Source organism: Hemiscyllium ocellatum, chromosome 32 (genome assembly GCF_020745735.1).
Source record: "Hemiscyllium ocellatum isolate sHemOce1 chromosome 32, sHemOce1.pat.X.cur, whole genome shotgun sequence".
Lineage (NCBI taxonomy): Eukaryota > Metazoa > Chordata > Chondrichthyes > Orectolobiformes > Hemiscylliidae > Hemiscyllium > Hemiscyllium ocellatum.
Genome location: NC_083432.1, coordinates 10,328,934 through 10,473,112, shown reverse-complemented (window position 1 = coordinate 10,473,112; position 144,179 = coordinate 10,328,934). Strand labels below are relative to the sequence as shown.

At 42.6% G+C, this 144,179-nt stretch overlaps 1 protein-coding gene across 1 annotated transcript; it reads right to left on the bottom strand.

The window, feature by feature from the left end:
* Positions 1-42,332: 42,332 nt before the first annotated feature.
* LOC132830745 (vasoactive intestinal polypeptide receptor-like) lies at positions 42,333-99,278 on the bottom strand. The gene is made up of 10 exons (XM_060848581.1): positions 99,216-99,278; positions 94,090-94,187; positions 73,664-73,793; positions 70,014-70,164; positions 67,605-67,665; positions 65,716-65,782; positions 60,767-60,858; positions 47,636-47,765; positions 45,207-45,248; positions 42,333-42,524 (listed from the first exon to the last, which is right to left on the bottom strand). Exons 1-10 carry the CDS (start codon positions 99,276-99,278, stop codon positions 42,333-42,335), a joined length of 1,026 nt encoding a protein of 341 aa, XP_060704564.1.
* Between the last annotated feature and the right edge of the window lie 44,901 nt (positions 99,279-144,179).

Sequence of the window (144,179 nt, the reverse complement as noted above, 5' to 3'; positions counted from 1 at the left end):
ATTAGAGACATTAGGGACATTTAAGTGACTGCTGGACAAGCACATGGATGATAGTAAACTGAGGAGTGTGCAGGTTAGGTTGATTTTGGATTAAGATAAATGCTTGACACAACATCATGGCCTCGGGCCTGTTATTATGCTGTCCTGTTCAATGTTCTATGTTTTATGCTGAATGTTCAATGTTTCCTTCCAATTTTGTACTCTCGTTGACATCTCTTACGTTACCATTGTCTTTTTCCCAAATGATACCAACAGCAATGACTTTTAAATCCAGTGCTCCCACTGGGGAACCATGTTTAGTGAATTGGGGAATGGAGGTTGTCCTATTTGAATCTATTCCATAGTGTCTGTGAAATTTTGGCCAATGCACATGTGCACTCTCACCACTTACCAATTCTGAGAAGAAGGTTTACTTCTGAAATGCAGTTCTTTTCACTGTTGCTACTTTCAGAAATATGTCTGACTCTGTGCAGTAATGTCATTAAAGTTGTAATCTCTTCAGAAACTATTTTCTTCCATGTCGAGTGGACTCACCCACCATTGGTACATAATGTATATCAGCCTCAGTGTCCAATGGCTATCATTAAATCTTATTTGCATTTGGATACTAACCAAATTGCTATTTGGTCACTTTACTGCCACCAAGCCTCCTTTGTAGTTATTTCATCAAACTGTTCAGACACATTGTGACACTCATCTGAGTTACTTACGACCTGAACCCAGACCTCCTGGCTCAGTGGTAGGGACACTATCACTGTGCCATTAGACCATCTAAATCTCTGTTTTATACCGAATTGAAGGGTATGACTAATCTTCAGTAGTAGAGGATAAACCACAAAGGAACAAAATTAACAGAATTAGGCATTTGACTTTAAGATGTATTTTATTGCAATGATAGAAATAGGTGCAATTAACCTTATTAAACTAGAAAGACTGCAGAAGAAATTTACGAGTATGTTTCCAGGACTCAAGGGCCTGAGTTATAGGGAGAGGTTAGACAGGCTGGGACTTTTTTCTTCAGAGCATAGGAGACTGAGGGGGGATCTTATAGAAGTGTATAAGATCATGAGAGGCATGGGTTGGGCGAATACACTCAGTCTTTTTCCCAGACTTGGGGAAACAAGGATGAGAGGGCATCAGTTTAAGGTTAAAGGGGAAAGAATAAAAGCAAACCTGACAGGCCCTTTTTTTACACAGAGGGTGATACAATTATGGAATGAAATGGCAGCGGAAGTGGTTGAGGCGGGTACATTGGCAACATTTAAATGGCATTGGGACAAATATGTGGATAGAAAAGGTTTAGAAGGATATGGGCCCCCAAGTGCAGGGAAATGGGGTGAGCATGGATGGACATTTTTGTCAGTTTGGGCCAAAGAGTCTGTCTCTGTGCTGTAAGTGTCTAAGACTCTTTGAATCTGCAAGAGGAAAATTTTCAGGATGCCATCCTGATGGTGTGCCAGAGGGATCAGTGCTGGGGACACAATTATTTGCAATACATATTAATGACTTGGTTTAGGAATATACTCGTATTATCACCATTTGTGAATGATTCAAAAATAGGTGAGAAGGCAAGTGATAAGGATGAAGAGGATGTTTTTCTTATTCACCTGGGGGACGTGAGCTGGCTGGCCACATTTTATTGCCCATCCCTAATTGCCCAGATGGCAGCTTAATAATCAACCACATTACTGTGGGTCTGGAGTCACATGTAGTTCAAACCAGGTAAGGTTTGCAGTTTCCTTCCTTAAAGGACATTAGTGAACTGGATGGGTTTTTCCAAGAATTGACAATGGATTCATAATTATCGTTAGACTCTGAATTTCAGAACTTGTTTTCCCACTGAATTCAAATTTCACCATCTGCCATGGTGGGATTCAAACAGATTTCCAGAATATTACTTGAGTCTCTAGATTAATAATTTAGCAATAATACCACTAGAACATTGCCTCCCTTGTAGAAATAAAGTGAAGAGTCTGTGTACAGATATTGACTGGTTAAGCAAGTGGGTAAAAGGTTGGCAGATGGAATACAATGGGGGAAACAATGAGATTATGCACTTTGGCAGGAAGAATAGGGGAGATGGACCTTGTAGTATACAAAATCCCATGCAAGGACTGCACAAAACACTACATAGGACAAGCTAACGATCCGTATCCAATGAACACCAACTAGCCACGAAAAGATACAACCAGCTATCCTTAGTAGCTACATACGCGGATGACAAGCAACATGAGTTCGACTGGAACAACACTACTATTATAGGACAAGCAAAACAGAGAACAGCCAGGGAATTCTTAGAGGCATAGCACTCATCCACAGATTCTATCAATAAACACATCAACCTGGACCCAATATACCGGCCACTGCAGCGGACAGCTGGAACTGACAACCAGAAGCGGCAGAGACAAACCACTATAAATGCCAGAGGAAACATCACAGAAGCGCTTCACAGGAGGCTCCCAAGCACTGAGGATGTCACCTAGACAGGGGACCAAACGCCTGCAACACAAATTCCCAGCTCAGTGAACAGAACCACAACAACGAGCACCTGAGCTGCAAATCTTCTCACAAACTTAGAGGAGATGGATATTATTTAAATGGAGAAAGTCTGCAGAAAGTTGTCACACAGAGACAACTGGGAGTCCTTGTGCATGAATCACAAAAAGCTAGCATCCAAATTCAGCAGTTAATATAGAAGGCAAATGGAATGTTGGTTTTTATTTCAAAGGGAATGAAATGGTAGGTCTTGTTAAAACTACCCAAGGTAGTAGTCAAAACCTAGATGGAAAGCTATGAATATTTTTTTTTGGAAATTAAGGGTTATAGGGAAAAGGCAGGAAAAGGATCTGAGAATTATCAGACCAACCATAATCTCATTGATTGGCAAGGCAGGCTTGATGGGCTAATGACTTTTGAATTGTCTTGAGAGGTTGGGGAAAATGACGATGAAAAGCATGTGGAGTTTTGATCTAAGTTGCCTGCAATGGCACCATCTGTGCCACATCTTATATGATCCCAAAGTTGAACATGAATCAGTTGAGGTCTTTTCAACAATCTTGTGAACAGATTGAAGGAAATAAGAATTCCAGGACATCTTTAATGACAAATCAAATCTCAGAATTGGCAAAGTCATGGTGGAACTGGGCATATATAAGTGAGTTAATGTCGGGAATTAAATTACATAAGGAGAGGAGAGATAGGAAATGTAAGAAGTGGAGAGAGGTATGGGATGCAAGAGGAGCACAACTGAAAGGAACAACTAAATTGCAGATGAAACATCATTCAGAAGTAAATGGAACAGGGGGAAACAGACTTTAATTTGAAATTGTCCCGGACATTTAGGAAATGGATTCGAAAGGAGACAGGAAATGGATATCAGATAGTCAGATTACTGAAAGAGAAAATGTCTGCGGCAGAGTAGTGATAGCTGTAGAATCACCATGATAGTTTGGAGTGAATAAATTGTGTGTATATGTATGTGTGCCTATATGCATGTGTTGGAGAGAGTGTGTTTGTGTGGGTGAGAGTATGTGTGTGTGAGCATACGTGGGAAGATGTGTGAGAGTGTCTATGTGTGGGAAAGAGTGTATGCATGGAGGGGGGTTGGAAAGATGTTAGAATGTGTGAGTGCCTGTGCGTTTGTGGGATGGAGTATATACTGATTGCGTTGGAGGGGAATGTGTAGGAGAGTGTGTGTGTAGGTGAGACAGTGTGGGTGTCTATATGTATGTGTACTTTCAGTAGGGGTGCTGTCTTCCCCTATCAGCCATGTTTTGGTTCAGTCTCAGATCCTCCTGACTGGTTGATCAAGAATGATGCTTGAAGGCAGGAAGAGAAGGGATAGGAAGTGACTGTTAAACAGGAAAATAGATGATGAGGGTAAATGGAAAAGAGCTGAAAATGTGTTGCTGGTTAAAGCACAGCAGGTCAGGCAGCATCCAAGGAACAGGAAATTCAACGTTTCGGGCCAGAGCCCTTCATCAGGAATGAGGAGAGGGTGCCAGGCAGGCTAAGATAAAAGGTAGAGAGGAGGGACTTGGGGTAGGGGCGATGGAGATGTGATAGGTGGAAGGAGGTCAAGGTGAGGGTGATAGGCCGGAGTGGGGTGGGTGCAGAGAGGTCAGGAAGAGGATTGCAGGTTAAGAGGGTGGTGCTGAGTTCAAGGGAATCGACTGAGACAAGGTGGGGGGAGGGGAAACGTGGAAACTGGAGAAATCTGAGTTCATCCCTTGTGGTTGGAGGGTTCCCAGGCGGAAGGTGAGGCGCTCTTCCTCCAACCGTCGTGTTGTTATGTTCTGGCGATGGAGGAGAAAAAAGGACCTGCATGTCTTCGGTGGAGTGGGAGGGAGAGTTAATGTGTTGAGCCACGGGGTGGTTGGGTTGGTTGGTCCGGGCATCCCAGAGGTGTTCCCTGAAGCGTTCTGCAAGTAGGCGGCCCGCCTCCCCAATATAGAGGAGGCCACATCGGGTGCAGCGGATGCAATAGATGATGTGTGTGGAGGTGCAGGTGAATTTGTGGCGGATATGGAAGGATCCCTTGGGGCCTTGGAGAGAAGGGAGGAGGTGTGGGCGCAAGTTTTGCACTTCCTGCGGTTGCAGGGGAAGGTGCCGGGAGTGGAAGTTGGGTTGGTGGGGGGTGTGGACCTGACGAGGGAGTCACGAAGGGTGTGGTCCTTGCGGAACGCTGATAGGGGAGGGGAGGGAAATATATCCCTGGTGGTGGGGTCCGTCTGGAGTTGGCGGAAATGATGGCGGATGATATGCTGTATACGGAGGTTGGAGGGGTGGTAGGTGAGAACCAGTGGGGTTCCGTCTTGGTGGCGGTTGAAGGGGCGGGGCTCAAGGGTGGAGGAGCGGGAAGTGGAGGAGATGCGGTGGAGGGCATCATCGATCACGTCTGGGGGGAATCTGCGGTCCTTGAAGAAGGAGGCCATCTGGGCTGTATGGTATTGGAACTGGTCCTCCTGGGAGCAGATGCGGCGGAGACGAAGGAATTGGGAATATGGGATGGAGTTTTTACAGGGGGCAGGGTGGGAGGAGGTGTAGTCCAGGTAGCTGTGGGAGTCAGTCGGTTTATAGTAGATGTCTGTGTTGAGTCGGTCGCCCGAGATAGAAATGGAAAGGTCTAGGAAGGGGAGGGAGGAGTCTGAGACAGTCCAGGTGATTTTGAGGTCAGGATGGAAGGTGTTGGTAAAGTTGATGAACTCCCACAGCTACCTGGACTCCCACAGCTACCTGGACTACACCTCCTCCCACCCTGCCCCCTGTAAAAACTCCATCCCATATTCCCAATTCCTTCGTCTCCGCCGCATCTGCTCCCAGGAGGACCAGTTCCAATACCATACAGCCCAGATGGCCTCCTTCTTCATGGACCACAGATTCCCCCCAGACGTGATCGACGATGCCCTCCACCGCATCTCCTCCACTTCCCGCTCCTCTGCCCTTGAGCCCCGCCCCTCCAACCGCCACCAAGACAGAACCCCACTGGTTCTCAACTACCACCCCACCAACCTCCGTATACAGCGTATCATCCGCCGTCATTTCCGCCAACTCCAGACGGGCCCCACCACCAGTGATATATTTCCCTCCCCTCCCCTATCAGCATTCCGAAAAGACCACCCCCTTCGTGACTCCCTCGTCAGGTCCACACCCCCCACCAACCCAACCTCCACTCCCGGCACCTTCCCCTGCAACCACAGGAAGTGCAAAACTTGCACCCACACCTCCTCCCTTACTTCTCTCCAAGGCCCCAAGGGATCCTTCCATATCCTCCACAAATTCACCTGCACCTCCACACACATCATCTATTGCATCCACTGCACCCGATGTGGCCTCCTCTATATTGGGGAGATGGGCCGCCTACTTGCAGAACGCTTCAGGGAACACCTCTGGGACACCCGGACCAACCAACCCAAACACCCCGTGGCTCAACACTTTAACTCTCCCTCCCACTCCACTGAAGACATGCAGGTCCTTGGACTCCTCCATCGCCAGACCATAACAACACGACGGTTGGAGGAAGAGTGCCTCATCTTCCGCCTGGGAACCCTCCAACCACAAGGGATGAACTCAGATTTCTCCAGTTTCCTCATTTCCCCTCCCCCCACCTTGTCTCAGTCAATTCCCTTGAACTCAGCACCACCCTCCTAACCTGCAATCCTCTTCCTGACCTCTCCGCCCCCACCCCACTCCGGCCTATCACTCTCACCTTGACCTCCTTCCACCTATCACATCTCCATCGCCCCTACCCCAAGTCCCTCCTCCCTACCTTTTATCTTAGCCTGCCTGGCACCCTCTCCTCTTCCTGATGAAGGGCTCTGGCCCGAAACGTTGAATTTCCTGTTCCTTGGATGCTGCCTGACTTGCTGTGCTTTAACCAGCAATACATTTTCAGCTCTGATCTCTAGCATCTGCAGACCTCACTTTTTAAATGGAAAAGAAGCAGATTCAATGTTTGATGAGAAAAATGAGGAGCTGAAAGTTAGTTCGATGATGGTGAGAAGACACAGACAACATAGACAGAGAATGACTAAGTACCTGACAATCCTGATTGATTCTTTTTGAAAAGAGGAATAAAACTGTGGGCATGGGAATGGCTGCAGGCATTATCTTCATGAACTTCTAGAAGATATTTAATACATTTCTTGAGAGACTATTAGTTAAAATTAAAGTTCATGGATTTGAAAGCAAATGATTGACTTAGTTAAGGACTTGACTGACTGCCAGGAGACAGAGAATAGGGATAATTGGCAGTTAATTAATTGGATTTGACTTGCGGTGATTTGTCTCAAAGCCTCAATAATCGCTAATGTTGTATTCATTAGCGACTCATGTAAAGTCGCATCCAAATTTGTTGATGGCATATTTATAGCCACTGTGTAGATGGAAGCTTAAAGTAGTAAAGTTATTAATTTACAGATTTGGTGTAGGCCATTTGATTTCTCCAACCTGGTCCACCATTCAATAAAAAACATGGCTGATCTGAATTTGACTCAACACCACATTTCCAATTTCCAGTGATAACCCTAACTCCCTTTATTATAGATTACAAATAAAGGGTTCAAATCCCACTATCACAATAAATGTAAGTAATTAATAAATCTGGAATTGAAAGCAATGGTGGACATCAAATTGTTAATGACTACAGCAAACAACCTATTTCATTCACTTGTGTCCTTTTGAGAAAAAAATCTGCTATCCTTGCTTGGTCTGGCCAACATGTGATGTGCTGGACTTTTGTCAACCCTTTGATACCACTACTGAAAAGTCACATGCTAGCAATGTGATTGTACTTGTGCCAAGTTGACTGTCACAGTTCAGGAGGAATTGCCTTAAGGGCAATAAGGGAAGGGAAGCAAATATTAGCTTTGCCAACAACAGCCAAAACCCATAAAATAATAAAATTAAGGTTTATGTTCTTCAGTTTAGAAAGCTAAAGCATATTTTCATCAAATATTTCAAGACATCAAGTGAAATTGATACGGTGTCAAGAGAGAAACTGTTTCTCCTGGCCATGGACAATCAGAGAGAGTTATCTTTCAGGAGTGAAAATAAAGAACACCGACATACAATAGTCGATAGTTGGTTGGGACTGTCTTTGGCAAGTGCATTTGGTTCTGCTATAACACAGTAGTTCTGCTCTCACGCAATCCCGTTTTGCACAAAAATCGTGTAATAGCAGCACAATTTAATATAATGCGGTGAGAATTGCATTATAACCAATTCATGCTTTAAAGGTTCTCACTTTAGAAAGAGTGTCACATTATAATGCATTTGCAAAATGAAACGCGCATTATAGCAGAACAACTTGTATCGATTGACACTGGATTAAGTATTCATTTTAAACCTGCAATTGATACATTTGTGTTAAAGGCAATGGACAACATAGGATCAATGCAGTGATACAGTTAACCATAATCTCAGAGATGCTAACTGACCCCTATCTGTTGCTGTGTTCCATAAGACCATAAGACACAGGAGTGGAAGTAAGGCCATTCCACCCATCGAGTCCACTCTGCCATTCAATCATGGCTGATGGGCATTTCAACTCCGCATTCTCCCCGTAGCCCTTAATTCCTCGTGACATCAAGAATCTATCAACCTCTGCCTTGAAGACATTTAGCGTCCCGGCCTCCACTGCACTCTGCGGCAATGAATTCCACAGGCCCACCACTCTCTGGCTGAAGAAATGTCTCCGCATTTCTGTTTTGAATTGACCCCCTCTAATTTTAAGGCTGTGTCCACGGGTCCTAGTCTCCTCGTCTAACGGAAAAAATTTCCTAGCGTCCACCCTTTCCAAGCCATGTATTATCTTGTACGTCTCTATTAAGTCTCCCCTCAATCTTCTAAACTCCAACGAATACAATCCCAGGATCCTCAACCGTTCCTCGTATGTTAGACCAACCATTCCAGGATCATCCGTGTGAATCTCCACTTGATACGTTCCAGCGCCAGTATGTCCTTCCTGAGGTGTGGGGACCAAAACTGGACACAGTATTCCAAATGGGGCCTAACCAGAGCTTTATAAAGTCTCAGTAGCACAATGGTGCTTTTGTATTCCAACCCTGTTGAGATAAGTGACAACATTGCATTCGCTTTCTTAATCATGGACTCAACCTGCATGTTTACCTTTAGAGAATCCTCAACTAGCACTCCCAGATCCCTTTGTACTTTGGCTTTACAAATTTTCTCACCATTTAGAAAGTAGTCTGTGCTTTTATTCTTTTTCCCAAAGTGCAAGACCTCGCATTTGCTCATGTTGAATTCCATCAGCCATTTGCTGGACCACTCTCCCAAACTGTCTAGATCCTTCTGTAGCCTCCCCACTTTCTCAGTACTACCTGCCTGTCCACCTAACTTCGCATCATCGGCAAACTTCGCTAGAATGCCCCCAGTCCCTTCATCCAGATCATTAATATATAATGCGAACAGCTGTGGCCCCTGCGGGACACCGCTTGTCACCGGCTGCCATTCCAAAAAAGAACCTTTTATCCCAACTCTCTGCCTTCTGTCAGACAGACAATCCTCAATCCATCCCAGTAGCTCACCTCGAACACCATGGGCCCTCACCTTGCTCAGCAGCCTCCCATGTGGCACCTTATCAAAGGCCTTTTGGAAGTCTAGTGTTCCTATGGAGGCTGCCCATGAACAATTGTAAGAAGACAGACATTTACACTAAGGGATATCAACTGAGGCCAGATAAATTAATTCCTTTGTCTTGACTTCTCATCAAGACAGTGTGTTTCTGATCCAGTGGAACATTGCTTGAGCTGGATTAAATTTAACAAGTGCAATTACATTAACATTTGCACTACTAACCTAGGATAAGTGTACGCTGCTCAAATTAATCCTTTGTTACCAAAGTCATTAAAGAGTAAGTCAGAGCATAAATCATGAGCCAATACTTCTTTATTAATACAGTTAGAATTGATAACATTAAACAGCATGGCAATATAAGATAGACTGATATAATTAACTGATGGAATTAATATCGGATGTAGCAAAGGCAGTTTGCATCACTGGGCTCCACATTACAAATTGATATTACGCTCAACATCAATGACTGAAGTAAAGACAGATACTGATTCCGACTAGATTCTAAACTTAACATCCATATTTTTTCATTCTGCTTGATTGTGACTCAGCCCTGAGTCAACTGATTGTTCTGATTCTCATGTGAAGTGTGCTCCTGACAAAGCAAATTCCTTCCATTTCATTTCCTGCAATAGCTCTCATTTTGTATTTATTTACTTGGACAGTTGGAGTCACATATTTTATGTCAGAGGTTTCTCATTTGGTAATGATTATCTTTGCTGGGCACATGTTCTGTGTTGAAAGAACAATTTTTCAACCACTCAGGGAAAAGCAGATTTTGCTGTAACCTATCAATATGTTGAGCCAGAAAGACTCTGCAATAAGATAAGAATCAAAGTTTCAATTGAGGATTCCTTTCAGGTTGTGTAATTATAATTAGGTCAAGACAGACTGCATAAGACAGAGGATAATTTATTTCAAAAGTGAAAAGCACTTTGTTTTTGTTTTAACTCTTGTTGTAAATTAAGAAATTCTCTGAATTATGTTGCCTCTATTTTAGCATTATTGTTTAATTGCAGTAACTACACATACATCAAGAGCTGGGTTGAGACTGCCCATGCTCAGCCTAGTTGTTTTAAATTGCCTCCAGACTCTCATTCTTTCCTGTTTACCACAACCCTCCTCCGAATATCATGTTCCCTCCTGCTCACTGCTCCGTTCTGTTGACACTCTTGGTCCCTCCTCCTTACCGATTTCCTCACCTCTTCCTTCCCAATCACTCACTGCTCCCTTGCTTGCTCCCTCTCTCTCATGTTCAGAGAGCAAGTAGAGTATTGAGGGGGCTGATAGGAGTATTGAGTGGAAGGATGGAGAGCAACAGTGAGTAGGAGAGTCAAGAGAGCCAATGAGTGGGAAGTGGTGAGGTGGAAGCAAGTAGGAAGTGTTACACTAGTAAGTTATTAAGAGTTAGTGAGAATTATAAGTTAATGAGGGGCTTGCTAGGTTCAAGGCAGCCAGTAAGCTTTTAATGTAAGAATTATTGGTCAGAAACATTACCCCCATTACATCTTTTTTAGGGGAGAACAGAGTAACCATGTGTTTGGAATAGGCCATCAGCAACAGATGAATTGTATGCTACTTCATTTTAAAACCTCTTTACCACGGACATGCAATCCCTTTACACGTCCATCCCTCTTCAGGATGTTCTTAGGGCTCTCCGTTTCCTCTTAGAAAAGCAGCCTGAACTAACCCCATCCACCACCACCCTCCTCTACCTGGCCAAAACTTGTCCTCACCTTAACAAATTCTCTTTTAGCGCCTCTCATTTTCTTCAGGTTGAGTGTGTGCCCATGGGTACAAGGGCTCCAGTTACACCTGTCTCTTTGTGGGGTATATGGAACATTGCTGATTCCAATCCTACTTGGGGCCCTCCTCACAACTTTGTTCTTGCTACATCAATGACATTGTCAGAGCTGCTTCTCCCTCTCATCTGGAACTAGAAATATTTATCAATTTTGCTTCCAATTTCCACACTGCTCTCACTTTCATCTGGTCCATGTCTGACTCCTCCCTTCCCTTCCATGATATCTCTGTTTCCAGTGACAGGCTGACTATCAATATCCACTAGAAACCAACGGACGCCCACAGTTAACTGAACTATACACCTTTACACCCTGCTTCCTGCAAAGATTCCTTTCCATTCTCCCAGTTCCTCCGTCTCTGCCACATCTGTTCTAATCCTACCAATTTCAACAATTGTGCCTCCAAAGTGTCCACCTTCTTCCTTAACCGAGGGTTGCTCACAACCATGGTTGACAGACTCCGTAGCCATGTCCGATTCATCGCCTACACTTGAGCCCTCATGTCCTCCTTTCCTTTCCACAACAGTCCTTACCTACTATCCCACCAGCATCCACCAGCAGGGGATTATTAGCTGCCATTTCTGCTATCTCCATAGAATGCCATCACTAGCTACATATTCCCCTCCCCTCCCTTGTTAGCCTTCTGCAGGAACTTTTCCCTCCAGGACACCCTGGTCCACTACTCTACTCCCTAAACCCCCACAGTGCCTTCCCATGTAATCACAGAATGTTTACTTCCTTCCTCCTCACTACCCAAGGGGCTAAACACACCTTCCAGATGAAGCAACAATTTATCTATATTTCACTCAGTTGAGTCTACTGCATTCACTGCTCACAATGTGGCCTCTTTTCAGAACACCTACATTCTGTCTGTAAAAATGACCCTGAACTTCCAGTTGCCTGCACTTCAACATACTTGAGTAACACCTCTGTCTCAGGCTTGCTGCATTGCTCCACTAAAGCTCAGCGCAAGCTGGAAGAACAGCACCTCATTTTCCACCAAGCCCCACAGACCAGCCCTTGTCATCACTTGGGTTGCTATCACAAAAAAACCATTGTTAGCCACGAACAATCCCCATCAGCAGCAATTCATTTTCCCAGGCTGATGTTTACCCATTCCTTTATCTGCCCATCTATTTTTCTCTCTTTCTAGACTCCATCACCATCTACCTTTTACTCCTGACCCCTCCCCTCACCCTTCTCTAGCATATAGACAAACTTTTCCAAACTACAATCAGTTCTGAAGAAGAGTCACTGGACCTGAAACATTAACTCTGATTTCTTGACAGATAGTGTCAGACCTGCTAAGTTTTTCTTGCAACTTCTGCTTTTGTTTCAATTTATAATTGAATTGAATTAGCTTTATTGTCATGTGCATTCAAATACGTGCAGTGAAAAGTTTGCACTGTCGCCACTTATGGCACCATCTTAGGTACAATGTACCTAGGTACAGATACAAATGTGTTGCTGGTCAAAGCACAGCAGGCCAGGCAGCATCTCAGGAACAGAGAATTCGACGTTTCGAGCATAAGCCCTTCATCAGGAGTATCCTCATGGTCTGGCATTTCCCCACTCAAACATTATATCAAGCCAGGGAACTAACCTTAATTCAATGGAGAATGCAGGATGGCATGTCAGGAACAGCACCAGGCATACCTGAAAATGAGGTTTTAACCTTTTTGGAGCCACAGCACAGAGCTGACTTGCATGCCAAACAGTCGAGGTAGCCTGCAAAAATACACGGCTAAGTGACCCCACAGTCAATGGATCAATTCTAAGTTCTGCAGTCCTGCCACAATCAGTCATGATTGTCACAAAAACTCACTTCAGAAGGAGACTCCACAAATATCCCCATTCTTAAAAGGTGGGGGAACCCAACATATCAGTGCCAAGAACAAGACTGAAACATCCTCAACAATCTTCAGCTAGAAATGCTGATTGGAAGTTCCAGTGTCACAGACACCAGTCTTCAGCCAATTCAATTCACTCCACATCATATCAAGAAATGCTTGGAGTAATAAAAAGTGAACCAAAGGCTATAAGCACTGACAATATTCCAGCAAAAGTACTAAAGACGTGAGGCTCAGAATTTGTCGGTCCCCTAGCCAAGCTGTTCCAGTTCAGTTACAACTAGTGGCATCTACCTGACAATGTGGAAAATTGTCCAGATATATTCTGTACATAGAAAAAGGACAAATGTACCCTATCAATTATTGTCATGATTTGGAGGAGCTGGTGTTAGACTGTAGTGGACAAAGTTAAAAATCACACAACACCAGGTTGGAGTCCAAAAGGTTCATTTGGAAGCACTAACTTTCGAAGCACTGCTCCTTCATCACCTTCAACCACCTGATGAAGGAGCACTGCTTAGAAAGCTTGTGCTTCCAAATAAACCTGTTTGACTACAACATGGTGTTGTGTGATTTTTAATTATAGAACATAGAACATAGAACAATACAGCGCAGAACACTACCTTCTGCCTTCGATGTTGCTCCGACCTATGAACTATTCTCAGCTCGTCCCCTGACACTATCCCAAAATCATCCATGTGCTTATCTAAGCATTGTTTAAATCTCCTTAATGTGGCTGAATTGACTACCTTAGCAGGTAGGGCATTTCACGACCTTATCACACTCTGCGTAAAGAACTTGCCTCTGACATCTATCTGAAATCTATCAGCCCTCAATTTGTAGTTATGCCTTCTCGTCCAAGCTGACATAATCTCCTAGGAAAAGGTCTTTCTCTGTCTACCCTATCTAATCCTCTGATCATCTTGTATGTCTCTATCAAATCCCCCCTTAGCCTTCTTCTTTCCAATGAGAACAGACCCAAGTCTCTCAGCCTTTCCTCATAAGACCTTCCCTCCAGACTAGGCAACATCCTGGTAAATCTCCTCTGCACCTTTTCTGGAATGAGGCAACCAGAACTGTACACAATATTCCACGTGTGGCTGCACCAGCATTTTGTATAGTTGCAGCATGATATTGCGGTTCCGGAACTCAATCCTTCTACCAATGAAACCTACACCGTATGCCTTCTTAACAGCACTATCCACCTGGGTAACACTTTCAGGGATCTATGTACATGGACTCCAAGATCCCTCTGCACATCCACATTACCAAGAATCTTTCCATTGACCAAGTACTCTGTCATCCTGTTATTCTTGCCAAAGTGCATCACCTCATATTGAGCTGCATTGAACTCTATCTGTCACCTCTCAGCCCAATTCTGCAGCTTATCCAAGTCCCCCTGCAACCTGTAACATTCTTCCAAACTGTCCACTACTCCACCGATTTTCTAATCCATCCACCTCTGCTTGCGTCATTTATAAAAATGACAAATGGGAGTGGTCCCAAAACAGATCCTTGTGGCACACCACTAGTAACTGGACTCCAAACTGAATATTTTCCATCAACTACCACTCACTACCTTCTTTCAGAAAGCCAGTTTCTAATCCAAACTGTTAAATCACCTTCAATTCCATGTCTCTGCATTTTCTCCATCAGCCTACCATGTGGAACCTTATCAAAGACTTTACTGAAGTCCAAGTATACCACGTCAACTGCCCTACCTTCATCTACATGCTTGGTCACCTTCTCAAAAAACTCAACGAATTCATGTTGACTATCTGAAATCAAATTGTTGCTTGCTAGATGATTATAAATCTTATCTCTCATAATCTTTTCCAAAACCTTTCCTACAACAGAAGTAAGGCTCACTGGTCTATAATTACCTGGGTCACCTCTGCTGCTCTTCTTGAACAAGGGCACAACATTTGCAATCCTCCAGTCGTCAGGTACTAAACCTGTGGGCAATGACGACTCAAATATCAAAGCCAAAGGCTCTGATATCTCCTCCCTAGCTTCCCAGAGAATCCTGAGATAAATCCCAACTAGCCCTGGGGACTTGTCTACTTTCACTCTTTCTAGAATTGATAACGCCTGTGTGTAACTAACCTCGATCCTTTCTAGTCTAATATCTCGTACCTCATTCTTCTCCTCTACAATATTCTCCTTTTCCGGAGTGAACACCGATTAGAAATGTTCATTTAGCACCTCTCTGTTTTCTATAGGGTCCACACTCAACTTCCCACTTCTGTCTTTGAATGGGCCTATTCCTACCCTAATCATCCTTTTATTCCTCACATACCTACAGAAAACTTTATGGCTCTCCTTTATTCTGTTTGGCAAAGACTGCTTGTGTCCTCTCTTTGCTCTTCTTAACTCTCTCTTTAATCCTTCCTAGCTGATCTGTAACTCTCCATCGCCTCATCTGTGCCATCTTGCCTCATCAACACATAAGCCTCTTTCTTCTTCTTAACAAGAACATAGAACATAGAACAGTACAGCACAGAACAGGCCCTTCAGCCCACGATGTTGTGCCGACCACTGATCCTCATGTATGCACCCTCAAATTTCTGTGACCATATGCATGTCCAGGAGTCTCTTAGATGTCGCCAATGACCCTGCCTCCACAACTGCTGCTGGCAACGCATTCCATGCTCTCACAACTCTCTGTGTAAAGAACCCGCCTCTGACATCCCCTCTACACTTTCCTCCAACCAGCTTAAAACTATGACCCCTCGTGTTAGTCATTTCTGCCCTGGGAAATAGTCTCTGGCTATTGACTGTATCTATGCCTCTCATTATCTTGTATACCTCAATTAGGTCCCTTCTCTTTCTCCTTTTCTCCAACAAAAAAAGTCCGAGCTCAGTCAACCACTCTTCATAAGATAAGCCCTCCAGTCCAGGCAGCATCCTGGTAAACCTCCTCTGAACCCTCTCCAAAGCATCCACATTTTTCCTATAATAGGGCAACCAGAACTGGATGCAGTATTCCAAGTGCGGTCTAACCAAAGTTTTAAAGAGCTGCAACAAGATCTCTTAAACTCAATCCCCCTGTTAATGAAAGCCAAAACACCATACGTATTCTTAACAACCCTGTCCACTTGGGTGGCCATTTTAAGGGATCTATGTACCTGCACACCAAGATGCCAAGAATCCCATCCTTAATCCTGTACTCAGCTTTCAAACCTGACCTTCCAAAATGCATCACCTCACATTGATCCAGGTTGAACTCCATCTGCCACCTCTCAGCCCATCTCTGCATCCTGTCAATGTCCTGCTGCAGTCTACAATAACCCCCCTATACTGTCAACGACACCTTCAACCTTTGTGTCATCTGCAAACTTGCTGACCCATCCTTCAATCCCCTTATCCAAGTCATTAATAAAAATTACAAACAGTAGAGGCCCAAGGACAGAGCCCTGTGGAACACCACTCACCACAGACCTCCAGGCAGAATATTTTCCTTCTACTACCACTCGCTGTCTTCTGTTGGCCAGCCAATTCTGTATCCAGACAGCTATGTTCCCTTGAATCCCATTCCTCCTGACCTTCTGAATGAGCCTACCATGGGGAACCTTATCAAATGCCTTGCTGAAATCCATATAAACTACATTCACAGCTTGACCTTCATCAGCTTTTCTAGTCACATCCTCAAAGAACTCAATAAGGTTTGTGAGGCATGACCTGCCCCTCACAAAGCCGTATTGACTGCATTTAACCAAGCCATGCTCTTCTAGATGGTCATAAATCCTATCCCTCAGAATCCTTTCTAACACCTTGCAGACGACAGACGTGAGACCATCCCTGATCTGCTCTATTCTTTCTTTGACCATTCTCTTATTCCTCACATAAGTATAAAATACTTCTGTGTTCTCCCTAATCCGTTCTGCCAAGCCTTTCTCGTGCCCCCTCCTGGGTCTCCTCAGACTATTTTTGAGTTCCTTCCTCACCTGCCTGTAATCCTGTAGAGTTGAGCTTGACCCTAGCTTCCTCCACCTTATGTAAGCTACCTTTTTCCTTTTGACGAGAAGCTCCACCTCTCTCGTCATCCAAGGTTCCTTTAACTTACCACTTCTTGCCTGTCTCAGAGGGACATATTTATTCATCACTCGAAACAACTGTTCCTTAAACAGTCTCCACGTGTCTATAGTGCCTTTACCATGGAACAATTGATCCTAATCCACGCTTCCTAACTCATGTCTAATCGCATCATATTTTTCTCTTCCCCAATTAAATATCCTCCCATTTTGCCTAATCCTCTCCTTCTCCGTAGCTATGTAGCATGTGAAGCAGTTGTGGTCACTATCACCAAAATGCTCTCCCACCACAAGACCTGATACCTGCCCGGCTCGTTTCCGAGCACCAAGTTTAGAATGGCCTCTCCCCTCGTTGGCCTGTCAACGTACTGAGTTAGGAAACCCTCCTGAACACACCTTACAAAAACAGCTCCATTCAAATCTTCTGCTCGAAGGAGGTTCCAATCAATATTGGGAAAGTTAAAGTCACCCATTACAACAACCCTACTACGTCCACACTTTTCCAAAATCTGCCAACCTGTGCTTTCTTCCATCTCCCTGCTGCTATTGGGAGGCCCGTAGTAAACCCCTAAAGAGGTGACTGCTCCCTTGCTGTTCTTAATTTCCATCCATACTGACTCGGTAGGCAGATCTTCCTCGACAATGGAAGCTTCTGTAGCTGTGATACCCTCTCTGATTAGTAGTGCTATACCCCCTCCTCTTTTTCCTCTCTCCCTATTCTTTTTAAATGCTCTAAACCCTAGAACATCCAGCAACCATTCCTGCCCCTGAGAAACCCATGTCTCTGTTATGGCCACAACATCATAGCACCAGGTACTGATCCACGCTCTAATTTCTGTAGTAGACCATGGTTCCTTTTCCTTATCAGTTCCTCCCTGCCTGACAGGGACATACCTATCAAGGACACACAATATCTGTTCCTTAAACCAGCTCCACATTTTGATTGTCTGCATCCCCTGCATTTTGCGACCCCATTCTATGCATCCTAATTCTTCCCTAATTGCATTATAATTGCCCTTGACCCATCGATAACTCTTGACCTGTGGCATGTACCTATCCCTTTCCATCGCTAAACTAAACGTAACTGAATTATGGTCACTCTCTCCAAAGTGCTCACCTAAAATGAAATCAAACACCTGGCCTGGTTCATTACCAAACACCAGATCCAGTGTGGCCTCCCCTCTTGTTGGCCCTTCAATTTCCTGTGTCAGGAAACCCTCCTATACACATTGGACAAAACCTGATCCATCCAACGTTCTTGAGCTATAACATTTCCAATCAATGTTGGGGAAGTTAAAGTCCCCCATAATGAACACCCTGTTCCTTTCACTCCTACCCAGTATAATGTTGCTAATCCTCTCTTCCACCTCCTTTGCGGAGGGCTGTAAAAAACTCCAAGCATGTGACCTCTCTTCTTCTGTTTCTAACTTCAGCCCACCCTACCTCAGTAGATGAGTCCTCATCAAAAGTTTTCTCAGCTAATGTTATACTATCTTTGACTGCCTTGCCTGTTTTTAATGAAAGATCTAAACCCTGGAACCTGCAACATCCATTCCTCACCCTGCTCTATCCATGTCTCCGAAATGGCCACAACATCGAAGTAAAAAGTGAGGTCTCCAGATGCTGGAGATCAGCGCTGAAAATGTGTTGCTGGTTAAAGCACAGCAGGTTAGGCAGCATCCAAGGAACAGGAAATTCGACGTTTCGGGCCAGAGCCCTTCATCAGGATGAAGGGCTCTGGCCCGAAACGTCGAATTTCCTGTTCCTTGGATGCTGCCTAACCTGCTGTGCTTTAACCAGCAACACATTTTCAGCACAACATCGAAGTCCCAGTTACCTATCCATGCTGCAAGCTCACCTACCTTATTTCAGATACTTCTGTCGTTGACGTAGACACACTTCAAACCACTTCACTGTCTGCCAGCACATTCCTGTGACCTTGAAATCCTGTCCATGTCCTTTCTACTCTCATCTTCCTGTGCACTGCAGCTACACCTCCGGTTCCCATCCCCCTCTTGAGCTAGTTTAAACCCACCCAAATAGCACCAGCAAATTTCCGACCCAGGATATTAGTACCCCTCTGGTTCAAGTGAAGATTGTCCTTTTGTAGAAGTCCCACCTTCCCCAGAATGAGCCCCAATTATTCAAAAACCTGAAACCCTCCTCCTGCACTATTCTAGCAGCCACATGTTTAGTTGATATCTCTCCCTATTCCTTGCCTTGCTATCATGTGGCATGGGTAACAATCCAGAGATAACAACTCTGTTTGTTCTAGCTCTCAGCTTCCACCATAGCTCCCTGAAATCTTGCCTTACAACCCTATCCCTCGTTCTACCTATGTCGTTGGTACCTACATGGTCACCCTCTTCCTTCAGGACCCCAAAGATACGATCCAAAATATCATGGACCCTGGCACCTGGAAGGCAACACACCAACCGCGAGTCTCATTCATTCGCTACAAACCTTCTATCTGAGCCTCTAACTACTGAGTCCCCAATAGGTCTATCTTTGATCATTAGGAAGGTTATGTCAGATGATTTTGACTGTGCTATCAAGCAGTGCAAAGGAATAAGCTGTTCACTTGTGTGCAGTTTGGGTTCTACTTTTGATTTCATTGCAGTCTTGGTAGTACCATGGACATAAAGGTTAACCCCAGTGGTGAGGAGAGAACGTGTACCCTTGTCATCAATTTTCCACTGTGTGTGCTATCAAGGAGCCCCAACAAATCTGGAGTCAGTGGGAATAGGCGTTAACCTCTCTGCTTGTTGAAATTAGACCTGGCAGAAATGACTGCCGCTGTTGGAACTCTACAGGACTTCCTTGGTCCAGCCATCATCAGCTCCTTTATCAATGATCTCTGAAATCTCTGAAAGTTGCCACCCAGGTAAATAGTGCTGTGAAGAAGGCATATGGTGTACTGGGCTTTATTGGTAGAGGAATTGAGTTGCAGTTGTATAAGACTCTGGTGCGGCCTCATCTGGAGTATTGTGTGCAGTTTGGTCGCCATACTATAGGAAGGAGGCATTGGAACGAGTGCAGAGGAGGTTTACCAGGATGTTGCCTGGCATGGTAGGAAGATCGTATGAGGAAAGGCTGAGGCACTTGGGGCTGTTCTCATTGGAGAAAAGAAGGCTTAGGGGAGATTTGATAGAGGTGTACAAGATGATTAGGGGTTTAGATAGGGTTGACAGTGAGAACCTTTTTCCGTTAATGGAGTCAGCTGTTACTAGGGGACACAGCTTTAAATTAAGGGGTGGTAGGTATAGGACAGACGTTAGGGGTAGATTCTTTACTCAGTGGGTTGTGAGTTCATGGAATGCCCTGCCAGTAGCAGTGGTGGACTCTCCCTCTTTATGGTCATTTAGGCGGGCATTGGATAAGCATATGGAGGTTATTGGGCTAGTGTAGGTTAGGTAGGCTTCGGTCGGCGCAACATCGAGGGCCGAAGGGCCTGTACTGTGCTGTCTTTTTCTGTTCTATATTCTATAAGGTCAGAAGTGGGGATGTTTGCTAATGATTGCACTATGCTCAGCACCATTAGCAATACCTCAGATACTGAACAGCCTGTGTCCAATTGCAGCAAAACCTTGACAATATACTGATCTAACTAAAATGTGGCAAATAATATTTGCACCATATGTTTATCCGGCAATGACTATTGTCAACAGTAGAGAATTTAATCATCTGCCTGTACACTCAATGGTATTTTTATCATTTAACTCCTCAATATCAACATCTGAGGGTTATCATTGAGCAGAAACTGAACTGGACAAGATATATAACTAGATGAGCTGTATAAATACTGTGAGCAATTCGAGGCATAGAATTCTGTGGCAATTCCCAAAGCCTGTCAACATCTATAAGGCACAAGTCAGGAGTGTGACAGAATGCTCCCACTTGCTTGAATTGATGCTGCTCTAACAACACCCAAGAAGCTTGACACCATCCAGGACAAAGCAGCCTGACTTGCATTCTATCTCCGACCATCAACATTCCATCCCTGTACCACCAACATATTGTGACAACAATGGGTATCATCTACAAGCTGGACTGCTTCAGTGTACCCATAAACGTTTGACAATACCTTCGACAACCCATGACCTGTCCCACCCAGATGGACAGGGAAACACTACAATATGCAAGTTTGCCTCCTGGCCATGCACCATCCTGACTTGGAACTATCTTGTCATTCTTTTACTATTATTGGGTAAAAATCCACAAATTCCATTCCTAAAAGCACTTGTGGGTGTATCTACATAGAATTTACTGCATGTGGTTCAATAATGCAGCTCACCACCACCTTCTCAAATGCAAATACAGGTCATTCTGCTATAGTGTGCATTTCAATAACATGAATCCGCTGTAATACAATTGCCGAATTGGTTCTAAAGCGCATGCTTTTAAAATGTGTGTTGGCTATAAAGAAATGACATTGTGCATACCCTAGCACTGTTTCTAAAATGCGTTTTTTCTATAACGTGGAGTTGTACAAGAATGCAACCATCGTATTGCAGAAAAACTATGTGTAGGGATATGCAAGTGACACCCACATCCCTTGAACTTATTTTTTAGAAGTGATTTTCATTTAGCATGCTTTATTTGGAAAGTTGTCTTTTTAGGAACACGTTCGTTAGTTAGATATTCTAATTTCTAAAGTTTCCCTCTTACAGTACACTGCTGTATCTTGAAATGGTTTTAATGTTATGCTTTTTACCACATTTCAGCAGGATTGGTGAGGAATCCATTTAAAGATACTTTCAAATATTTTCTGCATATCTGTCTTCTGCTTTGCAAGGGTATGGCACAGTTGAATTTAAGAATAAGTCTGAGGATCATTGGTAGAATTTTGATTCAATGGCAAAATTTCAGATTTGTTGATGGAATGGCAGTAATAACCAGATATTGAGCTTGTTATGATATTGGTTCTGGATTGGCTCCAGAAAGAGCTGAAGCAATCAGTTCATAAATCACTGAGTGCCTAAAACCCAAAGCTTGACTGAATTATCTGGGTCTGTGAACAGCGGTCAGCAAGACTGTGTGCCCCAAGTTGCTCTGGGTTGTATTTGCATGAAATTCTGTTCCACCGACCTACAATGGCTGAGGTTAAATAATGCCCTTGATTGTAAAGTTCTCACTCTCAAACTCCTGCATGGCCTTGTCCCTCCCAACCTCTAATCTCTACCAGATTTCTGCAGTCCTCTAACTTTGATATCTTGAATATATCTGATTTCAATTAGTTACCATGAATTCAGCTGCCAAGATGCTAAACTCTGGAATTTCCTCCTTAAACCTCTTTACAGGCTCTCCTCAAAGCCTTCCCCTTAACCAACTGTTTAATTATTTATATCCTTTTGAGTGGCAGACAGTTACATGTTTCAAACACAGTTTCAAAGTGTTACTTTAATGCTCCATGAGATGTTTACTGTGTTGAAGGTGCAATAGAAATCCAAGTTGTTTTTGGTCAATCAGTGTTTAAGGCGAGTGTGGTGCTGGAAAAGCACAGCAGGTCAGGCAGCATCCAAGGAGCAGGGGAATCGGCATTTTGGGCATCAGCCTTTCAAAAGGCTGATGCCCGAAAAATCGATTCTCCTGCTCCTCCGATGCTGCCTGACCTGCTGTGCCTTTCCAGCACCTCACATTCGACTCTGATCGCCAGCATCTGCAGTCCTCACTTTCTCCCAGTGTTTGTGGCCAACTGACTTTTGACCAGTTGACTGGAAGTTTTGAACGAGAGCCGATTGACAATCTAAACCTAGAGCCTGGAGGGTCTTTGTTTCTGGAATCAGGCTAACTGGAAATTGAGATGTAGCTGCTTCAAAGCTTAGACTCTGGTTGAAAGCTTGCATTCCAAGAGATTGTTAGCTGGAGACCTGAGCATGGTTTGGGAAACTGCATTGACGCTTAGCTGGAGGTTTGGTTTCACCAAACTTGAGGCTGCAGTCCATTCTGAAGCTTGACAAATTTCTTTCAAAAGAGATTTTAAAAACCTTGCTCTGGGGCTTGTTCTCTCTGCAGCTATTCATCCTTCTGTCTATCCATTGCAATCTGTCCCGTTGTAAGATTATGAACAGAATGACTGTTAGTGAGGGAGGAGGAGATAGATCCAGGCACAGGAATTTCAACAACCAGATACAATCAGACAGCAAATAAGCTTTGAAATGTCTTCATAATGCTGCAGGGGGAATGAGTGTGCCACAGTGCAGAGCTAGAGGTGGTTTTATAGTGATAATGCCAGTGACTTGGGAAATCAAAGGAGAGATGTAAATAGCAGCTCTCACAGTAATGTGAAGGACAACGCCCTGTAGTTAAAAGCCACTAAAAATAGCATCAATTACCACGAAATAGTCAAAGCAAGCAGGGGCAGTAATATGAAACAGAACAACTTTACTGGGTGTCTCCTAAGAGATAGAATTACTGAGATGTTCTTTTGTCTAATAAATCAGCTTGTATAGATGTACTAAAAGCTGTTCAAGGTTCAGGGTCAATTGAAGAGTTTAAAACTGAGATTTTTAGATTTTTGTTGGACAAAGGTATTACTGGTTCAGAGAGCAATTAAGATAAGACAGACAAACTGTGATTGAATTGAATAGTAGAATGGTGACAGCATGCCTAGAGCATGTACACAGTTTTGATCTTACCACTGAGCAGGAGACATTCTTGCCAGAGAGAGACTGCAGCAAAAGCTGATACTGGGGATAGCAGAACTATTTTGTGAGAAGAGATTGGTTTGACTGGTTTGTATTTCCTAGAGTTCAGAAGAACAGGAGGAGATCTGATTGAAACAGATAAAACTCTAATGGATCTGCCCTACCATTCACCATGAAACTCCTACCTTGATTTGACTTCCCAAATTGCAAGACCTCACACTTATCTATACTAAACTCCATTTGCCATTTCTTGATCCATTTCTCCAGCTGATCAAGGTTCTGCTGCAATTTCTGATAACCTTCCTCACTGTCCATGATACCACCTATTTTAGTGTCATCAGCAAACTTACAAATCATGCCTTGTACATTCTCATCTAAATCTTTGATATATACAACAAACAGTAATGGGTGCAGCACCGACCCCTGAAGCACACCACTAGTCACAGGCTTCTAGTCCGACAAGCATCCTTCCACCATTACTTTCTGCTTCCTACAACTGTGTATCCACTTTGACAGTTTCCCTGGTTTCTATGCAATCTAACCTTCCAGAGCAGCCTACCATGAGGAACCTTATCCTTTCTGAAGTCCATATAGACCACGTTTATCACTCTGCCCTTATCAACATTCTTGTTCACTTCATCAAAGAACTCTAACAAATTTGTGAGGCATCAGCTGTCACTCACAAAGCCATGCTGACTACTCCTAATCTTTCCAAATACATGTGTATCTAATCCCTCAGAATCTTCTCAAGCAACTTACACAGATGTTAAGCTTACTGGTCTGTACCCAGGTGCTTCTTTGCAGCCTTTCTTGAATAAGGGCACAACTTTCACTTCCCTCCAGTCTTCTGGGACCTCACTGTGGTTAACGATGATTTAAAAATATCAGCCAGGTCCCCCACAATTTCTCCTCTAGCCTCTTGTAATGTTCTTGGATATATCTGATCAGGACCAGGAGATTTATCCATTTTCAAAAATTCTCGTATGTCCAACATCTCCTCTACTGTGTAATGGACTTTCCCCAAGATATCACCACTAACTTCCTCCAAGTTCCCAAGCCTTCATGTCTTTCTCCATGGTAAAGACAGGACAGAAATATTCATTGAGGAACTCACCCATCAACTGCAGTTCCACACAATACATGCCCACTATGGTCCTTGGGGGCTCCTATTCTCTTTCTACTTATTCTTTTTCCTTTAATATTCTTAAAAAACCTCTTTTGATACACCATAATCTTCTCAGCCCAGGTTATCCTGTGCCCCCTTTTCACTCTCCTGATTTCCTTCATCAGTAAACTCCTATATTCCCTATATACCTCCAAGAATTCCCTAGATTGCAGCTGCCTGTGCCTGAATCATACCTCCTTTATTTTTTTGTGGTCAGAGCCTCAATATCTCTTGTCATTCAGGGTTTTCTATTTCTGTCAACCTTGCCACTTCATCCTCACAGGAACCTTGAACTGTAGCTATCTCACATTTAAAGGCCTCCCACTTGCCGGAGGAACCTTTTCCTGCAAACAACCTCTGCAAGCTCCTGTCTAATTCCATCAAAATTCACCATGCCCCAGTTTACAACTTGTACCTGTGAACCAGTTTTGTCCATCTCCATAACTATTTAAAAATAGTCACTGGTCCCAAAGTGTTCCTCCACTGTCACCTCGGTCACCTGTCCTGCCCTATTTCTGAACAGTAGGTTGGGTTTTGCCCCTTCCCAAGTAGGACCCTCTATATACTGCTTGAGGAAACTTTCCTGAATGCACTTAACAAATTCGACCCCATCTAAGCCATTAACATAATGGCAATCCAGTCTATGTCAAGAAAACTAAAATTCCCTGCTATGGCAAACCTGTTGCTCCTGCAAGTCTCCCCAGTCTCCTCTAATTGCCATTGACTATTTGGGGGCCTATAGTACAACCCAAATAACGTTAACATTTCCTTCTTAGCTTCACTAACAAAGCCCACTGCATGATCCTTCTGTTATTTGATCTTTCATGGTGTAATTTCAAAGAAGAGTAGGAGAATTGTCCTCACTGATGCCAACATTAAAGCCTCAGCTAATGTCACAAAGCCACAGTTGCTGTTTGTGAGAGTTGGCTGGACACAAATTATTTGTTGCAAACCATTCTTTCAAATATTCAAAATTACTTCATTGGCTGCCACGGGCTTTGTGATATTGGTGATTATGAAAATCGTTACATAAATGCAAATCGTTCTTCTCATCTGAAAACAGGCTCCATAACAACTCTCTTACATCTATTTTATAATCTCACTATTTAATATATATGAGTAAGGTGAAGTTTTAATTATTGACCTTAATCTTTTAATTGCTTTCCTTGCAATACTTATTTAAATATTCCTGTATGATACAAAATGTTTGCAAAGGTTTCACTTTAATTAGACATGTTTAAGTGGGAGTGACTTTCTGTGACAGTATACACAAGGGAAATTTGTTTCCTTCATTTGATGCTGTTAATTATCAAAGAACAAAAACACAAATTATTTTCGGGATTAAAGATAGTCTAACAGTTCACATTCAGGAGACTCATTAACCTCTGGACTGTTAATAACACCAAAACTAATTGTGTCATGTCCCTTTTCTTACTTACATTTAGAATTCAGTTTTCCTTTGTTTCTCTACATTCCCAAAATCATGCAATTTGCAGATAAAATACATTTGATTCAATCAAGGTAATACTTGAGGGACACAGAACAAGCTGTCAAGCTAATTTTCTTTGTGCCACTTGAGGAGTCATACCAGACTCGAAATGTGTCATATAATCTCTGAATATCTATCACAAGCTCATTTGGAAAGGGCTCATGTGGTTCAGTGTAGGGTTCAAGTCCAATCTGTACCGGAAGTGTACAACATATCTGACCAGGTTGATTCAAAATACTTAAAACGCTCATCTGGAAACAGACTTAAACATAGACACCTCGAGTCCAGATTGTCTCACAGATCCCCTCATTTTACCCATCAGGCCTAAAGATGAATGGTATGGGGTCCCCTTGTTGGCCAGTAGTAAAGTCCCTACACCTGGACTGGGAGACCTGGGTTCCAGTCCCATCTACTCCAATAATATCTCTGAACAGGTTGATTTAAAAAAAGGTTAAATGAATTTTTTTTTAAATGTAAAGGAGATGGATTTGTCAGATATCCCTTGTAAGAGGCCGAACTCTTGAGAAGAAATTTCTTGGCAACCAAGTTTCACATATGTGCTACTTTGAGACTGCCACCATTGTGCTGCTGTGTTAGACATCACAGAGTCACAGTTCTGGTACATATCATGTCTGCTTAATCTGGGTACATGTTCTGATTACTTTTCCATATGAAAAGCCATTGTTTGCACATGCCCCAGTCCCCAAGTCCATTCCCAGAGATTGTAGCTCTGAGCTGACAGCAACTATTTAACCCTTAAGAGTACATCACAAGTCATTCCAGGACATCACATTCACAGATAAATAAGAGCAAAACATTGTGAAAATCTGAAATAAAAACAAACAATGCTGGAGATAGACAGCAGGTCTAGCATTTGCAGAGGGTGAGACAGTTATTGATTTGCGTCTGAAGTCAGTTCTGAAGAAGAGTTGTACTAGACTCTGTTTTCACTGTTGACACTGTTTTCTTTGTATACATGCTACGTGGCCTGAGTTGCTCCAGCATTTCTGTTGTTATATAATTTACACAATGTTTTTAACATAGGAAATGCCCAAGTGTCAAGGAGGAGAGACAATGGTGAGTAATTGAGAGCTGAGTAAAGGTTTTTGGAATGTTATTATGACTGAAAACAGGAGAGATAGTTCCCTTTCAGGGACTGGGGGAAGGGTGAAGGATGGTGGTGAAGAGAGGGAGGATGTACCGAAATCCAATGCTGCTAGAATAATGGATTCTGCAGAGAATATTGATTGCAAAGTTAGGATGGGAAGACTGAGACCATGATAAAATTTACAAGTAAGGCCAAGGATTTTAAACATATCATATTGTGAGCAGTGTGGGTAGGTGACAATTAGTGGGATAGGGTGTTGTACAGGATACAAGATGTTGTATCTTGAAACAATTAGATTTCCAGAAGAGTGGCAGCCAATAAGTAGAATATTTTAGAAATCAAGTCTGGATATGTGAAGAATAAAGGTAAATATTTCAGTGGTGGGGGCATGGATGGGCAATGGAGATAGATATAATCAATCTTAGCAATGATTAGGACATACGTTTGAAACTCAGAATAAAGGCAGAATTATACAATGTACTCTGCTGGCTATTAATTAAATGGCCAGAATACTGCTGCCTGCATTATTTGCTGAGCTGTGCCAGCTGAGATGGATCCTGCTTTGAGATAAAGCTTTATGTCTGAACTGAGTTGGAAGTAGGGAGCTTAGGAAGATTTGGGCCAATGTGACTGTGCATTCTAGAACTGACTGTTTGAGGAATGATTAATGTATTTGTGTGACAGTTGTTTATTTAGACATTTTCCTTGGAGACAGTCAAAGAAATTCTCCCCACCAGTGAGAAAGGAACTTTCCTTGCAAACATTGTTTAGCTGCCAACTTCTGTATCAGTTTCAGTTTGTCTGCTGTAGTTTATGGTCCGATGAGATTCGTCAGTCATTGATGCCTTGTTTGAGGCCTGAGACAGTGATGTGGCTTCCTTACCATTTCAAGATCAGTATATAAACCTTATGAGACTTATTCTCTTTGACACCATAATTAGGTGAGGAAAAGGATGTCTAAAAGCAGCAGCAACATTCTTTTTAACAGGTATGTTTGGGTGGCCGTTTTCCATTGTTGTGAACTGAAGAGCCTTTTTCTGTGGCATAGATCTCTATGACCCTTATTGCTCATACGTGAAAGTGGATTGACAGAAATTAATAAAGAATCAAAGTAAACTGATTTGCATTTTCAAGATTTAATGTTCATTAGGAGTTGGCATCAATCCTGTTCTTCCAGCAGCTGTTTTATTTGTTAAGACTGTGGATTGGGAATTATGCTACATTATTGTTGAGTGTGTTGCTGGAAAAGCGCAGCAGGTCAGGCAGCATCCAAGGAGCCTGAAACGTCAATTCTCCTGCTCCTTGGATGCTGCCTGACCTGCTGCGCTTTTCCAGCAACACATTTTTCAGCTCTGATCTCCAGCATCTGCAGTCCTCACTTTCTCCTACATTATTGTTGACCCAAATTAAATCAAATCTATGGACGTACAGTGTTTGGAGGACTAAATCTTCTAAGTGGATGTTTAGTGAAAGGAACCATGTCGTTCTTCATTGATGGCAGCACTGTGGCTCAGTAATTTGTGCTGTCTCAAGCACCAGGGACCTGACATTGATTCTATGTGGAGTTTGCACATTCTCCCTGTATCTGCACGAGTTTCCTCTGGGTGCTCAGGTTTCCTGTCATAGTCAAAGATGTGCAGGCTAGGTGGATTGGCCATTCTATATTGTCCTGCAGTGAACATGGATGTGTAGACTCAGTGGATTAGCCATTGGGAAATGCAAGGTTACAAGTCTGGGTGGGATACTCTTTGGAGGTTGGTGCATACTTGATAGGCTGAATGGCCTGCTTCCACACTGTAGGGATTGTATGATATATAAACCATTGCTCCTTGTTGTGACAGGAAGAGTGTTGAAATTTGGAAACTGTTCTACAGGACATGAAATTGCTCAAAGCCTTTAGGGTGGGACCCTAAAAAATGAGGGTACAGGTGACAACAGAACTTTATGAGCTAGGAATTCTGAGGCAGTGGGAAACTGTGCTCAAATTCAGGTTTGAATACCTAAGTTCGCGATCTGCATGGTCCTACTTTAACTCACCTGAGTAAAATAATACAATATCCCTGTGGAATAATGGGAATAACTTCAACAATGTATATATTGATGATGCATAATGTGGCAAAATCAATGTTACATGGTTATGTCAAGGGAATGGGAAGGAGCCAGAAACTCCAATGGGGTCTTCAGAGAATGTATGCATATGCCAAAGCTGTAAATAAAGAATTAATAACAGAAACTGTTGGAAAAGCTCAGCAGGTCTGGCAGCATCTATGTAGAGAAAGCAGAGGTAATTTTTCGGTGCCAGTGACCTTTCCTCAGAACACCTGAGGAGGGCTGGCGTGGACTTGTTGGGCTTAAGGGCTTGTTTCCACACTGTAGGTAATCTAATCTAATCATACACAGGGAAAACATGTGAACTCCACACAGTCGCCTAAGGGTGGGAATTGAACGCAGATCCCTGGTGCTGTGAGGCAGCAGTGCTAACCACTGAGCCACTATGCCACCCCAATGGCTAAATTGGATAATACAGTTTCTTCTAACACAGTGTGACTGCAGTTACATCAATAACATAGTGTATGAATGATGCACCGATGCAAGCACTCTTCAGATTATGAGGTTGTGAATTACAGATGATCTATCAAACGGCTGATAGCAGTAATCACTGAAGAATCTTATTTGAGAGGTTTCATATGGATGGATGGATTCTGGATGGATTCATATCAGAGATGGAAAATGCAAGAGCAGCAATCTGATAGGAGGTGAATGGTACAATGGCTTTATTGCAAGAAGAAGCCTTACAATAATTGTGACACCACATTTGGGCTGGATTTTCCAAGGAGTAGGGATCTCATGTTATTGGACACTCAATTTGTGTTTTTTTGATGGAGGGAATTGCATTTTTCTAAGAGAAGATTCTGATCAGGATGCCGTTAGAAATGCAGAACTGTACTTCCATTCTGACAGTTTGGTTGGAGTGCAACACTGTCAGGGAAAGCAAACCTCACTTCCTTTTCATGGCAGCTGGCTGCTGTGATCTGACACTTAAAGGTCCAGAATCACAGACTGCTGCTTTGACAGCTACTGTCAAACACTAAGTACAAGTAGGGTGCTGTGATAATGGGGAGCAAGATCGTCAGGGAAAAGGTAGGTACCAGGTAAGTACAGTGTCAGTTTGGTAGGGTGTCAGAATATCAGTAAGGTAGGGTGCTAGCTGGCTATGGGATCGGATGCAAAGTAGGTAGGTTGCTAGAGTGCAGGGAGATAAACGGGCAGTGGTTAGGGTGGTTGGGATGGGTGGTGAATTTGAACCTGGCTGGTAGTAGGGAGGGTGGGTGTTTGATTCAGGACTAGGTGATTGGGTCACAGAGACGGGGAGGAAGGCTGGATTGCTGGGGGACAGAGCGGCTGGTTCCCTTGGGGAGAGAGGAAAAGGCTGGGTCACTGCAGGAGGGGGTGATTGTGTCACTAGAGAGGGGTTATATTGAGCAAAGGGGGAAGGTTGGGTCACTACTGGAAGGGGGCACGTTGAGTAACTGGGGAAGGGGGGAGTTGTGTCGCTGGTGGGGACGATGTTGGATCACGACACCATCCTGAAACAATCTTTATTCTCTTTTTAAATGACCCCTGGTTTCCTGCTAAACAACGCCTCGATCTTGATTAAATGGACCCTAATATTATTCTCAAAAGACTTCTACTTGCGTCCTGATGATCCTTAGTTGTCAAACAAAGACTTTCCTCCAGCAACAGAAAAATGACCTTAATTCCAAACCTTCCTAAATTCCACTATTATACCAGTGAGTGGATAGATCTGGAGATCTAAAGGGCCGATCAGGAAGCTTTTGTCAAAGGTCATGATCCAGTCATTGGGGGGGGATGGGGAGATGTTGGCAGCTCAGATGTCCACTGGAATGTCAACAGTGACACTTAAGTGGTAAATCATGTTCAGATCCAGTTCCAACTCTGTGACATTTTGCCCATGTCAAGAGGTGCAGCAGGCTCCTCCCCCAGAAATCTTGTTACATATTGGCACTAATGATATAGCCAGGAAAAGGATCGAAGTGATTTCAGGGAGTTAGGGTGGAAGCTGCAAAGCAGGACAATCAGAGTAGTGTTCTCTAGTTTACTACCGGTGCCATGAGATAACGAGGCGAGGAACAGGGAGCGGGTGCAGCTTAATAGGTGGCTGCGCAGCTGGTGTAGGAGGGAGGGCTTCAGATATGTAGATAATTGGGATGCCTTCTGGGGAAGGTGGGACCTGTACAAGAAGAACGAGTTGCATCTGAACTGGAAGGGGACCAATGTCCTGGGTAGAAGGTTTGCTCGAGTAGTTCGAGAGGGTTTAAAGTAGTATAGCAGGGGGGTGGTACCTGAGCGGTATACCGGAGGTGAGAGTTGATGCAGATGAGGCAATAGCAAGAGGTAGACCAGCTAGTGGGAAGGATTTTCCTGGCAAGGAACCAAGGAATCAGTTAGAGTATGCTTGCTTTAACGCAAGGATTTTCAGGAGTAAAAGTGACGAACTTAGAGCATGGATCAGTACCTGGTGCTATGATGTTGTGGCCATAACAGAGACATGGGTTTCTCAGGGGCAGGAATGGTTGCTGGATGTTCCAGGGTTTAGAGCATTTAAAAAGAATAGGGAGGGGGGAAAAAGAGGAGGGGGTGTAGCACTACTAATCAGAGAGGGTATCACAGCTGTAGAAGCTTCCATTGTCGAGGAAGATCTGCCTATCGAGTCGGTATGGGTGGAAATTAGGAACAGCAAGGGAGCAGTCACCTCTTTAGGAGTTTACTACAGGCCCCCCAATAGCAGCAGGGAGATGGAAGAAAGCATAGGTTGGCAGATTTTGGAAAAGTGTGGACGTAGTAGGGTTGTTGTAATGGGTGACTTTAACTTTCCCAATATTGATTGGAACTCCTTCGAGCAGAAGATTTGAATAGAGCTGTTTTTGTAAGGTGTGTTCAGGAGGGTTTCCTAACTCAGTACGTTGACAGGCCAATGAGGGGAGAGGCCATTCTAGACTTATTGCTCGGAAACGAGCCAGGGCAGGTATCAGATCTTGTGGTGGGAGAGCATTTTGGTGATAGTGACCACAACTGCTTCACATTCTACATAGCTATGGAGAAGGAGAGGATTAGGCAACATGGGAGGATATTTAATTGTGGAACTATGATGCAATTAGACATGAGTTAGGAGGCATGGACTGGGAGCAATTGTTCCATGGTAACGGCACTATAGACATGTGGAGACTGTTTAAGGAACAATTGTTGCGAGTGATGAATAAATATATCCTCTGAGACAGGCAAGAAGTGGTAAGTTAAAGGAACCTTGGATGATGAGAGTGGTGGAGCTTCTTGTCAAAAGGAAAAAGGTAGCTTATATAAGGATGAGGAAGTTAGGGTCAAGCTCAGCTCTACAGGATTACAGGCAGGTGAGGAAGGGGCTCAAAAATGGTCTGTGGAGAGCCAGGAGGGGGCACAAGAAAGGCTTGGCAGAACGGATTAGGGAGAACACAAAGATATTTTACACTTATGTGAGGAATAAGAGAATGATCAAAGAAAGAGGAGGGCCAATCAGGGATAGCATAGGGAATTTGTGTGGAGTCTGAGGAGGTAGGGGAAGCCCTAAATGAGTTTTTTGCTTCTGTCTTTACAAAAGAAACAAACTTTGTAGTGAATGAAACCTTTGAAGAGCAGGTGTGCATGCTAAAATGGATAGAGATAGAGGAAGCTGATGTGCTGAAAATTTTGTCAAACATTAAGTTGCCAGGCCCAGACGAGATTTGTCCTCGGCTTCTTTGGGAAACGAAAAATGTAATTGCTTCGCCATTTGCGAAGATCTTTTCATCCTCGCTCTCCACTGGAGTTGTACCTGAGGACTGGAAAGAGGCAAATGTAATTCCTCTCTTCAAGAAAGGAAATAGGGAAATCCCCGACAATTACAGACCAGTAAGTCTCACGTCTGTCATCTGCAAGGTGTTAGAAAGGGTTCTGAGGGATAGGATTTATGATCATCTAGAAGAGCATGGCTTGATTAAATGCAGTCAACACGGCTTTGTGAGGGGCAGGTCATGCCTCACAAACCTTATTGAGTTCTTTGAGGATGTGACTAGAAAGGTTGATGAGGGTCGAGCTGTGGATGTGGTGCATATGGACTTCAGCAAGGCATTTGATAAGGTTCCCCATGGTAGGCTCATTCAGAAGGTCAGGAGGAATGGGATTCAAGGGAACATAGCTGTCTGGATATAGAATTGGCTGGCCAACAGAAGACAGCGAGTGGTAGTAGAAGGAAAATATTCTGCCTGGAGGTCTGTGGTGAGTGGTGTTCCACAGGGCTCTGTCCTCGGGCCTCTATTGTTTGTAATATTTATTAATGACTTGGATGAGGGGATTGAAGGATGGGTCAGCAAGTTTGCAGTTGACACAAAGGTTGGAGGTGTCATTGACAGTATAGAGGGCTGTTGTAGGCTGCAGCAGGACATTGACAGGATGCAGAGATGGGCTGAGAGGTGGCAGATGGAGTTCAACCTGGATCAATGCGAGGTGATGCATTTTGAAAGCCGAGTACAGGATTAAGGATAGGATTCCTGGCAGTGTGGAGGAACAGAGGGATCTTGGTGTGCAGGTACATAGATCCCTTAAAATGGCCACCCAAGTGGACAGGGTTGTTAAGAAAGCATATGGTGTTTTGGCTTTCATTAACAGAGGGATTGAGTTTAAGAGTCGTGAGATCTTGTTGCAGCTCTATAAAACTTTGGTTAGACCGCACTTGGAATACTGCGTCTAGTTCTGTTTGCCCTATTGAAAGATGTGGATGTTTTGGACAGGGTTCAGAGGAGGTTTACCAGGATGCTGCCTGGACTGGAGGGCTTATCAGTGGTTGACTGAGCTCGGACTTTTTTCGTTGGAGAAAAGGAGAAAGAGAAGGGACCTAATTGAGGTATACAAGATAATGAGAGGCATAGATAGAGTCGATAGCCAGAGACTATTTCCCAGGGCAGAAATGACTAACACACGGGGTCTTGGTTTTAAGCTGGTTGGAGGAAAGTATAGAGGGGATGTCAGAGGCGGGTTCTTTACACAGATAGGTTGAGAGCATGGAATGCATTGCCAGCAGCAGTTGTGGAGGCAGGGTCATTGGCGACATCTAAGAGACTCCTGGACATGCATCTGGTCACAGAAATTTGAGGGTGCATATATGAGGATCAGTGGTTGGCACAACATTGTGGGCTGAAGGGCCTGTTCTGTGCTGTACTGTTCCATGTTCTATGTTCTATGTTCAGTGCCATTAACAGGAAGGGCATTTCCCAGTGTTGCTCATTCCATCGATCAGCTTGCCACATTTCAGTGAATTTGACAGGTTCTTTCGCTTTCCATTTATTGGTTCATTTAAAATTTATAGGTTGAATTTCTCAGCATCAAACTCTTTAAGGCATTTGGCAAATTTGGCAGGTCTCACAGGGAGCTGTCACCTCCAGAAGCAAGAGACTTACTTTTAATTTCTACTCCTCGTTCTTGGAACTAAATATCAATTGCTCACCGTGCTCCTTGGACCCACTGTTCTGTGCCTTTGGAAGCTGATGTGCTTCTCATCTAAAACACTGTGATCTCTTCCGAACAGGTTTGCTTAGTTTCTGTCTTTTCCTGCTGATCCCCAGTTATAGTTCTGAACTCTGTGGGACATTTCTAATGTTTGGGATTGGCAACTGTGAACTCACTCCCCTGCGTCACAGTCTCAGTCTTTTCTCTCAGCTTCAGTCTCTTTGGTTCACTCCAATTTGTTGCCTGCTCCACTTCTCTGATTTCCACCCCACAGCACTGCATCCTACTCAACAAAAACCTCAGTGATCTGCACCTCCAGCTCACTCTTCTGTGTTGTTCCCTTCGCAACAACATTGTGGTGTCCCTGCACTTGAAGGACTATGAAGGTTCAAGAAATATAGGAGATATGGTTACTATTGGTTGTGTGGTGGACAATGAAGGAGATTACCTCAGAGTACAACGGCACCTTGATCCAATGGGAAATGGGCCGAGAGGTGGTATTTTGAGTTTAATTTAGATAAATGCGAGGTGCTGTATTTTGATAGGGCAAATCAGAGCAGGGTATTTACTGTTAATGGTAAAGTCCTGGGGAATTTTCTGAGCAAAGAAACCTTGGAGGGTGGATTCACAGGTCCTTGAAAGTAGAGTCACAGGTAGACATGGTAGTGAAGAAAACATTTGGTATGTTTGCCTTCGTTGGTCAGTGCATTGAGTATAGGAGTTGAAGGTCATTTTGCAAATGCACAGGACGTGGTGAGGCCACTCAGAGCATTGAACATAGAAAATAGAACATTCGGCCCTCGATGTTGTGTCGACCTGCGAAACGAATCTGAAACCCATCTAACCTACACTATTCCATTGTCATCCATATGTTTATCCAATGACCACTCAAACGCCCTTAAAGTTGGCAAATCTACTACAGTTGCAGGCAGGGTGTTCCACGCCCCACTATACTCTGAGTAAAGAAACTACCCCTGACCTCTGTCTTATATCTATCACCCATCAATTTAAAGCTGTGTCCCCTTGTGTCAGCCATCACCATCTGAGGAAAAATGCTCTCACTGTCCACCCTATCTAATCCCCTGATTATCTTACATGTCTCCCAGGTAAATAGTGCTGTGAAGAAGGCATATGGTGTACTGGTTTTTATTGGTAGAGGAATTGAGTTCCAGAGTCCTGAGGTCATGTTGCAGTTGTATAAGACTCTGGTACGGCCGCATCTGGAGTATTGTGTGCAGTTTTGGTCGCCATACTATCGGAAGGATGTGGAGGCACTGGGACGGGTGCAGAGGAGGTTTACCAGGATGTTGCCTGGTATGGTAGGAAAACCGTATGAGGAAAGGCTTAGGCACTTGGGGCTGTTTTCATTGGAGAAAAGAAGGTTTAGGGGTGACTTGATAGAGGTGTACAAGATGATTAGGGGTTTAGATAGGGTTGACCATGAGAACCTTTTTCCACGTATGGAGTCAGATATTACGAGGGGGCATAGCTTTAAATTAAGGGGTGGTAGGTATAGGACAGATGTTAGGGGTAGATTCTTTACTCAGCGAGTCGTGAGTTCATGGAATGCCCTGTCAGTAACAGTGGTGGACTCTCCCTCTTTATGGGCATTTAAACGGGCATTGGATAGGCATATGGAGGAAAGTGGGCTAGTGTAGGTTAGGTGGGCTTGGATCGGCGCAACATCGAGGGCCAAAGGGCCTGTACTGCGCTGTATTTTTCTATGTTCTATGTCTCATTTAAGTCCCCTCTCAACCTTCTTCTTTCCCTCAGTTTTTCCTCATAAGACCTCCCTCCATACCAGGCAATCATCCTGGTAAATCTTCTTTGCATAATTCCTAATGCTTCTACATCCTTCCTATAATGTGGCAACAAGAACTGTACACAATGCTCCAAGTGCAGCCACAATGCTCCAGAGCTTTGTACAGCTGCAACATGACCTCATGGTTCTGAAGCTCAATCCCTCTACCAACACACCGTATGCCTTCTTAACAAATCTATCAACTTGGGTGACAACTTTCAGGGATCTATGTACATAGATACCAAAATCTCTCTGCTCATCCACACTGCCAAGAAGTTTATCATTTCCCCGCTATACTGTGTTCCTGTTACTCCTTCCAAAGTGAATCACCCCACATTTTTCTGCATTAAATTTCATTTGCCACCTCTCAGTCCAGCTCTGCAGCTTATTTCATTAGATTTTTTTTCATTAGATTACTTACAGTATGGAAATAGGCCCTTCGGCCCAACAAGTCCACACCGACCCGCCGAAGCGCAACCCACCCATACCCCAACATATACCCCATACCTAACACTACGGGCAATTTAGCATGGCCAATTCACCTGACCTGCACATCTTTGGACTGTGGGAGGAAACCGGAGCACCCGGAGGAAACCCACGCAGACACAGGGAGAACGTGCAAACTCCACACAGTCAGTCGCCTGAGGTGGGAATTGAACCCAGGTCCCTGGCGCTGTGAGGCAGCAGTGCTAACCACTGTGCCACCGTGCCGCCCAGCTCTCTGTATGGCTCTGTATCTATGGCTCTCTGTAACCTGCACGGTGGCACAGTGGTTAGCACTGCTGCCTCACAGTACCAGAGACCCGGGTTTAATTCCTGCCTCAGGCAACTGTCTGTGTGGAGTTTGCACATTCTCCCCATGTCTGTGTGGGTTTCCTCGGTTTCCACCCACAGTCCAAAGATGTGCAGGTTAGGTGAATTGGCCATGCTAAATTGCCCGTAGTGTTAGGTAAAAGGGTAAATGTAGGGGATTGGGTCTGGGTGGGTTACTCTTTGGAGGGTCGGTGCAGACTTGTTGGGCCAAAGGCCTGTTTCCATGCTGTAAGTAATCTAAGCAACATCCTTCGGCACCGTCCACAACTCCACGGACCTTAGTGTCGTCGGCGAATTTACTAACCCATCCTCTACGCTCTGAACAAGGTCGTTTATAAAAATGACAAACAGCAGTGGCCCCAAAAAAGATCCTTGTGGTTAACCACTAATAACTGAATTCCAGGATGAACATTTCCAATCAACCACCATCCTCTGTCTTCTTTAAGCTAGCTAATTTCTGATCCAAACCACTAAATCCCCCTCAATCTCATACCTCCATATTTTCTGCAATAGCCCACCATGGGGAACCTTATCAAAATGCTTTACTGAGATCCATATACAACAATCAATCACTTTACCCTCATTCATCTGTTTGTTCACCTTTACACAGAACTTACCCATTACAAAACCGTGCTGACTATCCCTAATCAACTTAGTTCTTCCTAGATGATTGTAAATCCTATCTCTTATAATCTTTTCCAACATTTCATAACTGAAATAAGGCTCACTCGTCTATAATTGCCATGGTTGTCCCTACTCCCCTTCTTGAACAAGGGGACAACATTTGCCATCCTCCACTCTTCTGGCACTAGACTGCATCCCAGTATTCTCCTCGACAACATTGTCTTTTTCTAGTATGAATACTGATAAAAAGTATTCATTTACCACCTCTCCTATCTCCTTGGATTCCACACACAATTTCCTTCTACTGTCTTTGACTTGCCCTAATCTTTCTCTAGTCATTCTTTTATTCCTGACATACTTACAGAAAGCTTAATGAAACTTCTTGATTCTACCTGCTAATGACTTCTCATATGCCCTCCTGGCTTATCTCCACTCTCTCTTTAGGTCCTTCCTGGCTAACTTGTAACTCTGAAGTGCCTTAACTGAGCCTTCATGTCTCACCCTCACATAAGCTTCCTTCTTTCTCTTGAGAAGAGATTCAACTTCTTTAGTAAACCACAGTCCCTCACTCAACTACTTCCTCCCTTCTAACACATATATACTAATCAAGGACAAGCTCCACATTTTAATTGTGCCCATTCCCTGTAGCTTCATTCCCCATCCTATGCATCCTAAATCTTGCCTAATTGTATCATAATTGCCTTTCACCAGGCTCTAACGGCATTTTCTTAGCAGCAGTTGCAGTGAGAGGAGCGACAGCAAGGACCAGAGACCTGACAGGAAGGAATAACTTACTTTGGGAGATCAGTGTTCCTCATTTTCTCGGCAGCAGTTGCATGGGAAAGTGACAGCGAGGACCAGAGGTCCGATGGGAAGGTAGAAGTAAAGTTTAAAAACTTACCTCATGTATAGGCAGAGCGCACTGAGCAGGAGCGGATAGGGACTGCTGGGTAAGTGAGGCTTTATATTTGGGCCGATGCTTTACCCGAAATACTACTCGGGTAGTGTCTCCCACCCATCCTCCTCTTCTGAACAAAAAAAGGTTTCTGTGTGCTGGATTGATAAGGTGACTAGTGGGAGTGGCAGATAGGGTAGTTGAATGTTCCTCTTGCAGAATGTGGCAATGTCCCTGCTGACTTCATCTGCATGAAGTGCACCCAACTTCAGCTCATTGAAAACTGCATTAGGGACTGGAGCTAGAGCTGGATGAACTTCGCATCATTCAGGGGTGGAGGGAGTTATTGAGAGGAGTAACAATGAGGTAGTCACACCTCAGGTACAAAAGGAAGGTTGATGGGTTAATGTCAAGGGACAGAAAGGGATCAGACAGGCAAAGCAGGGATCCCCTGTGGCTGTTCCCCTCAACGAGTATATCATTTTGGATACTGTTGGGGGTGGTGGTGACACACAATGGGGCACAGGTCTCTGGCACAGAGTCTGTCCATGTACTCAAAAGGGAAGGGGGAAGGGGAGCAGAGCATTAATCATTTGGGACTCCATAGTTAAGAGGGGCAGACAGGAGGTTCTGTGGGAATGAGAGAGATTCACGGTTGGTGTGTTGCCTCCCAGGTACCAGGGTTCATGATGTTTCTGATCATGTTTTTGGGATCCTTGAGGTGGAGGGGGAGCAGCCCCAAGTCATGGTCCACATAGGCACCAATGACATAGGTAAGATGGCGATTTAAGGCTGAAATTCAGGAACTAGGGTGAAAGATTCGAGATAGGACAAACAGAGTTGTTGTCTCTGGTTTGTTGCCCATGCCATGTGCTGGTGAGGCGAGGAAAAGGGAGAGAGGGGAGTTGAACATGGGGGATGGTGCAGGAGAGAGGGTTTTGGATTCCTGGATAATTGGAGCTCTTTCTGGGGTAAGTGGGGCCTTTACAAAAAAGGATGGTCTTCACCTGAGCAAGAGGGGTATCAATATCCTTGGGAGGGAGATTTGCAAATGCTGTTCGAATGGTTTTAAACAAATTCAGCAAGGGGATGGGAACCTAAATTGCAGTTAGAATGCAGAGGAAGTTGAGAGTAGGGAGGTCCAAAATAAGGTTTCAGGGTCGCAAGAAGGCATCGGAAAGCAAACATTCGTTTGAAGTGTGGAGAAAGTGAAGACTGCAGATGCTGGAGCTCAGCGTCGAGAGTGTGGTGCTGGAAAAGCACAGTAGGTCGTGCAGCATCCGAGGAGCAGGAGAATCGAAATTTCAACCATAAAGCCCTTCATTAGGAAGTGTGTTTGAAGTGTGTCTATTTCAACACCAGGAGCATCCGGAATAAGGTGGGTAAACTTGCAGTGTGGGTCAGTACCTGGGATTTTGATGTTGTGCCCATTTCAAAGACATGGGTAGAGCAGGGACAGGAATGGATGCTGCAGGTTCTGGGATTTAGATGTTTCAGTAGGAACTGAGAAGATGGTAAAAGAGGTGGGGATGTGGCATTGTTAATCAAGGACAGTATAACAGTGTCAGGAAGGATGTATGAGGACTTGTCAACTGAGGTACTATGGGCTGAGATTAGAAACAGAAAAGGCGAGGTTACCCTGTTGGGAGTTTTCTATATGCCTCTGAATACTTCCAGAGATTCAGAGGAAAGGATAGCAAAAATGATTCTCGATAGGAGCGAGAGTGGCAGAGTTAGTCAAGGGCAATATTATGGCTGCAGAGAAGTAATTTGAGGACTCATCAACTGAGGTAGTATAGGCTGAGATTAGAAACAGGAAAGGAGAAGTTACCATTTTGGGAAGTTTCTGTAGACTTCCAAATAGTTCCAGAGATGTAGAGGTTAGGATAGCAAAGATGACCCACGGAGGGAGCGAGAGCGATAGAATAATTATTATGGGGTCTTTAACTGAGAATACTATAGTTCAAGTACTTTCAACGGATCAGTTTTGGAGGGCCGAAGGGCCTGTTCCTGGGCTGTAAATTTTCTTTGTTCTTTGTTCTTAATTAACCATTGTGTTCAGTTCTGGACTTCCTACTTTCAGAAGAATGTCATGAAACTTGAAAGGGTTCAGAAAGGATTTAAAGGAAGGATGTTACCAGGGTTGGAGGGTTTTTAGTTATAGGGAGAGTCTGAATAAGCTGGAGCTATTTTCCCTGGAGCATTGGAGGCCGAGGGGTGACCTGATAGAAGTTTATAAAATCATGATAAACAGTCAATGTTTTTCACCCAGGGTAGCAAAGTCCAAACCTAGAAGGCATAGGTTTCAGTTGAGAGGAGAAGAGTTAAAAGAAACCTAAGGGGTAACGTTTTCACACAAAGGGTGGTACGGGTATGCGGATATGGAATGAACGGCCAGAGGAGGTGGTGGACGCTGGTATAATTATAATATCTAAAGGCATTTGGATAGAATAGGAAGAGTTTAGAAATTCTGGCAAATGGGACTGGATTAATTTAGGATATCTGGTTGGCATGGATGAGTTGGATCGAAGGGTCTGTTTCCATGCTGTATATCTCTACGACTCTCTGACTTTTAAGGTAGCTGACCACCTTCTCAAGGCAGTTAGTGATGCTCACATCCCATGAATGAATTGAAAACAACTGTTGATCCTTATTCTCCCTCTGTCTGGTTTTGTGAAATGAGGTGAGCAACTCTGTAGAAGAATAAACTCAAAGAAATTTTGATCACCCGACCCTCACACCAGAACAGAACATACTCAAAAGGAATATCATCTGCAGTTTTATACTTAGATCTTGTTATTATCATTTTGTTTGGATGCAGTTTTGGCAAAACTCAATGCCAGGGCATTGTCTGCGCTGGCATCCCATCCTGTCACCTCCCTGAAACATCACAGAGCATTTCCCATTCAACAAGTTGTTTTGAAGTCTGCAGTCATATTTAAAGAATGGTCCTTGTGTGAGAGTCTGGAGAACAGCAGGTCATTGTCAGTAAGGGCTGATGGCTGCATAAGAAATAGGGACCATGTGAGGATTCATGTTAGAAGTGGAACATCCAATGTTTCTGCAACATTTCTGGGCCTATTGTTTTAATATGGGTCTAATCATGCTCTGAGAAGTCTCACAAAAGCCTATTCTACATTTATCTGCTGATATTGCAGCTATATCTTGGTGAGTTTAAAGCCAAATTATTCTCTCCAGCACATCAGGATATTGATGAAATAAAAACATTGGATTATACAAATTATCCTTCATTTAACACAAGATTTTCTGACTGTAGACAGCTTGATGGTGTAGCTTTGCTCAGCAACCACACATATTAATGAATTTGGACACTTTTATTGAATCCAATTTTGTGATGTTTGTGATGAACAAGATGACCACCAATACTGAGCACTGGGTAATTGGCCCTTGAATTGAAATATACAGATTACCCTTAAGACGGAAATCCAACTGTCCTTTCATCTCAATATCCTCAGGCAATGGTTGAGTCAGCTTGGTCAGTATTGACAGCTTGGATTTGGGAGTTGTAACAGGACACCATGGAGAGCTGCGTGCCTTCTTTTGTGGTGTGACTCTCCATGGAAGGGGGACAGTACCTTGAATCAGCTGAGAGGTACCACTGAGTGCACGATCGCCGCCACTTTCTGCCTAGTTCCATTTGTACCTGAACAACCAAATGCAAAGACATTTACAGGAAGCTGCAAGGCATTACAAGCTGCTGTACCTCTCAATCATTAACACATTGTAACATGCAATAATGTCAACCGATAGAAGCCTAATGAAGGGAAATATTTGTCCAAGTTTTAATGTCTGAGTTTGGGGAATATATGTTTGATCTGTACTGACCCTATGGGGTTGATCTTTAGGGCAGATTGGGAGGAGATGGATTCGCTAGAATTGTCTCATCCACAATGGTATGACTCTGTTTGTGAACAGATTTAAGTCAGTTCAAACAAGACTTAAGTTTTGTTTCAGAACATATCATGATACAAAGTGTGAGATTTATAAATATGTTAAACTCATTTATTTTAGAGTTTGGATTTTGAACCAGTGGTGGAGATTTAGGTCTGTGTATTTGACAGTCTTTAATGATTAACTTGTCAGCCATGATTTTGTTTTAAAACAAGTATGGGAGAGAGACTTCCTGGAGTGGTAATGGCAGTTTGTTATATTGGGAGAGTTTTACAAGTGAACAGAATAAACATTGAAGAGCATTAGCTTACTTTCAGTTAGCGGGATCAGGTATTAATTTTGTTTTTGCTTAGGGGAAACTCTCATAGCTGGGAAAACTCTCAGTGTCAATTTGCAGATGTCCTTGTTGAAGATGAAAGCATGAATCTTCCTCACAGAGAAAGAAGCTAGTTTAGAAAAGTTGAGAAAGAGTTTACCTCACTGCAAGAGTTTTAGTTTGAAAAGTCCAGATCAGAACTGCTGTTAGAACCCCAAAGGGTTATTCAATACTGAGAAAGTCTAAGCTTAGTTGTACGAACACTCAAGGAAGAAATTCTCAAAACTGGGAATGAGTTAAATCAAATCCTTGGATGTGATAAAAAAGGAAATTCTCACTGGTCTCTGAATACTGTAGAAGAATGCCATTGGGATAGATGGGATATTGAATTTTTACTGTGAGTTTTGAAATCTTCCAAATTGCATTATAAATAGCTTGATTTATTCTATCATAACAACTTTTCTTTTGCACAGTACTTTGGTATTATTATTAAAGCCAGATCTGCAGCATTGCTTGTGCGTTTCAGTGAAAGACCATCTGGTTAAGTAATAAAATGTGTGATCTATCAACACGGCTTTCATTGGCATCTGCATTGTCTAATAATAATAGCTGCTGAGATTATAACAATATGTTGTGAAACAGCGATTACTTTCAATGCAGTGTAATGCCAATCTCCAAGTTGCTAACCTGGGATGTTAAAGAGGGAGGTGACATGGAAATGCATTCAATTAATGGTAAGGTTCTGGAAAGCGTTGCTGAATAAAGAAATTTAGGGTGCAGGTTCCTAGTTCCTTAAAAGTGCAGAAGTAGGTAGATAGGATAGTGAAGAAGGTGTTTGGTATGCTTGCCTTTATTGGTCAGTGCATTGAGTATAGGAGTTTGGGAGGTCATGTTGCAGCTGTACAGGGCATTGGTTAGGCCACTTTTGGAATACTGTGTGCAATTCTGGTCTCCCTGCTACAGGAAGGATGTTGTGAAACTTGAAAGGATGCAGAAAAGATTTACAAGGATGTTGCCAGGGTTGGAGGGTTTGAGCTATAGGGAGAGGCTATTTTCTCTGGAGCATCAGAGGCTAAGGGGTGACCTTATAGAGGGGTGACCTTATAAAATCATGAGGAGCATGGATATGGGTAAATAGACAAGGTCTTTTCCCTGGGGTGGGGGAGACCAAAACTAGAGAGTGTAGGTTTAAGGTGACCTAAGGGCAACTTTTTCACATAGAAGGTGATGTGTGTATGGAATGAGCTGCAACAGAAAGTGGTAGAGGCTGGTTTTTGAGTTGGAAAGGTTTAGAGGGATATGGGCCAAATGCTGGCAAATAGGACTATATTTATCTAGGATATCTGCTCGGCATGGAAAAGTTAGACTGAAGAGTGTTTTTCCAAGCTATATATCCCTATGATTCTATGAAGATAAGTAGCTTAGACATTCTTGCTGTGAAATAACAGATCAACTTCACACCTCCATGGGCCTAACTCTGGAAACTTCCACAAAAAACAACTACATAAATTTAAATGGCAACATTAAATAGCAATAAATGTCACAAGATGCTTCAAAGAAACTTAATGAAATGAATGGATGAGGTGGATTGGCCATGGTCAATTGCCCTACAGTGTCCAGGAATATACCCACTAGTAGATTAGCAAATGTATAGTTATGGGAATAGGGTGGGAGACTGTGTCTAGTAAGATTACCTTTGGGAGGTCGGTACAGATTCGATGGCCAAATGACCTGTTTCCACACTGTATGATTTGAGGAAATCTGCCAGTGAACCACATGAGTATCTTAAAAGCTGAAAGTGAGGTATGCAGGTGTAAAGGTATAGGGAGCATATTGCAGAGTAGGGGCAAGGCAACTGAAGGCAGTGCCACCAATGTTCGAAAAATTAAAACTCAAGTTAGCTTTGCAATAAAGGATGAGAGAATGCAATAGAATCTAGTATAATCAGGAGGCGACATGGTATGTTGGGAATTCACATGCTACCACATAGAGCATGATATCTTGGAAAGCTCCTAACAAGCAAGATTCCCTGATTGTCTGCTGCAATATCACTTGTTGAACACTGGGATACAGTCATAATCAACTAACATTGATAGGTTATTGTGTTGTTGATCTTACCTCTCCATTCAAAAAACAGTAGAGGACTGCAACAATGAAACCCTGGGAACAGAGAACAGAGTGTCACAATCTGGTTGTATATTTAGATATTAAACCAATGTAATGAAAATGACCAATACCAGGTAAATCATGAATTAACTTTCAAACAGTCATTTTAAGCCGAGTCCCAACTTTCTGATTCAGTGTGAGGATCTCTGCACTGGATACACTAAAGATGAATGGTTACCCTGTAGATGAATAGATTAGGTCCGTGTGTGCCTTGCATTAGTCAAAATCATAAGTAATTATGAATGGTCTCTCTCCACTCAACTTCTTAAATCCTGCATGAAGGTCCAGTTAATGTCTAAGATGATCTGTCTAAGATGATAAGCGGCGCATATAAAAAATGACTGTGAATTGAATAGTGCTTGAATTAATATCTCTCTGAGGATGATTAGCACTTTTTTTTATTCACTTATGGGATGAGGGCAGTACTGGCTAGGTCAGCATTTATTACCCATCTCTCATTGTCGAGAGGGCAGTTAAGAGACAACCACATGTGAAGTCATATGTAGGTGAGAGCAGGTAAGAATGGCCATTTCCTTCCCTAAAGGACATTAGTGAACCAGACAAGGGTTTCCTGATAATCGGCAATGGACTCACGGTCATCATGAGTCTCAATTCCAGATTTTTATTGAATTCAAATTCCCCCATATGCTGTGGCAGGATGCAAACTCAGATCCCCAAAACATTACCTGGGCCTCTCCATCAACAGTCATGTGATAATACCTATTATCTGTCACCTCCCTCTAATTTACACTAATACCTGATCTAAGTTTGATTAGTGTTTATACTAGTATGCCACTGGTGCTGCCCTGCTTAATTAATTTTGGAATGCAACCTGCCTATTTAAACTCAAAAATCACACAATACCAGATTATAATCCAATAGGTTTATTTGGGAGGCACTAGTTTTTGAAGCACAGCTTCTTCATCAGGTGGTTGTGGAGCAGGACCACAACCACCTGATGAAGAAGCAGCACTTCAAAAGCTGGTGCTTCCAAGTAAACCTGTTGGACTATGACCTGGTGTTGTGTGACTTTTAACTTTGTCCACCCCAGTCCAACACCAGCTCCTCCAAATCATGCCTATTTAAAGATTGTTGCCATTGGCTTCATTCTAGAATTCTTGCTGTCTGTTCAAAACTGATTAAAGTAGCAGTCTATTACTGAAGCTAAATACAAAGAACAAAGAAAATTACAGCACAAGAACAGACCCTTTGGCCCTCTAAGCCTGTGCTGATCCAGATCCTTGATCGAAACCTGTCATCTATTTTCTAAGGATCTGTATCTCTCTGCTCCCTGCCCATTCATGTATCTGTCTAGATGCATCTTAAATGACACTATCGTGCCCGCCACTACACACCTCTGCTAGCAATACGTTCCAGGCACCCACCACTCTGCGTAAAGAACTTACCATGCATATCTCCCTTAAACTTTTCCCCTCTCATCTTGAACTCGTGACCCCTAGTAAGTGAGTCCTCACTCTGGGAAAAAGCTTCTTGCTATCAATTCTGTCTGTTCCTCTCATGACTTTGTAGATCTTAGTCAGGTCCCCCCTCAACCTTCATCTTTCTAATGAAAATAATCCTAACCTACTCAACCTTTCTTCCTAGCTAGCACTCTCCATACCAGGCAATATCCTGGTGAACCTCCTCTGCACCCTCTCCAAAGCATCCACATCCTTTTGGTAATGTGACGACCAGAATTGTGCGCAGTATTCCAAATGTGGCTGAACCAAAGTTACAACTGTGACATGACATGCCACTCTTGTACTTAAATGGAGTGGATGATAAAAGTAAAAACTACAGCAGAAAGTATACCTATTATGTCTGGCACCATCTGTGTAGAGAATAACTGAGTTCTGACAAAAGGTCATAGCCTGGAACATTAACTCAGTCTCTCCTCCTCAAATGTTGCTAAACCTTTCAACATTATCTGCTTTTATTTGAAGCAGCAGATCATGGAATGTTGGCAGATTCCTTAGGTTGATTTTTAACAGTATCCCTACCCAGATTCTATTTGGTTAATGCCTGATAGATTTAGACTGAGACCATTGAACACACTTGGATCATTGCACTTCATATTCATTCATGGCAATACCGTTTCTTAAGGCAATATACCTTCCAAAACAACAATGTTCTATTTTGGCAATTTAATTCAACTGTTGATTTTGAGACTAAGAGTTGAATTGTGTTAATAGCAGCGACATAATATGAGCAACATGTAGGTGCTGTACAGATCAGTCATGATCTAACCGAATAGCACAATAGTTACTCCTGTTCTTATACTGTTTGCTCAATCACTGTTAACCAAAGTTACATTTATAATTCCTTTCCATTCACATGCCTCTTAAAAGACTGATGCCATTCAAGACTGTCAGAACACTCACCTGGAAGGATCCCAGAACAAGGTCAAACACCAGTCGGAAGTAGACATTCAGATGGTCAGGGACAAAGACAAAGATAATGTAGTTTACCCCAAACAATGGGATGAGCAGTAAAGTGGACTTCGCTAGTCTCCTTTGAATAAGAGATATCAAACAATTAACAGCAAATAATTTTGGATCTTATATTTTCAGATGGAACTATTTGATATAAATTTATTGACGGGTTCTTATACCCATGGAACTAAATTAAATGGGGAAAGAATAACCAGTAATCAGAAATGAGTTTCCTTTTGCTTAGTTCAAAATATTTGGGATTTAAAATGAATCTTGGCTAACCCAGCGAAAGCTGTGAATTTGGATCTCCTTTCCATTGATATCACTCATAGAAAGGGCTATTTGAGTCCTGGGGAAGCTCCATTTATTTTAATTAGGATCAGTTTGGGATCTGATCCATCAGGAATGAATCCCAGGAAGATCTCTCTCAATGGGTAGCATGGTGGCTCATGGTTAGCACTGCTAACTCACAGTGCCATAGGACCTGGGTTTAATTCCAGCCTCAGCAAACTGTCCACGTGGAGTTTGCATATTATCCCCATATCTGCATCGGTTTCTCCTGGGTGCTCTGGTTTTCTCCAGGCTACATGGAGAAAATTGTTTTTAATGTTAGGATTAGCCATGGTAAATGCAGAGTTGTGGAGGGTGGGAGAGTCGGTGAATCAATAGGCTGAATGCTCTGCCTCTACACTGTAGAATTTCTATGAGTTGGATTTCTGTGTGCTTTAGCACCAGTGAATCACACTGATTTTGGGGGTGCCTGGCTCCAAGATTAGTGTCAAGGCTTACATTTTAATAGTGTAAAATCATGTAGTATACTGAATGCACTGAAAATATATAATTTTCTCAATCACTCTGTATGACAATTATCATGGGGGATTTTAATCTACATCGATTGGTCAAACCAGCTTGGTCAGAGTAGCCTTGAGGAGGAGTTAATTGAATATATCTGCGATAGTTTTCTTGAACAGTATGTAATGGAACCAATGAGGGAGCAAGCTATGTGTAATGAGACAGGAGTTAGGGATCTTTTTGCAAGGAACAATCATGGTTTGGTTGAATTTAAAATACAGATGGAGAGTGTGAAGATAAAATCCAAAACCAGGGTCCTGTGCTTAAACTGATCCTGAGCAGCATGGTGGCTCAGTGGTTAGCACTGCTACCTCACAGCACCAGGGACGTGAGTTCAATACCAGCCTCAGGTATTGAATATTGCTTGCATATTCTCCCCGTATCTGTGTGGGTTTCCTCTTGACGCTCCTGTTTTCTCCCACAATCCAAAGACATGCAGGTTAGGTGAATTGCCCATCTTGCTCAGGGATGTGTAGGTTAGCTGCATTAATCAAGGGTAAATGTAGAGTAATAGGGCAGGGGAATGGGTCTGGGTGGGTTACCCTTCGGAGGATTGGTGTGGACTTGTTGGGCCAAATGGCTTGTTTCCACACTGTGGGGATTCTATGAAGTAAAGAAGGGAGACTTCTATAGGCTGACGAGGGAGTTGGCTAAAGTAGACTGGAAAACCACATGACTTATTCTCTGGTGGGACAGTTGATGAGTAGTGGAGGACTTTCAAAGCAATTTTTCAAATTGTTCAGCAGAAGTATATTCTAGTGAGAAGGAAGGCGTAATCTGCCATGGATGTCTAAGGAAATAAGGGAGGCTGTCAAATTGAAACAGAAGGCATACAAAGCGGCCAAGATCAGCGGAAAACGAGAAGATTGGGAAAGCCACAAAAAGACCTATGAAGAAAAGTAAGATAGAACATGAGAAAAAACTAGCACAGAATATAAAGACAGATAGCAAATGTTTCTATAAATACATAAAACAAAAAAAGCATTTCTGGAGTAAATGTTAGTCCTTTAGAAGACAAGAAGGAGCATTAAGTCATGGGATATGATGAAATGGCCGAAGCATTGAGTGGGTATTTTGTGTCAGTCTTCACAGCGGAGGACACAAATGACATGCTAGTAATTGACAAAGAGATAAAGGCAAGTGAGGATCTTGAAACAATCATTATCACCCAAGAGGTAATATTAGGCAAGAAAATTCAGCTAAGGATAGATAAGTCTCCTGGCCCTGATGGAATGCATCCCAGGGTACTACAAGAGATGGTGGGAGAAATAACAAGTGCACTTGTGGTAATTTTCCAAAGTTCGCTGGACTTTGGGGCAGTTCTAGCAGATTGGGAAACAGCAAATGTGATGCCGCTGTTTAAAACGGGCAGTAGACAAAAGATGGGAAATTCTGGACCGGCTAACTTAACTTCTGTGGGGAAGATGCTTGAGACTATTATCAAAGACTATTAGCAAGGCATCTAGATAGAAATTGTCCCATTGGGCAGACGCAGCATGGGTTTTAGATCCAGATTCCCTACAGTGTGGAAACAGACCCTTCGGTCCAACAAGTCCACACAGACCCTCCGAAGAGTAACCCACCCAGACTAACTTCCCTCTGACTAATACACCTAACACTATGGGCAATTTACCATGGCCAATTCACCTGACCTGTACATCTTTGGACTGTGGGAGGAAACTGGAGCACCCGGAGGAAACCCATGCAGACATGGGGAGAATGTGAAAACTCCACACAGATAGTCGCCCAAGGCTGGAATTGAATATGGGTCCCTGGTACCGTTAGGCTACAGTGCTAACCACTGAGCCACCATGCTGCCCCTAAAGGGTGTTCATGAAAGGCAGGTCATGCTTAACTAATCTTTTGGAATTCTATGAAGACATTATGTACACAGTGGACAATGGGGACCCAGTAGATGTAGTGTACCTAGATGTCTAAAAGGCCTTTGACAAGGTGCCGCACAAGAAGCTGCTGCACAATATGGATATAGTATTAGCATGGATAGAGGATTGGAAGCAAAGAGTGGGGATAAATGAGTACTATTCTGGTTGGTAACCAGTGACTTGTGCTGTGCCTCAGGGATTGGTGTTGGGACCGCAATTATTTGCAATTTACGTAGATGATTTGGAGTTGGGAACCACGTGTAGTGTGTCAAAGTTTGTAGATGACCCTGAGATGAGTGGGTGAGCAAAGTGTACAGAAGACTGTGAAATTTGCAGAGGAATATAGATACTTTAAGTGAGTCAGCAAAGGTCTGACAAATGGAATACAATGTTAATAAATGCAAAGTCATTCATTTTGATAGGAATAACAGCAAAAAGGACTATTACTTTAGTGCTAAAATGCTGTAGCATGCTGCTATACAGAGGAAGCTGGGTGTCCTTGTACATAAATCACAAAAGGTTGGTCTGTAGATGCAACAGGTAATGAGGAAAGCAAATGGAATTTTGTCCTTCATTGCAAAAGGGATTGGGTTTAAAAGCAGGGAGGTTATGTTGCAGCTATACAGGGTGCTGGTAAGGCCACACTTGGAGTACTACATGCAGTGTTAGTCTCCTAACTTGAGAAACGATGTATTGGCACTAGAGAGGGTGCAGAGGAGGGTCACTAGGTTGATTCTGGAGTTGAGAGGGTTCGTTTATGAGGGGGGAACTGAGTAGACTGGGATTATATTCACTGGAATTTAGAAGAATGAGAGGGGATCTTATAGAAACATTTAAAATTATGAACGGAATAGATAAGATAGACGTAGAGAGAATGTTTCCACCTAGGACAAAGGGGCATAGCTTCAAAATTAGGAGAAGCAGATTTAAGACTGAATTGACAAGGAATTTCTTCGCTCAGAGAGTTGTGAATCTATGGAATTCCCTGCCCAGTGAAGTGGTTGGTATCATTTTTTTGAACAATAAAGGAATTTAGGAATATGGTGAGAGGGCAGGTAAGTGGAGCTGAGGCCCTGACAAGATAAGCCATGATCCTACTGAGTGGCGGAGCAGGCTCGAAAGGCCAGATGGCCTACACCTGATCCTAATTCTTATGTCCTTATTGTTTTAAATAGACTTACTTTTATCTTCATTTCCTTTTACCCAGGGCTGGGGGAATCAGACCTGCCTGAGAAAATGTGGCTGTGAATAAACAGAGACCAACACTCACTTACCTTGTGGGAGCGAGACAAACCCTTGAGAGAACCCTGTCCAGGACCCCTCAGCTGAAAGAAGTGTGAAAGTGACATCGAAGGGAAATGAGTTGATTGCTTGTTGAGCTACTGCTGTTAGGGACGATGTTTCAACTCAAGTAACTTCTAACAACTCAAATCTTTAAGCTAGCACAGGGAAAATCAAAATTTACCAGCACAGGAGAGGGAGCTAGTTTGTCAGTAAGGGCGTAAAAAACAATACTTTTTACAAACCTACAGTTTAGAATTGATGGTACAAGACACTTAAGTGATTGTTGTACTTGCTTTACTTTTGGTTAACTTGATGTAGGGCAGAGAAGTTCATTTCCGTATCTTGTACAGCCTGCAGTACGTAGAACGTTTGAGACAACTCTGTCAGCCTGGAAGGCTTAAATGTACAGGAAATGCTGCTAATCAGAGGTGGTGCACTGCCTCCTTGAGGCTGACAGTGATATGGATAACATATTTGAGACACGGTCACTACAGTTTTAGAAATGTAGCTGGGTGAGGGAGAGGGAATCTATCAATCTATCAGAGATTGATAGATTCTTGATGTCATGAGGAATTAAGGGCTATGGGGAGAATGCTGGTAAGTGGAGTTGAAATGCCCATCAGCCATGATGGAATGGCGGAGTGGACTCGATGGGCCGAAAGGCCTTACTTCCACTCCTAATTCTTATGGTCTTATGGGTGACCATCAGTCAGAAGAGGGGAGGCAGGTTGCAGTCAGGAAAGCCCCAGAGCTCATCTCACTCAAAAACAAATTGTCTGTGTTAGCACTGCTGCCTCACAGCACCAGGGTCCCAGGTTTGGGTGACTAACTATGTGGACTTAGCACATTCTCTCCGTGTCTGCGTGGGTGTGCTCAGGTTTCATCCCATAGTCCAAAGATGTGCAGGTCAGGTGAATTAGCTATTCTAAATTGCCTAAAGTGTTAGGTGCATTAGTCAGAAGGAAATGGGTCTGGGCGGGTTACTCTTCAGAGGGTCGGTGTGGACTTGTTGGGCCGAAGGGCCTGTTTCCACATTTAGGAATCTAATCTAAATGGTAGGAGTGATGTTTTTTCAGGTGAATGCAGTCTGAATCCAGCTGTATAAGCTGGGAGGAGAAAGTGAGGAAGAGCAACAGTAATGGAAGACGTCAATAGTCTGGAGCCTCTGTAGACACATGAGGCTCCAGAATAGTGTGTTGCATCCTGAATGGAAAGGGCAAATCAGCAGAGATTGTGGCTCACATTTGTATTGACAACATGGGTAGAAAGAGGTATGAGGTCCTGCAACAAGAATTTGGAAAGCTAGGTGCAGATTGAAAAGCAGGACCTCAAAAAGAGTGTAATCTTTGGATTGTTCCAGGTGCCACTTGCATAGGAATAGATAGATAGAACAGATGAATGTGTGGCTGAAGAGCTGGAGCAGGACAGAACACTTTAGTTTCATGAATAACTGGGCCTGTTAGTGAGGAACATAGGACTAGTCCAAGTTCAACAGGTTGCACTTGAATTGGAATGGGACCGACTCCTAGTGGGGAGGTTTGTGTGCAAGAGTTAAGATATCATGTGCATCTTTATGAATGTTTGGTTAGGATACACTTAAAGTCTTGCATCCAATGTTGGTCATCACATAACAGGAAGGATATGGAAGCTTTTGAGAGGATACAGAAGAGGTTTACCAGGATGCTGCCTGGATCAGTGGGTGCGATCTATAAAAAGAGGCTAGAAAAATTAGTGTTGTTTTCTTAGACCATGGAGGCTGAGGGGAGAATTGATAGAAGTCTATAAAATTATGGCATGCATATATAGAGTTGACTGTCAGAATCTCTTTCCCGGTGTTGAAATGTCAAAGGGGCATGCATTTAAGATGATGGGAAATGTTCAAAGGAAATGTGAGGGGCAAGTTAATTTACAAAGTGGTAGGAATTTGGAAGGCACTGTCAGGTGTGGTGATGGAGACATGATAGGGGTGTTTAAGGGACTTTTAGATAAACACATGGAAGGAATGGAGGGATGTGGGCCAAGGGCAGGCAGAAGGGATTCATTTAAGTTGGTGTCATATTTGGCACAACATCATGTGTCGAGGGTCCATTCCTGTGTTGTACTGTTTCATGTTCGATGTTCCCTTGCTGGTGGTTTAAAGTAATTCAAAAAACGAATGAGATACAGAGTAGAGATACAACAGGAGATGGTGCACAGTCAAATACCAAAGAGTAACCATTTACTTTAATATGAAATGCTTGGTGAGTCAGGCAGAAGATGAGTTGGGGATGTTTATTGAATTATGTGGATATGATATAACTGTTATATTGGAGACAAGATTAAGGAAGAGACAGAATTAGCAGCTCAACATTTGTGATAATGCTTCTCCAATAACAAGGTTATATTGTTCTTGTTTTTCTTTTCAGGAGGTCGTAAAGACACAGGTTCCGAAATATCTGGGGTTGATCTACTTGAAAAGGTTTCCATGTTTTAAAAAAGAAACACTGTGCAATGAAATGGGAGTGACCTGATCTCCCAGCTCAGCTTTTCTCTAGTTTGGGTTTGGCTTGGATTTAGCAAGCAGTCAGTTGTGAAGCTACTGGACCAAAAGAAGCATCCATGCTGATCCCCCTTCTGTCTGACATCGTTCCTGAAAGACCGTGTGTTTGATTCTAACTTTTTTTTTGTCAAGGAATGACAAATGGGGATTGGGATTATTGCAAGTAGTTGGAACAGCATCATTAAGTTGGGATAATCTGTTGGGTTTTCAGATAGGTTAAGGTATTCTATATTCTGTTTTCTTTTGTTTGTGTTTCATTTGGTAATCTTCAAGGAAATTTTGTTTTGTTTAAAACTAAATGGTTGGGCTAGTTGCATCACTCCTGGAATATACACTCTATACCTGCTTAAAATAACAGTAAAGTTAGGGCCTGGGCTACCTTCTTGAAATGTTTTTGGTCGTGGTGGTGGTGGTGCGGTGGGGGTGGGGTGGGGTTAGGGGGGTGGTGGTTGGTGGGGGGTGTCTGGCTTGTCCACAACACATTCAAATATAGAATCTTAGGGTGAGTTAAAGGGTTGGGGTAAAAGAGGATGTGGTGTCTCAATGTTGAGGGGGAGGAAGTTATCCACAGTATTAGTGGCTTTAATGGGCTATAAATTGGATACATCCCCAGGTGAGATGTATTCCAGGCTGCTTTGGGAGGCAACAGAAGAGATTACAATTTTCAAATCCTTCTAGCCACAGGAGGGGGTGCCCGAAGACTGGTATGGTAAGATTATTTCAGAAGGTGGATAGTGAGGGAAGTTGTATATAGCTGCAGCAGGGTACAGATCCGTTCCAAAGTTGGAAATGGCAAGTAGAGTTTAACCCAGACAATTGTGAGGTGATGCATGTTGGGAGGTCAAATACAAGAGGAAAGTATACAATAAATGGCAGGATCCTTCAGTCATTGATACACAGAGGCATTTTAGGGTGCAAGTCTGAAACTTCCTGAATATTGCAACACAAGTGGATGAAGTGGCAAAGAACGTTTAGAGCATGCTTACCTTCATCAGTCAGGGTATTGATATAAAAGCTGGCATGTCATGTTGCCACAGTATAAAACAATAGTTAGGCCACATTTGGAGGACTGTTTGTAGTCCAGATTGTCAAACTATTGGAAGAATGTGGAGGCTTAGGATGTTGCCTGGTTTGGAGTGTAATAGCTATAGGGAGAGATTGGACAAACTTGGATTTGTTAGAGCATTAGAGGCTGAGATGCACCCTGATAGAAATACGATAATGAGAAACATTGGTAGGGTGTATCACTAGGGTGGAAATGTCAAACAGGTTTAAGGTGAGAGGGGGAAAGTTTAAAGGAAATGTGCGAGGCAAGTGTTTTTTTGCACTGAGGGTAATAAGTGCCTGGAATACAGTGCCAGGTGAAGAGCCAAAAGCATATATGACAAATTTTAAGAGGAGTTTAGACAGATATGTGAACCAGCAGAGAGAGAATAGAGAGATATGGACAGATGGGATGAGTTCAGAATGGTATCATGATTGCTGCAAACATGGTGGGCCGAAGGGCCTGTCCCTTGCTGCACTGTTCTATGTTCTAAGGGCGGTATGAATAAATTAGGAAACTACAGGCCAGTGAGTTTAATATTTGTGGTGGAGAAACTTTTGAAAAAAGTTTGAGAGACACAATTAATCTCCATTTAGAGAGGTGAGGATTAATTAAGAATTATCAGCATGGCTTCGTGAGAGGGAGATCATGTCTGACAAATTTGATTGATTTTTCGAGTGGGTGACTATGTGTGTAGATGAGGGTAGCGCATTTGATACAATCTATATGTTAGCCTTTTGACATGATCTTGTATGGGAATCTGGCCAAGAAGACAACAGCCCATGGAATCCTGGGCAATTTCACAAATTTGATCCAAAATTTGCTTTGTGACAGGAGGCAAAGGGTAGTGGTTGAAGTGTGTTTTTGTGAGTGGAAGCCTGTGCCCAGTGGATCCCTTGCTGTTTGTAGCTCACATTCATGATCTAGATATGAATTTTGGAGGTTTGGTCAGTAAATTCACAGCTGACATGCAACTTAGTAGAACATACAACATAGAATACAGACATCACAGCACAATACAGCCCCTCAGCCCTCGATGTTGCACTAACCTGTGGAGCCAATCTGAAGCCTATCTATCCTACATTATTCAATATTCATCCATATGTTTATCCACTGACCATTTAAATGCCCTTAAAGTTGGCGAGCCTACCATTGTTTCAGGCAGGGCGTTCCATGCCTCTCCTACTCTTTGAGTAAAGAAACTACCTCTGACACTGTCCTATATCTCTTACCCCTCAATTTAAATCTATGTCCCCATGTGCTAGCCATCACCATCCGAGGAAAAAGGTTCTCACTGTCCACCCTATCTAAACCTCTTATACTCTTATATGTCTCAATCAAGTCACCTCTCAATCTTCCTCTCTCTAATGTAAACAGTTTCAAGTCCCTCAGCCTTTGCTCATGAGACCTTCTCTCCATACCAGGCAACATCCTTGTAAATCTCCTCTGAACTTTTCCAAAGCTTCCACTTCCTACCTATAATGTGGTGACCAGAACTGTATGCAATACTGCAACTGCAGCCGCACCAGAATTTCATACAGCTGCAGTATGACCTTGTAGCTCCAAAACTCAATCCCTCTACCAATAAATGCTAACATACCATATGCCTTCTTAACAACCCTATCAACCTGGGTGGCAACTTTCAGGGATCCATGTACATGGACACCGATATCTCTCAGCTCATCTACACTATCAAGAATTTTACCATTTTCCCAGAACTCTTTATTCTTGTTGCTCCTTCCAAAGTGAATCACATCATACTTTTCCGCATTAAACTCTGCCATCTCTCTGCCCAACTCTGCAGCTTATTTATGTCCCTCTATGACCTGCAACATCCTTCAGCACTATCCACAACTCCACCCACCGTGCTGTCATTCGTAAATTTATATAGTGGCTCCGTGGTTAGCACTACTGCCTCACAGCACTAGGGAACCGGATTCAATTGCCTCCTCGGGCAACTGTCTGTGTGGAGTTTGTACATTCTCCCCGTGTCTGCGTGGATTTCCTTCAGGTGCTTCGGTTTCTTCCCACAGTCCAAAGATGTGCAGGTTAGGTGAATTGACCGTGCTAAACTGCCCGTAGTGTTAGGTGGTTTAGTCAGGGGTAAATATAGGGGGGTGGGTTTCTGTGTGGACTTGTTGGGCCAAAGAGCCTGTTTCCACACTGTAGGTAATCTAGGTAACCCATCCTTTTACACCCTCATCCAGGTCATTTATAAAAATGACAAACAGCTGTGGCCCCAAAACAGATCCTTGCGGTACACCACGAGTAACTGAACTCCAGGATGAACATTTCCCATCAACCACAACCCTCTGTCTTCTTTCAGCTAGCCAATTTCTGATCCAAACCATTAAATCACCCTCAATCCCATGCCTCCATATTTTGTGCAATTGCCTACGTGGGGAACCTTATCAAATGCCTTACTGAAATCCATATACACCATATTAATGGTGTAGGGAATAGTAAGAAGGAAATACAGGCTACAGGACAATATTAATGAACTGGTCAGAGGGGCTGAACAGTGGAAAATGGAATTTAGTTCTGAAAAGGATGAGGTGCTGCATCTTGGAAGGACAAATAAGGCAAGGGCGTACACAATGAAACATAGGATCCTCGTGTTATGAAGGTGTTGAGGTGCTGTACCTTTAAGAGAGTTGAAGAGCTAGCAAGGCCTGCCTGATACAGCACAAAATGTTCTACAAAGTAACAATGTAACATTTGGTTGACACAGCAAGCAGCAGCTGGGTTACCATGAGACAAAAAAACAAATTCAACCAATCAGTTTAAATTATGTCCCAAGATTAAAAAATCCAATCAAGTTTGAATTTAGTATTTTGATAATATTAAAACCAATGAAACGTTCCGAGGTTTTGGGGTATAAAACTGGACATTTTGAGCAGTTGAGAGAGAACTGCCATGGAGACTGCTGGCTCAAGACCTCTCTGAAAGGTACCTGTCTGTGGAAGAAGTTTGCATAGCAGAACATTGAGGCCAAACTGGAGAGAATCTATAGAGGAATATCTACAAAGGAGACTCAGTAAAGATGACTGTTTTCAAAGAGCGATTTTTTTTTGTAAATCTTAATTGGCATTTTTTATAACACCAGTATTGTAGAGTGGGAGGTAAAAGATAGGTTTAAGAGAAAGGAATTGTAAATAGTTGTTGGTTCGAATATTCCCTGTTTGATTTAAGGAATAAAGTTGTTAATTTTTACTTTAAATAATGACCTCTGGACACTGCCTCTCAAATTTTAAGATTGCAGCACTGGGTGAGTCTTTTCTGTTTTGCTGAAAGTTTTGCTAATTTTGCTTAAATTAGCTGAGGAGTTTACTCCATGTCGTAACATGAGGAAGTACAGAGGATCAGAGGGACCTTTGCATGCATGCCCACAGATCCTTTAAGGCAGCAGGACAGGTGGATAAGGTGGTTAAGAAGGCATTTGAGATCCTTGCCTTTATCAGTTGTTCCATTGATTATAAGAGCAGGAAGGCTATGATAGACTGTACATGACACAGCTGGAGTACCATAGCTGGATAAGGTAGATAGGGAGAAATATTTCCCCTTAATAGAGGGATCAATAACTGGGGCATGGATTTAAGGAAAAAGGCAGGAACTTCAGAAGAAATTTAAGGATTTCTTTTCACTCAATAGTAGTTGTATCTGGAACTCATTGCCTGACAAGTTGATAGAGACAGTGACCATCACAACATTTAAGAAGTGTTTGTAAGAGACCATAAGACATAGGAACAGAAATGAGGCCATTCAGCCCATCGAGTCTGCCCTGCCTCTCAATTATGGCTCAATTCTCAATCCCATTCTCCTGCTTCCTCCCTGTAACCCTTGATCCACTTGAATCTCAAGAACTACCTCAGTCTTAAATATACTCAATGACCTGGCCTCCACAACCTTCTGTGGCAATAAATTCCATAGATTCACCACTCTTCCCTTATCTCCATTCTAGAAGGTCTTACTCTAAGGCTGTGCCCTCGAATCCTAGTTTCTCCTATCAATGGAAACATCGACCCAACATCTATTCTGTCCAGGCAATTCAGTGTTCTGTTTGTTTCCATTGGATCCTCCTCAAGTCTATCAAATATAGACTCAAAGTCCTCAAACATTCCTCATGTGTTAAACTTTTCATTCCTGGGACCATTCTCATGAACCTCCTCTGAGCATGCTTCCTGAGATATGGGCCTTAAAACTGCACAATATTCCAAAGGTGGTCTGATCAGGGCCTTATAAAGTGTCAGAAGTATATTCTTGCTTTTATATTCAAGTTATCTCAAAATAAGTGCCATCATTGCATTTGCCTTCCTAACTACTGACTCAACCTGCAAGTGACCTTGAGAGAATCCTGGACTAGAACTCCCAAGTCCCTTTACAATTCAGACTTAGAACATAGAACATAGAAGGATACAGCTTCTGAATTTTCTCTCTATTTAGAAAACAGTCCATGCTTCTATTCTTCCAACCAAATTGTGTGACCTTGCATTTTCCCACATTGTACTTCATCTGCCACTTTTTTACCCACTCTCCTAACCTGTCCAAATCCTTCTGCAGGCCCCCTGCCTCATCAATGCTACCTGTTCCTCTATCTATCTTTGTATCGTCTACAAACTTAGCTAGAATCCCCTCAGTTCCTTCATCTAGATCGTTAATGTATAAAGTGAAAAGTTGTGGTCCCAATACAGAGCATTGTGGAACATCACAGCTGCCATTCTGAGAAGGATGGTTTTACCCCCACTGTCTGCTTTCTGATACCTGAAATGCCATACCATATAGGATTATGGGCCAAGTGTAGCAAAATGAAATTAGAGTGAATAGGTGCTTGATGATTGGTGTGGACATGATGGACTGAAGGGCCTCTTTCTGCGCAGTAAAACTTTAGAACTATGACTCACACAGTTAATTAATCTTTGGCAAACAACTGATTATTAGACCATTGTGACCAATATGACAGGGATTGGCAGGAATGTGGATTTGAAGTTACAACCAGATCAGGAATGACCTTGTTGAATGGTACAGCAGGCCTGAGGGGCCAAATGGACTACCCCTGCTCTTAAATTGTCTATTTATATGTACACTATTACCAACATGTTCAAAATGTGAGCCTCACATGTTTATGAAACTGGAAGAAGGGATTCAATCTTAGAAACAATAGACAGCAGAAAGTCAATGAAGGCAGCACAAGCCAGGCTCAGATCAGAATTGAAAATGTGTTGCTGGAAAAGCGCAGCAGGTCAGGCAGCATCCAAGGAATAGGAAATTCGACGTTTCGGGCACAAGCCCTTCATCAGGAATGGCTTGTGCCCGAAACGTCGAATTTCCTGTTCCTTGGATGCTGCCTGACTTGCTGCGCTTTTCCAGCAACACATTTTCAGCTCTGATTTCCAGCAGCTGCAGACCTCACTTTCTCCTCCCAGATCAGAATTGGTTTTGTGTTGCAGTGTCGTCTTGAGGGGACACTCAGTACTCACAGATATTGCCTGTATTCGCTTCCCCTGTTGTCCGATGAGTACACTTTCTGGATAAGGATCTGAATGATAGATATGAATAGGATGAAGTTCACCTGAATGAAAAAGAGAAGACCCCGTTTTATTGAGTTCAGCATTTCTGGCCTGAGGTAAAGCAACTGTCAGTGTTTAACTGTAAAGGCAAATTGTTAGACTAACTCTAGTTTCACAATGCTTTCAATTTTTGTTTTGGAGAGGATCCTCATCATATTTAAGTTGAGCAAAGGCCTGGTTTGATGGCCCTTGTGTAAATCCACCTTTGCATACTTTGTGGTTAATATCACATTGAATGATATTAGCATTCAGGCATGTTATAACTGTCCTTAGTCAATTCTGCTCCTGAAGATGTTAACAACATTTAATGTAAAAGTGTTCCCCCCACTTTAAGAAGAAAATTTTTAAAAACTTTGTATAAATTAAGATTTTGCCCTAATAGTTCACAGTGTGATTTTAACCTGTATCCTGGGCTCTGGTAGTGAAGGCTGTTTCAGCCATGGTCCTGGACAAAGATACGTCTTTGCAAACAGCAGCAAAATTCTACTTTCTCATTATCAATGGAAAAATTAAAGGGAGAGGGATGTTGTGCATTTTGTTGATTATGGTGGAGTGTCACTTTAAGATTCTAAAGGTGTGATGCTGGAAAAGCACAACAGGTCAGGCAGCATCCGAGGAACAGGACAGTCAACATTTCAGGCATAAGCCCTTCATTAGGAATGTTCCCAAAGCCACACTTTTTGACTCTGACCTCTAGGATCTGCAGTCCTCACTTTCTCTCTGACACTTTAAGAGTCCGATCACATGACATCATGATGATGTTGTTGGCCATTTTGGAGGGAATCAATTTAACCTGCATATAGAATGAACACCTCCTTAACAAAGCTCCTGTTGTTGTTAGGAATAGGAAGGGTTTAGAGAGATATGGGCCAAGTGCTGGCAAATGGGACGAGATTAATTTAGGATATCTGGTTGGCATAGATGAGTTAGACTGAAGGGTCTATTTCCGTGCTGTACATCCCTATGACTCTAAACTCTTTGGTCTTTTGGTCCTTCTTGAAATATTATAATATGAATTTAATCCATTCTCATTTTCTGCTTCTTTAGCTTCCCCAAAATGTCTGTGTTATTCACCTCAACCATTCCATTTGCCATTCTAGCTACTCACCGAATAAAGGGATTCCTCCTGAGAGCCTACTCAATCTTTCAGTGACTCTCATATTTCCTTTGTTCTGTTCTGCCTAACTACTCTCTACATCTCCAGAACTAAAATGGGTAATTGCTTTGCTTTTTTTTGTGGAGAAAGCAGTCCCAGCCTTCCCTGACCTTTCCTGTATTGTGTAACTTCTGTTCTAGGATCATAAATATAGATTGCTTTTGCACATTCTCTGAAGCGTCTTCTCCAAAGCATTATTTTTGTGATGTGCAGAACAAGCCAGTGCACATTATGATGGTTAGAATACAACTACAGCTATGGGACAAAGTTAAAAATCACACAACACCAGGTTATAGTCCAACAGGTTTATTTGGAAGCCTTTATCAGTTAGCTGTAGAGCAAGACCATAAGATACAGAATTTATAGCAAAAGATTACAGTGTCATGTAACTGAAATGATATATTGAACAAACTTAGATTGTTGTTAAGTCTTTCATCTTTTAGAATGAGTTGTAGGTTTCGGTTCAGTAATATGTAAATCCCAGAAGTTCTTTTAAGTGACATTCTCGAGATAACTTCAGGTTTTACAAAAAAAAGGTGACCGGAACAGTCATCAGAGAGATCTGTAGAGAAGTGACCAAAGAAGGAATCATTTGGACACCTCCGGAGGGCTGCTGTCCTGGGCTTCATCAGCCACATCCATAAGGTAGAGCAAAACATTACCCAATCACAACGCAACACCATCCAAGTTCTCAAAACCAATTGCAACATTGTCATCAAACCAGCAGGTAAAAGAGGAGAGACTGTCATCCAGAATAGGACGGACTACTGCAAGGAAGTGTACCGACAACTAAACAACCAAGAACACTGCAGGTAACTACCAGCCAATCCGACCAAAGAACTAAACACATTGATCGATTCTTTTGATCCAGTCCTTCAGAGTTCCTTACGTGCTCTCATCCCATGTACTTCTCGTGAAGGGGACTTCTACTGCCTTCTGATGATAAATGAAACCAACAAACCTGGATGTCTCATTGTATCAGGCAAGGGGACCCTGTGTGAGAAGCTCTCTGGCTATATCAAAAGCATCTTGAAACCCATTGTACAGGGGACCCCTAGCTTCTGTCACGGCACCACAGATTTCTTACAGGAACTCAGCACCTACGGACTAGTTGAATCGGTAACATTCCTCATCATAATCAACATTTCAGCATTCCCCACAATGACAGCATCGCAGCAATGGCCTCAGTACTCAATACCAACAACTGACAATCTCTAAGGACAATTCTACAATTCATCAACTTCATCCTCAACCACAACGTTTTCACCTTTGACATCCAGTTCTTCATCCAGACACATGGAACAGCTACAATATGTCAACATTTTCATGCACAAATTCGAACAAGACTTCTTTGCTGCACAGGGCCTCCAACCAACATTATACACCTGATGTACTGACAACATTTTCTTCCTCTGGTTCCATGGCGAGGAGTCACTGAAACAACTACACAGTGATATCAATGAGTTTCATATCACCATCAGATTTAACATAAGCTACTGTTTAGTATCTGTCTCATTTTTGGGCACATGTATCTCCATCAAGAATGTGCACCTCAGTGAGGACTGTACCGTAAACCCACAGATAACCTCACAATGCTACACTATTCTAGCTTCCACCCAAAACATGTTAAAAACAGCCATCCCTTACAGACAAGCCCAATGCATACACAGGATCTGTTCACATGAGGAGGAATGCGACAGTCGCCTTAAGGTGCTCAAGGATGATCTAATAAGAACAGGGTATGATCCTCAACTCATTGATTGCTAGTTCCAACATGCACAGCAAAAACCATGACCTCTGCAGGAGACAGACACGGATTGCAACCGATAGGGAACCCTTCGTTGTTCAGTGCTTCTTGGGAGCCTAAGAACTACGCCATGTTCTTATTATCGATGATGATAAGTACCTTGCCAAGACCTTTCCTATGTCTCTACTTCTCGCCAAACCTTAAACAGACCATTGTTTGCAGCAAACTGCCCAGCCTTCAGGACAACATTGACCACAACACCATACACCCCTGTCATGGCAGCCACTGCAAGATATGTCAGAGTGTCAACTCGGATACCATCATTACATGTGGAGACACCACTCATCATGTATGCAGCAGATACTCACATGACTCGGCCAATGTTGTCTATCTCATACGCTACAGGTAAGGACGACCCAAGGCATGGTACATTGGTGAGACCAAGCAGACGCTACAACAATGGATGAATGGACACCACGCAACAATCACTAAACAGGGGTGTTCCCTCCCAGTTGGGGAACACTTCAGTGGTCAGGGATATTTGGCCTCAGATCTTCAGGTGACCATCCTCTGAGACAGACTTTGGGATAGGCAACAACACAAAGTGGCCTAGCAGAGGTCGATAACCAAGTTTGGTACCCATGAGGATGTCCTCAACTGGGACTCTGGGTTCATGTCACAGTCCAGGTCACCCCATTACACTCTCTCTTCCACACACGCATACGCACTCACACACACACTCAACTTCACATTCACATTCACATTCTCTCTCTCTCTCTCTCTCACACACATACACACACACACGCCTGCACAAACAGATATATGTCTATGGGGTAAATTTGTATTTGCAGAATTATATTTTCAGATACATTTTAATTTAATTCTAAATGCACAATCTGCAGGCAGTCAATCCATGTAATATTTTGAAAATTCCATTTTGGAAATAGAACCAATCTGACTCAAGATTGGGATACAGACAGATTCTAACCTCACGATTTAATGCATTATCTAAGCTGTCATAGCGCCATTTCAAATGTTTTCCTGTCATCTGCTGACCTCCTATTTGTAACTGAACAAGTTAGCTGTGCTTTAGTCATAGATTTGGAGCCAAAGGCTGTGGGCGTAAGTACAAATCCAGGGAAATAAGGCAAGCTCCAGGCTGGTAATGCAATGTAGTACTAAGGGACAGTTACACTGCTGGAGGCTTCTCAAAGGAGACATTATACTCCCTCAGGTGTTCATAAAAAGAGGACTCATGGAGTAATTTTGGAGTTGAGTATGGAAGGTTGTTTTAGCCAACATTTAGCCAACAATACGTGTAAAACCACTCATCTTGTTCTTACCATTTTGTTGTTTATTGGACCTTGCTGTATGAAAGGTGCATGACACATTTCCTCCACTAAAATAGTGACCCCACTTCAAAAATAGGGGTTGGTTAACTCAGTTGGCTGGACAGCTGGTTTGCAATGCAGAGTGATGCCAACAGCATGGAATCAATACCCTGCGTTGGCTGAGGTTACCAATCATCATCTCTCTCTCTCTCTCTCTCTCTCTCTCTTTCTCTCTCTCTAATGAGAGATAGCCCAATGGTCTGGTAAGATAACTTTACTTTTAAACTTCAAAATTACTTCCTTGCTTGTTGGGACATTGAGAGACATAAAAAAGGTCTGTAGAAATATATCTTTCTTTCCAATCTCTCGGGGATACGTTGAGACAACAGGAGGAAAATCAGACAGAAATGATCCTTTGTCCATGCATCTCCCAGCCACTAATCGCAGACTGACCTGGCATGTAGACATGAGGAGTTCTTGCTTTCCCTCTGAGACAGAACTAATGTGAGATCCTTATGGAGACCAGTAACATGGGCAACAGAGAAAATACCATGAAAACTGTCATACAACCCTGACTGAAAATGTCAATGTCAATGTCGACACAAGTATATGGAGAAATACTCACCAAAATTGTCAGAGAAACCGGAGCCTTAATAATCCAAAAATATGGAGAATCAATTGAATCCCAGCACCTGAAGGAGATGTGAAAAAATTTTATTTTTGTCTTTTGTATATGAAAATAATCTTGTGTAACTCCCAGAATAGCTACATGAACTGCTTTCAACAAAATGGTCAGTGTGCAATGCATGCGACAATGACCACAGGTAATTTAGAGGGTGGAAACAATTAACCAGGGTTCCTGACCCTGAGATAGAGTATCACTGGTGTGTGGGTGGTCAAAACACACCTCTGACATTTGAATCTTTATCTTCTGGTCTAGAGACCAGGACATTACCACGATGATGTAGGCAACCCTTTTTCTCACTACCTACATGAATGATATGGTGCCTGATGACTTATTGTACATAAAAAAAATTAATAGAATAGCATGGAGTGGAATGGGCTGAATCTGTAATGTGAGGTTTGTTTTGTAATGTGAAATCAAAGTTAAGTAGTCTTTAATTCCTATCTTGGTTTCAAGCCTGTAATATGATTAACATAGTGTAACTGCGATTGTTAAAGTAACTGAACGAACGGAAACTTGCAAGAGAGTGCGTTAGATCAGATTAATTACTGAATTGATAAGATTAAAACTATTGTCAAAGTTATAACAAATGCTTCACATGGGCTGATTGCTTAGAAACTGATAAGGTGACAGTGATATGATTATTGTTTCATTAATCGTCTGAAGGCTGGGGGAATGGTTTTGTAAAATGATCAAGAACTGAATGAGGCTGCCAACAGAAAACTTCCAAGTGATGGGCCTTGAATAGGCAGGTTTGGCCTAGCCTGCTGGTTGCAAGCAGAGGTTCAAGGAACTGTACCTCGAGAAAATCATACTCGATCATTCGAGTGTGCCCCTAATCATCCAAACAGCATTCCACCTAAATCCTGCATCTACCATGGCTAATCCACCTAATTTACACATCCCTGGACACAATTAACTATTTCCCATGGCTAATCTATCGTAACCTGTACTCTTTGGACTATGGGAGGAAACCGGAACACCTGGAGGAAACCCATGCAGACATTGGGAGAATGTTCAAACTCCACAGAGACAGTCATCCAAAGCTACAGTCAAACCTGGGTCCCTAGCGCTGTGTGGTAGAAGTGCTAAGCACTGAGTCACCATGCCAATAGTAAGCTTAGGTTGAAGCAATCCGATCAATTACTTGGAGAGCAGAAAGAACTGATCACTCCCTCTGTCCTGATTCTCAGACAAGCGCAGACAACCTTACATACATGTGAGTGTCACTCTTATATAGTGTAAATTGATTTTTGAGAGTCGAGTAAAGATGCTGTTTTGAAAATGTGTTGCCGGAAAAGCGCAGCAGGTCAGGCAGCATCCATGGAGCAGGAGAATCAACGTTTCGGGCATGAGCCCTTCTTCAGGAGATCTTCCTCAAGAAGGGCTCATGCCCGAAACGTCGATTCTCCTGCTCCTTGGATGCTGCCTGACCTGCTGCGCTTTTCCAGCAACACATTTTCAGCTCTGATCTCCAGCATCTGCAGTCCTCACTTTCTCCTTAAAGATGCTGTGTGCAAACTACAATTTCTGAATCTTGAGTTGATACCAGGAGTAAACCTCTGAACTAAAAAGCGGTATATGTGTGTACAGAGCTGGATTTACTTTTGGGCAGGTGTGCAATCAGGATCGGTCTCAGCTTTGAAAACCTCAATGGCTTAATATCCGATAACAGACAACATTCACCATCCAAACTCACACAAGGAGAATCACCTCTGTACTGGATGCTGGAGGGCAACTGATATCTGGAATTGGAACCACTAAGAGTCAAATGGAAACAGATACCTCCCACATTGCTCTAATTCATAGATAGGCATGTTCTCTCTTACCCAATATTGTCATAATGTAGCATGGCAAGTGTCCAACTGATAGTGATCAGCAGTGGAGCACCTAGTGAAACAGAAATAGTTATCATTTGCATCACTGTGAATTCGTCCATTGTGAATATTACTGTTGCAATTGGTTGGCAAGTCTACTATTTTCAAATGAATCTATTCCTTCACAGCGGAAGTGACTAAGGAAAATCAGGTTACATGAAATGATATTAAGATTAAAGAAATGTTGGGCAGAGATGTCAAAGAAGAGTCTTGAGTTCTGTGTTTAGCAATACATTCAATCTTTATTAGAGCTCTTTAACACATGTGGAGAGGCCAGAGACTGCTCCACATCTGACTTGCACCTAAGGCCTTAATCACCCTCTTAATTATTGCTCAAATCAGAGGAGCAGTCAATGACACTCTGATTTTCCTAGTGGGATATTGCATTTTTTATACATTTGTATTACAATAATTGCATGCAACTTTGTCATAGCTCTTATCTCCTTAATCCATACATCCAATCCTGTGATACATCTGATCAAAGATGAACACCCATATGGACAGCTCTAAATTCCCCATGATCTCATAATGTTTATGATCTCAGGCCTTGAGATCCTACATTGTATCCCACTAATCTACATTACAAATTTAATGGTTATACTGTCTTTCATTTCCCAGATTTACCTATTTCCAAGGATTGCTCGAATTCTGTCATTCGTTCTATTCATTGATATAACTATCAAATTCTATTACATACTTTCCTACTGTCCTAATAACAGGAGACACAAAGTAATGTTAATTCTTACTAATTTCTATAAGATTTGTAACATTAGTTCTGATATAAAGTTAGTTAAACATCAATTTGTATGGTTACAACTACTGTTAGAATTCTTTAGCAAACAAGTTGGGAACAGTTTCTTTCTTCCTGTACCTATCACTTAAAGACATTTTCAGTTCTATAATATTGTTTATTAACCTCATTACTGGACATACTAACTGTTACAAAATGTGTAGTACTCGTTCCAGTAAAGTTACCTGATGTTAGAATTTTTTAGCCATTGAGTTGTGAGCAGCTTCTGTCCCAAATGCCCTTGAAGGTCAGGTAAACATAGCTACTCTGTCCTGCAGTTGCACTCTAACTCATTCTAATTGCATACTGTCTAAGATTAAATTTACTGACCCTACTCTAAATATTTCTACAGCAAGTCTTTTAACTAATGAGATAACTAAAACTCAATCACTTTCATGCATCAATTAACCTGTCTATTATCCAAGGTTTTTACAAGACATAATCTCATCCTTATCATTTGTTTCTGTTACTGTAGGATTATACTTTTCTTTTAACTGCTTGTTACAAACTTCAGGCTGTCTGTTCCTAGACATTTATTAGACTGGGTCTTACAGACATCTTCAGCAGCTGGTTCCACAGAACACTATGTTTAATTTTTAAGACTACCTGTTTAAAATTTACCCTGTTACCTTCAGTTACCTCCTTCTCAAAGCTACCACTGTGCCAAATTTTGACCTCACTTTATTGCTGGATCAGGCGAGCCAATTCTATTATTGCAGCCATATTGTGCTACCTCTGACCATGGTCTGCCACTACAGGAAATAAGGCGAATGAAAATGCTCCTCAACTTTTTACATTTTATTCTCAATTCTGGGCATCGCATTATATGAAGAATGTTAAGTCCTTGGAACTGGTACAATGGAGATTTACCGTTATAGTTTCAGGGATAAAGGTGTTCAGTTATGTGAAGAAATTAGCAAAATTGGGATTGTTCTCTTGTGAGCAGAAAGGGTTGAGTGGGGAGCTGACAAAGGTGTTTAAAATTTTGAGACATTTGGTTAGAGGAAGGTGGAAGAAAATATTTTTCCTCATTTGAGATCCAATAATAGAAGGACAAGGATTCATAATTATTGGCAAATAAAAACCTGGCAAGATAAGGAAAATTTATTTTTAATTCAGTGGGTTTTTTGTGATCTGAAATGTGTCACCTTAAAGGAAATAGAAGAAGATGCAATCGTAACTTTTAAAAGAGGAATGGATGAATAGTTGTAAAGGAAAAATGGGGAGTGAGTCAGGGAAGTGAAGCCATATGAATACTGAGTGTGATGAGACATCAGCATTTTATAATGATGGCATGGCAGTGTTGGTGTTGCATGATTATTTAGACATCTGGAAGGAAGCAGAAGTTTTATCAGACTAAGAGAACATGTGGATCTACAATTCTATAAATGAAGAGTTCTAAAGGAAAGCAATTTGAATCAAGATACATTACCAGGGAAAATAAAGTTGGCTGAACCCATGCAAACAGTAAAGCAGGTAGCTCTTTCAAAAAGCCTGCAGAGGTAGATTGGGGCTGATTGACTTTTTTTCTATATTTACATAATTCTATGAATGAAAAGAAAATGCCTTACCCCAGGCCATCACGATGTACCACCAGAAATACTCCCTTTCATTGAAGAAGACCACAATGAGTGTGTATAGGTACATGCCTTCTGCCAACAGCCAGAAGAAGTTTGCTGTGATACTGAACTGGAAGAAGACAATTGCAGCTTTGCACGATGGCTGGGGAGAATAGAAACAGACACTTTCCTCACTCCTCAATCCTGACCCCTATCCACAAACTCACTCCTGCATACAGTATTCTGCAAATCACTTCCCATAGTTAATATATATGTTGAAATAGAAGCAAAGAACTTTGCAATTCACAGCGGTTTTATTGTAAATCAACACAAACATTCGTTTCCATCTTTCTCCTCTGGATTATTTCTCTGCCCTCAAGCCTTGGGGACTTCTTAGATATTATCCAATCAAGTTATTCAGAGACATTATTCTTCATCTCTGGAGTAGAATCGGTGTTTTTACAGCCCAGAGGTAGGGACACTACCATTCTGCTACAAGAGCCCTCCTGGGGGATTCTTAAATACAAAACTTAGCTGACTCTTTAAGGGATCAGCTTTTCTAACTTTGGCCACCTATTGCACTTCACTCTATGAATGAGGTGTCAGCTCAGGTTATTTATGGGATATGATCTCTTTGGCTCTGAGATTTAATACTTATTAATTAGTTACACTGCAACAGCACAAGATGCGTAATCTTCCCCATGCTGACATTATGTGGGATCTAAGGATGGTTTGAACTAAGTACTGAGTGATAGTAGCTCTCGGACCCCATTTTTGGACCACGGTCCACATTTACATCTGATAATTTACTGGTGATGGTTGTTGAGTGAAGTGGAAGCATAGATTAATTCCCTCCCAGAGGGTCTACTAGTCGTGTTTCATATGGAGCTGTAACAGTCTTGGATACAATATAAATACAGATGTGTGCCCAATACACTGGCCTACTCCCCCAGCCACATATGGTGCTTTAAAACAAGACCACATGCCCTTCCCTGAACACCGAACTTTTATAGCTAACACCAACACATAAACACGTATTGTACAAGATGTTGATCTCACAACATACAGTGCTGTGTTTTGTGGAAGGGACTACCACGGCAAAAAGGAATATTACAATAATTTACCAGCTAACATTAATGAGAGCCTGAAAATATTTGAAAAACATACATAATGAAAAGGGTAAGCAAATGACAGTGGTGGACAGTTAGGGTCCCTGTGTAGGCAGAGGACATTGTTCAGGTGCAAAGTGACTGCTTCCCAAGAGAAGAGGGCAGATACCTTCTTGGCTGTTGGCAATGCCTGTCTACCTGATACAGGTTTGTATCAGGAAGCTGTAGGTGGTAGCTGTCATCTTCACTAAGAAATGGAGTCTCCTGAGGGTTTTTCTGAAGAAGGGCTCATGCCCGAAACGTTGATTCTCCTGCTCCTTGGATGCTGCCTGACCTGCTGCGCTTTTCCAGCAACACATTTTCAGCTCTGATCTCCAGCATCTGCAGTCCTCACTTTCTTCTCCTGAGGTTTTGCCTCAGATATGGAATCATTTATTTTATTTGTCTTAATTTATTCATATTTCATGTCCATTAAGCCAGTCCCTTCACCTGTAGATATTGTTTAGAGAGACTTGCATCATTCTGCGTGATACAGTGGCTCAGTGGTTAGCACTGCTGCCTCACAATGCGAGGAACCCAGGTTTTGCCTCAGATATGGAATCACTTATTTTAGTTTTCTTTATTTATTCATATTTCATGTCCATTAAGCCAGTCCCTCCACCTGTAGTATGATTCCATCCTCAGGCGACTCTCTGTGTAAAGTTTGCACATTCTCCCCGTGTCAGCAAGGATGTTCTGGTTTCCTCCCACAGTCCAAAGATGTGCAGGTTAGATGGATTGACCCCACATTAACCATGACCAACCCACTTAATCTGTATAACCCTGGACACTATGGTGCAATTTAGCATGGCCAATCCATCTAAATGCACATCTTTGGACTTTGGGAGGAAAACAGACCACCCAGTGGAAACCCATGCAGAAATGGGGAGAACATACAAACACTACAAAGTCAACTGAGGGTAGAATTCTGGTCCCTCGTGTTGTGAAGTAGCAGTGCTAACCACTGAGCCGCAGTGCCACCCTAAATAGTACTTGATGGCTCATCAAGCTGCTCCACATTTAATATGATCAGGGCTGATTTGTGGCCTCTGTTCCCCTTTCCCATCCACTCTCTAAATCACATGATTTCTAGACACTAATTACCTGTCTATTCTCACCTTGAATACAGGAGAATATTGGAGTATTCACAACCCTCTGGGATAAAGCATTCTAAAGATTCACAGCTCTTAAGTGAAGGAATTCCTCTTCATCTCAAACCAAAATAATTAGCCTCTTAACCTGAGACTGTGCCCTCAAGTTCTCGATTCCCAGCCAGAGGGAAGCAATCTGTTGGTGCCCACACTGTAAAGCCCCTTTGTAATTTTAAAGAGGGTGGGATATTACCAATATCCTGACTTAACATCATTACAGGGGATGTAACTTCCTTCATGCCCACAAACTCACCTGCCCCTTTCTGGGAAAAAAAAGTCCCCTCCACTTCATCAGACAGCCTATTCCTTTGCCTTCAGAATCATATGATCTCCCCAACCTCTCCTTCCAATCCCCTAGCCCTCAGGATTATAGATTAGACTAGCCCAGTCCTGCATGCTTTTCTAGAGGCCTCCCAACTAGATAAGAAGCTAAACCTGACAATGAGACTGACTTTCTGTCTGGGAGCCTGTGATTTGCAAAAGAAGCACACTGTAGAGTTAAAATCTAATCAGTGTCTTCTCATAGTTTGTGACAGTTGACAATCTTTACTTCAGATTAATTTTAAGTAATTTATATTAAGATGATACAAAGTTAAATTTTGCTCATAGAGTCATAGTCTTAGAGTCATACAGCACAGAAACAGATCTTTCGGTCCAACTAGTCCATGCCAAACATAATCCCACACTAAACTAGTCCCACCTGCCTGCACATATCCTTCCAAACCTTTCCTATTCATGTTGATTACATTACGAAAAGTGAACATCCTGGGAATGTGGGTCAGGTTCCTGTATATCAAGACATCTAGTGACAATGAAAGTTTAATAATAAGATCCCCAGGGAGTTGAGGTGACGGGGTGAATGCAATTATTAGAATCCCACAACAAGGAGAGGTGTAGCAGGTTTGATTAGCAGCTTGTTGGCTATCTTTGGACACAAAGAACTAGGAGGAGTACAGGGATAAGCCTTCAGCTTTCCATCTGATCTAGCTCAAAAAGGTGTGTACCAAGATTAATACTTAAGTTTCAGATGTAAATGGAAGCAACCTCCATTTCAATTTACTATGAAGATAGTTCATCTTTGCGAGTGAAGTATGTCATTTGGGCTGCATGTAAACTGGGACTGATCCCACCACCTTAACGTGCCTTAGGAGGGGAATTTGAGAGCTTGCCCCCTTGAATGTTATGGTGCCATCTTAGGAACTGAGGGTAAATCTGATCTTGTTTTATTGTTTAAATATAAAGTCTATCCTGACACTGATTATGATGACTGATGATAAATAGGATCCCTACAGAGAGTTCACAGTGCCTGAACTCTAAACTCACTGTGAATTCTCTCTCAGGATCCCCACAAAGCTTCACTTACCGTGGATAGGGTGCACTGGTTCAAGTCGGTGCCAAAGAGTACCACATCCTTAACAAACACTGCAATGGCTCTCACAATAAAGGAGACAAACAGGTTCATGTGGATATAGTTTCTGGTACAGTGGAGCTTTCTGTGTCAAAGACAGTAAAGAAGTATTAAGTTAAAGAAATGTTATAAACAAAAATAATGCCTTAAATTGAGAAATCTCCAAAATGTTTTTCATCTCTCAATCTAATTATTCCATATTTCTGTCAAAAATAACTTCCCACCAGCTCTCTCAATTGAATTTTCCCACATTATCCCTTAATCCCACCATATCCTCAATTCTACCTCATCACTATACCTCACAATCTCACCACATCCATCAATCCCATCATATCCCTCAATCGCATAGTAACTCTCATTCCCATCACTCTACCATATCCCTTGATCTCACCAGATCCATCTCCGTTGATCCCACTTTCCAATCTTTCTGGATCAGGAAACAATTGTAAACTGATCATAAGATTTACAGGGTCTGATGAAGAAGAAGCAAAGTTATCTGGAGGAGGGTGGAGGTTTGCAGGTGGGAAGAGGTCATGGGGTGAGGAGGGGGTGGTGGTGAGAAGAGTTTGTAAGAAAGCGAGGTTATGGAGGAGAGGTCATTGTGAATGATGGTATTAGGGAATGGGAGTTGTAGGGAAGGATGAGGGGGGGAAGGGAGGAAATGAGGAGGGAGAGAGATTGGATCATAGTGAAGAGGCATGGGTGAGAGGTTGACAAGAGGGGTTAAAGGAAGCATTGGAGCTCCTCCTCCCTGAAGATAGGTTAAAAGATTTTTAGTTGCAGGAACTCACATTAACAGCTGTTAAACCTAAATAGCTGCCAGAACATGAGGTACCATGCTTCTTGAACATATTATAACCACTAACCTGCTGCTTTAGAGTGGGTTACTTGGAAATTGCAATATCTGCCAAAGTTAAGTTAGAATTTGATTCATTGATAGCAGTTTAGAGTTAAGTTTCATATTGTTACCATTTTGACTAACATTCCTGACCTCTTCTACTTGTTGGAAGATGTCAAAACTTACACCCTCTCCCCTCATTCTCAATATTTGAAAAAATATCAGCATTTATATTTACAAGATTGGAATAAACGCTTGTTGCTTCATTTGGAAGGTCACAAAACTCGATCTTTATCCTAGATATTGAAAGTACATCGTCACGAGGGTCAAGTTGTAGCTGATTACATAGGATCTGAGTGGACATCCTGAAAACATTTGGTGACTTTAATGAAACATCAAGTGAAGGAAAGAACATCATTTTCTGTTAATAATAATAATTCACTTCAATCTCAACTGCTAAAGTGAAGGCGAGTACATGGGATGATTTTTATTTCAAACTCCCTTCAAGTGTAAGCAAATAATAGCTGTCACTATTTTTCTCTCTTGTGCAAACAAGAACAAAGTCAATTTAATTATCAGCATGCAGTCTCTTGAGTGATGTTTCCTTCCTTCTTGCTCCAGCAATGCCAATTATAAAGAATGCTTTCCTATATCAAAGAGCAGCTCCATAGAAAATCACAGTTTCAGATTGCCCTCGGACCTGTTTGAGAACTACTCAATTCAAGAGATTGTTTGCAGAATGGGAAATTTTTAAACAAAGTTACCTCTGTGGCCAAGACACATTTTCCTTTTGCAAACAGCAAAAAGTACATCAACAAAAAAGCAGCACAACACAAGTGAATTAATTTTCTGAAAACAAATCCTCATTTGGAGATGAATGAAATATATTGGCAATGTGCTTACACTTCACGTGCTAAACATATCAATGAGAAAACCAGTACTCACGATGATAGATGAATGAAAATCCAGATGTCAATTCAGTCATTCTTAATATGGAGATGGGATATGAGGTGAAAATATGTAAATAATACTTAGTGCACAAATTATTGCAAAGAAAATCTAACAGTGTAAGCAATACATTTAAATCAGAAAAATGCACATTATATTAGATTATGAGAAACATAATGCTTGAAGGAAATTATATGGTTCGTGATACTTTGTCTGAAATAAAGAGCTCGTATGATTCAAAAACAAACTGCAGATATCAAGGAAGTAATATTTCTATTATAAATTCTGCCCTTCTGCCACCTGGGCTGTGAGGTTGCTTCAAAGGTTTCTGTTGTAACTTCATCTTTGCAACTAAAATACTTGAGCGATTTTTTAACAGGTGTTCAGAAGTTTAATTTGAAACCATTCACATTTGTGTGATAGAAGTACATAAATATAATGTGGCTGAGTGTGGAGGAGCAGATGTTGTGGCCTTTAGTCCCCTGTCTTCTGTAGGGAGCAAAGAGTAGGTCGGTTGCATACAATTTAAGCCAAATTTGAATCAACTATAGTTTCATGCAGGTACCTTGTCTGAACATGACTGTCTTAGCCACGGTTAAACGTATCATTCTTACATTTGAAGGAGCAATTGTGGAATCAAGACCCTCCCAAGATACTTGACAGTTCAGGGCAGGACTGACAGAGCATCTTTCAGGCCAGTATTGCATTGCTCTTTGTGGGACTTTACTACGCCCAAGTTAGCTATTACACTGCAGTGATGATACTTAATTAGCTGCATATCACTCTGTGGAAACTAAACCTTTCTTGCTAGCAGATTTTGAGGGAACATGATACAATGTAAAGGATATCGTTGTATGCACAATGACTGGCAATCATCAACCATTGTTACCTGCACCTCATTCATTTCCTGATATGTACAGTTGTGAGCAATTTTCACAAAGCCTCATTAGCCTCTTTTGTGTTGTATTTCCATTGAGTTAATGGTTAAAGTTGAGTTAAACATTACTTTCCCCAAAGTATTGAAATAAACCTGCTTCACATCCTGTTGATTCTGATCATTCACATTCATCCTCACTGCTCGCATTGGTACCTCCAGTTGGGTTCAATTGTAGGAGGGCAAATGTATGAATCCTGACAGGGTGACTCACTGTATTAGCAAATGCACTATGAGATTAGTTAATCCAGAGGTAAGGACAAATCTCAGTGAAATTCGTTTTGAAATACAAACCACAAAATTTAAAAAGCTGAAGTACATGAAGCTATCAAATGATTGCAAAATCTGTATCAGTAATATTGTTCAGGATTAGAAAGAAATGTCATCCTTACAGAGTTTGACCTGAATTCCTCATTTGATAGCTTAACTAATCACCCTCCTTTCAAACCCTTGAGCTTGTCTGCATTCAAACAGATCACGCTGTATTTTAATTCCATCTACCCACCTCGGATCCATTGCATTTATAACCAAAATCAACTAATCTTAGCTTTATAATTCTTCATTTGCACAAACCTCAACATTGAATCATGCAGCATGGAAACAGACCCACTGGTCCAACTAGCCTATGCCAACCATGTTCCAAAACCAAACTAGTCCCACTTACCTGCATTTGGCCCATATTCCTCCAGACCCCTCCTATTCATGAACTTATCCAAATGTCTTTTACAATTTGCAAATGTACCTGCATGCATTACTTCCTAGAGTCATAGAGTCCTACAGCATGGAGACAAGCCCTTCGACCCAAACAGGTCCATACCAAACAAAATGTCCATCCATCCATGCTATCTTTATTTCCTTGCACTTGGTCCAGATTCTTTTAAACATTTTCTGTCCATGTATTTGTTCAAATGCTTTTTAAATGTTGTTAATGTGTCCCATCTCATTTCCCCTGCTAGCTCATTCCATATGTGTACCACCCTCTGTGTAAAAGATTTACCCCTCAGGTTCCCTTTTACCCCTGCCCCTCTAACCTTAAACCGATGTTCTCCAGTCCTTGATTCCCCAACACTGGGAAAATGATTGAATACATTCACCCTATCGCATGATTTTATACATTTCCATAAGATCGCTCTCCCCTACCCCAAGTATCCTACACTCTAAACGAAAAGTCTTAGCTTGTCCAACCTCTCCCTATAACTCAGACCCTTGTGTCCTGGAAACATCCTTGTAAATTTCCCCTGCACTCTTTCCTGCAAGGTGACAAAGTGACAAAGTGGCTATTCCAAGTGTGGCCTCACCAAAGTCCTGTACAACTGCAACATAATTTCCAAACTTCTATACCCAATGCTCTGAATAATGGTAGGCCAGTGTGCCAAAAATCTTCTTCACTGCCCTGTCTACCTGTGACTCCACTTTCAGAGAACTGTGCAGCTGAACTCTAAATCCCTCTCTTTGACTACACTCCTAAAAGTGCTACCATTCACCATGAAACTCCTACCTGATTTGACTTTCCAAAATGCACGACCTCATACTTATCTATATTAAACTCCATTTGCCATTTCTCAGTCCGCTTCCCCAGCTGATCAAGGTCCTGCTGCAATAACCTTCCTCACTATCCATGATACAACCTATTTTAGTGTCATCTGCAAACTTACTAATCATGCCTTGTGTATTCTCATCCAAATCATTGATATAGATAACAAATAACAATGGGCCAGCACCGACCAAAGAGGGACACCACTAGTCACAGGTTTCCAGTCTGACAGGAATCCTTCCACTATTACCCTCTGCTTCCTACTTGCCAGCTTGCCCTGGATTCCATGTAATCTAATCTTTCAGAGCAGTCTATCATGTTGAACCTTATCAAAGGCCTCACTAAGATCAATATGGACTACATCTACTGTCCTACCCTCATCAACCTTCCTGGTCACTTCATCGAAGAACTCTAACAAATTTGTGAGGCATGATGTCCCCTGCACAAAGCCATGCTGACTAATCACACCCTGTTTTTCCAAATGCATGTATATCTTATCCCTTGAAATTTTCTCAAGTAATTTATCTTACTAGTCGATAGTTCCCATGTTTTTCTTTGCAGCCCTTCTTGAATAAGGGCACAGACTCGCTACCTTCCAGATCTCACCCATAGCTAACAATGATTCAAAAAGGTCATCCAGGGCCCACACAATTTCTTCACTAGCCTCTTGCAGGGCCCTTGGATATATCTGGTCAGGATCAGGAGTTCATCCATCTTCATACATTCTAATATGTCCAACACCTCCTCCACTGTGCACGTTCTCACCGTGTCAGTGTGGGTTTGTTTCAGGTGTTCTGGTTTCCTCCCACAGTCCAAAGATGTGTAGGTTAGGTGAATTGGCCATGCTAAATTGCCCAAAGTGTTCAGGGATGTGTAGGTTAGGTGCATCCTCAGGTGAAATGTAGAACAATAAGGTAAGGGATTGGGTCTGGGTAGATTAATCTTCGGAGGGTTGGTGTGGTTTTTTCCAAATGCACGTATACCTTATCCCTTGAAATCTTCTCAAGTAATTTATCTTACTAGTCGATAGTTCCCATGTTTTTTCTTTGCAGCCCTTCTTGAATAAGGGCACAGACTCGCTACCTTCCAGATCTCACCCATAGCTAACAATGATGCAAAAAGGTCACCCAGGGCCCATGCAATTTCTTCACTAGCCTCTTGCAGGGCCCTTGGATATATCTGGTCAGGATCAGGAGATTCAACCATCTTCATACATTCTAATATGTCCAACACCTCCTCCACTGTGCACGTTCTCACCGTGTCTGTGTGGGTTTCTTCCGGGTGCTCCGGTTTCCTCCACAGTCCAAAGATGTGCAGGTTAGGTGGATTGGCCATGTTAAATTGCCAAATGTGTTCAGGGATGTGTAGGTTAGGTGCATCAGTCAGGTGAAATGTAGAACAATAGGGTAGGGGATTGGGTCTGGGTAGGTTAATCTTCGGAGGGTTGGTGTGGACTTGTTGTGCCAAATCCCTAGATTGCAGCTGCTTGTACCTGAGTAAGGTCTTCTTTTTTGTGGTCAAAGCCTCAGTATCTCATCATCCCAGGTTCCCTATTCCTGCTAACCTTCCCAGGAACATATAGACCTTGAACTCGAGCTATCTCACTTCTAAAAGCCTCCCACTTGCCAAAGCTCCTTTGCCTGCAAACAAATTACTCCAAACTACTCCCTGCAAGATCCTTTCTAATTTCATCAAAATTCACCTTGCTCCAGTCTTGAACTTGAACCTGTGGACCATTTTGTCCCTCTCCATAACTATTTTAAAATTAATAGATTTATGGTCACTGGTCCTCTGGTAGTTCATTCCACACATGAACCACTCTGTGCAAAAAGGTTTCTCCTCATTCCCTTCTTAAGTCTTTCTCCTGTCATCTTAGAAATATGCTCCCTATTTTTAAACTCCCCCATCATAGTGAAAAGATCCTTGGTATTCACCTTAACTATGTCCCTCATGATTTTACAAACCTCAACTTCCTAGTCTCCAGTGAAAAAGATTCGAGCCTATCTTGATAACTCAAGCCTAGATTACTGGAAGAGGGAATTCCATTTTCCACCCTGCTGTTAGGATTGGGTCATGAATCTTGCCCTTGTTACTGACATCCATATCCTAAAATTCAATTAAACAAATGGAAACACAATTCTCAGAGATTTCAATGATGCACTCGACAGAACCCTTCAGCTTTCAGCAATGGCCAGGTTCAAGTTTATGACAATTTAAATCTCATTAAAGATTTAAATCATGCTCATTAAACCTGCTGCATTTATTACATCAGTGGATGGTAAAAATAAATGTGCTTGCTATTAAGGTATGAGTGATGTATGTGTTGCTGGTGGATAAACTAAGTTTTAATGTAGATTAATAGTTTCATTTATATTCACAGTACAAACTAAACTTTAACCCCTGTGTATTTCCTACTGCTGAGAAATGGTTCCCAATCACTTCATGATAAAAGGTAAGGAACTCTTCCACAAAAAATAAATTTTGACTATCTCTGTGCTCACTCTTTCTATAGCAACCGCACTTTTTTTTGCTTTAAGTATATAAGACTTCCAGGTGCTGGCATCTGTGGGTAGAATCTTGTGGAGACAACTGTGGTTTTGATTGGCAGGTGAAGAATCATGAGATCCCACTTTGACTCTTTCGAAGTTCCATCACACCACATTCAGCACTCAAATGGACAGCACCAGGCCATCCTCTGGGAGATCAAGGACCTAGGTGGTTGGGGCTGGCCAAAAGTCCCATCTTGGGATTTGATGACTAATCAGAGATCAGCTATGTTTATGTGCTCATAGTACCTCTAGTGGAGATGATGGTGGTTGCTGCTTGTACTACCATGTCAAAGAGGACAACACATGTGGCAGAGGTGGTGGTGAGGGAGGGAGGTCATATCAGGACGAGTGAAGGAAGCGTTAGCAGGAAGATAGCACTCCGTGGATTCACCCCCACCTCAGTACTAGTTCCTTTAATCAGGTGTTGAATGCCTTCAAATGAGGGTCCCTGCCCAAAGCCTGCAAACAAACATACAGATTCTGGTTGTTATACTTCTCAAGCCCACCACCTGCTGCTAGGTTAAAACCAGATGCAGTCCTTAAGCATGCATTAATTATTTTGTTAAGAGCCTCAATTGGTGGCAGGGTTCCGATCACAGACTTAGTCTGAGTGGATATTCTTCTCAGCACTACCACCAATAAAGTCTAGATAAATGCACCTCAAGGGCCCATATTGTCTAGTGTGGAGGAGGATAGACCTCTTAGGTCTAACCAAAGAGAGTTCTGTTATAGAGAATAAACCATTATTTGTTATATTTCCATAACTATTTACATGTGAGAAGGAAATGCCATATATTCTGAAAGAGACTATTTGATGGTCCTCATCTTGGTCTGACTCCCTTAGTTACTTGCCTCAATAGTCCTCATGACAGTGTTCTTATGGTGTTCAGTGAGTATTAACATTTCCAGACCCATATACTATGGACACTGGAAGGCAGCAGGACTCCACATGCCACCTCCACCACCTTCAGAAGAAGAGTCATACTGGACTTGAAACATTTTGCAGGAGGAGTGGGAGCAGTGAGAGCAAGGACCAGGGGCTGCCAGGAAGTTAAATTTCCCATTTAAATACTTACCTTGTGGAATCAGCAGCCCCCATTTTTGCAGCAGCAGTGAGAGTGGTGAGGGCGAGGAGCTGAGTGGGAGCAGTCAAATTGAGCTCTGGGAAGGTGAGTGAACTAATATATTTGGGCAGCGGCTAAACCCGAGACACTACACATGGAGTTCTCCGACCTCCACCCCCACCCCCCAATCCCCATCCCCCACCCCCCCGCCTCTAGCCAAAAAAAAACTCTGTGGTGTATTCTTTTGGCCAGTAAGTAGTGTGATTGGTAATGTTTTTTAAAATTTTATTTATCTATTATTTGATATTCTAGTTGGATTAAGTTAAGTTTAACTACAAATGGCAGGAGATCTCAGACCCATGTTATGCTTCTCTTGCTCAATGAGGGAGCTCAGGGACTCCTTCATGTGCAGGAAGTGTGTCTAGCTGCAGCTCCTGTTAGACCGCATGACGAGTTTGGAGCTGCGTGTGGACTCACTTATGAGCATCTGCGATGCTGAGGAGGTTGTGACAGCATGTTTAGCGAGTTGGTCATACCACAGATTAGGATTGGTGAGGAAGAAAGGGAATGGGTGACCATAAGGCAGAGAAAGAGCAGGAAGGCAGTGCAGGTGTCCCGCTGTGGTCATCTCCTTCCAAAACAGGTACATCACTGTTGGAGGAGATGGCCTGGTTCGTGGCACCGTGGTTGGCTCTGTTGTTAGGAAGTGAGGGAAAAAGAGTGGAAGGGCTTTAGTCATAGGGGATTCAATTGTACGAGAAGTAGATAGATGGTTCTGCGGTCGAAAACATGACTCACAAATTGAATGTTGCCTCCAAAGTGCATGGGTTAGGGATGTCTCAGATCGGCTGCAGGACATTCTGAAGGGGGAGGGTAAATAGTCAGCTGTCATGGTGTATATAGGCACCAATGATATGGGTAATAAATGGGATGAGGTCCTACATGCAGAATTTAGGAGTCATATTAAAATGTAGGACCTCAGAAGTAGTAATCTCAGGATTGCTACCAGTGTCACATTCTAGTCAGTGTAGAAATGAAAGAATGGGCAGGATGAATGAGTGGCTTGAGAGATGGGAGGGAGGTTTTCAGATTTTTGGGACACTGGGACCAGTTCTCAGGAAGGTGGGACCAAGGGGAAGAGTAGGCAGGGATCAGATGATGAATGCAAAGGGACAGTGGTCTGAGGTACATTTGTTTTATTGCGAGAAGTGTCGTAGGTAAAGCAGATGGATTAGTAACTGGGAGCATGATGTTATTGCTAATACTGAGACTTGGTTGAGGGAAGGGCAAGATTGGCAACTAAATATCCCAGGATATCTATGCTTCAAGTGGATCAGACAGGCTGGTAAAAGGTGTGGAGGAGTTGCATTACTGGTAAGAGAGGATATCACAGTTGTACTGGGGGAGGGCACTATGGACGACTCGAGCAGTGAGACAATATGGGCAGAGCTCAGAAATAGGAAGGGTGCAGTAACAAAGTTGGAGCTATACTACAAGTCTCCCAACAGCGAGAGTGAGTGTGAGGTACAAATATATAGACAGATTATGGAAAGATGTAGAAGCAACAGGGTGGTGGTGTTGGGAGATCTTAACTTGCCCAACATTGACTGGGATTTACTTTAAGTTTAGATGGAGCAAAATTTGTAAGGAGCAAACAGGGGAGCTTTCTAAAGCAGTATGTAAATAGTTCAACTCAGGAAGGGGCTATACTGGGCCTGGAGTTGGGGAATGAGCCCGGTCAGTTGGTTGAAGTTTCAGTTGAGGATTATTTTGGGAATAGTGATCACAATTCCGTAAGCTTTAGAATACTCTCAGACAAAGACGAGAGTGATCCTAAAGGAAGAGTGCTAGATTGGGGAAAGGCCAACAATAGCAAATTTCAGCAGGTGCTGGGGAATGTGGATTGGGAGCAGCTGTTTCAGGGTAAATCCACATTTGAAATGTGGGACGCTTTTAAAGAGAGGTTGATTCGAGTGCAGGACAGGCGTGTCCCTGTGAAAAAGAGGGATAGAAATGGCAAGAGTAGGGAAATGTGGATGGCAGGTGTAATTGTGAGACTAGCTAAAAGGAACAAGGAAGCATATATAAGGTCTAGACGACTGGAAACAAATGAAGTTTTGGAACAATATCAGGTAAGTAGGATCAACCTGAAATGAGGAATTAAGAGGGCTAAAAGGGGTCATGAAATACTTTTAGCAATCAGCATGAAGAAAAATCCCAAAGCTTTTTATTCGTATAGAAGGAGCAAGAGGGTAACGCGAGAAAGGGTTGGCTCACTCAAGGGCAAAGGAAGGAAACTATGTGTGGAGTCAGAGAAAATGGGTGAGATTCTTAATGAGTATTTTGTGTCAGTATTCACCGAGGAGAGGGATATGACGGATGTTGAGGCGAGGGATAGATGTTTGATTATTCTAGGTCAAGTCAGCATAAGGAAAGAGAAGTGTTGCGTATTCTAAAAGGCATTATAGTGGACAAGTCACCAGATTTGGATGGGATCTATCCCAGATTACTGAAGGATGTGAGAGAGGTAATAGCTGGGGCTTAACAGAAAACTTTGCAGCATCCTTGAACACGGATGAGGTCGCAGGGGGTGGAGAATTGCTAATGTTGTCCCCTTATTTAAGAAGGGTAGTGAGGATAATCCAGGTCATTATAGACTGGTGAGCCTGATATCAGTGGTAGCGTAGCTGCTGGAGCAGATACTGATGGATAGGATCTATTTACATTTGGAAGAAAATGGGCTGATCAGTGAGAGGCAGCATGGAAGGTCATATTTTATCAACATAATAGATTATTTGAGGCAGTGAAAAAGTTGATTGATGAGGGAAGGGCTGTAGATGGCATATACATGGACATCAGTAAGGCTTTTGATATGGTTCTCCATGATGGAACATAAGAACATAAGAACTAGGAGCAAGTGTAGGCCATCTGGTTCTTTGAGCCTTCTCTGCCATTCAACAGGATCATAGCTGATCTTTTCATGACCTCAGCTCCACTTACTTGCCTTGTCACCATAACTCTAATTCCTTTATTGTTAAAAAAACTATCTTAACTTTAAAAACATTAACAGAATTAGCATGAACTACTTCACTGGGCAGGGCATTCCATAGATTCACAACCCTGAGTAAAGAAATTCCTTCTCAATTCAGTCTGAAATTTGCTCCCTCTTATTTTGAGGCTATGCCCTCTTGTCCTAGTTTCATCTGCCAGTGGAAACATCCTCTCTATCGTATATCTTCCTTTCATAATTTTAAATGTTTCTAGAAGATCCCTCCTCATCCTTCTAAATTCCAATGAATTTAATCCCAGTCTACTCAGTATCTCCTCATAAGCCAAACCCCTCAACTCCAGAATCAACCTAGTTAGCCTCCTCTATACCCCCTCTAGTGCCAGTGTATCCTTTCTCAAGTAAGGAGACCAAAATTGCATGCAGTATTCCAGGTGTGGCCTCAATAGCACCCTGTACAGCTGCAATATGGCTTCCCTGCTTTTCAACTCAATTCCTTTAGCAAAGAAGGACAAAATTACATTTACCTTCCTAATTACCTGTTGTACCCTCAAACCAACCTTATGTGATTCAATCACAAGGAAACCTAGGTCCCTCCGTACAGCAGCATGCTGCAACTTGTTACCATTCAGTAATAGTCAATTTTACTGTTACTCCTACCGAAATGGATGACTTCACATTTATTAGTTGCCTATAATAATTGTTCTTCTCTCTATCTCTCACCTTTTTGGGGTCTGTAATGCAGGCTCATGTAGTTTGACTACCACTTGTTAACTCAATTTTTTTACTATTTTTATCCACTCACTAGTGAGCTTCACTCACTAATTTCGGATGAGGATTCTGGGTAATCCAAGATGGAAGGATGGGAAAAACATAGAACATAGAAAAATACAGCGCAGTACAGGCTCTTCGGCCCTCGATGTTGCGCCGATCCAAGCCCACCTAACCTACACTAGCCCATTTTCCTCCATATGCCTATCCAATGCGCGTTTAAATGCCCATAAAGAGGGAGAGTCCACCACTGTTACTGGCAGGGCATTCCATGAACTCACAACTCGCTGAGTAAAGAATCTACCCCTAACATATGTCTTATACCTACCACCCCTTAATTTAAAGCTATGCCCCCTCGTAATATCTGACTCCATACGTGGAAAAAGGTTCTCATGGTCAACCCTATATAAACCCCTAATCATCTTGTACACCTCTATCAAGTCACCCCTAAACCTTCTTTTCTCCAATGAAAACAGCCCCAAGTGCCTCAGCCTTTCCTCATACGATCTTCCTACCATACCAGGCAACATCCTGGTAAACCTCCTCTGCACCCATTCCAGTGCCTCCACATCCTTCCTATAGTATGGCGACCAAAACTGCACACAATACTCCAGATGCGGCCGCACCAGAGTCTTATACAACTGCAACATGACCTCAGGACTCCTGAACTCAATTCCTCTACCAATAAAAGCCAGTACACCATATGCCTTCTTCACAGCACTATTTACCTGGGTGGCAACTTTCAGAGATCTGTGTACATGGACACCAAGATCCCTCTGCTCATCCGCACTACCAAGTATCTGACCATTAGCCCAGTACTCCATCTTCTTATTATTCTTACCAAAACGAATCACTTCACACTTAGCTACATTGAACTCCATTTGCCACCTTTCTGCCCAGCTCTGCAGCTTATCTCTCTCCCGCTGTAACCTGCCACATCCTTCTTCACTCTCAACAACTCCACCGACTTTCATTTCATCCACAAACTTGCTCACCCAACCTTCTAGCCCCTCCTCCAGGTCATTTATAAAAATGACAAATAGCAATGGTCCAAAAACAGATCCTTGCGGAACACCGCTGGTAACTGCACTCCAAGGTGAACCTTTACCATCAACTACTACCCTCTATCATCTTCCAGCCAGCCAATTCCTAATCCAAACCTCCAACTCCCCCTCAATGCCATACCTCTGTATTTTTGCAGTAGCCTACCATGGGGAACCTTATCAAACGCCTTACTAAAATCCATATACACCATATCTACCGCTTTACCCTCATCCACCTCCTTAGTCACCTTCTCAAAGAATTCAATAAGGTTTGTGAGGCACGACCTGCCCTTCACAAAAGCATGCTGACTATCCTTGATCATATTATTCCTATCCAGATGTTCATAAATCCTATCCCTTACAATTCTCTCTAAGACTTTGCCCACAACAGAGGTAAGTTGTGGCTGTAAGAGCTGCTTCTTTTTTGAGATATTTTTTGATGTTGGAGGTGATTACTTTGAATTCCAGGAACAGTAATTACTATTTTATAAGCTGTTGCATTGCTTTGGAACTTTGGGGGAGAAAAGATCAAAACTTTAAAACAAGGAAGAGAGGCAAAGCCAGAGACCGCATGGTCAGAGAAAGCAACCTACACTGTTGTCTGACACAGAAGTGAATCTGCACAGTTCAAGTATCTTTGGACATTAAAGTTAATTTAAGAAAAATTAACAAACAACAAAATTCATAGCTGACCTTGGAGGAACCAATGTGGGAGAGCTTACAGCTGAGGAGAAGCTAAGTGCATAGTTTTTAAGTGTAACTATGCTGTAAATCTACAATAGTGACTGGAGTAGGCTCTTTTTTGATTTTATGTTTTTTTGAGATGTCTCTTGATTCAAATTTTAAAAATATAAAACATGGGTACTAAGTTAGTCTGGACTAGTGCTTTTTAGACAGTAAGTGGTGCTGGTTTCTGGGTCTGTAGATTGTTAAGGAGCAAAGATGGCTTTTAGTAGAGTGATGTGCTCTTCCTGTTGGATATGACAGGTTCGGGAGAGTTCCCATGATTGTGTCTGCAGGAAGTGTCTTTGATTGCAAATCCTATCAGATCGCATGAATTGGTTAGAGCTGTAGTTAGAGGCAATGAGGAATTTACAGGAGTCGGGGGGTGCGATAGGTTAGGAAGGGAGAAAAACCACAGAAAGAGTCAGGTAGATGGCTTACCTCCAGGAAAGGTAGGAGAGGGAAACAGGGAGGGCAAAGGTCTACTGTGGCTATCCCCATCTCAAACAAGTATGCCGTTTTGCAAAACATAGGGGGCGATGGACTCTCAAGGGAATATAACATGAACAACCATGTTTCTGGTGCTGAGACTGGCTCTAATGTAATGAGGGGTATGTCAGGCTCAAAACAATCGACTGTGATAGGGGGCTATCTAGTCAGACGCACGTTTCTGCGGCCGGCAGCAAAAAATCATAATGGTGTATTGCCTCCCTGAGGCCAGGATTAAGGATATCTTAGAGAGGGTGCAGAATGTTCTCAAAGGGAAGTGGGACCAGCAGGAGATCGTTGTGCACATTGAAACGAATGATCTTGGAAGAGAAAAAGGTGAGATTCTGAAGTGAGAATATAAAAAAAGGCAGAAATTTAAAAAGGTGATCCTCAAGAGCAACAAGACCGGGATTAGTCCCGCTGCTACGAGCTAGTGAGGGTGGGAACAGGAAGATAAAGCAGATGAATGCATTGCTGAGGAGCTGGTGCAAGGGAGAAGTGTTCACATTTTTAGATCATTGGAATCTTTTCTGAGGTAGAAGTGACCTGTTTAAGAAGGATGGATTGCACCTGAATTGGAAGGGCACGAATATACTGGCAGGGAGATTTGCTAGAGCTGGCTTGGGAGGATTTAAACTAGTAAGGTGGGGGGCAGTGAGGGGTGTGGTGGGGGGAGGTGCCAGGGAAATAATGAGGAAAGAGATAAATCTGAGACTGGCAGAGTTGGGAAAAGGAGCAAGTCAAACAGTCATGGCAGGCATGTCAAAGTAGAGAATGATGTAGGACTGATTAATTAATTAATTTCAATGGTCTAACAGCGAAGGTGGATGAACTCAGGGCATGGTTACGAACATGGGGCTGGGATATCATAGCGATTACAGAGATGTGACTCAGGGATGGACAGGACTGACAGCGCAATGTTCCAGGATACAAATGCTACAGGAAGGATAAAGAAGGGTGGGGGGGGGGAGGACAAGGGGCGGGGGGGGGGGGGAGGTGCATGACATTTTTGATAACATTAAAGGGTTGACATTACAGCTGTACTTAGGGAGGACATTTCTGGGAATAGGTCCAGGGGACGCTGTTTGGATGGAACTGTGAAATAAGAAAAGGGTTGTACTACAGACCATCCCCCAACAGTCAGCAGGCAATTGAGAAACAAATTTGCAAGGGGATTGCAGTTATCTGTCAGAACAACAGGGTGATTATGGTAGAGAATTTTAACTTTCCAGACATAGGCAGGGACTGCCATAGTGTTAAAGGTTTAGATGGAGAGGAATTTGAACATTTCCTGATTCAACATGTGGATGTACCTACTAAAGAAGGTGCAAAACCTGACCTACCCTTGGGAAATCAGGCCAGGCAGGTGACTGAGACATCAGTGGGGGAGGACTTTGTTGCTAGCGACATAATTTGACTAGTTTTAAAATAGTGGAAAAGGATAGACTGGATCAAAATGATAAAATTTTAAATTGGAGGAAGGCCAGATTTGATGGTATTAGGCTAGAGCTTTCAAAAGTTGATTGGGGCAGATGTTCGCAGGGAAACGGGGTGGCTGGTAAATGGGGAAACTTTCAAAGATGAGACAACAAGACTCCAGAGAGAGGATGTTCCTGTTTAGGTAAGGCAAGTCCGGTCGGTGTAGGTAATGCTGGTTGACTAGAGAAGTTGAGGTTTTAGGTCAAGAAAAAGAAGGAAGCATAACTCAGGTTTAGAGAGCAGAGAAGTGTATGAAGGTACAGGAGTATACTTAAGAGAGAAATCAATTGGTCAAAAAGGGGTTATGAGATAGCTTTGGCAATCAGGGTTCAGGAGAATCCAAAGAGATTCTATAAATATATTAAGGACAAAAGGGTAACTAGGGAGAGAATACGGCTCCTCAAAGATCAGCAAGGCAACCAATGTGTGGAACCACACGAGATGGGGGAGATACTAAATGAGTATTTTGCATCAGTGTTTACTGTGGAGAAGGACTTTGAAGATCTAGAATGTGGGGAAATAAATGGTGACATCTTGAAAAATGTCGATATTACACGCGGAGGTGCTGGTGTCTTAAAACATATAATGGTGGATAAATCCCCAGGATCTGATCAGGCATTCCCTGGAACTCTATGGAAAGAGAGGGCAGCGATTGCTGGGTCCCTTGATAAGATATCTGAATCATTGATAGTCACAGATGAGGTGCTGGAAGATTGGAGATTGGCTAATGTGACGCCACTATTTAACAAAGGTGGTAAGCAAAAGCCAGGGAGCTATAGACTGATGAGCTTGACACTGGTGGTCGGCAAGCTGTTGGAGGGAATCCTGAAAGATAGGATTTACATGTAATTGGAAAAGCAAGGACTGCTTAGGGATAGTCAACATGGCCTTCTGGATGGGAAATCATGTCTCACTAACTTGATTGAGTTTTTTGAAGAAATAACAAAGAGGATTAATGAGGGCAGAGTGATGGACTTGATCTATATGTACTCCAGTAAGGTGTTCGACAAGGTTCCTCATGGTAGACTGGCTAGCAAGGTTAGATCACATGGAATAAAGGGAGAATCAGCCATTTGGATACAGAACTGGCTCAAAGGTAGAAGACAGAGGGTGGTGTTGGAGGGTTGCCTTTCAGACTGGAGGCCTGTGGCACAAGGGTCGGTGCTGGGTCCACTGCTTTTCATCATTTATATAAATGATTTGAGTGTTAACAGAGGAGCCATACTTAGTAAGTTTGCAGATGACACCAAAATTGGCAGTGTGGTGGACAGTGAAAAAGCTTATCTCAGAGTACAATGGGATCTTGTTCAGATGGGGCAATGGGCTGAGGAATGGCAGATGAGGTTTAATTTAGATAAATGTAAGGTGCTGCATTTTGGAAAGGCAAATCAGGGGAGAACTTACACACTCAATGGAAAGGTCCTGGCAACAAAAAGACCTTGGAGTGCAAGTTCATAGTACCTTCAAAGGGAAATAACAGGTAGATAGGATAGTGAAGAAGGTATTTGGTATGCTTTCCTTTATTCAACAAAGCATCTAGTATAGGAGTTGGGAGGTCTTGTTGTGGCTGGTTAGGCCACCTTTGGATTATTTTCATCAGAAACGCGGAGATTGAGGGGGCACCTGATTGAGGTCTACAAAGTCATGTTTGGTAAAGACAGGGTACATAGCAAGAAGGTTTTTCCCAGAGTGGGGGATTCAATTACTAGGGGTCATGAGTTCAAGGTGAGAGGGGAAATGTTTAAGGGAGATATACGTGGAAAGTTCTTTACGCAGTGGGTGGTGGGTAACTGGAACATGTTGCCAGTGGAGGTGGTGGAGGGCGGCATTATAGCATCATTTAAGATGTATCCAGACAGATACATGAACGGGCAGGGAGCAGAGGGATACAGAACCTTGGAAAATAGGCGACAGGTTTAGATAGAGGATTTTGATTGGTGCAGGCTTAGAGGGCTGAAGTGCCTGCTCCTGTGTTGTAATTTTCTTTGTTTTTTTGTTCTATTAACTCTGTTTCTCTCTCCTCAGATGCTGCCATAGATTGCTTGGTTTTTGTACATGATTAGATTAGATTACTTACAGTGTGAAAACAGGCCCTTTGGCCCAACAAGTCCACACCGACCTTCCGAAGCGCAACTCACCCAGACCCATTCCCCTACACCTAACACTATGGGCAATTTAGCATGGCCAATTCACCTAACCTGCACAACTTTGGACTGTGGAAGGAAACCAGAGCACCCAGAGAAAACCCACACAGACATAGGGAGAATGTGCAAACTCCACACAGACAGTTGCCCGAGGCTGGAATCGAACCTGGAACCCTGGTGCTGTGAGGCAGCTGTGCTAACCACTAAGCCACCGTGCCACCGCCGTGGAAGCTTGTTGAGCACAAATTGATTATCATATTCTCCTACATTACATCAGTGATGATTCAGGAGTATTTGTGGGTTACAAAATTTCCCCTGCATTTCAGTAAGTAAGTTTCCAGTAGGAGCCAATATTAACCTGATTCCAATCCTCATTTACAGTGCACTTTTCACCTTCTCTGTCCTGTTTACAAACATGTGTTTGCAAATTAATTTCAGCAATTATCAGCGAATATCTGAAATGCCTGTTTACTTGAAATAGGCAACTATTGCAAGTAATTATGAACTTTCATGCTACTCTGGCATGATTACATACTAGTGAAAAGTTTCTTTACAAGGCAATTATATTCGCACGGTAGCCGCAGGTGGAAGACGTAATTCAGTTCAGCCTTAACCCAACTAAATGAAATACGTAAATCTACATTCTCTTCATCGCATGATTAAATCATCATCTTCACTTTCTATCCAGAGAGAATCGAAACATGAAATAAGTACTTGATGAGATCTCTCTGAAGATTTGGTTGTTCCATGTTTAACCTTCTCACAGTGGGAGAATGCTAACCTACGCTTTAAGCCTGGATTTTAGGTCAAATCAACATTACTTTAAAAATGGCAGGCAGGACCCAATTTCAGGATTTTGAATTTGCTTGACAACTCTATTAGATCGCTATGAGGTTTTTAAAAAGAAAAATGTCAATTTTGAACACATCCTGAGGTCTGCTTTTATTGGTTATTCAAAAGTGAAGTCGCAGGTGGGCAGAGTAGCCAAGAAGGCGTTTAGTACACTTGCCTTTGATCAGTGTATTGAGTATTGAAATGAATTATCATTTTGTGATTCTACAAGACATTGGTTAGGCAACTTTTGAAGTACTGCACATGGTTCTGGTCTCCCTGTTATAGATTAAACCTGAAAGAGTTCAAAAAAAGGTTTACAAAGATGTTGCTGGGATTGGAGTGTTTGAGCCATAGGAATAGGCTACGACTATTTTCCCTGTAACATCGGAGGCTGAGGGGTGACCTCATAGAGGCTTATAAAATCAAGAGGGACATGGATAGAGTGAATAGTCAAGATAATTTTTTCAGGGTAGATTAGATTAGATTACTTACAGTGTGGAAACAGGCATTTCAACCCAACAAGTCCACACCGACCCTTCGAAAAGCAACCCACCCAGACCCATTCCCTTCACCTAACACTAAGGGCAATTTAGCATGGCCAATTCACCTAACCTGCACATCTTTGGACTGTGGGAGGATGTGCAAACTCCACACAGACAGTTGCCCGGGGCAGGAATTGAACCGGGGTCTCTGGCACTGTGAGGCAGCAGTACTAACCACTGTGCCACCATGCCGCCAAAACTAGGGGAGCCCAAAACTAGAAGGTACGGGTTTAAGGTTTGAGGTGAAAGATTTAAAAGGGAATTAGGGGCAACTTTTTCACTCAGAGGGTGGTGCATCTAGAATGAGCTGCCAGAAAAAGTGATGGAGGCAGGTGCAACTACAATATTTAAAGACATCTAGATGGGTGCACAAATTGGAAGAATATAGAGGGATATGGACCAAATGCTGGAGTTAGGATACCTCGTGGTCATGGATGAGTTGGACCGAAGAGGGTATTCCCATGTGCATAATCTGTGACTCTATGAATGGTTCTCCATGGGTATTGTCAGGATTGTAAAAAGAATTTCAGGCAGTATGGAGAAATATGAGGGGAGATGGAGTGACATGGGGATATAAGGAGGCATGGAGGTTTTAAAGCCATTTGGTGAAGGGTGGTAACTGGTTGGAGATGTTTGGAGATGCAGATTTGAAGGCTTAACAGATATTTTTAAAGCTGGGTCAACAACATAATTAAGCTCCCACCTCCTTGGTGGGAACATTCGTGGGCACGAACCTTTTCACAGGAGGTGGATCTGATAAGCTGGGACATTTCTCGACTCAGTCTTTCTACCTCTTCCACAGAAAAATACTCCAGCATCCTCAATATTTTGGCATGGGCAAAGTACTGAGAGATTGGAACCATATTAAGTGTATGAGTTTTGTTTTGGGTAGAGTGGAGATTAGTTTTTGCATCAAGGGTTGAGAAAGCGTGACCTTTTCTGCAAGCATAGTGCAGCCATGTCAACATTTAACAATGCGCTTGGTTACTAATTTTCGGGAAAAGGAGGTGAAAAGATATTGGAACATGGGGATACATAGGGAGGATAAGCACCGACATTAACCAGTTCAGGCAAACAAACTGATTCCCCATTGCACTTTCCAAATAGATTTCATTCTGTTCAAGCCAATATTTCCTAATTTTTCTTTGTTTATCCTCTACCATTCTACTGTTCAGATGGTTAATTGCTTCCAAACTGAAGATGACTGGGGATCAGCCTGTCTCTCTTCTATAATAGATTGTGACTGAACAAGCAAACCTTCTGAGAGATGAGGTGGAATATTAAAGGCTATGGGGCCATGAGGAGAGCGTGATTAGACTAACTGGGATATTAATATGTGTAGGATAGGTATTGATAAGGTGGAATGTGAAACGTATGAGTGTGTGATAGCTTTTGTCAGTAAATAAACAGAGATAGTCTGTTTCTGTCCTCTAACATTCTCCAATTGTATATAATATGTTGTAATTTTAGTGAAATGATTACCTGAAGAGACACAGAATGATCAGTGCCACACTGAGGAACAGGAGAGACAGACTGTGGCCAACTGTGTAACTTATCTTCACAGCCTGCAGAAATAGTCCCTGGAGAAAACAGATCATTAGAGCGGTCAGGAAATCCTAATGAAAGGATACTAACTCAACAATATAACAGCAGGAGGAACAGACTGGTCAATTGTAGCACCATGGTGACACAGAAAACATACTGTAAACATTTTTTGATTGATATTTCTAACAAAATGTGTTAGTCCCTCTCCAATTTTCTGATAATTTCTGTGACCAGAAGACCATTCCATAAACTACATTCCAATAGCCCCTCACAAGGATGGATATTGTTGCTGTATGATTGCGGGGGGGGGGGGGGGCATTTGTTAATGCTCTTGGGATGGGTTTAAACTAATTCAGCAGGGGGATGGGAACCTAAATTATAGTTTCAGTGTCCAGTTCAGTGATTTACTAAAGAAGTTTAATCTCTTGTCAAAAGGAATAAGGAGGCTTATGTTAGGATGAGACATGAAAGCTCAATTAGGGAGCTTGAGAGTTACAAGTTAGCCAGGAAAGACCTGAAGAGAGAGCTAAGAAGAGCCAGATGAGGACATGAGAAGTCATTGGCAGACAGGATAAACAAAAACCCTAAAGATTTCTATTAGTATATCAGGAATAAAAGAATGACAAGAGAAAGGTTAGGGCCAATTAAGGATAGTAGTGGGATGTTGTGCGTGCAGTCCGGGGAGGTAGGGGAAGCACTAAATGAATATTTTTCGTCAGTATTCACACTGGTAAAAGACAATGTTGCCGAGGCGAATACTGAGATACAAGCTACTAGACTAGACGGGATTGAGATTCACAAGGAGGAGGTGTTAGCAATTCTGGAAAGAATGAATGGGCCAGATGGGAGTTATCTTTGGATTCTCTGGGAAGCCAGGGAGGAGGCTGCAGAACCTTTGGCTTTGACCTTTATGTCATCATTGTCTACAGGAATAGTGCCAGAAGACTGGAGGATAGCAAATGTTCCCTTGTTCAAGAAAGGGAGGAGAGACAACCCTGGTAATTCTAGACCAGTGAGTCTTACTTCAATTTGGGTAAAGTATTGGAAAAGATTATAAGAGATAGGATTTTTAATCATTTAGAAAGGAACAAGTTGATTAGGGATAGGCAACACCATTTTGTGAAGGGTGAATCATGTATCACAAACCTTATTGAGTTCTTTGAGATGGTGACCAAATAGACAGATGAGGGTAAAGTGGTTGATGTGGTGTATATGGAATTCAGTAAGGCATTTGATCAGGTTCCCCATGGTCGGCTCTTGCACAAAATGCAGAGGCAGGGGATTGAGAGTGGTTTAGTGGTTTGGATCAGAGATTGGCTAGCTGAAAGAAGACAGAAGGTGGTGGGATGGGAAATGATCATCCTGGATTTCAGTTATTAATGGTGTCCTACTGTTGGGGCCACTGCTGTTTGTCTTTTTTATACATGACCTTGAAGAGGCATAGAAGGATGGATTAGTAAATTTGCGGATGACACTAAAGTCAGTGGATAGTGCTGAAGGATATTGAAAGTTACAGAGGGATGTAGATAGGCTGCAGAGCTGGGCTGAGAGGTGGCCAATGGAGTTTAATGCAGAAAAACACTTTGGAAGAAGCAACAGGAATGAAGAGTACTGGGCGAATGGTAAGATTCTTGATACTGTAGATGAGCAAAGTGACCTCAGTGTCCACGTGCATATGTCCCTGCAAGTTGCTACCCAGGGTTGTTAAGAAGGTATATAGTGTGTTAGCTTTTATTGGTAGAGGAATTGCGTTTCGGAGCCATGAGGTCATGCTGCAGCTGTACAAAGCTCTGGTGTGGCCGCACTTCGAGTATTAAGTACAGTTCTGGTCACCGCATTATTGGATGGATGTGAAAGCTTTGGAGAGAGTGCAGAGGAGATTTACTGCGATATTGGCTGGTATGGATCCTTATTTAATATGCATTGATCCATTGCTGGTATCTTATGAGGAAAGGCTGATGGACTCGAGGCTGTTTTTGTTAGAGAGAAATTGAGAGGTGACTTAATTGAGGAATATAAGATTATCAGAGGGTTAGATGGGTGGACAGTGAGAACCTTTTTCCTCGGATGGTGATGGCTAGCACGTGGGGACATAGCTTTAAGTTGAGAGGTGATAGATATAGGACAGATGCCATAGGTAGTTTCTTTACTCAGGGAGAAGTAGGGGCATAGAACACCCTGCCTGCAACAGTTTTAAGGGCATTTAAATGGCCATTGGATAAACATATGGATAAAAATGGAATAGCCTAGGATAGATAGTTTTCAGATTGCTTTCACGAGTTGGTGCAACATCGAGGGCTGAAGGGCCTGTCCTACAGCATAATGTTCTATGTTCTATGATTCAGTATTAAATCCTCAGACCCGAGAGACTATGCAAATCTTAGACCTCTTGTTACTGTTTTTGAATGGAAATGAAGGAGGCTGCATGGTCCATTGATGCAGTGGTTGTCTGCACCTTTCAATGGAACCAGCAATGGATCAATGCATATTAAATAAGGATCCTCGTGTTCATGATCACTTTGCCGAGTTGCTCCACGTGGGTCCCCTGCCCTTGTCTGTCCTGTGCCAGTAAAATTCTGTAAAACTGCCAGCAAAATGCTTTTTATTGGTTGATACTGATTGCCTGAACAATGTGATTCTCCCACACCCGGAGAATTAGAACATTTTGCAGCAGTCACGGAGAGCTGCCGCCAGAGCTGTGTACAACAGTGGGTGATGCAGTCTGTGTCTGCACCTTTCAGTGGATCAATGCATAATTTGTTGACATTGACCTACAACCAACCTAATCGCAATGATGGAGGAGAGGAAAGAAATATCAAACATTATAAATGAAATAATATAAAATAAAATACATGTAGTATAAAATTAGAGAAACAAGTATAAAAAAGAAGAATCATGGCAGATTTTAACTATCCCAAAATTAATTGGCTTTAAAAGGTATGAGAATAAGGGAATTGAGCTACATCCTTACTGGATCTTACTTAACCTAGTCCGTAAGAAACCCATTAAAAACGAAGATTTACTACGAGTCGCTGGGTTTTTAGATGCCTAGGAAATTAATCACTTGAATTCTCCCTACACCTCCCTGCCTCTATCTTTTGTTCTTTGTTTAAGACAATTCTTAAAACACCTTGTCTCAGTCGGTTCCCTCAACTCAGCACCGCCCTCCTAACCTGCAATCCTCTTCCTGACCTCTCCGCCCCCACCCCACTCTGGCCTATCACCCTCACCTTGACCTCCTTCCACCTATCCCACCTCCATCGCCCCTCCCCCTAGTCCCTCCTCCCTACCTTTTATCTTAGCCTGCTTGGCTCTCTCTCTTATTCCTGATGAAGGGCTTATGCTCGAAATGTCGAATTCTCTATTCCTGAGATGCTGCCTGGCCTGCTGTGCTTTGACCAGCAACACATTTGCAGCTGTGATCTCCAGCATCTGCAGACCTCATTTTTTACTCGAAAATTCTTAAAACCTGTCTTGTTTACTGAGCCTTTGGTCATTTGAGCTAACATTTCATCATTTGATATTGTGTCATAAAATACATAGAAAAAGGGAGATATTTTGGCAATAGTGACTAATATGATACACTTCAAAAGAGTAATTAAAAATTCTGTAAGTATAAGAAAGAACATGAATATAGGAACAAGAGGAAATCACTCAGCTTTTTAAGCCTGCTCCACCATTCAATCAGCTCTGATTTTAACCTCAGCTCTACATTCCTGCACATTCCTGATAACCCTTGATAACCAAAAATCTATCAATCTCTGTCTTAAAAGTATTCAAACATTCTGCATCCATTGCCTTTTGAGGAAGGGAATTCCCAAGTTTCTCAACCCTCTGAGACAATCTTTAACCTCATCGCTGTTTTAAAGTGTGACTCTTATTTTTAAACCGTGACCCCTAGCTCTAGATTCTCCCACACGAGAATCATTCTTTCCACATCCACTCGGTCAAGTCCCTGCATGATCTTATATGTTTCAGTTAAATCACATCTGACTCATATGAATACTTAGAGGACACAGGCCAAGCCTGTTCAGACTTTCTTGATAAATTAATCTGCATTGGAGTAATAGATTGGAGAAAGGCCAGTTCTGTGAGAATAGAACTGTGGATAATAAAATGGTTCACAATATTGCAATCAATGGGAAACATTCCAAATGGTTTTCCATGTCAAAGAAAAATATATCCTACTAAAAAATAAGAATAAGTTAACACCAATTAATTAATACCAAAGGGAAAGCTTGAGTGCAAAGAAAGTAACACAGATTTAAAGGGTCATGAAGAATTAAATTAAACAGTCAGGTTGAGTTCTCATGGTATAGGATTAAAAAGTTTGGAAAGTATGTTAAATCCATTTCAAACCTTGGACAGACCTTCCTTTTAATTCTGTTTGCGATGCTGGTGGCCGAAGTAAAACAGATAAAGAGGCAGTGGAGAGGGTGCAGATGAGATTTAAAATGGTAAATCCAGAAATGTAGCAGGAAGAATGAACAGACTGGGCCTCTTCCTTCTTGGAAAGCAGCCATTTGATTCATCTTGCTTGTACTGGCTCCTGAAAGAGCTACGCAACTAGCTCCACTCTCCATCCCAATCTCTACAGTCCTCTAACTTCATCACTTTCAAATATAAATCCTGCTTTCTTTGGTCACCTCCTATGGAACCCACCTCCACCACTCTCTTAGGCAGCGCATTCCAAATCCTAACAGCTTCTGAGTAAAGAATATTAGAATCATAGAATCCCTACAGCGTGGAAGCAGGCTATTCTGCCCATTGAGTCCACACTTGCCTTCCAAAGAATATACCATCTACACTCACCGACCCCCCCCCACCCCCCCCTCCCCACCACCACCACCCTATCTCTGTAACCCTGAATTTCCCATGGTTAATCCACCTAGCCTGCATATCTTTGGTATGTGGGAGGAAAGTGCAGCACCCTAAGGGGAGAATGAGCAAACTCCCCAGAGACAGTCACTCAAGCCTCATCTCACTCCTAGCTCTCTTGCTGACAATCCTGAAATTGTAAGCTTTGGTTACAGACATAAAGATATTTGAAAAGAACTACTGACCTCAACATCATCCTCCATGTTGCTCATGTTGATTCCGCATGCATCTGTGTAAGACTGCACCATCTCAGTCCAACCTTCATCAGTGCATTTCCTGCTCACATTCCCTACAGCAAAATCATTAGCACTGGGGTTAATAATGATAGACCGGGAACAAAAATCCTTATAAATTCAGAGCAACTTAGAAGAGCCAGACAGCTAACGTGAGTTACCCTGGATTGTACGTCCTTAAATATTATGCCATTTTGCAATTTTCAAGTTGTACACTTGATCTGACAACCAAATTCGCACCCAATCTGATTTGATTCCAAAGAGGTTGAAAGGTAACAGAATTAACCATTATCAGAAAGCCAAAGTGATTTTTGACAGATCCAGTAAATTACCATAATCAACTCACATTAGGAGCCTAAGGTAGTTAGACATGGGAAAGTATACCACAGCGATCAACTTGTTTGTTCTGTCACTATGGTTAATAGATGAATTCTTGGCAGTAGCCAAGAAACATTCATGAACCTTCTGATTGTCAGCCTGAAATACCAACTCTATTTCTCTCTCCAAACTTCTGCCTGGGCTGTTGGAATGTTTCCAACAGCTTCTTGTTTATTATAGACACTCAGCAGGAGTTTGCTTTGGTGTGAATGGATGTTTGTCAGCTTAGGCCTGGGGTAGTCATCCGAGAACACTGACTAAGTGATAAACAGAAGAGACTCTCCATTTCAATGGGATGCCAGTAAAAGTAACCATCAAGAGAAATCCTGCAGACGCTGCAAATCTAAAGTAAAAACAGAACATGTTAGAAATGTGGAGCTAGTCAGGCAACAAGTAATGGAGAGAGATGATGTTAATGTTTCAGGATAATGACCATCAGAGTGAAGAGGTATGGTGAGAAAGAGGGAATATGGCTTTGAGTTAGGGGGGTCAGCCATGATTATAATGAATGGTGGAGCAGGCTTTAAGGGCTAAGTGGTCTACTACTGCTCCTATTTTCTCTGATGGTGACTCAACATTCTGCTCTTTATAGAAGTTGCTGGATCCATTGTAAGCTTCTTGTTACATTTCAGTTATAGAGATGACTGAACGTTGTACTTTGCGATGTTACTAAAATTGGAATGAAGGATCAAGCAGGGTGAAAGAGTAAAAGGAAAGACCAGGAAACATGCTCAGAAATGTCATATTCAAACTGAATACTAAAATAAAGCTGAACATTGAGAAGTATGAAGGAGGTAAGCAATAAACTTTCATGGGATGAATGAGGGGCCTGGACAATGGCTTGGACACTGTTACTTGTGCTGTATTTTGGAATAAAATGTTAAACCCAAGAGTTGTTCACAGGTCGATGTTAAGAATTCCATGTCACTCTTCCCAGAAAAGCAGGCGAGGTGTTTTGGTGCCATTGCCAACATTTATTTCCTAGCCAACAAGCTAAAAATGTCAAAATTATCTGGTCATTTATTTTACAGCGGTTTGAGATCTTTTTTGGTGGAAATTAGTTGCTAGTTCCCCAAGTTACAAATGGTACTGCAGTTGAAAAGTATTTAAATGGCTGTACAGTGCTTTGTGATATCCAAAGCTGGAAACAGGTGCTACATAAATGCACATTCTTCTCTCTACACTGAAATCCAAGTTTCAACAAACCAAGGAGGTAAAACATAATGAACATGCAGTTCAGTTCAATTATTGGTCTTCATTTTATTAAATGTATAGAAATTAATGAGAGACCTTGAAATCAGTCAAGTGGAAGAACTGAATCACTTTTATGCAATGAAATTAAATTTCATACTTTCATCTCTTAAAAAAGTGTGTGATTATAGTGTTTACACAGAAACTGTCTGCGGGTTGAAAAAGTGTCTTTTGAAATGTACACTGGAGAAACTCTGCAGATCAGGTCTCATCTGTAGAGAGAAAGGTCACAACCTTTCACTAGAATGTTTGATAGATAGAAATATCCATAAGCCAAGTTGGAGTCAAGAACTGAAAACCTGAAGTCGCTAATTGTGAAGAAACAATGACCACTACAGAGCCCTGACCAAGTTATGACAGTTGTACACCTGCTCTCACAGTTCTCCCTCACATAACATGACAATTTTAAAACATCAAGATGGGGTCACAGAAGAAGAATATTTTGCGAAGCCCTGCACTGAACATTGGAGTTGGCGAGAGACAAGATAGCCCTGGAACTATATACCTTGGGTACCAGTTCTATGCAATCTGATAAGACCATGACACAGCTCCTTATGTCCAATCTAAGTAGCTACTTCGACAGTAAAGGTATAGCTAACAATTAACTTCATGTCTCCCCCAAAGCTTACACCTTCTGCCAAATTGTTAAACTCATTAATCACTTAAAGTTTTGATCCAACTCATGTCTCCAGGTATCTTGCCCCTGAGGTGACAATCTCCAATGGTGTTTCGACTCTCCTGATGGATGTGGCATTATCGCTGGCTGTTAATCCAAAAATGCATGTAATGTTCCGGGGACCCATGTTTGAATCCTGCCATTGCAGATTGTGAAATTTGAGTTTGATTAAAAATCTGAAATTAAAAGTCTAATGAGGACCTTGAAACTACTGTCAATTGTCAGGAAAAAAAAATCTGATTTATTTAAGTCTTTTAGGGATGGAAACTGTCATCCTTACATAGTCTGGACTATATGTGACTGCAGACCAACAGCAATGTGATTGATTCTTAACTGCTCTCTGGGATGGACAATAAATGCTGGCCTCAGCCAGTGAACAAATTCACAAATATAAAACAGCTGTGCATGTTTCTTTTTCATTTCCTTAGAAGGTGAGCCCTAGGGTTGGCATCTTCTCATGATGGTTCATTCCTGCCCTGTACCATCCTACCTTGTACCATCCTGCCCTGTACAATCTGGAGTGAAAAATTGATTTGTGTCACAGCTTTGAGGATGCAAATCACCACTAACCCCTAAACATCAAGATCACAAATTAAAATTTGTGTTCCCCTGTTTAAGCACTGTGCACTTGGGAAAATTTAAAACATCTGCTTGAAAAAATGAAGTACTCTTAGATGCACTGAAGAACTTCACAGCTGTGCTGTCCAAAATTACTGAGAATCATTACACACCATCTCCATGAACATACCAGACTGATATAAAGAAGAATGAAAAGGATTCAGGAATCAAAGAGTACTTCCCTTCCACTGCTATGGTAAGAATTGCTCTTTCTGGAGTTAGGTGTACAATATATACATTTGCATCAGCTCAAAGTTTGCTCCATTCCAGAAATTAATATCATGGGAATGTCATTAGTAAGTAGGAATACATCATAATCCACAATAGAATGAACTTGGTTTCAAGAGACTTAGATCCTCTTTGATACCTGCACCAAGATTGGGATCTATAGGAATATCCTGCATATTATCCAGATCTACAAACATGCCTGAACATAATTATAGGGTCATAAAGATTTACACACAGAGACAGGCCCTTTGGTCCAAATTGGTCCATGCTGACCAAAATGTCCATTCACACTAACCCCATTTACCTGCATTTAGCCCATATCCTTCTAAGCCTTTCCTATCCATGTATTTGTTCAAATGACTTTTAAATGTTGTTAATATACTGACATCAACCGCTTCCACTGGCAGCATACATCCCATTTGCATACACCCTCTGTGTAAACAAGTTGCCCATCAGGTTCACTTTTAATCCTTCCCCACTCACCTTGAACTGATGCCCTCTAGTCTTTGATTCCCCAACACTAGGAAAAGGACTGAGTGCATTCACCCTATCCATGCCTCTCATTAACTTATACAGTTCTGTATGATTAACCCTCAGTCTCCTATGCTCTAACAAAAAAGTCCTAGCTTGTTCAACCTCTCTTGAAAACTCAGACCATTGTGTTCTGGAAACACCCTTGCAATTTCTTCTGCACTCTTTCCAGTTTAATAACATCCTTCCAAAGCAAGGGGACCAAAAATGAACATGATACTCCAAGTGTAGTCTCACCAATATCCTGCACAACTGCAACATAACTTCTCAACTTCTATACTCAATGCCCTGACTGATGAAGGCCAGTGTGCCAAAAATCTTCTTCACTACACTGTCTTCCTGTCATGATTTGGAGATGCCTGTTGGACTATAACCTGGTGTTGTGTGATTTTTAACTTTGTCCACCTCAGTCCAACATCATTGATAATGATAACAAACAGCAATGGGCACAGCACCAACCCTGGAAGCACTCCACGAGTCACGGGCCTCCAGTCTGACAAGCATCCTTCCACTATTACCCTCTGCTACATACCATTAAGCCAATTATATATCCAATTTGCCAGCTCCCTGGATACCATGCGATCTAACCTTCCAGGGCAGCCTACAATGTATCAAAGATCTTACTGTAATTCATTTAGACTACTCTACCACCCTGCCCTTATCAACCTTCTTGGTTACTTCATCAAAGAGCTTGGGGCAGCAAGGTGGCTCAATGGACCCAGGTTCAATTCCAGCCTCGGGCGACTGTGTGGTGTTTGCACATTCTCCCCGTGTCTGCATGGGTTTCCACTGCTCTGGTTTCCTCTCATAGTCCAAAGATGTGCAGGTTAGGTGAATTAGCCATGAAAAATTGCTTATAGTGTTAGGTGCATTAGTTAGAGGGAAATGGGTCTGGGTGGGTTACTCTTCGGAGGGTTGGTGTGGACTTGTTGGGCTGAAGGGCCTGTTTCCACACTGTAGGGAATCTAATCTAAACTCTAACACATTTTTAAGGCATAATCTCTTCCAAACTACTCCTAATCAAACTCTGTCTTTTCTCTCCCTTTATTTAAAGGCGGGCTCCGAGTTTTAGGCCTCAGTCTCTCGGAAGACTTCGCGACGGCTGGTGGGTAAGTTTGGTCGTTTATTTAATAGTTGTAAATTTAAAGTTTTCCTTTAAAAAAAGCGGTAGCAGACCCGGAAGGCGCGCTAGGTTACCTGGGTATTTTTTTTTTCTCTCCCTTTATTTAAAGGCGGGCTCCGAGTTTTAGGCCTCAGTCTCTCGGAAGACTTCGCGACGGCTGGTGGGTAAGTTTGGTCGTTTATTTAATAGTTGTAAATGTAAAGTTTTCCTTTAAAAAAAAGCGGTAGCAGACCCGGAAGGCGCGCTAGGTTACCTGGGTAAGGTTTTTTTCTCTCCCTTTATTTAAAGGCGGGCTCCGAGTTTTAGGCCTCAGTCTCTCGGAAGACTTCGCGACGGCTGGTGGGTAAGTTTGGTCGTTTATTTAATAGTTGTAAATTTAAAGTTTTCCTTTAAAAAAAGCGGTAGCAGACCCGGAAGGCGCGCTAGGTTACCTGGGTAAGGTTTTTTTTTCTCTCCCTTTATTTAAAGGCGGGCTCCGAGTTTTAGGCCTCAGTCTCTCGGAAGACTTCGCGACGGCTGGTGGGTAAGTTTGGTCGTTTATTTAATAGTTGTAAATTTAAAGTTTTCCTTTAAAAAAAGTGGTAGCAGACCCGGAAGGCGGGCTAGGTTACCTTTTTTTAAGGAAAGCTTACTTTTAGAGGGATGGCAGTGCAGAGAGGGCAATGTTCCTCTTGCAACATGTATGAGGTGAGGGAAGCCATTAGCGTCCCTGCTGAGTACACTTGCAAGAAGTGCACCCATCTCCAGCTCCTCCAAACCCGTGTTAGGGAACTGGAGCTGGAGTTGGATGAACTGCGGATCATTCGGGAGGCAGAGGAGGTCATAGATCGGAGCTTTAGGCAAGTAGTTACTCCGAAAGTTCAAGATAGATGGGTGACAGTGAGGGGGAGTGGGAGGAGGAAGCCAGTGCAGGGACCCCCTGCGGTCATTCCCCTCAAGAACAAGTATACCGTTTTGGATACTTGTGGGGGGGATGACTTACCAGGGGCAAGCAACGAGGTTCAGGCCTCTGGCACGGAGCCTGGCCCCGTTGCTCAGAAGGGTATGGTGGAGAAAGGTAGAGCAATAGTTCTTGGGGACTCGATAGTGAGGGGTACAGACAGACGGTTTTGTGGGGGCGACAGGGACTCACGTTTGGTATGTTGCCTCCCAGGTGCAAGGGTACGTGATGTCGCTGATCGTGTTTTCCGGGTCCTTAAGGGGGAGGGGGAGCAGCCCCAGATCGTGGTCCACGTTGGCACCAACGATATAGGTAGGAAGAAGGGTGAGGATGTCAGACAGGCTTTCAGGGAGCTAGGTTGGAAGCTCAGAGTTAGAACAAACAGAGTTGTAGTCTCTGGTTTGTTACCCGTGCCACGTGATAGAGAGTCGAGGAATAGGGAGAGAGAGCAGTTAAATGCGTGGCTACAGGGATGGTGCAGGAGGGAGGGATTCCGGTTTCTGGACAACTGGGGTCCTTTCTGGGGAAGGTGGGACCTCTATAAAAAGGATGGGCTACACCTGAACCTGAGGGGCACCAGTGTCCTTGGGGGGAGGTTTGCTAGTGCTCTTTGGGAGGGTTTAAACTAACTCCGCGGGGGCATGGGAACCAGGACTGTAGCTTTAGGGTACAGGACCTTGAGTGTAGGGAGGTTAGGAATAATGCAACGATCTCTAAGGAGGGTGCCTGTAACCAGAAAGGCGGATTGAAGTGTGTATACTTCAATGCCAGAAGTATAAGGAATAAGGTAGGTGAACTTGCAGCGTGGGTTGGTACCTGGGACTTCGATGTTGTGGCCATTACAGAGACGTGGGTAGAACAGGGACAAGAATGGCTGTTGCACGTTCCAGGGTTCAAATGTTTTAGTAGGATCAGACATGGGGGTAAAAAAGGGGGAGGCGTGGCATTACTTGTCAAAGACAGTATCACAGCAGTGGAATGGACGATGGAAGAGGACTTGCCATCTGAGGTAGTTTGGGCTGAGGTTAGAAATAGGAAAGGTGAGGTCACCCTGTTAGGTGTTTTCTACAGGCCTCCTAATAGTCCTAGAGAAGTAGAGGATAATATTGCGAGGATGATTCAGGAAAAGAGTGAAGGTAGCAGGGTGGTTGTTATGGGGGACTTTAACTTCCCAGATATTGACTGGGAGAGCTATAGCTCGAGTTCATTAGATGGGTCGGTGTTTGTACAATGTGTGCAGGAGGGTTTCCTGACACAATATGTCGACAGGCCAACAAGAGGGGAGGCGATATTGGATTTGGTTCTAGGTAATGAACCAGGCCAGGTGTTAGACTTGGAGGTAGGTGAGCACTTCGGGGACAGTGACCACAACTCGGTGACTTTTACTTTAGTGATGGAGAGGGATAATCGTGCGCCGCAGGGCAAGAGCTATAGCTGGGGGCAGGGAAATTATGATGCAGTGAGGCATGACTTAGGTTGTGTGGATTGGAAAAACAGGCTTCAAGAGAAGAACACTAATGAGATGTGGGGATTGTTCAAGGAGCAGCTACTGCGTGTCCTCGATAGGTATGTACCAGTCAGGCATGGTGTAAAGGGCCTTGTGAGGCAGCCGTGGTTTAGTAAGGAATTGGAGTCCCTTGTGAAAGGGAAGAAGGCGGCATATGTAAAGATGAGGCGTGAAGGTTCAGTAGGGGCGATTGAGAGTTATAAGGTAGCCAGGAAGGAGCTAAAGAGGGAGCTAAGAAAAGCGAGAAGGGGACATGAAAAGTCTTTAGCTGGTAGGATTAGGGAAAACCCAAAGGCTTTCTATAGGTATGTCAAGAATAAAAGGATGACTAGGGTAGGTATCGGTCCCGTCAAGGATAGTAGTGGGAAGTTGTGTGTGGAGGCGGAGGAGATTGGAGAGACATTAAATCAGTACTTTTCATCAGTATTCACTCAGGAACAGGACACTGTTGCTGATGTGAATATGGAATCACAAATAATTAGAATGGATGCCCTGGAAATATGCAGGGAAGAGGTTTTGGGAATATTGGAAAGGATGAATATAGATAAGTCTCCTGAGCCTGATGGCATTTACCCCAGGATCCTATGGGAAGCTAGGGAGGAGATAGCAGAGCCATTGGCCTGGATTTTTATGTCGTCATTGTCAACGGGAATAGTACCAGAGGACTGGAGGATAGCGAATGTGGTCCCATTGTTCAAGAAAGGGAGTAGGGATAGCCCTAGTAACTATAGGCCAGTGAGTCTGACTTCAGTGGTGGGCAAAGTCTTAGAGAGAATGGTAAGGGATAAGATTTATGAACATCTGGGTAGGAATAACGTGATCAGGGATAGCCAGCATGGTTTTGTGAAGGGCAGGTCGTGCCTCACAAACCTTATTGAGTTCTTTGAGAAGGTGACTATGGAAGTGGATGAGGGTAAAGCAGTAGATGTTGTGTATATGGATTTTAGTAAGGCGTTCGATAAGGTTCCCCATGGTAGGCTAATGCTAAAACTTCGGAGGTATGGCATTGAGGATACATTAGAGGTTTGGATTAGGAATTGGCTGGCTGGAAGGAGACAGAGGGTAGTAGTTGATGGATTATGTTCATCTTGGAGCGCAGTTACTAGCGGTGTACCACAAGGATCTGTTTTGGGACCATTGCTTTTTGTTATCTTTATAAATGATCTAGAGGAAGGACTTGAAAGCTGGGTAAGCAAGTTTGCGGATGACACGAAAGTCGGTGGAGTTGTGGATAGTGAGGAAGGAAGTGGTAGGTTACAGTGGGATATAGATAAGTTGCAGAGCTGGGCGGAAATGTGGCAAATGGAATTCAATGTAGCTAAGTGCGAAGTCGTTCACTTTGGTAGGAATAACAAGATGATGGATTACTGGGCTAATGGTAGGCTACTTGGTAGTGTGGATGAGCAGAGGGATCTTGGTGTCTATGTACACAGATCTCTGAAAGTTGCCACCCAGGTAAATAGTGCTGTGAGGAAGGCATATGGTGTACTGGGCTTTATTGGCAGAGGAATTGAGTTCCGGAGTCCTGAGGTCATGTTGCAGTTGTATAAGACTCTGGTGAGGCCTCATCTGGAGTATTGTGTGCAGTTTTGGTCGCCATACTATAGGAAGGATGTGGAAGCTTTAGAACGAGTGCAGAGGAGGTTTACCAGGATGTTGCCTGGAATGGTAGGAAAATCTTATGAGGAAAGGCTGAGGCACTTGGGGCTGTTCTCATTGGAGAAGAGAAGGTTTAGGGGAGATCTGATAGAAGTGTATAAGATGATTAGGGGTTTAGATAGGTTAGATACTAAGAACCTTTTACCGCTAATGGAGTCAGGTGTTACTAGGGGACATAGCTTTAAATTAAGGGGTGGTAGGTATAGGACAGATGTTAGGGGTAGATTCTTCACACAGCGGGTTGTGAGTTCATGGAATGCCCTGCCCGTATCAGTGGTGAACTCTCCTTCTTTATGTTCATTTAAGCGGGCATTGGATAGGCATTTGGAAGTTATTGGGCTAGTATAGGTTAGGTAGGACTCGGTCGGCGCAACATCGAGGGCCGAAGGGCCTGTACTGCGCTGTATCCTTCTATGTTCTATGTTCTATGTAAATGCATGTGTATCTTATCATTCAGAATCTTAAGTGAATTACTTACTACAGATTTTAAGCTTAATGGTCTATTGTTCCCAGGTTTTTCTTTGTATGGGTTCTTGAATAAGGGCACAACATTTGCTCCATTCTTTTGGGACCTCACCTGTGGCTAACGATGATACAAATACATCAGCCAGGGCCCCAACAATTTCTTCTCTAGCCTCTTGCAGTGTTCTTTGGATATATCTGGTCAGGACCAGGAGATTTATCCACCTTCATACATTCTAATACACTCAATACCCACCTCTCTGCGATATGGTCTGTCACCAAAATATCACCACTAACTTGCCCAAGTTCCCAAGTCTTCATGTCTTTCTCCAGGGTAAACAGAGAGGAGATTTATTCATTGGGGAACTTGCCCATCTCCTGTGGTTCCACACATATATGTCTACTTTGATCCTTGAGAAGTCCTATGCTCTCTCTAGGTATTCTTTATCCTTTAATGTACTTAAAGAACCTCTTTGGATTTAGCCTAATCTTCTCAGCCAAAGTTATCTTGTGCCCCTTTTGATTTCCTTCTTCAGTACACTCCTGTATCCCCTATATACCTCCAGGGATTCCCTAGATTACAGGTGGCTGTGCCTGAGTCATGCTTCATTTTTTTCTGGTCAAAGTCTCAATATCTCTTGTCATCCAGGGTTCCCTACTCCTGCCCAACTTGTCCTTCACCCTCACAGGAACATATAGACATTGAACTCTCATTACCTCACTTTTAAAGGCCTCCTGCTTACCAGAGAGCCCTTTGCCTGTAAGCAAACTACTCGAGTCAACCCCTACAAGCTCCTGTCTAATACCATCAGAATTTGCTTTGCCCCAATTTAGAACTTAATCATTTCACATTTTTTCTACAACGGGCTAATTTGTAAGAAGAAATGCTATGTGATGTGAATAACAGAAAATAATGGATTTTTATACTTCATTTCCTGGAAATTTCCATTTAATAAAGTACCATATCAAACATTATTGTAGAAAATAAAGTCACATGGGGGCCACATATTAGCATGGATGCAAGATTGATTGACTAGCAGAAAACAGAAAGAAGGCAAAATAATCTCTTTCTGGTTAGAAAATGTAATGAATGATGTGTCATGGGGATCAGTGCTGAGGCTTTAACTTTTTACAAACTGTACAAATGTTTTGGATGAATGATCTGAAGTATGGTTGCAAATATTGCTGATGAAATAAAGATAGGTAGAAAAGTAAGTTGTGGAGAGAACATAAAGAGGCTGCATAGAGATATAGAGATGGTTAACTGAATGGGTGAAGACCTGGCAAATGTAGGAAAATATGAATTGTTCATTTTATCTAAATGGTGAGAGATAGCTGAGCTCTGAGATGCAGAGGGATCGCAGTGTTCTCATGCATTAATCACAAAACATTAGAATGCAGGTACAGCAAGTAACCTGGCAAAGTAAAAGCTAACTTTATTATGGAATTGAATATAGTATTGCTTCAGTTATAGAATGCATTGGTAAGGCCAATCTGAAAAGCTAGGGATATTATTGGTCTCCAAATTTAAAGAAGGATGTAAGTGTGTTGGAGGAAGTTCAGAGAAGGTTTACAAGACTGATATCTGGATTGGCCAGGGTGTCTTCTGAAGAGAAGTTGTAAGGTTAGGTTTGTAGCTATTGCCAGTTATAAAAGTAACTGGCAACTTGCTTGAAACAACAAGGTTCCATGTGTTCTTGACAGGATGTTTCATCTTTGGGAGAATTTAAAACTAGTATTCATCAACATAATTCAGAGATAAGTCTCTCAAAAGGCAGAGAGTTGGAATAAGGAGGGCATTTTCATAGTGGCAACCTGTAACTTTATTATGGAATTGAATACAGATGTGCTACAGGAATCACTGCTGGGGCCACTATTATTAACAATAAATATTAACAACTTTGATGAGGGAAGTGAATATATCATTCCTAAGTTTGCAGACAACACAAAAAGTAAGTGGGAGGGCAGGTATTGGGGATGATACAAGAAGTTTGGAGGGATATGGGCTGGGTGCTGGCAGATGGGATGGGATATCTGGTTGGCATGGATGAGTTGGACCAAAGGGTCTGTTTCTGTACTGTAATCTCTATGAGTCTACATAAGTCATGAGTCTACATATGGATACAGACAGGTTACGTGAATGGGCAAAATCTTGGCAATTTGTGGGAATTGGTGGAATATTGTGGGAAAACGAGAGATCGTGCACTTTGTCAGTGTCAGGAGGAATTGAAGAGCTGAATATTATTTCAATGGAGAAAGACTGCAGAAAGCTACAGAACAGAGATGTGGGAATCCTCATGTATGGATCACAAAAGCAGGAATCCAAGTTCAGTAGGTAATAGGGAAGGCAAATGTGGCTTTTAGTTGGAAGGGAATGAAATATAAAAATAGGGAGGTTTTCTAAAACAATACTTGTATTTCCATTGGAATACTGTGAACAGTTTGGGTCCATTTATCAAAGGAAAGATATACTGGCAATAGAGGCAATACAGAGAAGCTTACGAGGTAGATCCTGAGCATGAAGAGATTTCCTTATGAGAAGTTGAATTGGTTAGGCTGATACTCACTGGACTTTAGTCCTTATTGAAATATATAAGATTCTTATGGGGTTTGATAAGTAGAAGTGCAGAAGTTGTTTCTCCTTGCGGGACGGTCTTGTACCACAGTCCATAATCCCAAAGTAAAGACTTATCCATTTAAGACAGATGAGGAGAATTCTTTCCTCTCAGAGGGTACTGAATCCATGTAATTCTTTATTGTAGAGGATTGTTGAGATTGGGTCATTAAGTATATTGAAAGCTGAGATAGACTTTAATGCAATCTTTGACATTAAGCCTATCAGAACCATTGCTATATACAACACTGGTGAGCTGTGTTGAGTTGGAAGCAGTTAGCACCAGGAAGGAATGGTTACATTTAAATGCTATGCTGCCATAGACTAAGGAGAACTGTGGACATGCAGGAGACCTGTAAGCAAAGGAGCTGGAGAGAGAAGGCCCAATTACAAATATAAAGAGAAAATAAATAGAGACTGAAAGAGAAACATGTTCAGAGAATCAATTCAAGAAAAGGTTTAATTTTTCTTTTCAGCAGATAAACAGACAGGTGCTCATGGAAGTAATGTGCAAAGACACAAAAGAATTGGCTAAGCCGTGAACTAGTGTCTATTGATTGGTCATTTGAAGGGGAATTCTGCAAACCACCAGGAGTGACCTGAACTGGAGGAGAGAGAGATCACAGAACTGTTTCTTACTGTAAGTGAATAATTAGAGCTGATAAATTGAAAGGTGAAATCTATTACTATATAGGACTCCTGATCTACCTGTAGGAATAAAGATCATGTCATAGAACTGTGCATTTTGAGAAATATGGTGGATGTGCTTGTGGTTGTTTCTATTGTATCTTTCTTGTATCGATTATTTATTTAGCTTTCTATACAATGTATCATTTGTACATTTATGTATAAGTACGTTTGTTCTGGTTCACATTTTAATAAAAACCATAACAAATGGTATTTTCCGTATACATTTGTTCATTTAGAAATCATTCATTAAATTCAGTGTTTTTGGCTTACCCATGTGGAATGTAAATGTCATCTTGACAACTAAGCATTCCCTAAAAATGTATTTTTCTGTGGTTAGTTTTCCTTGTAATATCATTTGCAGTGGATCTCTCCTCTATCTCTCTAAATGTACTTTACAGCACACAAGATAATATTGATATTATTCAAATAAGCCATGTCTCTTCTTAGTCTGTAAGTTCAGTAATGGCTATCGGTAATAATCTTTAATCCTTTGCTTAAAATTCATAAACCGGTGTTATGAACAACTGGGGAATATTTATTACCTTGCATTTGATGAAATTGTAAACCTGCTTGGAGCTTGTTTTCTGAAGTGGAACTTCACACAAAAGAAATGTGCATTATGAGTTTGCAGAATGGGTTTAATTCACCTGGTTCATGATCTCTGGGAATTTCTGGAGGAGAGTAGGTGTAAAGGGAGCATTCTCTGATTGCTCAGATATGACAAGTGCTTTTCAAACCTTTCAACATTAATTGATTTGGATGAAGGAATAGAAGTTTGCAGAATGCAAATTTGCAGAGCCCCTGAGTTAGAAGGGGAAGTTATATACAAGAAAATAATTACAAAAGGTCATTGACAGACTTAATGAATGGGCAAAAATACAGAAAATGGAATTCAATTTGGCTCCATTTTGGGTTACTTTGGATCCCTGGTAGACTGAAATATTTTATAAATGGTGAGAAACCAGAAGCTGTAGAAGAGTAAAAAGATTCGAGATTTCAGTTACATAAATCAGTTGATACATTAAAAAGACTAATGGTATAGACATGCTACACTGAAGGTGTTAATTCAGCCCATAATTGCTCTAGTAGTGCTTTCAAAAGTCAGGTAACACCAAGTTGTAGTTCAACAGCCTTATTTGAAATCACAAGCTTTCAGAGTGCTGCTCCTTCGTCAGATAAAGTGGAAGGAAGCATACAGATGCAGAATTTTTATGCAGAGAAATAATAGTAAAATAATCCAGGTGTTAGACTTTGAAGTAGGTGAGCACTTTGGTGATAGCGATCACAATTCTGTTATGTTTACTTTAGTGATAGAAAGGGATAGGTGTATACCACTGGGCAAGAGTTACTGTTGGGGGAAAGGCAATTACAATGCGATTAGGCAAGATTTAGGAAGCATAGGATGGGGAAGGAAATTGCAGGGGATGGGCACATTAGAAATGTGGAGCTTATTCAAGGAAATGCTCCTGAGTGTCCTAGATAACTACGTACCTGTCAGGCAGGGAGAAAGCTGTAGAACGTGAGAGCCGTAGTTTACGAAGGAAGTGGAACCTCTGGTCAAGAGGAAGAAGAAGGCTTATGTTAGGATGAGATGTGAAGGCTCAGTTAGGGCACTTGAGGGTTATAAGGTAGCCAGGAAAGACCTAAAGAGAGAGCTCAGAAGAGCCAGGAGGAGACATGAGAAGTTGTTGGCAAATAGGATCAGGCTAAACCATAAGGCTTTCTATAGGTATTTAAGGAATAAAAGAATGATGAGAGTAAGATCAGGGCCAATCAAAGATAGTAGTGAGAACTTGTTTGTGGAGTCAGAGGAGATAGGGGAAGCACTAAATGAATATTTTTTGACAATATTCACTCTAGAAAATGACAATGTTGTCGAAGAGAATACTGAGATACAGGCTACTAGACTAGGTGGGATTGAGGTTCACAAGGAAGAGGTATTAGAAATCCTGCAGAGTGTGAAAATGGATAAATCCCCTGGGTCAGATGGGATTTATCCTAGGATCCTCTGGGAAGCCAGGGAAGAGATTGCTGAGCCTTTGGCATTGATCTTTAAATCGTCATTGTCTACAGGAATAGTGCCAGAAGACTGAAGGATAGCAAATGTGGTTCCCCTGTTCAAGAAGGGGAGCAGAGACAACTCTGGTTATTATAGACCATTGAGCCTTACTTCAATTGTTGGTAAAGTGTTGGAAAACGTTATAAGATTTATAATCATCTAGAAAAGAATAATTTGATTAGGGATAGTCAGCACGGTTTTGTGAAGGGTAGGTCATGCCTCACAAACCTTATTAAGTTTTTTGAGAAGGTGACCAAACAGGTAGATGAGAATAAACCGGTTGATGTGGTGTATATGGATTTCAGCAAGGCATTCGATAAGGTTCCCCACAGTAGGCTATTGTACAAATGCGGAGGAATGGGATTGTGGGAGCTATAGCAGTTTGGATCAGTAATTGGCTTGCTGAAAGAAGACAGAAGGTGGTGGTTGATGGGAAATGTTCATCCTGGAATCCAGTTACTAGTGGTATACCGCAAGGATTGGTGTTGGGTGCACTGCTGTTCATCATTTTTATAAACGACATGGATGAGAGTGTAGAAGGGTGGGTTAGTAAATTTGCAGACAACACTACAGTCGGTGGAGTTGTGGATAGTGACATAGGATGTTGTAGGTTACAGAGAGACATAGATAAGCTGCAGAGCTGGGCTGAGAGGTGGCAAATGGAGTTTAATGTGGATAAGTGTGAGGTTATTCATTTTGGTCAGAGTAACCAGAAAGCAAAGTACTGGGCTAATGGTAAGATTCTTGGTAGTGTAGATGAGCAGAGAGATCTCGGTGTTCAGGTACAGAGATCCTTGAAAGTTGCCACCCAGATTGACAGGGTTGTTAAGAAGACATAGTGTTTTAACTTTTATTAATAGAGGGATCAAGTTCCAGAACCATGAGGTTATGTTACAGCTGTACAAAACTGTGGTGCGGCCGCACTTAGTTCTGGTCACCGCATTATAAGACGGATGTGGAAGCTTTGGAAAGGGTGCAGAGGAGATTTACTAGGATATTGCCTGGTATGGAGGGAAGGTCTTTCGAGGAAAGGCTGAGGGACTTGAGGCTGTTTTCGTTGGAGTGAAGAAGGTTGAGAAGTGGCTTAATAGAGACATATAAGATAATCAGAGGGTTAGATGGGGTGGACGGGGGAGAGCCTTTTTCCAAGTACAGTAGCGCCTCGAAATACGAACGACCCCGTTCACGAACAAATCGGTTTACGAATAGTACTGTACAAAATTTTGCTTCAACATACGTACAAAATTCAAGGTACGAACGATGGTACGAGCGCAAAAAGCCCATGTGCGATGACATGGTTTCATTGTTCTGCTTTTCTATGCGCTTGTTGAATGTAAAAACTCTCGGGCCCCGCATGATCTCATTCAGTTGGTCTTTGGAGCATGCGTTGTGAACACTATCCGAACAATGGAAAAAATTGATTCAGTTCAAGAACTTTTCGGTTCGCAAACCGGGTCCTGGAATGGATTAAGTTCGTAAGTTGAGGCGCTACTGTATAGTGACGGCAAGCATGAGGGGCATAGCTTCAAATTGAGGAGTGATAGATATAGGACAGATGTCAAAGGTAGTTTCTTTACTCAGAGAGTAGTAAGGGTATGGAATGCTTTACCTGCAACGGTAGTAGATTCACTAACTTGAAGTACATTTAAGTCATCATTTGACAAGCATATGGATGTACATGGAATACTGTAGGTTAGATGGGCTTCAGATTGGTATGACAGGTTGGCGCAACATCAAGGGCAGAAGGGCCTGTACTGCACTGTAATGTTCTATGTTCTATAATCGAGGTAATTAAGAGTATCAAGAGATAAAGGGTGTTAGTGGAGTGTTGACAAGCTGAATAACAATTCTTTGCAGGTGATCTAAAGTGTCAAACTCATGTGACTGGCTAACATTGTCCACCTCATACACTGCAGGAAAGGATGCCCTGAGGCATCATATATCAGCAAGATCATGCAGATGCCATGACAATGGATGCATGGACACTGCACCACAATTCCACTGCACCACTGAAATGTTCCCTCCCAGTTGGGGAACATTTCAGTGGTCAAGGACATTCAGTTCCTGATCTTCAATTAAGAATACTCCAAGGTGGCCTTCAAGATACACAACAATGCAGGAACTGATAGCCAAGTTTCGTACCCATGAGGACAGCCTCAACCGTGATCTGCAGTTCATATCGTGCTTCATGTAATCCCAATATACTGTTCTATGTAAAATCTTCCTTACTTTGCTGTTTTGTCCCCATCACCTTGATATTTTGTTATTCTCTTTCTACCTTAACTATATTATATTGTTTTGGATTACTTGTTACTTTGGTTGGACCCTCATCACGTAAATCTTACACCTACCATATTTGGTTTGTCTCTAGCACCACCTTATTTTTGATTTCTTGCAATTATTAATTGGTTCATAGATCTTCTCTTCACTTGACACTTTACTCACACTATCTGACACTTTTGATCATCTGCAAAGCTTTGTTATTCAGCCTGTCCACACTCACACTATTTATATTTATCTTTTGACACTCTTAATTACCTGGATTATTTTACCATTATTTCTCTGCATAAAAATTCCGTGCTGGTGTGCTTTCCTCCGCTTCAGCTGATGAAGGAGCAGCACACTGAAAACTCAGATGTAACATGATAGCAGGTTATAGTCTAGCAGGCTTTGATGGACCAAGCTTTGTCCATCCTATTCCAACACTGGCATTTCCATATCATTACTAGCTCTTTGCGAGAAAATTCTAGATGCGTTGTTCTTTCTCTATTGAGTTATAAATCTTTAAAGTTATTTATACAATTTCCCATTGAAAGTGGCTTATGACATTGTTTCCACCATTTTTCAGGCAGCACATTCTAGATCATAACTCTTCACATTAAAACAAAATCCTTAATTCATCTCTGGTTCTTTTCACATCTCTGGTTTACCTTAAATCTGAACCTTTTGGTTACTGACTCTTCCCCAAACTGACTCATCTGCCAGTGGCAAATGTTTGTTCCTTGATTTTCTACTAAACCCTTCAAACTTTTGATAATTCAAATTAAATCTCCCGTTAACTTTTTTTTATCAAAGCAGAATTAACCCAACTTCTTCAAACTCTTCATGGAACTGAATCACCTAGCTTTGGTATCATTACAATAAATCTCCATTGTACTCTCTCCAAGGCCCTCATATCCCTTCCAAAGTGCAGTGCCAAGTTTTAGACTCAGTGCTTAAACAGAAGCTGGATGAATATGCATAAATGTTTAAAACATTTTCCTTGCTTTTGTATTAGCAAAGCTAAAAGTTCCAGCCTTCTCAACTTAGTATTTTAAAAACTGTAAGTTGTAAATCTGCACAGCTCTTCACACTTTGGTAGCATGGTTAGCACTGCTGTCTCACAGTACCAGGGATCTGGATTCAACTCCATCCTCAGGTGTAAAGTTTGCATGTTCTTCCCATATCTACGTAGTAGGTTTTCTCCAGGTGCCCAGTTTCTTCACACAGTCCAAAGATGTGCAAATTAGATGGATTGGCCATGTTAAATTGTGCATAATGTCCAGGGATGTATAAGCTAGTGGATTAGCCATGGGAAATGCAGAGTTATGGGGATAAGGTGGGTTTCTGGGTGAGAGGCTTTTCTGAGGATTGGTGCAGACTCGATGGGCCAAATGGCTCCTTCTGAACTGTAGCGATCCTATGGTTCTATAATTTAAAATTGGCCTAAATATTGTGCATTGTCTCTCCTCATTCCTTCTTCAAGAGTGCTACATGATTTCCTATTTCATCAGGCTAGGTCATCCAGATTTTGTTACTAACCTACTCATTGCTTACTATATTTATGAATCATTTGTAAATTTTGAAATGATGTCCTCAATGATAGAAGAGCTCAGCGTATCAATGCAAAAGATTAGGCTGATCACAGCAATCTTCAGCCATAAGTGCCAAGTGGATGATCCATCTCAGCATCCTCCACTGGTCCCCAGCATCACAGATACCAATCTTTGATTCACTCCAGGTGATACCAAGAAATGGTTGGAGACTGGATACTGGAAAGGCTACGGGCTCTTGCAACATTCTGGCAATAGTACTGACGAGTTGTGCTGCAGAACTTGCCACTCCTGTGGTCGAGCTCTTCCAGTACAGTTGCAATACTGGCATCTAACCAACAATATGGAAAACTGCCCAGGTCCAAACAATATCGCTCTTGATCATCAGTAAAGCAGTAGAAGGTGTCATCAAAAGTGCTATCAAGCAGCATCTGCTCAACAATAATTTGCTCAGTTTGGGTTCTGCAAGGGCACTTGGCTCCTAGCCTCACTGGACATGGACAAAAGAGCTGAATTCCAGAGGTGAGATGAGACTGACAGCTCTTGACATCAAGGCTGCATTTGACCGAGTGTGGCATCAAGGAGCCTTCGCAAAACTGGGATCAATGGGCATCCAAGGGCTTTTTGAAGTCATAGATGGCAAGTAAGAAGATGGTTGTGGTTGTTGAAGGCCAGTCATCTCAAATCTGCAAGAGTTCCTCAGGTTAGTGTCCTAGGCCCAATCATCTTCAGCTGCTTCATCAATGACCTTCTCTCCATCATTATGACAGAAGTGGGGAGGTTCATTGTGCAATCATTAATGTTCAGTCCCATTCACAACTCCTCAGATCAATATCTCCAATCAACTAACAGCACACCTTTGCACTTCAGTGCTGCACTTTGGAGTGCACCAACAACTTTCATTCTGATACTGTAATGTATTTCATTGCAAGACTGTACGGACATTCTGTGTACAAGGCCGGGTGTCTGGCTCGTGACTGGATCAGGATGCATCTCAGGGATCCTTGCTTGCTCTTTCAATGCTTTTTCACTTTGTGCCAGCTGGGATGTTGTGCTATGTCAATCTCACAGCTGCACTGGGTGAAAGAACAAAGAAAAAAGAAATTTACAGCCCAGGAACAGGCCATTTGACCCTCCAAGCCTGAGCTGATCAAAAATACTATCTAAACCTGTTGCTCAATTCCTAAGCATCTGTATCCCTCTGCTCCCCACCTACTCATGCATCTGTCCAGATGCATCTTATATCAATCGACCATGCCTGCCTCTACCACCTCTGCTGGCAATGCGTTCCAGACACTCACCACTCTTTGTGTAAAGTACTTGCCATGCGTATCCCCCTTAAACTTTTCACCTCTCACCTTGAAAATGTACCCTATCATTATTAAGTCCTTTCCTTCCTGGGAAAAAGCTTATCTCTATCTACCCTGTCTATACCCTTCATGATTTTGTAGACCTCAATCAGGTCCACCCAATCTCCTTTTTCCTAATGAAAACAAACATAACCTACTCAACCTCTCTTCATAGCTAGCACCTTCCACACCAGGCAACATTCTCGTAAACCTTCTCTGCACCCTCTCCCAAGCATCCACATCCTTTTGGTAATGTGGCGACCAGAACTGTACACAGTATTCTAAATGCGGCCGAACCAATTTCTTGTACAATTTTAACATGACCTGCCAGTTCTTATACTTAATACCCTGTCCAATGAAGGCAAGCATACCATATGCCTTCTTGACCACTCTATCCATGTACTGCCACCTTCAGGGTAAAATGGACCTGCACTCCCAGATATCTTTGCTCATCAACTTTTCCCAAGACTCTCCTGTTCATTGTATAATTCGCTCTAGAATTAGGCTTACCTCACATTTGTCTGGATTGAACTCCATCTGCCACTTTTCCGCCCAACTCTCCAGTCTATCTATATTCTCCTGTGTTCTTTGACAGTCCCTTATGCTTTCTGCTACTCCACCAATCTTTGTGTCAGCTGCAAACTCGCTGATCATACCAACATGCCCTCTTCCAGATCATTTATGTATATCACAAACAACAGTGGCCCCAACACTGATCCCATTGGAACAAGACTGGTCACCTTTCTCCATTTCGAGAAACCCCCTTTAACTACTACTCTCTGTCTCCTGTTGCTCAACCAGTTCTTTATCCATCTAGCTAGAACACCCTGCACACCATATGACTTCACTTTCTCCATTAGTCTACCATGGGGAACCTTATCAAACGCCTTACTAAAGTCTACATAAACAGCCCTTCCTTCATCTATCAACTTGGTCACTTACTCAAAGAACTCTACTAAGTTGGTAAGGCACAATCTCCCCCGCACAAAACTATGTTGCCTATTACTAGTAAGCCCATTCTTTTCTAAGTATAAATAGATCTTATCCATCAGTACCTTCTCCAGCAACTTTCCCACCACTGACATCAGGCTCACTGGTTTGTAGTTATCCAGAATATCTCTACTACCCTTCTTGTACAGGGAAACAACATGAGCAACCTTCGACTTCCAGCACCTCACCTGTACTTAAGGATGTCACAAAGATATCTGTTAAGGCCCCAGCTTTTTCCTCTCTAGCGTCCCTCAGCAACCTGGGATAGATCCCATCCGGTCCTGGGGATTTGTCCACCTTAATAACCTCTAGCCTTGCCAACATATTTTCCCTACTTTTGTCAACATGATCCAGACTAATTAAACTTCTATCACTAATCTCAACATTCATCATGTTCCTCTCCTCAGTGAACATTGATGCAAAATAATCATTCAGAATCTCACCCATTCGACACACAGCCTTCCTTCATTATCCTTTAGTGGACCAATTCTTTGTCTTGTTACCTGCTTACTTCTTATATAAGAATAAAATGCTTTGGGATTCTCCTTAGTTCTGCTCGCTAAAGTTATTTCATGACCCCTTTTAGCCCGCTTGATTCTTCGTTTAAGACTCTTCCAATATTCCTCCAGAGCCCATTCTGTTCTTTGCTGCCTAGACCTTATGTACGCTTCCCTTTTCCTCTTAGCTAGTCGTACGATTTCTCCTGCCATCCAAGGTTCACGAATCTTTCTTTTCCTATCCTTTGCCTTCAATGGGCCATGCTTATCCTGTACTACCTTTAACCTATCTTTGAAACCCTCCCACATATCAAATATTGACTTCCCTTCAAATAGCTAGTACGTGAAAAACACACTGGGTTAACTCCAAGCATGTGCCCTTGCCTAGACACCTAAAGGGGGTAGACCTCAATGAAGTTAAGGGAGTCAGTCTTTAGTCAATATGTCCTGCTCAGTAAGTCAAGGGCAGCATCATCTACCATTCCAGAGCCTTGAGCATGGTCAGCCAGCTGTTTGGGGTGGTCACGATGGGGATCCTCTCATTGCAGTTGATGAGAAGTTGGAAGTCCGATGCATCATCAGCACACCTTCAATCCTCATTTGCAAACTGTTGGCATATCTGCACTGCAGGTTGTTGTCTGTTAACTTCATCTTATTGACTAGGTTCTATATTTGAATTAGCCCCCGGAGATTGCTTTACTGGTGAACTCTCTATGCTTCATTTCTCAATTATACTTACAGAGTATTATTCCTTCCTTGAAATGATCCTTGTCACTTGAAAAGTGAAGAAAGGTGAACATTTACATTGACTTGCAGCTTCTCAGCATCTTAGAGTCAAAGAGTCATAAAGTCTTACAGCATGGCGGCAGGTCCTTTGGCCCAAACTAGTCCATACTGACCCAAAATTTCTATCAACACTAACCTCATTTCCCTGTATTTGGCCTACATCCATAAACGGTATTTGTCAAAATGCCTTTTAAATGTTGCCACTTCCGCCAGCAGCTCATTCCATATGTGCACTATCCTTTGTGTAAAAAATGTTGCCCCTCAAGTTCCCTCTTATTCTTTCCCCTCTAATCTTTAACTGATGCCCTCTAGTCCTTGATTCCCCAGAACTGGGAAAAAGACTGACCCTATCCAAGCCACTTCAATAAGATCCACCCCCCCCCCCGCCCCCACCACTTCAGTCTCCTATACTCTAAAGAAAATTTCCTAGCCTGTCCAACCTCTTCCTATAACTGATGAAGGACTTTCACCTGGAACATTGATTTGTCTGCTCCTCAGATTCGCCTGACTTGCTGTGCTTTTCCAGCACCACACTCTCAAGTATAATTCAGACCATTGAGTCCTGGCAACATCCTTGTAAATTTCTTCAGTTTAATAACATCTTTTCTATAACAAGGTGACTAAAACTGACCATGATATTCCAAGTGTGGCCTGACCAAGGTCCTGTACAACTGCAACATAACTTCTCAACTTCTATACTCTCTGTCCTGATTGAAGGCCAGTGTGCCAAAAGTCTTCATCACTGTCCTGTCTACCTGTGACTCCACTTACATCTAAACTCCGAGATTCCTCTGTTCCACTACAATACTTAAGGCCCTCCCACTCACCATGAAACTCCTACCTTGATTTGACTTTCCAACATGCAAGACCTCACATTTATCTACACTAAACTCCACTTGCCATTTCTCCGGTTATTTACCAGTTGATCAAGGTCCTGCTGCAATTACTGATTATCTTCGGCACTGTCCATAATATCTCCTATTTTAGTGTCATCTGCCAACTTACTAATGTACATTTTCATCCAAATCATTGATATAGATAACAAACAACAACATGCCCAGTACCAATCCCTGGGCACTCCACTATTTACATGTCTCCAGTCTGACAATCATCCTTCCACTATTACAGCTTGCTACCTACCATTAAGCCAATTGTTTATCCAATTTGCCAGCTCCCCCAGAGTTCTATGCGATCTAACCTTCCAGAGCAGCATACCATGTCAAACCTTATCAAAGGCCTTACAGAAATCCATATTGACTATGTCCACCACTCTTCCCTCATCAACCTTCCTGGTCACTTCATCAAAGAGCTCTAACAAATTTGCGAGGTATGATCTCCCCTGCACAAAGCCATGCTGACTATTCCTAATCAAATGCATGTATATTGTGATGATGCTGTTTCTTTAACAAGGTTATGGTGTCCTTTTTGCTCAGACAGATCATAAAAGACACAGACTCCAAAATGTTTAAGTTAAAGGGTTTCAGGGTAAGTTTGATTATAGCTAAGAGATACTGCTTCAGGCAACAGACTTTTTTTTTGAAAAAAAAATTACTTGTACAATGAAAAGGGAGCAGCTAGTTCTCTCAGCTCAGCTTTACTCTGGTTTGGTTTGATTTGGTTTTAGCACATTGGCGTTGTAAAAGCTGCTAGACCCAAAGAAGCAGGTCCAGGCAGATCTCCCTCCCTCCCTGACATCTCTCTTGTAAGATCCCATATTTGATTTTTCTTTCTGTTCCAAGTGGTGTTATTGGGGATTGTTGGAAGTGTTGGAAATAGCATCAGTAAATTGGGATAATCATTGTTTTTTCAGATGGTTGAGTTATTCTGTATTCTGCTCTCTTTTGTTTGTGTTTTATTTTGTAAATAAATTATGTTATGTTTAAAACTAAGTGAATTGACTAGCTGCATCCCTCCTGGAATATTCACATTACACCTTCTTAAAAAAACTGACAAAGTTATGACCTTGGGCTACTTTCTTGAAGTATTTTGAGGGGAGGGTAGAGACTACATTAGAGTGGTGCTGGAAGAGCACAGCAGTTCAGGCAGCATCGAGAATCAGTAAAATCTACGATTCGGGCAAAAGCCCTTCATCAGGAATACAGGCAGAGAGCCTGAAGGGTGGAGAGATTCCCACCCCCACCCTCCTCTCATTTATCTCTCCACCCTTCAGGCTGTATTCCTGATGAAGGGTTTTTGCCTGAAATGTCGATTTTACTACTCCTCGGATGCTGCCTGAACTGCTGTGCTTTTCCAGCACCACTCTAATCTAGACTCTGGTTTCCAGCATCTGCAGTCATTGTTTTTACCTAGGTGTTTTGAGGGGGTCTGGCCTTGTCCATAACAATATCTTATCCCTGAGAATCTTCTCAAGTAACTTTCCTACAACAGATGTGAGGCTTACTGGTCTATAATTCCCAGGCTTTTCTTTGCAGCCCTTCTTGAATAAGGGCACAACATTCACTCCCCTTCAGTCTTCAGAACCTTATCCATGGCTAACAATGATGCAAAGATATCAGCCAGGGCCCTCGCAATTTCTTCTCTAGCCTCTTGCAATGTTCTTGTATATAACTGGTCAGGACCAGGAGATTTATCCACCTTCATACATTCTTCTAATATGTCTAACACCTCCTCTATTGTAATATGGACTATCCCCAAGATATCACCACTGATTTGCCCAAGTTCCCAAGTCTTCATGTCTTTCTCCATGATAGACACAGAGGAGAAATATTCACTAGGGACCTCACCCATCGCTGCAGTTCTACACATGCATTCAACTTCAGTCCTTGAGGGGTTCTAATCTGTCTCTAGTTATTGTTTTTCCTTTAACATACTTAAAGAACCTCTTTGCATTCATCCTACCATCTCAGTAAAGGCTTTCTCGTCCCCCTTTTTTACCTTCCTGACTTACCTTTTTAGTAAACTCCTGCATACCTCCAGGGATTTTCTTGATTACCTTTACCTGAGCCATACCTCCTCTTTTTTTTGGTCAAAGAAGCAATATCTCTTGTGATCCAGGGTTCCCTCTCCCTATCAACCTTGCCTCTCACCCTCAGAAGAACATATTAGATCTTGAACTCTAGCTATCTCACTTTTGAAGGCCTCTCAACTGCTGGAGGTCCCTTTTGCCTGCAAACAAACTATTCCAATCAACCCCTGCAAGATCCTGTCTAATTCCATCAAAATTCACCTTGCCCCAATTTAGAACTTGAACCTGTGAACTAGTTTTGTTCCTCTCCATAACTACTTTAAAATTAATAGAGCTATGATTACTGTCAACTCGGTCACCTCTCCTGCCCTAGTTTTCCCAAGATTAGGTCAAGTTTTGCCCTTTCCTAAGTAGGACCATCTTGAGGAAACTGCTTGAGGAAACTTTCCTGAATGCACTGAACAAGTTCCACCACATCTCAGCAGTTAACACTTTGGCAGTCCCAGTCTATGTTGAGAAAAATTTAAATCCCCTACTGTGACAAGCTATTGATCCTGCAAATCTCCCCAATCTCCCTGCATATTTGTTCTTGTAATTCCCGTTGACTATTGCAGGCCTATAATACAACCCCAAAAATGTCATGATTCTCTTCCTATTTCTTAGCTCCACCCACATCACCTCTCTGGATGATTATTCAGTTATTTCATCTCTGATTACTGCTGTGATACTCATCGTAATCAAAAATGCAACTCCCCTCCCTTCTTTCCACCACCTCTGTCTTGCGTAAAGCATCTGTACCCTGGTACAAGTTGCTAAACCTGTCCTTCCTTCAGCCATGTTTCTGTAATGATTATTATAACTCCGTCCCATGTACTTATCCACACCCTGAGTTCATTGGCTTTATGTGTCAGCACTCTTGCATTGAAATAAATGCAATTTAATTCAATGGGTATTCCTTGCTCCCTATCGTGTTCCAGCCTGACCTGTCTCTTCGTTTTACTATTTCTGATTTATTGTATCTCCTTCCAGCCTCACACTTGCCTCCCTGTTGTTGAGGATACCCCCCTCCCCAGCCAACCTAATTTAAACCCTTCCTTGTAGCACTAGCAAACCTGGCCGCCAAAATATCAATGCCTCCTCCAGTTCAGATGTAACACATCCCTCTTGAACAGGTCACCTCTGCCCCAGAAAAAATCTAATGATCTAAAAATCTGAATCCCTGCCCCCTGCACCAATTATTTAGCCATGCATTCATCTACTATATCCTTCTGTTCTTACTCTCACTAGCACATGGGAACTATTTTATCCTAGCTCTCTATACCACTCCACAGGACCTCATCCCTATTTCTACCCTATTTCATTTGTGCAAATGTGCACAATGACTTCTGCATGTTCACCTTTCCCCTTGAGAACGTTGTGCAGCCACTCTAAGGCATCCTGAACCCTAGCAACCGGGAGGCAATACACCATCCTGGATTCCACTTTGCGGCTACAGAATCTCCTGCTTGTTCCCTCAGCTATTGAGTCTTTTGTCACTAAAGTCCTGCTTAACTTCACCCTTTCCTACTGTGCCCCAGAGCCAGTCGTAGCACCACTGACCTGGCTACTGCTGCTTTCTCCGAATGGTCATTCACCCCCACAACAGTATTGCGCGAGTATACTTGTATACTTATGGGTGGCATGGTGGGACTGCTGCCTCACAGCACCAGAGACCCGGGTTCAATTCTCGCTTCGGGCAACTGTCTGTGGAGTTTGCACATTTCTCCCCGTGTCTGCATAGGTTTCCTCCCACAGTCCAAATAATGTGCAGGTTAGGTGAATTGGCCATGCTAAACTGCCCGTAGTTAGGTGAAGAAGTAAATGTAGAGGAATGAGTCTGGGTGGGTTGCTCCCCAGAGGGTCAGTGTGGACGTTTTGGGCTGAAGGGTCTGTTTCCACACTGTAAGTAAAGTAATCTAATGTTATACATGTTATCAAGGGGAATGACTATTGGGGATTCCCACACACTCTCCCTACTCCCTTTGCCTTTCCTGGTGGTCAACCAGCCTGCACATTAGGTATGACCACCTGAGTAAAGCTCTTATCAATGAGGCACTCAGCATCTCCGATGATTCTGAGTGCATCCAGTCCACCTCCGTAACACGGTTTCCAGAATGCTGTAACTGGGTGCACTTCCCACAGGTGTAATCATCAGGGAAAATGGAAGCCTTCTTGAGCTCTTGCAGCCTGCAGGAAGAACAATGACGACCCTAACTACCATCTCGACTGCTGTAAGACTAAAGAAGAAAGTTAAAAGCACTTTAACCTGAGCTTACCTGTACAGTGCACTGAGCCACTGCTCTCCAAAGTCAGAGCCTTACTGTTTATACTGCTGGCAACAAATTGTTATGCTTTACACTCTACTTTTTTTTATTTCAAAAATATACTGTATTCATAAAATAATTTGATGGTCTGTACAGTTGGTCATGCCATACATACATAAACATTTGCATACAGAGATCATAACTTATCATTTGTATATACAGGTCTGTACATTTTTCAATCATATGCCCATATAATTAGCTGAGGCATCAGCAGAGCCCAAATGACTGCATGGGCCCCCTGTTCTTCTTTAGGCAGGCAAACGTTACATGGTGGTCTTTCCCCACTGCGCCTTGGCAGCAGCTGCCCCAAGCTTCAGCGCATCCCTCAACACGTAGTCCTGGACCTTGGAATGTGCCAGTCTGCAACAGTCAGTCGGGGCCAACTCCTTCAGCTGGAAGATCAACAGGTTTTGGACCACCCAGAGAGCGTCCTTCATCGAGATGATGATCCTCCAGGCACAGTTGATGTTCGTCTCGGTGTGCGTCCCGGGGAACAGACTGTAGAGCACGGAGTCCTGCGTCATGGCGCTACTCGGGATGAACCTCGACAAACACCAGTACATTCCTCTCCAGACTTCTTCTGCGTAGGCACATTCCAGAAGGAGGTATGTGACAGTCTCGTCCCCCCTGCAGCCGCTTCAAGGGCAGCGTGCGGTGCGGCTGAGAGACCAGGTGTGCATAAAGGATCTCACAGGCAGAGCCCTTCTCACCATCAGCCAAGCCATGTCTTGGTGCTTGTTGGAAAGTTCTGGTGATGAGGCATTCTGTCAAATGACTTTGACAGTCTGCTCAGGGAACCGCTTGATACGATCTGCCCTCTCCTTTTCCCGAAGGGTCTCAAGGACACTACGTGCTGACCACTTCTTAATGGACTTGTGGTCAAAGGTGTTTTTCTTCATAAATTTCTCCACGAAGGTCAGGTGATACGGAACGGTCCAACTACTCGGAGCTTTCCGCGGTAGCGAGGCCAGGCCCATCCTTAGTACATAGTGACACTTGGTGTTTGCGTACCGGGGATCCATGCACAGCTTGATGCAGCCACGCACAAAGGTGGCCATCAGGGTGAGGGTGGCATTGGTGTATATTTTCCCCCGTTGCCCAGATCTTTATACATCAAATCCCTTCGGACCTGGTCCATCTTTGAATTCCATATAAATTGGAAGATGCCCGGGTGACTGCAGTGGCACAGGTTCTGGGAATAGGCCAGACCTGTGCCATGTATAACACCAATGACAGTGCCCCACACCTGGTGACCAAGTTTTTTCCTGCGATGGAAAGCGACCGTAGCTTTCATCGGCCCAATTTCTGCCTCACTTTGCTGATGTGCTCCTCCCAAGACTTGGCACATGCCCCAGCCCCCTCAAACCAAATACCCAGCACCTTCAGGTGGTCGGTCCTGACTGTGAAGGGGATCGAGGACTGGTCGGCCCAGTTCCCGAAGAGCATGGCCTCACTCTTGCCTCGGTTTACCTTGGCCCCCAAGGCCCGTTCGAACTGATCACATATGCACATGAGTCTGTGAACGGACAGCGGATCCGAGCAGAAAACGGTGACATCATCCATGTACAGGGAGGCCTTGACTTGGAGGCCCCCGCTGCCAGGAATAATCACCCCTCTCAGACTCTCATCCTTCCTGATGGACTCGGAAAATGGCTTTATGCAGCACACAAACAAGGCTGGAGAGGGAGGGCAGCCCTGCCTGACTCCAGATTTGACTGGGAAGCTTTCTGATTCCCACCCATTGATTGAGACTGCACTGACAATGTTGGTGTAGAGCAGTCTGATGCAATTGCAGATTCCCTCCCCAAAGCCCATTTTGGAGAGAACATTTCTCATATACATGTGTGATATCCTGTCAAAGGCTTTCTCCTGGTCCAGGCTGATCAGGCAGGTGCCCAACCCTCTGTCCTGCACGTAGGCGATTGTATCCCTGAGGAGTACGAGACTCTCAGCGATCTTCCTGCCTGGTACAGCACAAGTTTGGTCAGGGCGAATCACCAACTCCAGAGCAGACCCGGTTGGTGGTTACCTTTGACAGAATTTTGTAATCTGCATTCAACAATGAGATTGGTCTCCAATTTTTGAGTTCCTCCCTCTCCCCCTTCTGCTTGTAGATGAGGGTGATGATGCCTTTCCTCATGGATTCACTCATGGTACCTGCCCAAAGCATACTGACATACACCTCCAGCAGGTCCTGGCCAATCAAGACCCACAGAGCAGAATAGAGCTCGACCGGTAAGCTGTTGCTTCTGGGAGTTTTATTCTCTTCGAAGGACTCAAGGGCCTTGGTCAGCTCATCCAGAGATAGTGGCTGGTTCAGCCTCTCTCGTGTTCTGTCGTCTAAGACCTCCGTGATAGAGGACAACAATGACTGGGAGGCCGTGCTGTCGGTTGGCTTCGCGTCATACAGATTGGCAAAGAAAGATTTGCTGATCCTCATGACGTCAGCCTGAGATGACGTTATCGAGCCATCTTCTTCCTTCAGGCTGCTGAGCACGGAGCTCTCTTTGTGCACCTTCTGGAAGAAGAAACATGAGCACGTCTCTTCCTGCTCCACCGAGCGGACCCTGGACCAGAAGATTATCTTGGTGGCCTCCGAGGCAAAGAACGAGGCTTGCTGTCTCTTCACCTCCTTGAGGTCCTCCATGATATCAACCCCCATCATCTGCAGCAGGAGCAGGTTCTGCGTACTTTCCTGGAGCTGGGACAGTTTTCCCCGCCTCTCTCTCACCTCCTGAACACCTTTGAGGATGAAGAACCTCTTGATGTTCCCTTTTACTGTTTCCCACCAGTCCGCTGGGGACTCAAAGAGGGGCTTCACAGTTCTCCAACCTGCGTAGTCCCTCTTGAGCTCCTCAATGCTACCCGGGGTCAACAGCTTTGCATTCAGCTTCCATGTTCCCTTACCAGCCCACTGCTCATCCTGTAGATGACAGTCGGCTACGGTCAGAAAAGAACACCGGCTTGACGTTGGTGGATCTGACCGAGAGCACTCAGGACACAAACAGGTAATCTATCCTTCAGTGGATAGACGCACCTGCAGAGGACAGGAACGACTTTACTCACTCCTTACTCCAAGATGAGGGAAGGGAGGAACCACCGATGCCATGTTTAGGCTATAACTGCTCCTTGATACCCGGTCCATGACAATCTGCTCTTCATTACAGGTGACTGTTTCCAGGCTGTAACTTATGCATCAAAGTGATGCCTCTCCCCCTCAACTGCCTCTGTTGGATGCTCTTCATGCCGCTGATCATGGAGGTTGCTGTTCTTCAGTGCAGATGACTGCTTCCAGACTCTAATGTATGCGCCAAAGTGATGCTTCTATCTCTCAGTCACCTGCTGACAGTGCACTGGAGTCTGCCATCATGATTTGTTCCCCAGGCTGTGTTACCAGTTGAATGACTTCAATTAAAATCTCCTCAAAAGCTCAAATAAGATCATCTACCCTGCCTTACAGCACCAGGGACCTGGGTTCAATTCCAGTCTCATACAGGTCTGTGTGGAGTTTGCACATTCTCTGCCTGGGTTTCCTTGGGGAGCTCCGGTTTCCTCCCAGTCCAAAGATGTGCAGATTAGGTGGATTGGACTTGCTAAATCATCCATATTGTCCAGGCTAGATGGACTATTGATGAAGAGTTTATGCTCAAAGCCTCGATTCTCCTGCTCCTCCAATGCTGCCTGCGTGCTGTGCTTTGCCAGTATCACACTCTTTGACTCTGATCTCCATTATCTGCAGTCCTCACTTTCTTCCAGGCTAAGTGGATTAGCCACGGGAAATACTAGGTTACTCCAGGAGAATGGGCCTGGTCGAGATGATCATTGGAGGGACAGTGTGGACAAATGGCCTGCTTCTATACTGTAGATTAGATTAGATTATTTACAGTGAGGAAACAGGCCCTTCGGGCCAACAAGTCCACACCGACCCGCCAAAATGAAACCCATCCATACGTTTACTACGGACAATTTAGCATGGCCAATTCACCTGACCTGCACATCTTTGTGACTGTGGGAGGAAACTGGAGCACCCGGAGGAAACCCACGCTGACATGGGAAGAATGTGCAAACTCCATACAGTCAGTTGCCTGAGGCGGGAATTGAACCCAGGTCTCTGGCACTGCGAGGCAGCAGTGCTAACCATTGTGCCACGGTGCCACCCACTGTAAGAATTCTATGAAAAAATGATTCATCATCATTTGTGTCACCTGACAAACTTGGTTGGATCTTGATGTCTCAGCTTTTCCACTCCTTAAAAGGAGTGGAAAACATTTTTGTCAATTTTATATAGTCATAGATTTCCATCCAGCTGACACCATGAAATGATTCTTTTACGTCACAATACTAATCCCAGTGGATTCTGCCTTCTTTGGAGTCTGTCCTAATAAATCTTCTACCAGCCCCCTCCTGACTGATCATTCACTCTATGATGCTTCTTTGACCTGCAATTCCATGACCTGGTTTGTTGACCAGTTGTAGGGAAGAAATAAATATGATAACCTTTAGAAATAAATACAAACATCTTTCGGAAAAAAAAAGGACTGGAAGATCTAATGTTGCTAATGACCCATAAGTCCCTTGGACCTGATGGGTTGCATCCTTGAATTTTAAAAGAAGTAGCTTTGGCGAACATGGATGGTAATATTCCAAGGATCTTAAGATTCTGGAAAAGTACCAAGTATTTGAAAAATGATATTTAAAAAGGGGAGTAGACAAAAAAGGTAATTACAGGCCAATTAGTTTACCGCCTGTAATTGGGAAAGTATTAGAATTCACGATAAAGGTAAAATTACTATAGCCCTGCTTTCCCATTTAAGGGATATGATTGGTGGTCACAATACCTCAAGCAAGAAGAAAGGTTGGCAAAGACAATCCTTCATGGTAACCTCTGACAATGCAGGAAATAAACTCATGCTGTTGGCATCACTTTATATTGTGAACTAGCTCTTCAGCCAACTGAGATAATCAACCCCTATTACAAGGAAGGCAATTGCAGGGTGTTTAAAACACATTCTATAATAAAGCTGAGTAAGCATTGCTTCATGAAGGGGAAGTCATTCTTGACAAATTTAGTAGAATTCTTTACGAGATAACAAGTAGGATAGTTAAATGAGAAGCCATGGATGTGGATTTCCAAAAGGCATGAATAAATATTATTCATTAGCCTACTTAATAAGAAGAGGACCTATGATATTTTAGTACAGAGAGAGGATTAGCTAACTAACAGAAGACAGAGAATTGGGAAATGGGTGACATTTTCAAGGTGGCAACCTGTAACTAGTGGAGTGCCACAGGGATCAGTGTTAGGGCTACTACAACTATTTACAGTATATATCAGTGAATTGGATAAGGGAAGCAAATATAGAATCACCAAGTTTGTAGATGATACAGAATCAGTTAAGAAGGCAAGTAAGGGAGCTGACATCTGCAGAGAGATATGGACTAGTTAGAAGGGTGGGCAAGAACTTGGCAGATGGAATATAATGTGGGAAATTGACAGGTTTGCATCTTGGCAGGAAGAATACAGAAGCTTAATATGATTTGAATGGAAAAGGACTGCACAAAGCTACCACACATAGACATTTGGGGGTCATAGAATACACCATGGAGACAGACCTTTTGGTTTAACCTGTCCATACTGACCAAACATCCCAATCTGATGTAGTGCCAGTTGCCAACATTTGGCCCATCTCCCTCTTAACCCTTCCTATTCAAAAACCCACTCTAATGCCTTTTCAATACAGTAATTGTACCAACTTCCACCACTTCATCTGGCAGCTCATTCCATACATTCACCACGCTATGTGAAAAGGTTCCCCTCAGGTCCTTTTTAAATGTTTCCCTTCTCACCTTAAACCTATGCCCTTTAGTTTTCGACTTGTCCATCCTTGAAAAAAAATCTTGGCTGTTCACCCTACGCATGCCTCTCATGATTTCATAAACATCTATAAAGTCATCCTTCAGCTTGCAATGCTCCATGGAAAAAAAGACCCCAGCCTATTCAGCCTCTTCCTAAAACTCAAGCCCTCCAGTTCCAGCAACATCCTTGTAAATCTTTTCTGCATCCTGTCTAGTTTAACAATATCCTTCCAAAAGAAGGGAAACCAGTATTGTATAGCCATAACGTAACGTTGTTGTGGTTCTGCTCGCCGAGCTGGAAGTTTTTGCTGCAAACGTTTCGTTCCCTGGCTAGGGAACATCATCAGTGCTGTTGGAGCCTCGTGTGAAGCGCTGCTTTGATGTTTCTTCCGGTATTTATATTGGTTTGTTCTTGCCGCTTCCGGGTGTCAGTTTCAGCTGCAGTGATTCGTATGTGGGGTCCAGGTCGATGTGTCTGTTGATGGATGTTCTTGCCGTTTCCGGGTGTCAGTTTCAGCTGTAGTGGTTTGTATATGGTGTCCAGGTCAATGTGTCTGTTGATGGAGTTTGGGGATGAATGCCATGCTTCTAGGAATTCTCTGGCTGTTCTCTGTCTGGCTTGTCCTATGATAGTGGTGTTTTCCCAGTCAAATTCATGTTGCTGGTTGTCTGAGTGTATGGCTACTAGAGATAGCTGGTCGTGTCGTTTTGTGGCTAGCTGATGTTCATGGATGCGGATTGTTAGCTGTCTTCCTGTTTGTCCTATATAGTGTTTTGTGCAGTCCTTGCATGGTATTTTGTAAACTACGTTAGTTTGGCTCATGCTGGGTATTGGGTCCTTTGTTCTAGTGAGTTGTTGTCTGAGCGTGGATGTTGGCTTGTGTGCTGTTATGAGTCCTAAGGGTCGCAGTAGTCTGGCTGTCAGTTCTGAGACGCTCCTGACATATGGTAGAGTGGCTAGTCCTTTTGGTTGTGGCATGTCCTCGTTCCTCGGTCTATCTCTTAGGCATCTGGTGATAAAGTTGCGTGGGTATCCGTTTTTGGCGAATACCTTGTATAGATGTTCCTCTTCCTCTTTTCGCAGTTCTGGTGTACTGCAGTGTGTTGTGGCCCTTTTGAATAGTGTCCTGATGCAGCTTCGTTTGTGTGTGTTGGGGTGGTTACTTTCATAGTTTAAGACTTGGTCTGTGTGTGTTGGTTTCCTGTGTACCCTTGTGGTGAATTCTCCGTTGGGTGTTCTCTCTACTAGCACGTCTAGGAATGGGAGTTGGCTATCCTTTTCCTCTTCTCGTGTGAATCGGATTCCTGTGAGTGTGGCGTTGATGATTCGGTGTGTTTTTTCTACATCTGTGTTTTTGATGATTACAAAGGTGTCATCAACATATCTGATCCAGAGTTTGGGTTGGATTTGTGGTATGGCTGTATGTTCTAACCTTTGCATAACTGCCTCTGCTATGAGTCCCGAGATTGGTGATCCCATGGGTGTTCCGTTGATTTGTTCGTATATCTGATTGTTGAATGTAAAGTGTGTGGTGAGGCACAGGTCCAGTAGTTTAAGTATGCCGTCCTTGTTGATAGGTTCGGCCTCCTGTGTTCTGTTATGTATGACCAGTAGGTTGGCTATTGTTTCTCTGGCTAGGGTTTTGTCAATTGAAGTGAACAGTGCCGTCACGTCGAATGATACCATGGTTTCTTCTTTGTCTATGTGTGTATTCCTGATGACATCCAAGAATTCCTGTGTTGATTGTATGGAGTGTTTGGATCCGCTGACTAGGTGTTTCAGTTTTTATTGTAGTTCTTTGGCCAGTTTGTATGCTGGTGTCCCTGGTAGTGATACGATGGGTCTGAGTGGGATGTCTGGTTTGTGTACTTTGGGTAGTCCATAGAATCTGGGGGTGTTGTTGCTTTCAGGTTTCATTCTTTGCTGGTCCGCTTTGGTTATCTGTCTGTTTTTTTGTAGATTCCTTAGTGTGTTGTTTATTCTATTGGTGAGTTGTGGTGTGGGGTCGGAATCCTTCATTTGGTAGGTGTTGGTGTTGCCTTTATCTGCCGACAAACAAAGGGACTCAAATACAACCACAGGGATGCCAACACAGCAGACTTCCTAGCAGCACTAGAAAGCACACTCAGGAACAATGGACTGACAGAAGAGACACAACAAACAGTGAGGCAAACAGTAGTACCCATGATGATAAGAAAACGACAAACACATAACCTCAACACCAAGGAGAGGGAAGCACTGAAAGCACTGAAAAATGACAAGAACATAATCATACTACCGGCAGATAAAGGCAGGATGACGGTCATCCTAGATAAATCAGACTACATCAGTAAAGCACAACAACTACTCGCAGACACCAACACCTACCAAATGAAGGATTCCGACCCCACACCACAACTCACCAATAGAATAAACAACACACTAAGGAATCTACAAAAAAACAGACAACCAAAGCGGACCAGCAAAGAATGAAACCTGAAAGCAACAACACCCCCAGATTCTATGGACTACCCAAAGTACACAAACCAGACATCCCACTCAGACCCATAGTATCACTACCAGGGACACCAGTATACAAACTGGCCAAAGAACTACAACAAAAACTGAAACACCTAGTCAGCGGATCCAAACACTCCATACAATCAACACAGGAATTCTTGGACGTCATCAGGAATACACACATAGACAAAGAAGAAACCATGGTATCATTCGACGTGACGGCACTGTTCACTTCAATTGACAAAACCCTAGCCAGAGAAACAATAGCCAACCTACTGGACATACATAACAGAACACAGGAGGCCGAACCTATCAACAAGGACGGCAAACTTAAACTACTGGACCTGTGCCTCACCACACACTTTACATTCAACAATCAGATATACGAACAAATCAACGGAACACCCATGGGATCACCAATCTCGGGACTCATAGCAGAGGCAGTTATGCAAAGGTTAGAACATACAGCCATACCACAAATCCAACCCAAACTCTGGATCAGATATGTTGATGACACCTTTGTAATCATCAAAAACACAGATGTAGAAAAAACACACCGAATCATCAACGCCACACTCACAGGAATCCGATTCACACGAGAAGAGGAAAAGGATAGCCAACTCCCATTCCTAGACGTGCTAGTAGAGAGAACACCCAACGGAGAATTCACCACAAGGGTACACAGGAAACCAACACACACAGACCAAGTCTTAAACTATGAAAGTAACCACCCCAACACACACAAACGAAGCTGCATCAGGACACTATTCAAAAGGGCCACAACACACTGCAGTACACCAGAACTGCGAAAAGAGGAAGAGGAACATCTATACAAGGTATTCGCCAAAAACGGATACCCACGCAACTTTATCACCAGATGCCTAAGAGATAGACCGAGGAACGAGGACATGCCACAACCAAAAGGACTAGCCACTCTACCATATGTCAGGAGCGTCTCAGAACTGACAGCCAGACTACTGCGACCCTTAGGACTCATAACAGCACACAAGCCAACATCCACGCTCAGACAACAACTCACTAGAACAAAGGACCCAATACCCAGCATGAGCCAAACTAACGTAGTTTACAAAATACCATGCAAGGACTGCACAAAACACTATATAGGACAAACAGGAAGACAGCTAACAATCCGCATCCATGAACATCAGCTAGCCACAAAACGACACGACCAGCTATCTCTAGTAGCCATACACTCAGACAACCAGCAACATGAATTTGACTGGGAAAACACCACTATCATAGGACAAGCCAGACAGAGAACAGCCAGAGAATTCCTAGAAGCATGGCATTCATCCCCAAACTCCATCAACAGACACATTGACCTGGACACCATATACAAACCACTACAGCTGAAACTGACACCCGGAAACGGCAAGAACATCCATCAACAGACACCACAACAACGGATACCCGAGCTACAAATCTTCAATCAGATTTTAAATAACGTAACGTCCCAACTCCTACATTCAATGTTCTGACCAATGAAGGCAGACATACCAAACACCATCTTAACCACCCTGTCTACTTGTGATGCAACTTTCAAGAAACTATGGACCTACACCAATACTCACCAGGACCCTATCGTTAATTGTATATGACCTGCCCTTGTTTGTTTTACCAAAATGCAACACTTCACGTTTATCTAAATTAAACTTCATCTACTACTCCTTGGTCCATTGGCTATTTGATCAAGGTACCAGAGAACTCTGAGATAATCTTCTTCACTGTCCACACCACTTATTTTGGTGTCATTTGCAAACTTATGAACTATGCTTCCTATATTCAAGTCCACATTGTTTATATAATTGACAAAAAGCTGTGGACCCAGCACCGATCTTTATGGCATACCAGTGGTCACAAGCCTCTTGTTCGAAAAGTAACCCTTCACCACCACCCTCTGCCTCATAGCTTCAGGTCAATTTTATTTCCAAATGGCGAGCTCCCGGTGGATCCCATGTGATCTAGTTTTGCTAACTAGTCTACCATGTGGAACCTTGTCAAATGCATATCTCATGCATAAATTGTAAAATGCAATCATATGAGCTCAGAAGGCAAAAGGGAAGGCAAATGGAGTGTCGGCCTTCATTTCAAAGGGAATGGAATCCATGAATAAATATGCATGAAAACACATAGAATACTGTGAACATATTTGGTAACCTAGATTAGATTATCCAAAGGTGCAAACAGGCCCTTTTGGTCCAACAAGTCCCCTCCGAAGAGGAACCCACTCCCCTACCCTATTTTTACCCCCGACTAACGTACTGTGGGCAATTTAGCTTGGCTAATTCACCTGATCTGTACATCTTTGGATTGTGGGAGGAAACCGGAGCACCCAGAGAAAACCCACGCAGACACGATGAAATGTGCAAACTCCACACAGACAGGCGGGAATTGAACCCAGGGCCCTGGTGCTGTGAGACAGCAGTGCTAATCACTGAGCCACCACACTGCCCCAAGCTTATCTCAGGAAAGTTGTACTCGCAACAGAGTTCAGAAAAATGAGAGGTGAGTTTACTCTAACATGTAAGATTCTTAGGGGGATTAACAGGGTAGATGTGGAGCGGTTGTTCCACCTCGTGGGAGAGTCTAGGAGCAGAAGGTATAGCCTCAAAGTAATGGGAGGGGGGGATCACCCATTTAAAAAGAAAACAGGAAGCTTTTCTACTCACAGAGATTAGTGTGCCTACATATTTCTTTACTGCAGAGGGCTGTTGAGGTTGGTCATTGTGTGTTCAAGATGGTGGTAGACAGACTTTTAATTAGTAAAGGAATTAAGGGTTATAGAGAAAAAGTGGGAAAGTGGAATTGAGGATAATCAGATCAGCCATGACCTCAATGAACAGCAGAGCAGACTTGATGGGCTGAATGGCCTACTTTTGCTCCAATGCAATGTAGTAAAAATACAGCATGAGCTTTATCCATACAACACTTACAATTGCAAATGGTCTGGTTGACACACACGTGCCCAAGGCTCAGACTAAAACAGCTGATCAGTCTGCTCTATTCCCACCTCCCATTGACAGTGACAACAGCGACATGATAGTGGTTGGATTGTTTGTTTTGGTGACATTGCTTTTGGTCAAGTATTTGGTCATGTTAGCAATGGGAAATCCCTTTGTGTTATTAATAATGCTGTGAGACCTTTTACTCCCAGCTGAGAGACCACAGACGGGGTCTCCATTTAACACCCAATCTTGGTACCATCACCACTGACAGTGTAGCATTCCTACAGTGTTGGTTTGAGAGCCAGTGCAAACGAGACTTTGTGTTAAAGTTTGACTGAATTCGAAGTGAGAGTCTCGGAAAAGGGAAACCAGAGAGCAAATTTACACTGGGATATTTGTGCCTAGTATGATGAGAACAGATATGATAATGAAATATGTTAGTGACAAATTTTCCAGTGTCAGGATTGAGCTGGCAATGGAGGACAGATGGCACATAAATGGGCTGGGCACATCTTGGTCAGTTAAGTGGGTGGGGGTGGAGCGGTGGTGCTGAAAATTATCCAGCAGTAGTGACCAAGAGAGGGACACAATGTTTGGAAAGAGAATATCTTTACAAGCCCCACATCCCACTCACTTTTATGTGTCTGGGTCACCCGGTTCCTAGAACAAGCTCGTAAACTCTCTTATCAGTTTATACTCTCTGTGTCACATGTTCTGCAATGTCATTACTGGGTCCTTTATGACATAAAATTAATAAACACAGAAGAAAGAAAATATTGACTTATGATACCTTTTCATACTGCCAGGCATCCCATAGTACTGTACAGCCAATTAGGTTATTTTTGAAATGTCAGAACAGTTATAGAAAATGCAGCAGTTAGTTTAGATATAGGAAGCTCCCACAAAGGGCAGTGGCCTCTGTATTCCTTCATTCTCAGCATTACATTATTTCTTGAAGGGTCAGCCCTACACCAGCACAGCCTTGGAAAGTCAAAATTGTGTGAATGGACTGACTTTCAGAAGTTGGGAAGACACTGTTGGGAAAATTGTATTTTCTGATCTGAACTGGGGGATGTCCATCTTTGTGAAAATTCCATTCAAATGTCAGCCCCTATGACAGTGCAGTGCTCCTTCAGTGCTGTAGTGGAACATCACCCTGGATTTTTGTGCTCCAATCCCTGGAGTGGGATCCTGGGATGGAGTGATATGATAGAAAGTGCAATCTTCAACGACTTGACTAATGGTTTACCTGGTTTGTCCCCATATGGCAATAGAAGCTTGGGGCAAGGAAGTACCACAGTGGCACCAGTAACTGCAGGTGGCCAACAGGATACATTGTCCCACATGGAGTCACATCCTGAGGAAGGAGACAAAAATGAATGTATTAATAAGCAGCAACACACACACTGCAGAGGAAAAACAGAAGAGAATGTCAAGAGTGTTTATTATATTAATGTACAGTATAAATGCTGAAGTCTCTATTTATTACACATGCCTAGATGCTCTTCAGATGGCGGTACATGATAGGTATGTTCACACGGAGTTCTGGACCCATTAGCCAAAAGGAAACAGTGATACAGACCACATCAGGATGGTGTGTGGCTTGCACTGGAACTCATGCACCTGTTGTCTTTGTTCTTCATGGTGATAGAATGTCAGGTTTGGAAGATACCACCACATTAAATATAATATTACAATGATGCTGATTAATCTCATTTCAGTAAGCCGTCAAGGCACAATTCACCACATCAGTTAAGGCCTTACCTTCATTGACATTTTGTTCAGAGTTTTACTTGGTAGAGATAAGAGATTAATTGTGACTTTATTGTAACAGGAAGGCTGTTTGCAGCTTTTTGACAATTTGACCAGATTTTATGAAACCGTTAAGAATATAAATTGGAGAAATGTAAAATGGGTTGACCAATCATTGTTCGCAATTCAAACTATTGAAGAAAATCAGGATCAAGTCCATGATGTGTCATCATTGAGTGAGTTACTTTGAGAAAGAATGGTATTGTAAACATTTAACATTAATCTATGTGATGGGATGTGTGTGTGTGTGTGTGTGTGTGTGTGTGTGTGTGATCCACATTGTAACTGGCTTCCTTGCCAATGTGAAAGATACTCTCTGGAATCTGACCCCAGCAAGAGTCATGTTCTACCTATAGCTCATGTAGTTAACTCACCAGATTCCCAGTCTGTCTGGACTGTTGCTCGTTCAGACTGGCACATCTCCTCAGCCAGCTGGATCTCCAACATCAGCTCACAATCTGGGTGGATCATCAATGCCTGAGGAACAGATTAAAGGGATTTCCCAAAATGTCTTATCATATCCCACGAGTCAATAACAAAAAATATCATTTTAGAAATTTGGGACTGAACGATAAATTAGACAACAGCTCTCTTTAATGATTACATATTCCTGTAGTAATCAGAAGTATGTTTTGTCACTGATGAGCATCATAGAAAATGCTTCAGAGAAACCCTTTGTAATTGCTAAAAGTAAGAAGACTACCGTGTTATATTCCTTTCCTGACTTGCTCACCACAAAATATGAGAAAGTCGTGGGTTTTATAAATTGGAAATCAGGGAGCTCTTTTGGAAAGTAGTTTAATGGGAGAAGGCAGTCATACATGAGACACAGAACAGCTTGAATCCCAAAGGTTGCAATTTTCCTGAATGCATTTGGGGCATTTCTTTGGAACATGATGTTCTTGTTACAAAAAGAAGACAAGCAATATTAGGTTTAGTGATGAATAATGAGCTAGAATTAGTCAACAATGGCAAGTGAACAGTTATCTAACAGTGACATGATTGCATTTGAAATTTGACATGAGAAGGACAGAGAGCTTAATTTTCAATAAGTCTGATTTCTGAAGAGTTATAGGGTCATAGATTTGCACAGCACAGAAGCAGATCCTTTGGTCCAACTCATCCATGCTGACCACATACCCTAAATTAATCTAGCCCCTTTTGTCAACATTTCACCCATATCCCTCTAAACCTTGTCTATTCATGTACCAATAAAGGTGGCTTTTAACTATTATAATTGTACTAGCCTCCAACATTTCTTCATCCATAAACCCACCAGCCTTAGTGTGAAAAGGTTGTCTCATAGGTTCCTTTTATATCTTTCCACTCTCACCTTAAACCCTATGGTTTTGGACTCTCCCACTCTTGGAAAAAGATGTTGGCTATTCACCCTATCCATGTCCCTTATGATTTTATAAACCTCAATAAGGTCAACCCTTGACTTACAACACTCCAGGGAAAATAACCTCAGCCAATTCAGCCTCTCCCTATAGCTCAAACCCTTCTGTCCTGGCAACATTCTTGTAAACCTTTTCTGAATCCTTTTACATTTAACAATTTCTTTCATATAGCAGGGTTTGACATGGGAACTCACCTTACTAAACTGTGACAAACCGTTGATGGGTAAAACTACAGAAGAACAAATGGAAATAGGCAAAATATAATTAAATAAAAGACTCTACAAATAAAAGAAACAGCAGTGGATGGTAGAAATCTAAAACAAATGAAATCTGTGGAGAGCAAAATGTAGCTAATATTTCAAATCCTGTGACCGACCTACAGAACTGGATGCAGAGGTATACTGGAAGATGTAGAAAGAACAGGAAAGAAATACTGAGAAGGTGGGACAAGTTGCAAAAATGAACATAAGAAATAATGCAAACAATATTAAGGCGAACAGCTTTTTTTCAAAGTACATTAAGAGAGAGAATGGCTGAGGTCCATATTGGTTCCTTTTGTGTATGAAGGTAACATTTTAAGAGTATGCCACATGATTAACTGTTCTTTACGCTGCAACATAATATGAAAATGGTCAGTATTGTTTGTTCTGTCTGGGTTGCAGGGGAGGGTGTGAGGTGTTTTGGTGTGTGAGTTGATAGGTGAGGGTTGTGTTTATTCTTTTTCTTCTTAGTAAGCTGTCTTTGAAGTTGTCTACAGTCTATATTCAGTGTTCTTTTCGGAAAGGCACAAACCCAACATATTGGTAATGAACAGGATTCAAATTAAACAAAAAAAATAAATTAAGTAAAATGCACAGAACAGTGGGTTTGAATCCAGTTCAAATCTGTCAAGATTTAAATTCACTTTTAACAAATAATGATGACAATGAAGAGTCAGATTATTACATAGAACAGTCTGAGTTGTATCTTATCATGGATATCTTCAAAGTGCCATAATTTGCCAATAACAAGCAGGTAGTGGCTATTCTGCGAAATTCAATGGGGGGAATGTGACAAGGGAAGAATGCGAAATTTGAATACACCAGACAAACCCAATGTTAAGTCATATGACAGCTTTAAAGTGGTATAATGAAAACACCTAAAATGAATGAAAGCGACAGTAGCAGAGAGATTAATTCTTACTCACTGAGATCAAAGACAGGCAGATCCCATCTCCATTTTGTTAAATTGTAACTACCACGGAGAAGTTAGATGAAAGTGTGCAAGTCTGTTTTATTAGTGTCCTCGATAGTGAATTTGCATCAGTTAACCAAACAAAGAGTGTAAATATGAGTCTAAGGCTTGATTTTCAAGAGGCAGAGACCAAAATTGACACATGAAGTAACAATGGGGCAATGAGAAACTGACCTACTATGGCCAGGGTGGGGGTGTGAGTTTGTGCGGGGAGGAACAAACTGTACATAGGAAATCATGAAGGAATCTGTGGAACAAGAAGGCAAGCAAAAAAGAATCCCCTGAATTGACATAAATCAGCCTCCACTCGAAAACTGCAAACCATTATGAGAAAATGCAAAAGCCCATTAACAGGCACAACACAACTCCATAAATCATTAAATGCAATCATCAGAAATCAGAGGAAACATAGTACAAATAAAATCATAATTCTCAAATTGGATAATGGGACAAGGGCTGGTGAAGAGTGAGAATGGACACATCTATTTTATGTTGAAATTGTGAGGTGAAATAAATTTGGCAAGGGGTCAATAAGGGTTCCAGTAGGGATAGAAAGGAATATTGTTTCCCTTTAAGTTGGCACTAGGTCTGGTTTAACAATTGTCCACAGCTGTCAGTATTTGAGGATTGAAGGTAAATTGAGTGGTATGTATATCAGTATCCTGTAAAAGTTTACATGGAGGAAATTTAAACTTCTGATCAGCTATTTTAGCTGCATGCACCCTCCATGAAAGCCTCTGATACTGAGTGGAAATTACCTGAATACTCACCATCGAACTGTGTTTTTACAATTCTGGTAAGGGATGTTACATATATCGAAATTAGTGTCATCTCTATATAGCTCTGAAGGGTTTAAAATATAAAACAGCTAGCTTTCATTTTTTTTTAGCCACCACAAGGTGTTGTTGAAGTGAATAACAAAGAATAGATAAGGTCGGAACGGTGGCTCAGTGGTTAGCACTACTGCCTCACAGTGCCAGGGACCCAGATTTGATTCCAGCCTCAGGTGACTGTCTGTATGGAGCTTACGCATTCTCCCCATGTCTGCGTGGGTTTCCTCCGTGTGCTCTGGTTTTCTGCCACAATCCAAAGATTAGGTGAATTGGCCGTGCTAAATTGCCCATAGTATTCAGGGGCGTGTAGCTTAGGTACATTAGTCAGGGATAAAATGTAGAATAGGTTTGGGTAGGTTACTGTACATAGAGATGTACAGCCTGGAAACAGACCCTTTGGTCCATCTTGTCCATGCCGACCAGATATTCTAGCCCCATTTGCCAGCACATCCTTCTAAACCCTTCCTATTCATACATCCATCCAGATGCCTTTAAAATGCTATGACTGTACAATCCTCCACCACTTCCTATGGCAGCTCATTCCATACACACACCACCCTCTGAATGAAAATGTTGCTCCTTAGGTCCCTTTTATACCTTTCCCCACTCACCCTAAACCTATGCCCTCTAGTTCTAGACACCCCCACCCCAGGGTAAAGACCTTGTCTATTCATCCTATCCATGTTCCTCATGATTTTACAGACCTCTATCGGTGTGGACTTGTTGGGCCAAATGGCCTATTCCACACTGTAAGGATTTGATGATTCTAAATAATTAAGGGCAAGCTAGGTATAGAAATGAATGGAAAAATGACAAGTTTTGGTCAATTCAAGTAGGAAGAATCAGAGACACTAGTT

What these genes read in the sequence shown, in the direction of transcription:
- LOC132830745 (XM_060848581.1), bottom strand. Translation starts at nt 99,278, where the DNA reads ATGGTGCAGTCTTACACAGATGCATGCGGAATCAACATGAGCAACATG. An exon ending in AGCGAATACAGGCAATATCT is followed by an intron (nt 47,766 to 60,766) that starts GTGAGTACTGAG and finishes TCTTATTCAAAG; the next exon opens with GAGACTAGCGAAGTCCACTT. An exon ending in ACTGTTTTTTGAATGGAGAG is followed by an intron (nt 42,525 to 45,206) that starts GTAAGATCAACA and finishes TTGGTTGTTCAG; the next exon opens with GTACAAATGGAACTAGGCAG.